The sequence below is a fragment of the Pinus tabuliformis genome, chromosome 7, assembly GCF_031772625.1.
Source record: "Pinus tabuliformis cultivar Carrire ecotype Pingquan chromosome 7, CPIR1, whole genome shotgun sequence".
Lineage (NCBI taxonomy): Eukaryota > Viridiplantae > Streptophyta > Pinopsida > Pinales > Pinaceae > Pinus > Pinus tabuliformis.
The window spans coordinates 1,906,448,893-1,906,593,071 of NC_142293.1; the positions used below are offsets into that span (position 1 = coordinate 1,906,448,893).

Genomic DNA, 144,179 nt, shown 5'->3' on the forward strand with positions numbered 1-144,179 from the left:
AGGTACCCAATCCTGTGAATTGATGACCTTATGTACCAGCTCAAGGGGGGAAAACATTTTAGCAATATTGACCTAAAGTCAAGGTAACACTAGGTTCCTATCGAACCCTTTGGTATGTGGAAGATTTCCTTCAAATCTAAGGAGTGCCTTTTTGAATGGTTGGTCATGCCATTGGGATTGACGAACACCTCTGTAACCTTCCTGAGACTGATGGATGACATCTTGTGACCCTTCACCAATGCAGTTGCGGTGGTCTATTTATATGGCATCTTGATCTTCAGCCAAAGATGGGAAGAGCACCTCCACCAGATTCGACAGGTCCTTCAAACCGTTTGACAACACAAATTCTATGCTAATTCAGAGAAATGAACTTTTTCCTTGACCCAGGTTTAATATTTGGAGTACATTATTGATGAGAATGGTGTACATGTGGACCCATCCAAGATACAAGTCATTCGAGAATGGCCAACCCAAACCACTGTAATAGAGCTCTGCAGCTTTGTGGGTCTTGCCAATGTTATGAAACCAACTCACAGGAAGATAGAACAAATAGATCAACGCTTTAGAAATAAGGCTCTTCGAGGGGGAAACCTACTTTACATTACATAAATGAACAATTCTTGCATGATACAAATGACATGACCTCGTTTCTATATATAGGAGTCTAAGGGGTCATAATATAATCAGAGCTGACACAACAATAATAATGTAAGGGCACAATAATAATAATATGGGGACTACATAGGGACACAAATATAATAAGGGGGTTTTGCTAATAACAATAAGGGGTTATGCTAGTAGTATAGGGACGTAACATGCCCCTCTCCTTCAAAAAGTGTTGTCCTCAACACTTGAGTAGTTCTTGATGATTCTATATAAAATTCTTGTCCTCCCATGTGGAATGTTCAGCGGGTAAGTTCTTCCACTTGATGAGGTACTCTGAAATTGATCGATTTCGTAGGTGTCAGGTTCTTGTTTCTGTGACTGCTCCAGGTTCCAATATGATTTTTCCTTCTTCACCAAGTTTTGGAAATATTTTTTGAACTGGGATCTTCTCCAACTTTTGAATGAGTGGCCACACTTCTTCATCCTTCTTCCATTCATCCCTTTCTTCGTTTATCCAATCTAGTTGGATAATAAAAATAACACAAAACAAGGCTTCCACATCCTCACCCTTTCTTGAGAGTGGGTCTACAACAACATTTTGCTTCCCTTTTCTGTAGACAATTTTAAAGTCATAACCCAACATATTTGTCACCGCTTTTTTCTCTTCTTGTAATGATAACCTTTGTTGTAAAAAGTATTTAAGAATTCCATGATCCATTTTTACTTTGAAGTGTCTTCCCATTAGGTAAGTTTTCCATTTCTTAAGTGCATGTAGTATAGCCAACATTTCCTTCTCACAAATATCTTGCTTGAGATGTAGCGATAAAAATACCCAATTGCCTACATCAAAACTTATTTCACTGTGATGTTGATCTGCCTGTTGTTTCATTCGATTATGAACCAAAGTGGCGTTATCCTTTAAAAGTTGGAGAAATTTTTGTTGATGCTCGATGTGATATTTCACTACTTGAATATTTTTCTTCTTCATATGTCCTTCTTTCTTGAGAGTTTGAGGAGTGGTAATTTCTTCCAATGCATTACAAGATATGGTCAGATTCATTTCTTGATGCTCGATGTGATCTTTCACTTCTTGAACATTTTTCTTCTTGATATGTCCTTCTATCTTGATAGTTTGAGGAGTGGTAATTCTGGAAAATTCATTAGAAGATATGGTCGGATTCATTTCTTCTTGATATGTCCTTCTATCTTGAGAGTTTGAGGAATTGTAATTCTTGTCAATGCTTTACAAGATATGGTCAGATTCATTTCTTCATTTTCTGCGATTGGTTCCTAGTGTATATTCTCCTCTTTTGACGTTTCTTAATCCTTTTCTTCCTCTTCCTCACAATCAATGTAAACTAATTTCTTCTCAGCACACTTATGACCTTTAATGTATTGTTATCACAATTGTAACATAGCCCTTTTGCTCTTTTTTCTTCCAATTGTTGTGGTGTCAACCTTGTAGGTTATGGAAGGCTGGGAGGCCATAATTTTTCTTTCCACTTTTCTTTCCAATTGGAATGCATTCTCCATTGAATTAGGTTCCCAAAGACGAACCTCATGTTGAATGCTATCCTTTAAAGTCCCTATGGAGACATCAATCCTCTACTTCTCTAGAATATCATTCTCCCTTATATTCAACTTCTGAAAGTCCTCAATGTGCTCTACCATTGAACACTTTTCTTTGATATTTATCAATTGGCTAAAGAAGGTGTTTCTCTTTGTATCCTCATAATGTGCTATCATTTCCTTCATGAAAATTTACCACGTAACAAGTGGTTTATGAGAAGAAAACCGTTTATACCAAAAAAATTGATCTGGTTCTAAATACGAAGATGCAATATGTACCTTTCGTAACATTTTCACTTCATTTAGATCAAAATATCACTCCATATGTAGTATCCAATTTACCAGATCCTTTCCATCAAAATTCCTCATATCTCCTTTTCTTGATTTTAGGAGCTTGATCTTGAAATGACTGTAACTCTGTACTTTCAGATCTCCAAGTTCTAAAATTGTCTTCTGCTGTATCCAATGAGTTCTCTTTCTAACCTCAGAAGTCTGATCAGGATTTTATTCTCCAAGAAATAGTTATGCCCAATCTCCTAAGATGACCTGATTATATAGTGTTTCCATATAGCGAAATTGTACGACATTCCACATGTCATTGTTCCAACCTTTGTATCTGAAAAATATACACAGAATGCTACAACCCATCCTCTTTTTGGAACTTCTTATGAAATTCCAATTTGTTGCTTAGAGAGAAATTTATGACGATTTTCCCAAGGTCACCTATTTAGAATGTAATTCAGGAGTCTACAAAAACCCTAACATCCTTAGATTATATCTCCAAGCATATAGTGAGATGAGATATGAGATTTCGACGCAAGATTCAAACCAATTTCCTCTTAAATGGGTTTTTGTTTTAGCTTCTGAAACTGTGTAGTGAAAAAGGTATAGTGCAAATTCCACGATGTCATGTTTTAGATGAAATTTTGGAGTTTGCAAAAACCCTAACTTTATCAGATCATATCGTTGACAATATAGCGAGACAAGATCTGAAATACGGACCCTAGGTTTAGCAAGATTTTGTCTCAGATGGGTTTTTGTTTTAGCATCTCCACTTCCAGCCCAATCACTATCAGTGTATCCAACTAAATATGAACATTCTGAAGTAGAATATAAAATTCCAAACATTTTAGTACCTTTGACATACCTCAGAATTCTTTTTTCTGCCTGCTAATGTGCCTATTTTGGCCTTTCCATGAATATGGAAGTCAAACTAACAGCAAACATTATATCAGGCCTAGTTGCAGTTAAACACATAAGGCTGCCAACTATGCTCTTATACAAGCTAGGATCAAAATCCTTGCTACTGTCCTCTTTGATGAGTTTTAATCACATTACCGTGGGAGTGATTGCTCCCTTGCACTCTTGCATATTAAATCTGCCCAACACTTCATTTACATATTTTTCTTGTGAGATAAAAATCCCATTCTCATTTTGATCTACTTCTATTCCTAAGAAGTATCTCAGCAAACCCATGTCAGTCATTTCAAATCATTCTTTCATGACTGATTTGAAATTTTCAATGAGGTAGTTATCATTCCCTGTAAAAATCACATCATCAACATATAACACTACAATTAAAATTTTACCATCCTTTTCTTTGATGTAGACGATGGGTTCTCCCTCACATTTGTCAAATTCATTTTCCAGTAGATAGGAATCTATCCTACTGTACCATGCTCTTGGCGCTTGCTTCAGCCCATAAAGAGCTTTCTTCAATCTGCACACTTTTTGCTCTTGGCCTTTCTTCTCATAGCCTAGAGGTTGTTCAATGTAAACCTCCTCCTTTAACCCTCCATATAGGAAGGCTGACTTCACGTCCATTTGGTAAACTTTCCATTTGTTTTGTGCTGCTATGGACAACACTGCTCTCACAGTTTTAATTCTTGCAACCGGTGCGAAAGTCTCCTCATAAGCTCTCCCATACTGCTGCTTGTATCCCTTGACAACCAGCCTTGCCTTGTGTCTTTCAATTTTTCCTTCAGCATTGCACTTGGTTTTATAGACCCATTTGACTCCAATGACTTCGTTACCTTTTGGTAGCTCAACTAAATCCCATGTCTTGTTTCTCTCTATGGCATTCATCTCCTCATCCATAGCTTCTATCCATTTCCTATCCCTAATTACATCTTCGAAATGAATAGGGTGATCAACATGACAATACAAAGCAAACATGGAATTAAGCATTATCCCTGACAGAAAAAAGATTACATAATTTTAAGATCTCCATGTCAAAATAATTTGACTCTAAAATTTGTATCATCAATTTAATAAAATATGTTACATTATAATAAATCTAATATAATTTGGTAGATTTGAATGCAATGATTTTTTAACTATTGCATGGCATTGTTATCATTTTAGGAAAGCTAAAATATCTTCCAAAGCAATTTCCAATGGAGAGGGTCTAATCTATGCTTTGAGCCTATATTCTGCCTCTATGGTAGCTCAAAACTCTGTGCCATTATTCTACACTTTGACTCTCTGAATGACTGAACTCACAACCACCAAGGGGATCCTTTACATGAAGCATGTAGCTACCATGGACTTCCATCTCGTCCTTCAATGTAAACATTAGCTTATGGATTTTCCACTAAGCTCGCTACTATGATGATTCTTTATTTAAAGCTTGAAACTATCATAGGAATCCTTCTTAGCCATGAAAAACCATGGAATTCCTCCTCGGCCATCACTTCCACTATCAATTTGTGGATTTTCCACTAAGCTTGCTACTATGATGATTATCTACTTAAAGCTTGCAGTTGTCATAGCAATCCTTCATAGTGATGAACAACCATGGGATTCCTCCCGGGCTCCATGACCAAGCACCAAAAACATTGCAAGCTTCACATATCGTAACTTTATTAGTAGTGTAATATTCTAATCTTTTGATTGCCAGCCTCCGATATGATGAGCCTCGTCTACTTAGCCCTCTCCAAATTTCTCACCATACGAATGAGGTCCATGACCTTCCTCTTAGCCTTGAGCTACTAGAGAATTTAGGCTCTTGTTAGGGCGTATTCTCCCTTCCATTTCAGCTCTCTCCCCTTGGCTTTATTAGTTTCCTCGACCAAGTTCCAACACATCAGAGACTCCTTACCGAAAATTTTTAAATCACCAACTGTTGTAAAGTTGGGATATCCTCAATCCTCGAATCATTGACTTTCGATATAACATCATCACTACCACATGCTAACTCCTTATAGATGACACATATCACCAAATTATGGCCCATTCGGCCCCCTCAAAACACCAAAACGTCTTACCACATGTCCTTCCGTACTACCACATCATGCTAATGGTAGTTTTCATTGTACCTTATCAAAGCCAACCAAACACTTTCCTGTGTCCTTATCAGAGCCAGTCATATGCTTCCATGTTTCGTTATTAGAGCCAATCATATGCCACATGTCTTGCTAGAGGAGAGACAAAAGGGCCCGCCAACCTTTGGTTTTGCAATGAAATCCTTTGTTAATTCTTTATCAGTGTCCCCAACGGCTTTTAGCGCTATCAATGCTTCACCCATATCATAACTTTTTAAAGGGTTCACACGAAGAAGTTATGATCTTCGATTATCAATATGCCTGATGCTCTAATGTGTGATCATTGATATGCTTAATGTCGCTGGACCTCTTATTGCTGATACACTAGTGTGTCGATATCTGATTTCTAATACGCCAATGTGCCGATCTCCAATCGTTGATACACCAATGTGACGATCTCTGATCTTCCAATATTTGATCTTCCAATCTCTGCTCTTCTGGTCTCCAATATTCCTATCTTTGATATTCCAATATCCAATATACTGGATCGTCGATCTTTGATATGCCGATATTACTTCCTTCCTAAGGCTTCAAATCTTTGAACTTCAATAGGCCATAAATTTTGAACCAGGAACCCATTTCTCGATTTCTACATATTGTTGGAAATATATTCGAGAGAACTTTCCAATGGAGAGGGTCTGATGTAGGCTTTGATCCCATCTTCTACATCTATGATGGCTCCAAACTCTTTGCCATTATTCTGCCCTTTGACTCTCCGGACAACTGAACTCACAAACACCAATGTGATCCTTTACATGAAGCATGTAGCTACCATGGACTTCCATCTGGTCCATCACTGTAAACATCAGTTGATGGATTTTCCACTAAGCCTGCTACTATGATGATTCTTTACTTAAATCTTGCAGCTATCATAGGAATCCTTCTTAGCCATGGAAAACCATGGGATTCCTCCTGAGCCATCAATGCCAACATCGGTTGCGCCAAGCATCCAAGCTAGTCTAGTTGACATCATTGCCAACACTCCTGCCAAAATTTAGGCAATGCAAATTGCCCAACATATCTCCCCAACATAACTCTTGACATGAATTCCAACACACTTGCAGATTCCTTCACTACCCGACCACTCGCCATCCAGACAATGTCAATTGTCAAACAATGGTATGATCTCCAACACCTAGATTTGTAGTTCCCTAATTACAACTATTAATAATTCATGTTGTGTGATTCAGTGTGTATCATTTCCCTCAAGTAATGAGAATAGATTTTTCCTATGAGTCAACACATGATTCATCTCTATTAGGTCTATTATCTAGAAAAATCCCTTTAGATAAGGTTCCACTAGTGTGTGTAAAAAATATATTATCTAATACATAAACAAGCTTTGTCAATTCTATCAATGAGAGATACCTAACACTCCTTAACAATCATAGCACACCTTAAAATGATTTGGCAGACACTAACATTTCTTTGCACCTTGCATGTCTTGTAACATTTTGTACCTACAGCATCTTGCCATGATTAGGACACTCAAGCACATGTTGGAATGCTCTAGTACAACATAACACTCTCCTATCATGTGTCAGAATGTCGTGTAGTCACTAACATGCCCTGGAACACCTTGGAATGTAGTGACATACATTAGCACTTGGCACACATTAACACTTGGCATGTATTGGAACCTATTGTTAACGTGCCCAACATGCCCTTTTTGAAAAAGATAAATTTACGACTTATCAACACTCTTATGTGTTCATTTCCTTGCATTTTTCCTTGGTTCTTCCTTTTGTTTCCTTGACACATACTGACATACCCTACCACCATGCACATCCTAGCATGCCTTAGCACCTAACATGTCTTATCATACCTTGGCACATGTTAGCACACCCTCGAAATCTGTATCACATTCTAGCACTTCTTTACATGTCCTAATATTCCCTATCACGTATTACCAATGATTAGCATACCTTGTCACTCCCTCCTTGGCAATGAAATCTAGAACCCATTGAAACTCCCTGACACACCCTCATATTCATTGACTTCCATGAATTTCGACCTAGTTCTCCCTTGTGTTGTCCTTGTACTCCCTAAAACTCCTCAACCTACATTAGCATTCTCTATCACACCTTAGCACTCTTCGACATGCCCTGACACTTCATAACATGCATAACACTCCCTAACACATATTGGCACTTAGCATGTGCTGGCACTTGGAAATTCTTATCATGTATGGAATGTGTTGAGATGCCTTCGTATGACTTGACATGGTCTAATATTAAATTTATTTGAGCTAAGTTATTGGAAAGTAGATGAGAAGCAACAAAGGAAGATTTAGGACTTATAATGCACTAAAACATGGCACTTGGCACCTATTGGCACCTAGTGTTGGTGTGCCTAGCATGCCCCTCTTGGAAAAGGTAAATTCATGAATTCTTAACCCTCTTATGTGTTCATTTACTTGTAGTTTAACTTGTTTCTCCCTTTTGTTGCCTTGACAGTCCCTGACACACATTTTCACACCCTTGCACATATTTGAAATCCTTAACACTTAGCACATCTTAGCATGTTTGATATTCCTTTGGACTATCTGGCACATGTTAGCATTTCCTAACACACCTTGGCACTCATTCTCTCAAATCTAGCCTTACATATTTTCATGACTTTGGAACCTGATCAAGTCCTTAGATACTACATTTCATGTGTCATTTTCTTGCCTCAACCACAAAAACTTGACCAATTTCACCTACTAAAAGTAGATTGTACCTTATTCATCAAAGCACCGCCTATAGCTAATCCTAGGCCACTCATGACCAAGCTCAACTTGTCCCACTTAACTAGTTATGAAGACAAGGATCACATCAGCCATGGCCATAAAAAACTAAGAAACATAGCTAACGTAAGAAATATTTCACATGTATGTTCAGTTATTATAAATAATAGAAAATTTACTGAGAGTTTGTAAGAACTAAAAGATGCACAAGACACACAAGATATAAGTCGACATAAGTTGAGTGACCCAAAACTTATACACAACAATGTACAATATGCATCTATCTAGAATAGCTTAAATCATGACCATGTAGACAAAGCGTGCCACATCTCATATAAAAATAATAGCTAAAGTAAAAATAGTGTTGTTCCCCACACAAAGTCTCCCTTCGTCTAAAACTGCTATTTCGAGCCCCTTATTGCAACCATAGGCTTGCTTCTTGTAAATTCTATTTTGAACTTCTCCTAATGCATTTCATCCTTGCAACACTTGAATTCACTGACACTCCTTCACACACACTCTTATTCATTTATTCCATTCATTTTGATCTCGTTCGGCCTTGTCATGCCCTGACACTCCTAACACTCCTGAGAATTCATTGAAATTTTCTGGCATGTGTTACCATTCCTTTTTATTCCTTGGTGTGGCCTAATCATTCGTAGCTATCATTCCCTCACAACGACCCTTACTTAATTTGCAACTTGGCAACCCAACCAAGTACTCTTTTGGCTATAAGAGCTTGACCAAGTTATGGTTACTACAACTATACTATGTTGTTGAATTATGTAGATTTGGAGGTACTCCACAAGCTTAATGAGATGGGTTTTTGTGAGTTTGATCATAAAAGGCTTTGTGGGAAAAGAACCCAAGCGAAGGGGTTTTGGACGCAATATGGGGCTTAAAATATATGAGGAAATTAAAAATGAAAATTAATATTTCCTAAGTTCTAAGAGGATAAAACCCATAAGTTCTATAGGGTTCCTAAGAGGGCTAGGAAAAAACATTTAAGGAGGCCTTAGGATGAGGGAAATAAAGTCAAGTGAGACAGAAATCATTCGATCAATGATGCTAGGAGAGATGTCTTCCTAAAGTAGGTCAAGTTAGACGGTCGAGTAAGGGTTGCTAAAGGGAGGTCATGGTCGTCCACAAAGAGAAAGATCGACATGTGAGGGTTGCAAAGAATGTTGCATACCTTAATGGGTTCAAGCAAGGAAGTAGGATGGCATATTGTTGTTTCTCTTCTGGAAGACCAAGCTTAAGAAAGGTTAATCTGGGCTTGCGATTTCAGTGGTGTCTCTATCTGAAATTCCTATCAAATTCTGAAATAGAAGGTAGGTTTTAGACTAGCTTGTCTTGTGGTGGTTAGGGGCTGCTTGAATCAATATGTGAAAATTGTTCATTTTTACGATGAGATGAATTCTTTTCTGGGGCATAATCTCTTAGATATTCATGAGCACCATGCAAATATTCTCCATTCCCTTGAGAACTTGATGGATTTATATCAAATAATGAGGAGAATACAACAAATTATTGGCATAACTCCTACAGTGAGGAGAAAATTCAATGACCAAGAGATCCATCCAAGTTGTAGTCTTGGACTTAGACCCCTCAGCCTAATTATGTACTTGTTGGCTTGTATGGGCCTGACCCAAGTTCAGAGGTGATTTAGCCAAGCAAATCCCATTACTACTAGCCCTTTTGGCAACAGTCCGCAGAGCACAGAATGAGGTCTCACCTGAAGTAGTATGGGAGGGTGCTAAAACACGGTTTCTACTCCCTAGGGATGTCTGATGAGCTTCTGGAGGTTTGTGGTTTGACCCAATGTGTATGTTGCTATGCTCACTTGTTAGTCCCTTACAACCTATGATGTTGCTTTCGCGCAAACCTACTCGGGTCACAACCTGTATTATACCCAATTTCCTTGCTATTTAATCTGTTATTACTCGATTACTTAACTTATTTTTGTAAGACTAGTGATTATTACAACATATCCTGCAGCCATATCAGTGCGCCCTATAAATAAAATAATATAAATGTAAAGGCAATGCACAAGCAGATGCATAGAAATTGGAATAAGCTTCTCTTTATTATTATTCGATCAAGATTACAGACTCGACACCACCGTGCGCACTCAGCTGCAGGGGTCTGTGCACTCAGCTGCGGACTCTGCGCACTCAGCTGTAGAGCCTCTTCCTACTACTACAACCCAATACACTTAGACTCTTACTCTATGCTCGAACCATGCATATTCATCTTAATTCTCCCATTCCTTCTTAGCTATCTTTACAACTTAGAGCCTTGCTCTATTTATACAATCCCATGGTGCGTGGACCATGGGCAGGCTGACATGAAATTACATTACTTTACAATACTTACGGCAGATAACCCTATGACTCAACCTATAATTCGTGCTCCGCGCCCATAATTTGCAAAGTCTTACAATACATTTTGACCAAAACTTGGCCTTTCATCCCCAAAACAGGCGCCCAAGAAAATCATTATGACTCATCTCGAGTGACTCTATTTGCGCAACAATCTTGGCATGGAGTTCCTCGAATATGGTCCCAACTGTCTGAATGTTGGCTGCGCACTGAGCCGTTGCCTATTGTACCTGCTACATTCTTGCTTTTGAATCATCTGTGTCTGAATCGTGTCCTTACCCTGGTATCAACATCTATTGTATGTGTTTATGGTCTTGTACCCTTGTCCGGCTTCTCAGGTTATGAAGACTGTGCTTTGGCCAGTTAGTCAGAGAGTCAGCCCACCTGTGTAGAGTTTCAAGCGACTGTCATTTACTTTTCCTGGGAAGGGTTCTCCATTTAGTTTGACTAGCTCGACCACACCTCCATCTGACCTCATTTACCACATATGGTCTCAGCGAGTGGATTCTGAATTTTCCCAAAATTTTTCAAACTTGCTGTCATAAAACAATACTAATTCATTTACCTTAAAGGTGCACAACTTGATATGGTGGACATGCCAGGACTTTTAACGTTGATTTTGTACCTGCTGATGAAATCTAACCAGAAACCATTCTTCCTCTAGTTCTTCTAATTGTGCGAGCCTTTCTCCCGGAGCTTCATTGTCCATCATTCCTATGAATTCTACTATTCGCAAACTAGGTACGATGTATTCCATCGACATGACAACTTTCGTGCCAAAGGCTAACCGAAAAGGTGTTTGCCCCATCAATTTCTTGCACGTTGTCCTGTACACCCATAAGAAGGCACATACGCGTAGCTCCCAATCATTTCACTACGCATTACATACTTTGGTCACAGTCTCCATAATTTTCTTGAATGCCTATACTATCCCATTGGCTTGTGGGTGGTACAATGTACTTTTTTGATGATACACCGGGAACTCTATTATGAGCGTATTGATGGTTTCACTCATGAAATTTGTTCTGTGATCACTCATTAAGATTTTTGGACAGCCAAATCATGTCAAAACATGTTCGAACTAACACTTTGCAGCCGTAGTCGCCGTGAAGTCCTTAACTGCCTGTGATTCTTCCCATCATGTCAGTGACTTATCAGGTACTCCATCATGGTGATGATATAGCAGACACCCATTTTTCCCTAAGGTTTGACCAGTCCCACAAAGTTTATTACCCATTTTTTAAATGGTTGCAGTGTCATTTGGGGATTTAGTGGCATCTTGTCCCTTCGTCATGGTTTTCCAGTCCTTTAACATATATCGCATGCCTTATAGTGCTTTCGAATCCTGGTGCTTGGTCAACCACCATAACCTTCTGCAAAGAATCTTTTGTGCGGTCACGTGTCCTACATAGTGTCCTCTTGTAGTGCCCCCATGTTCTTTTGCGAGGATCTGATCTCGTTCAAATTCAGGAGTATCTTCGTAATATCTCATCGTTGCCCATCTTTTAGAGGTGCCTCGTGATGATAGAAAAGTTCACTGCGTGCACCACCAATTCCTAGAAAATGGATTATATCCTTGAAGTGTCCATCCATGATGCACATTGCAAAGATTTGTGCATTAGGTAGTCCCCCCTCCAAATTTGTGGGTTCCTCACCTGTGTCAATTTGTGACAAGTGATACGGCCCTACGTTCATGCGTCTCAACTTGACTATGACCTCAAAATCATATTCTTGAAATACTGATATCTACCTGCATGTGCGGACCCCCAGCACATGCTTATTCACCAGGTATTTCAATGCGGAATGGTTAGTATACATATTGAAATGTCCCTTGAATAAATAGTATTAGTATTTTTGGAGCACGTATACCATTGCCAACCCCTCACGCTCGGTGATAGAGACATGTACACCATATTCCACATCCCATTTTGGGAAGACAAAGATTGGAGCGGAGGCCAGTTTCCCCTTCAGGACATCGAAGCTCTTCATGCAATCATCATTCCAACAATACGTAACATCTTTTTTCAATAACTTTTCCATCGGTGTAGTTATTTGGGCATAACTTTTGATGAAATTCCTATAGTATCCAATGTGTCCCAAGGTAGCTCACAGTTGTTTAACACTTCACGGTGCTTCCAAATTTAAGATAACAACAATCTTTGTAGGGTCCACCATCAGTCCTTGTTTGCAGGCCACATGTCTGAGTAGGTTTCCAAAGGGAACAAGGAATGTGAACTTCTTAAGGTTCAACGCAATATCATGTCGGCGACAAGTATCCAACATCAAGCGTAATCTCGCTACATGGTGCTTAACTAATCCAAAGACAGTCCAATCATCTAGATAAACCTCCAAGAGCTTTTGGATGTATTCCTTGAATGTGGCCACCACAGTGCGTGAAAATATAGCTAGCATGTTCTTTAGTCCAAACAGCAGAACGATGTATTGAAAGCAGCCCCATTTGGTTACGAAGGTCATTTTTCTCCTATATTCCGATGCGATCTTAATCTGATGGTACCTTGAGAACCCATCTATGAATGAGTATGCTTCCTTACCACCAACATTCTCCAGTAACTCATTTGTGAATGGTGTTGGGAATGGATTGTGTACACAGGCATCGTTTAGCTTCCTGAGGTCTATGCATATTCTTATTTCACCATTCTATTTTTTCTCCTATTCTACCATAGGACTCACCCAGTCAAATTCTTCAACTGGTTCAATAATTCTAGCTACAAGCATTTTCTCTAATTCGTTGCAGACCTTTTCTTTATACTTTGGATTCAAGTGGTAAGGTCGTTGCTTAACTGGATTCGCGTCAGGTTTCAATTTGATCTTGATCATCGCTAGATCACCAACGATCCCTTTTAAGTCCATAATTTTGGTTGGGAACAAGTCCTGGTATTCGCGAATTAACTCAATGAACTTATCCATCGTGGCATCGCCCCAATTGTCCCCAAGCATTGCCTACTTCGGCTCCGCCTCCATTTCAATGTTGACCTGCTTCATCTTTAACGGTGCGGTGATGTCAGTGTCTTCAAGTGGTGGTCCGCGAATCTCGCGAAAGCCTTCCATTTTTGAAATGTTAATGTTTCATGGGTCCTCATCATCCTCCTCAACATTCATGTTATAGCACTCTAGTGCACAGCTCAATTGTGTCACCCATTTTGGCTGAAGTACTTCAATTGGATCCTGGGGTATTTTGAAGATAGCTGCTTTTACTGCCTGTAGCACCTCATCAACGGTATCTGACCAACGATCTTCAAACGTGAAGGTTAACAGAAATCCCTCGCGCAAGACATCCCATTCGCTTGTTCCATGGCGAAGCTCGGTCTCAGTATACCAATTCATGGGAATGACATCCAGGGTATGATAGAATAAATGCACCCATTCAAGCTGTGGCTCTTCCCCGTAGACCTTGTTTCATTTCGCGAGGTGTGTACGTGGATCATCTCATCCATCATATTTGCCTACTAGCTGTATCTGCAGTTGCCCATATTTTAGGCGCATCATTCTTCTACATTCGCGATAGTCCTCAAAATTTCCCTGATGCATACCCCACCATTGAGCGAGTGTCATGCATAGTGCTCACTTCAGCGAATCGAACTGTTATTGTTCTGGTACTGCACTTTAAAATTTTCTCAGGAATTCATACACCACTGTCAACCCATCATATGTTGGTAGATCCCTTGTTTCTTTGTCACGCAGCATAGTGATCTAACCATCATGTTGCAATTAAGCGTTGTTACTTCGTGTAACCGATTTGGCCATTGTTCTATCTCTTCATCTGAATCCAAGGTGCAGGAGGTTTTTTGCTCCCACGAAATCCTTCCATCTGCAGTCAGATTCACCCAATCCTCTTCTCGCATAGTTATCTTGTAATACAATCTAGATTGTCATCATTATCATCATCACGAAAAAGTTCATTGTATCATGCTCCTTCGGCTGGATCTAGTGGTACTACTATATGTAGTGACTTTTTCTCAAACATCATTTCACGCTTCTTCAGATTTATGACTATATTCATATCGGTGGCCCAGCCTATTCCTAGTAGCGCTGGATAGGGATTACTGTCATTGAAAATCTCTATCACTTCAAAATACACCTACGCACTTACACATTCGATATCTACTGTTACCACTTGCAATCTCCCCATGGTTAAGATCTTCTATTAGTTTGCCATTCATAACCGAATAGGACACCACTATAGTGCGGGTCTGCCAATGGATTCCCAGGTTTACTTTGGTAGTACATTTGCATTCGATCTCAGATCCAAGACTACCTAATCCATTTCATACTCACCGATTTGTATAGTTAACCTCATTTCCCTTCCTGTGTGCAATGCACATTTTCCAAGTTTCCAGAACACACATGGTTCTCCTAACTACTTGCACCTAGTGATTAGTTATTGTAGACCTTTTACTGTCATGCTGTCATGTAGCAATTTCATGCATGTCTCCAAAAAGGTAGTTTGCATTGAAGGATCCATTCCTGGTTCTAATGTATCCTTAGTACCTGAAGTGGAGGCCTCCGTGAAGCTCTTCTTAGCTTCCATGAATGTCTCCTTCACGTGTTCTAAATCAAATTTAGGTTCCTTAGTGGGAGGCTTGCAAACCCACACACTTTCTTCTAGCTGCTTACCTTTATCATCGCCAATTGTCGTACCACTCCTGAGCATCATGTTTACATTCGAGTCTTCTTTGCGTGGTTGAGACCTCATCATCTGTCAATTTTGAGTTAGAGGGGGCTGAAGTACCCCTTTTTCACGCAGTCTCACTATCAGTGTAGGGCAGTCTTCTGCCTCATGGTCAAACTAAGTACAGTAAAAACATGATGTCCTCATTAGGTTTATACAATCATGAGCATAGTACCTTGGCCATCTACAATTATAACAAATTAACTGTTTGCAACCCCTTTCTGGTCCCATTCCACCTCGACTTCGACTGCACCCCTAATATCCAGTGCACACCATTCCTGCATTCAATTCGAGGGCTCATGTTTCACTTTTCACCTTGTAGGAAGGGGTCTGATCCATCATTTGTTCTTAGCTTCCACAGGTGCACTCATAATGGCCTACCAACTTATAGAAGTTATAAAACAATTGTTGGGACATTTGCGTATACTTCTGCAATAGATGAAAGTTGTTTGTAATGTGTTTTCCTCCTATCTAATAGATCGCACACCATAATGCATGCACTGCACTCAACCCTGATTATGCCTTAGGTCTTAATAACAGAAACCCTCCTCTTGCCAAGTAGTTCACGAAAACTGGATAGTGGTCCTTGTCGTGCCCTTGGCATTTTCATTTTATGCACCATACCTCCTCGTGTGCCTCCAGCCAAGGGGTCCTATCCTGTTTCAAAATTTGCATTTCCAGACACAGATTTTGCAATTTCCTGTGGATTTGTTAGACTCCCAAACTAGGGTCTTTTATAGGGGTCTCATGCAATCTCATCACGATTTCTAAAGCTTCGGGCTGGGTGGAAAGTTTTTGTTGTGAGAGCACCATCCTTAAGTGTGGTGTCAATGATTCTATAAAACATGCATGACGTTGTCCATATGTCAATGTCATGTTGGCTTCATGAATCATACCATTCAGTCTTTGGTCCAGATCTGAAGGAGTCCTGCCCAGGAGCATCATGATCTCCTTAAACCCGATGATTGATTGTGTTTCCAACTTTGGCCTACTAAATTCCTTATTCAGCGCGGCCTGGATTTCTGCGATTCCTGCATTTAAATGGTCATTGGAATGCTTGATGTAGCATGTTAACATGTGATCCTGCAATGCACTTATCGGTGTAGCCTTCCTGATATTATGATCTGCGACACCTTGTGTTTCCCATACTGCTCTTACCACGAACTAAAATTGGTCTGGATCTTCATTCCTTACTCCTCTGAATACCAGTAGTTTGATCGCACTCACCATACTGAACTGTGGTGGTGGTGGAGGTGGGGTGGGTGGAGATGGAGGTGAGGATGGTGAGATGGGTGGCGGTGTGGGTGGAGGTGGTAAACACGAAATGCACTACCTTATCAAACTAACCGCGCTTCTTAGAGAAACTTTCGCGAGCTCTTCCTCACTTTCCTGTGAGGGGGAAATTAAGGGACTAGTTTCTAACTCTTCACTACTTCCACTTATGTAGATCTTCCCACTTCGCATAGTCCCAAACATTAATTTATTCGCATAACCCACTTTTCACACAATAACAGCTTAATCCATGTGTTCAAAGATTTAATATACTTACCTCACGATCCCTTGAGGAAACGTCGCTCTACCTCACTATAGCTGACGGTTGTATCTACCACAAACTCACTGATAAATCCTGCTGTAATTCATTCAAGCCATTGATCCATAGCCCGTGCGATCTTATCTCCTGACAGTTCTAGTTTTTGCACTAATTTCAGAGTCCACACGATTGGTTTGTCAAGTCTACACCTCCCTTGACTCTCTGTTAGCTTTGAAATCCACTCATACATCTTAGAAGGAAAGGATGAAAATAAAATTTTGTGGATTTCTGTATACAAGTAGCGCTCAAACCATTGTTCCCTAAATACTTGCAGATTTTTATTTTCCTACGCCGAAGACTCGTGAATCTTCTTGTCCAACTACTCTTCAATTTCTTTCTTTGTTGGGTCCCAATGGCATGACATCAAACATCCCTTATGCAGATCCCAGTCCTGGCAACGAAACCATTTGTTGGCTTGTATGGGCATGACCCAAGTTAAGAGGTGACTTAGCCAAGAAAATCTTGGTACTACTGGCCCTTTCGGTAATAGTCCATGGAGTGCGGACTGAGGTCTCACTCGAAGTAGTATGGTACATTGCTAGAACCAAGTTCCTTCACCCTGGGGATGTCTGATGAGCTTCTAGATGCCTACGGTCTAACCCTGTGTGCACGTTGCTATGCGCACTTGTTAGTCCCTCGCAGCCTGTGATGCTACTTCTGCGCAACTCTACTCGGGGTGAAACCCGTATTATACCCAATTTCCTTTCTATTTAATCTATTATTATACGATTACTTAAATTATTTGTGTAAGACTAGTGATTATTACAACATATCCAACAATCATATCAGTGCACACGATAAATAAAACATTATAGATGTAAAGAAGGAAATGCACTAGCAGATACATAGAAATTGGAATAAGATTCTCTTAATTATTCTTCGATTAAGATTACATACTCAACACTGCCCTGCACACTTAGCTGCAAGGGTCCGCACACTCAACTGAGGACTCTACTAGGCCTCTACGCACTCAACTGCAGAGCCTCTTCCTACAACTATGACCCAATATACTTAGACTCTTACTCTGTGCTCGAACCATGCGTATTCATCCTAATTATTCCATTCCTTCTTAGCTATCTTTACAACTTAGAGCCTTGCTGTATCTATACAATCCCATGGTCCGCAGACCATGGGTAGGCCAACATGACATCACATTACTTTACAATACTTAGGGCAGAAAACCCTATGACTCAACCTATACTTCGTGCTCTGCACCCGTAACTCACGGATTCTTACAATACATTTGACCAAAACTTGGGCTTTGAGCCCCAAAACATGTTGTGGGGGGGGGGGGGATTCCTTACCCAATAGTACTGTCCATCTTTTGTGTCTGATTTGTTACAAATGTTATAATATAAAGCCAATTGGGTCAAAAGTTTCGTATTACTCTATTTAATTTTGTCTCTTCTAGTATACAATTACTTCTTTCCTCTTTATGGACGTAATTCTCCCTCGCAACCCCTTTGAAATTTCCAATATGATGCGAGGTGTTATTTTTAACTAGCCTAACATCCATGGTCTCATTATTGAAATGGAATTACAATTTTTTCTTTCCAATACTTGGAAAAATTAACTTTGATAACACAATTGCATCCAAATCGTTAAGAGATTTTTGAAAATATAATTTTTACCTCAATATAACCTATAGATCAAGAGATATGTCCCTTAAAAGTCTAGCCAATGACATAGTTCCATGTGGGACGTGTATGACCAATGGTTAAACCCTTTGTAACTTGAAGCCTGTATGGGACCAGTCTGAGTAAATGAGCCGCATGTATTCATTGTAGGGTCGTCGTGCCTCTCATATAGTTAACAAGAGGGGGGGTTGGGGGCAAGGGGGAGTCATGATCTACACTTTATCGCTTTTATGAATAAACCCCCAATAGTTTTTCCTTACCATATATTCTCCCCGTGGCCACCTATTTACACTAAAAACCTATATTAATATTCCCCCCCTACCTTCTCAATAGATAAAGAGTATGGTGGGGGTTCACTATTTTTTGTTCATGTACATGTCATACGTCATGGAAAATTGGCATCTACATGAAATCTACATCACTTACTCTCCAAATAGCCCTTTCATTCATGTGTTTCTAATGTCATGGTGATGTCAACCTACCATGTCGCATCCTTTGATGGTGTAATATAACATCTTCAACACCCTGGAATATTAATTTTCACCTAGATCATAGTGAATATTTTCTAGATCCTCTAGCATCGAGTGCGAGGGTAGACACAAATATTTCTTCTTCAAGAAATGGTTAGAATTATTATTGGTTGGCTTTGAAGTTTTATTTTCTGTGTGTTTTGGTTATGCCCATTCAGAAAGGCTTTTGACTTTATGTTGTGCTTAGTTGTTAGTATTCTATGCATTGGTCATGGTGCAATGTTCAGTCTAGTGAATTGTGTGGTCATTGTGTAGTGCTCAACCTTGTGAAATGTTTCTTTAGGGTTGCATGGAAATATGAAGACCAGTTAGTGTTAATGATTTGAGAAGGATTAAAATCCTTAACACACAGTCTAAGTATGTGATCTTGAGTTTTCTGTAATACAAAGTATTAGTTTACAAGAAATAAATGTTTACATATCTAATTTGGTATTTATTTAGACCATTTATTAGTTTTCTTATATTATGGCCATGAATTCATTGAAAATATGATTAAATAGCTTTGGGCATTCGAGATGGATAATGATATTAAGTTTAATTTACTTAAAAGAGACAATCATGACGGATCTCTAGTGTTTTTGAGATCTTATATTAGTGGCCTCAAAGTATCAAATGGTGCATTAATGTGATCATTTACATTTCTTTTTTCTTGGTTGGGGTTTTGTTGTTCTAAATTTATGTTTGACGATGGGAGATTTGGGCTCTCACTAACTTCCATAGCAGCCAATTTCCATACAATTTAATCTGGTGATCATGTTTTCCTTATCATCTAGGTATTCATTTTCAACTTTAAAATCAATAAAAAATAAAAAGAAAGAAACAGAAGAGAAAAGAAAAGAAAATAATTAATGTACAATTCTTAACTAGAATATGTTGACAAATTATAATGTTGACTTGACACTCATTGTAGATCACTAGTAAACATTTTATCCTAATGACACCTAAAAATACGCAACACGGCCCCAAAATAGTAAAAATATAGTAGTGAGTGGCTAAAAATATTCCTAAGAGCAAATGCATGTTTTGGAGTCATGCTCTAGATCACATCTTAGTCTGATGCTTAGCCCTTGTACAGTATGTGTGTTCTTGCATGAGTATGTCTATGATAACCCCATTTCCACTTTTTAGGTCATCATCTTCATGCAAATGCCCTTAAAAATATTTATATTTTTAATAAGAAATTTTTACTTTTTAGTATTAGTTGGTCCCAATAATATAGAAAGAAAATGGTCTCCTTAAAAAATTTGCAATATAAAATTAATGAATACATTTTTTTGTTGAGTTATTAATGAAATTAAAAAAATGATTATGTTTATTAGTTAACAAAAGAATATTATATTCTACTCAGAGATGATTGCGTGGTGAGGTGCTCTACAATTTATTTTGGGGTAGATGATGTCACATAATATGGAATTACCAAAATAAATAAAAGAATCACTTATCTATATATGCACAAGAAAAGAAAACTATTTACTATAAATAAATGTTTATGTTAATGGGTATTTATATTAGAAATATAATGTTAGGCTTTGGAGTTTATTTTTTTAAATTAGAATAGAGTTTTTAATTAAAAATATTGCTTGTATGTTTGAGATTTAATTAAAAAATAATATTCATTGTGACCTAAATATTTTGATAAAGTCTATTAAGTTACTTGCTTTTAATTAATAAATATTTATGATTATTTGTGTTAGTAAAAATTTATTTAGCGATGTAACTAACTTCCAATCATAACATATGAATTCCTTCCAATCATATTGCCGCATTTGTTTTTCTTACTTGCATAGTATTCTATAACTGTAGACCATTTAATTTATATGATTAACATATATATATATAACTACATGTAAAAAAACAAACTAACTTAATTCCATATTCAATTCATATTAACCACAACAATAAATGAAATTGATTAAAATACAAATTTGTTATTATTTAATAAAAAGGAAAATGTAATCCCTCTCCATATTCTCCATACTTCAAAGATATGAATTTAATTATTTTTAATTTTGTATTTAGAAATATATACTTTTATTTTTTATTGGGCAAAATACTTTTAACAAATGCACTTTGTGATGTTTGTGGTGCTTGCAAAGATATGAATTTAATTATTAGAAATATATACTTTTATTTTTTATTGCGCAAAATACTTTTAAAAAATGCACTTTGTGATGTTTGCAATGCATTGCATTGAAGGTATTAGAGAACATCATATCACAAGGAATTTATTTTTTTCCTTTTTAATTTTTTTAATATGAAATATTATTTTATAGTTTATTTACTTATATTTTAGTGTAATTTAGCTATTTTATATTTTGGTCAAAATTCAACAATATATTATTTTAAAATTTTTAGAAATTTGTATTTCTAAATGGATAAATGATTAAGTGTCAAAAAAAAGTTTTTGAATCTATAAATTGTGCAACCTACATGTAGTTTCTATAAATATTTACTAATTTTAATTAAAATTTAACCCAAAAAAAAAAGATAAAATTAGCATAGGTCCATTTAATTTTCGATCTACCAAGAGCTTAGAGTGATCGATCTTCTCAACACACTAATATATTTTTAGTTACTAAAAAATGAAAGTCTACCAAGGGCCGAGAGAGAATAATCACTCATGATGCAAATCTCTTCTTGAGTGGAAAACTTGAGGAAAGGTTTGCACCATGAGAAATTTGATTCCTTTAATCTCTGCTAGAAACTAGGAGAAACTAAGACACTAATGAGGGGGGTGGATCAGTAGTGTGACCAAATTATATATTTTTTCCCAAATTATATTTTTTAATCACTTCAGCAATAGTTCATGGATCAACAACACAACTCAATAATCAGAAACATAATATCATAAGAACATTAGCAACATAAATAAAAGCCATTATTCCTCCTTTTATTACAAGTTTCAACTTGATTACATCAATTCCCCGCAAGCTAGCACTTGTAGGTTTATCAATTGCTACCGAAGGAGCTTCTATCCTGACTCATTTATTGCTACCATTGAAAGGGACTTCTGCCCCTACTCATTTACCAATAGTCACTAGAAGGGACTCTTTCCCCTGCTTGTTTATCAACCCCTATAAAAAGTATTATTTCCCCCAAACATTTATTTGTAGCCACTGGAAGGAGCTACAACCCCTCATCTACAAGCTACCACTTGTTGGCTTTGTTGAATCATCTTTCATCTATTTTCAAACTAAAAATAGTAGACCTATTACCTCATAAACAAGTAAATTTCGCTCACTGCAACTTCTCACAAAAACCGCCATACAAACACCTTTAGTAATCTTTGATTACTGATGCAAACACATTGAACAGTATCTAATTATTGATACAAATCAAACGAGCAACAATTTATGTTTAACCCTTGATGAATACCACCATCATGCATTATGTTGCACCAACAACTCTCACACACTCTCCAACACTTTGTTGGTGTTTCATAATATTCTACATTCATTGTTACTTATTCAGCACCCTTCTCCTCGAATTATTCTTCTAAAGAATTCAAAGCTGCTATGTTTAGTATTAGACTTGAGTTATCTTGTTGCATGGTTTTCTTGTTTTTCCCTTTATCTTGTTCTGTTCAATATTCTAAATATTCTCTCCATGTTATCAATCTCTGATCTACATTTTTGGGCTCAATATCTGAGTTAAATTATTGTTTTCCTACTTACTTTATCATTCTGGTTGTTTAACATAGTTTAGTTGAGGTTTAATAATTTTAGGGATCCTCAAAACTTAGCCAAAACTACCAAAATTGCCTCTTAACTGGTAGTTTTGTAAAAATAAAGACTCTATATCTTCCTCTTAACTATAAGTCTGCCAAGACTGTCACTAAAATGGTTCTCAAACAATCCATGTTGTTATCAGGCTTAATCATGCTAAAATAGATTCCAACTCATCCTTCTATGCATGTAGCTCATGCACTTCAACATGTCATTGCCACTAAAAAATAGTTGCACTACCAAACACACCTCCATGAGCCTTATTTTTTTTATAAAAAAAAGTTTCCAAATTCATCTAATTAGCCTTAGATCCTTTTTCTCTGTTGCTTTTCAGATTTCCTACCATAGGACTAGGTGTCATGACCATTGACTAGACTCTTTAGGCACTAAGCCTATTTAAGGCTAGTTGTGGGCTTATTTCCCATGTTAATGGCTTTGTGCCCTTAGTCTTCATTCTATCCATGGAATGGATGCTAGTGTTAATGCTTGAATCCATTAATCCTGACACTTTTATAAATTGAATTCTTAAAAAGTTATGGGATATGAGCTTTCGGGCATGGTCCACCTTTACTCCTCCATTGATACATGTGCTTTCTTGGGTCTCCTCCAATTCGTTTTCACTCCACAAATATCCATGTTGACATGCCTCGCTCCTTTAAGAAACTTGCGTGTGGTTTCCACCACCCCTTGCTAGTTTTTTGTTTATGGATAAGGACAATTTCAAAATAAACCTCCCTCATTGATTTTTCGATTGACGGTATGGGAAATTTTCCAATTCTGACATCCCTTTTCACTTTAACTAGTGTGTTGCATACCCTATCAGAATTGTCTCTAAAGTGTTGATAGGACACATGTGGCTTAACCCACCAAAAACCTTGCATGATGTTTAACTATTTCATCCCAATCTAAAATTTCACTAATCAATGCGCTCACCATTATTTTTAGAGCCACGCCTACCCTGTCTCATGTCATTCCTCTAGTCTCTTGTATGGGCTCTTCACATTTTGGGAATGGCCCACCTAGTGTTTCCACTCTGCTGAGATGGAACCTTAATTCCCTGGTCCATGGATATTTTTAAGTATTTGTTTTCTAAAGATTTATGGGGTTTTGACCTTCAAAGCTTCCGAGTTTATGGGGTTCTGGGCTTCTGACCCTGCTATTATCACAGGGGCATCTCTAGGGGAGCACTACCATGGTACACGGATTAATATTGGGGGGTATTTATTGATAAAAACATGACATAATATATTAGGGGATATATAGGGGGTAAAGGGTTTTTATATTGGTAGGTACAAAAAATGGAGCTCAAAGTTAATGAAAATTATAAAGGGGTATACAAAATTTTAATGAAAAAATGGATACCTACAATATCTAGTGAAAGTAGAGGTTGTTTAAGTTGCGAAGGTGTATTGGGTTTGTATTGGTAGGGGGTTAAATAATGTGATTTTTAGAGATATTTTCCAATATATAGTCAAATTTGGGTTATTGTTTAGTATGCCACAAACACACATGATATGCGATACGTTCATTGAGTGAGGCCCCCATGACTATTTTGCACCATTCTATTTCCACCATGTTACAGGATTTTGGTACTTCTGAGGTTCTAGGTTTCTAGGCTTTTGGGCCTTCTACTTTATATTTTTGTTTATTCAGGCCTCTAGGCCTCTGAGCTTCTTGATTTTTACCGCTGATCATTGACTTTCAGAACTCTACCTTTGACTAGCTTTATCCCTCAATCTAGGTAGCCATTTGCAAACTTCTATATATCATTGGAAATTTCTTTCAGAGAGCTTTCAAAATGAGTGGGTTTAACTTTCCCTTTTAGTGCATCTATTTCCTGAAACATGACTTCAAACTATCTTCATAATTTTTCATCTTGACCCTTATTTTTGTCCCCAGAACCTGCTCCATGAGACATCTTTTTGACATGTTCTACTTGTTTCTACCCATTTGGCATTGATGGAAATACCAAGGTCAAACAAAACATAGCAAAATTGTTAACTTAAATTATCTCCTTTGAGTACTGCAAACTATCTCATTTGATTGTTGATCCCCCTTATATGTAATTATACTAGTTTTTTCTTTTGTTGTTATGTTTTTATCACTAACACCTCTCCTCTTATTATGGATCTTTCCTTTTACCTTTTTTTTATCATTATTAATCTCTCCTTTTTCCTTTTGTTTGATCACTATGAATCTCCCCCCCTATGACATCAATGTAACTACAAAAACATTCTCCCCCTGTTTCTATGCTTCTCCTCTCAACAATATTTCTTTGTCATGTTGATCGTGTGGACCTCGAAGATTCACCTTTATAGCGTGAAAATACAACTGTTGTCTTTCTTCCTCTTAAAGGAAGAGCGAGCATAGGGAGGCAATAGGAACAACTCCCAACCTTTTCCTAAAATAATCAAACTATTCTATACGAAGTGACTTAGTGAGAACATCAACAACTTGTTCCTTTGTAGGAACATATTCAAGCTTTACAACCTAATTTGCAACTTGATCCCTCAAGAACTGATACTTGATTGGAATGTGCTTCATCTTGGAGTGAAAAACTAGATTCCTCGACATGCTTATTACACTTGTGTTGTAACAAAAAATTGGAATAGGTTAATCATAAAACACTTATACAACTTGCAATGCTTGTTTCATCCACCATAGTTAATAACAGCAAGAAGTTGATACAATATGTCATATATTTTTTGTAGATAAGGAAATTGAAGCTAGTGATGAGTCCCATCAATAGGTACATTTTGAAGATCACTATGCCATCCTCCACCCTTAAAACTATCCTTCTCTTACAATAATTAACATTTTTTGTTATATTATTCTTAGTAAGAGGAATAAAAGTTGTTTGTCATAGTATGTGGCATAATGTGGTTTAATTGTAGGAAAATGAAGCATTTTTTAGGCTATTACCATGCAGGGGCTTCATTGAGACAAGTAGGGAGAATCTATGGGGTTTGTTCACATCCTTAACTCCCTAAAATTACCCTACATTCACAATATCCTCTCTCACTAGTTCAATTTCATTTCCACTTGATTAACTTCTAGTCCAAGTGAAGATCAAGAGGGACAAGATCCACCATTTTCGAGATCAAGGAGGGAACCACTCCTACTTTCAAGGGAGTTTCCTCAGCTGCAATTGTGCATAAATATACTAGAAGAATATATCATTAGGACTGAAAAATTTTGTTCAATTAGGTGTAGCTATTGAGCTTCAATCTTGACGTTGTTATTTCAAAATTTTATGTCATGTATTAGACCTGCACATTTTGATAATGAGAAGTTGGATTTAAGGTTGCATCTAAGTTATTTTCAGAGGATTGAGACACTTTGGTTTGGGCCCAACCTAGAGTCTTGGGTGCCGCTTCTTCTACTTGTGTTTCTTCTTTATTCCAATAAGTTACATAATTTCTTGCATTTTCGTAGAGATTAATCTATAAAATCTAGTGGTTGTAGCCTCTACATCACCTCTCTTGTGGGAGAATGGGTGCAAGGATTCACAACCACAGTCTAAAAATAGTTTGTTTATGATTTATTCACAATAGATAAGTGTTAGTTATCGATTTTTACTTCTTATTTATGTAGCTTAGAAGTCAGTTTAGTGATAGATCAGTGGTATTGCATAAATTATATGTTATTTAAATTCCATTCATATTTCCCATCATACGTTATTTCATTTTTTTTAATAATAAATGGATGCATGCATGTGAGTGATTTCAGGGTTGGTTGATCTATAGGGAAGGGCATGTTTACCACTTCCATATTGAGCTCCTTAATATTCTCCTTCCACTTTCAAATATTGTCCCAAAACCCCATTTTATAAGTCATTCTTCCTGATACATCAAGAGCACTCATCCTAGTGCAAGGCATCCCTCTTAGAGGTCTCAAGATTGTCCAGGGAAACAAACAAAACTCCCTCCATTTTATTTAACTTCCATCCACCTCTTCATATCCTCAAAACAACCTTTTCACTTCAAAAACCACCCAAATTCCCTCTTGTAGCATTGCAGGCCTTCCTATAGTATTATAGACCTCTTGTAGCATAACTTTCCTTCATAATGTTTTATCTCCATTCCAAATTTTACTTAGTATAGATGAATGATGACACCTAGCTATGATTTCATGATTAGCGGAAGCTCCTACTCCTGTCCAACCAATCCCTTCCCTTACTGAAAAAATAGAGAAGAGTTAGTTTTTTTATCACAAGTATGATGCAAATAGGTTAATGATTTAAAAGAAAATTTGAACTACGTAGATGGTACATGAAATTATGATTTATATTTCTTTTAATTGTGCAAGACATAATAGTTTCCTTTATACAAGTATACTTTGTAATTTAATGGATTTGGCAAGATATAATAGCTTTCTTTCTGTAAGTAGATTAGTACATAAAGGAAATAAACTAGGTGAGGCGATGGTAGCTTATCTTTGAGAAGAGATGTGGCGGTTACATGCCTCTGAACTATGTTATAGTTAGGCTTAAGGGCCTATTTATTCAAGGGCCTATTTATTATTGAGAAATAATGGAAAACCCTAAACAACCAAAACCCTAACTCAAGGAGATGTAACATCAATAGTTTGTGGGCGTCATTGGGGTTAGTTGGGTAGCCAACCTCCTGATAGAGTAGTATATAGGCCTTCCTTCTTAATTGTTGCCTTGGAATTGGTGCAAGCAGCATAAGATCTAACGTACTTCCCAATATCCTGACGAAGTTTTAGAAAATAAAACTAGTTTTTCAATACCACCATTTTCGTCTCTACTCTGAAATGTCTAGTGACCCAACTGTAGTGTGCCTCCCAAATCACCTTGTCATGCTCATTTGAAGGAACACATATGTGTCCCAGGTGGCATAATGTTGCATCCTGAAGGTAAAAATTTGGAACTTTCTTCCCTTACAGGAGTATTTGAAATGTTCTATTGAATTCTGGATCACTCTAGTAAATATGAGGCCACTCTAAAGTCTCATGGCCACAAGAGTCAAGCACAATGATTAGCGCCATGACTTTGAGGCACTCTGCAACATTATTGGTGTCTCCCCTCTTACACTTAATGTTCAAATGGAATTGTTGTAGGTAGGTGGACCATTTCTAATGGAGATCATTCTAAAACTTCCCTTGTGTCTATATGAACTACAAAGGTGAGTGGTCTGTGTGGATGACCATTTTCTTCCCCAAAATGTAATGCTTCCATTGATGATAGACTTACACAATGGAATACATTTTTTGTCATAAGGGGGATACTTTTTGACTTTGTTTGAGAGTGTCTCACTATGGTAATCCATTGGATGCCTCTACTAAGTAAGAATTGCATAAATAGCATAGTTGGAGCTATCTGTCTCAATCTCAAATGGTTGTTGCAGATATGGTAATGTGAGCAATAGTGTAGAGCATAGGCAATGCTTCAACTCATAAAATGCCTTTTGTTTGATTTCGGTCCAATTTTTTTTTCTTTCACTCCACCCTTACTGGCTTGACTCAAAGACCAAGAGATATGAGAGAACCACAACACAAACCTAATGTAGAAATTTGAAAGACCCAAAAAGTTGTGGAGCTCTGTTAGAGTAGTTGGGTTTGATCAATCCTAAATGACTTGTATCTTGGCTTTCTCCACGTACACACCCTTCTCATCAATGATGTACCCCAGCTATTCAACCTAGGTTATATCAAAAGTGCCTTTCACCAAATTGGCACACATCTTGTGTTGTCACAGGATTTGAAGGACCTGTTGGATATGGTGAAGGTGCTCTTCCAAACTCTAGTTGAAGATGAAGATGTAATCGAAATAAACCACCATGAATGAATTGGTGAATGTTTGCAAGATGTTTTCCATCAATCTCATGAAGGTTGGGGGTGAATTCCTTAACCCGAAATGCATGAAAAACCATTCAAAAAGGCCCTCGTTTGATTTTAAGGCAGTCTTACAGACATCAGAGGGTTCAATATCCACCTGGTGATAATCGGACTTCAAGTCGATCTTGCTGAAATATTTAGCTTGTTGGATATGGTCCAGAAGGTCATAAATCTATGGGATTGAGTACCTATTCAAGATAGTGATCTTTTTCAGTGCCCAGTAGTCAATACAAAGTCTCCAGGTCCCATCCTTCTTCTGAAGCAAAAGACTCGGTCTCCCAGAGGATGATGAGCTTGGCCTAATTTTCCCTTTCTACAAAAACTCTTGATCTCATGATTTTTTAGAATAAAGCGTCAATAAATTGGTCCATTAGGAAGCGGCAGACCCTAGCTCAGATCGAGGGAGTGCTTGAACTGACAGTGTAGAGGTACCCTTGTAGGTGAGGAAAAATTATCCCTATACTCCTCCACGACCTTGTCCATATGTTGCTTCTATGCAGAGGGGCCCTATCTAGAATCTATGGCCATTACCTTCTGCTTGCCTTGAGGTTGAATCATAAGGAAAAAAATTTCCTAATATGAGAAATTATCTTAATACATTGTTTTTTAGTGATCCAACAGATGGTAGTAGAGTGGAGCTATTTCCAATATCGAGTACAATGTATTTCCCAAAGTAATAATCACAGAGGGAGGTCTAGACTCATATACAACTCGTCACTTCAAAAAGTATGGTTTTCCTTATAATACATCACAAACTTTAAGAGGATCAAAATCACACAATACCTCCTTCATGAAGGACTTGATGTTATAGGGAAGGTGACACTATTGAATAATGCAAAGATCTCCTCCATGGTGAAGCCACCCGATGGTGTATGGATACGGATGTGCTTTTGCTGGGGTTCCCTCATTCACACATATATGCATATTATTAAAGTTACGGAGTACTTTTGTGTGCGTGCAACTTCTATATATGTGTATATACGGAAGTTGCACATATATAGATGATATGTGCATGTAAGAAAGTTTCAAATATGTAGAGGATATGTGAGTATATGGAATAAATGCATATATGTAAGATATACACATATACATAAGCTATGTAGAACTTCAACCTCCGTGCACTTCAACTTCTATATATGTGCAATTCCTATATATTGTTTTGTATATGTACAACTTCCATATATGTTCATATACATAATCTATGCATATATAAAAGTTATACACAACTTCAAACTTTCTATATCCACATATATGAAAGTTGTGCATATACAGAAGATATGTGCGTATATGGAAATTACGCATATATGAAAGATATGAGTCGCATATGCACATCTTTCCTATATGTGCCTATCTTCTATAAATGTACAACATTTGTATAATATGCATATGTCTTCCGAATATGTGCTTCTTTTGTATATGCATATATCTTCCGTATATGTGCTCATTCTATATAGGTGCATATAATATGAAAGTTGTCTAGCTTCCATATAGTCACATCTTTTGTATATGCACAACTTCTAAATATGAGAATATCTTCTATATATGTGTAGCTTCCATATATACACATATCTTCCAGAAATGTGCATATCTTCTGTATATGTACATATCTTCCATATATGCGCTTCTCTATATGTGTATATCTTCTATATATGCACATATATTTTGTATATGCACATATTTTCCGTATATCCACATACTCATGAAAAATTTCAACCTCCTTATATACATAGCTTCCATATCTTCCATATGTGCACAAGTTATGTGTATAAGCATATACAAAGTTTTCACATATTGAGAATGTATATGCATATACAAAAGTTGCGCATAGACAAAATATATGCACAGATATGAAAGTTGTGCATATACTGAAGATATGCGCATTTATGGAAAATATGTGCGTAAACGAAAGTTGTGCATATACGGAAGCTTGCATAACTCCAACCACTATATATGAGTAGGGTTTGTATATGTGCATGTCTTCCATATATGCAAAACTTCTTTATATGCAATTCTTCTATATAGGCACAAAATATGCGCATATGGAGTTTGTTATATATTCATATATGGAAGATATCCATATATACATACGTTCGACATGCGTAGGAGATATGCGCAAATACAAGAGATATGCGCATATACACAATATATGTGCATGTCCATGTATGCACAAATTATGTATCTGTGCATATCTTCCATATATGTAGATATCTTTTGCATATGCGCTTCTTCCATATATGTGGATACCTTTTGTATATGCACATATACAAAAGGCATGGGCATATATGAAAGATACGCATATATAGAGGATATTCACATATATGGAAGCTCCACATATATGAAAGGTATGTGCATGTATGGAAGTTGTGGATATATAGAGACTGTTTTGTATGCATATTATGGAATTTGTGCATGACTTCTATATATGTTCATCTTCTATATATGTCTATATATGGTAGTTACGCATATACAAAAGATATTTTCATATATGGAAGTTGTGTATATACGAAAGATATGCACAATCTCCATATATACACAACTTCTATATATGCACATATACAGAAGTTGTGCACAACTTCAACCTCCATATATACTTAGCCTTCATAAGTATATAACATGTAAGTAAGTATAAGATGTCAATTTTAAGCTTATTGATTTTTGTGAAGCTCATAAAGATAAATTGTTACCTAAATAAAATTTTCATATTAGAATTCATCTTCTAAAGACTCAATATCGCAACTGTTTTATACAGTTGAGTTAAAGTAGAGTGATATTTACTTTTATGTTTTTTTATACATTAAGATAGAGGTTCAATATTGCAATTGTTACCACACTTACCATGCATGTTTACTAGCGTACATTTTCTTTGATGCACTCTCACTTTGCATATTTCTAATCAATGTTCTTACCATACATATGTTTTATGCCCTATTGATAAATAGATAAATTGTTCAAATATATATAAAAAAATAAATAAAAACATATAAAAAAAATACATGATACATCTATTATTATAACTAAGCAAAGCTACATTTTTCTTTACAAAATGGAACTTCATTCCCAACATAGATAATGGAAGTTCATGCTTATAAATGATATAATAGAAAAATGGCATAATGATTATCTAGAATATGGGTCTATAAGTCACCCTCACCACTGTAGACACTCCCAAGTGCATTTCCAAATTGATATTGCTGCAAAAATTACATTAATCAAGTGGTTGTAAAAACAAAATGCATAGAATTAATTACATGTACATGATACATCTACATCAATTTCATGTACATGATATATGATATCTTCGTGTACAAGATACATCTATTATTATAAGAAAAGTTCCATGGTAACGTTTATCCATGCATGCAATATCGAGTAAAAAACAAAATTCATAGAATTAATTACATGTACATGATACATCTACATCAATTTCATGTACATGATATATGATATCTTCGTGTACAAGATACATCTATTATTATAAGTAAGAAAAGTTCCATGCTAATGTTTATCCATGCATGCAATATCGAGTAAGATATAAAGATAAAATTAACTTGACTAGCAAACTTGATAAATTGTAAATAAAAAAACTAAATCCATTCTAACTACATTCATCAAAAGTAATGTAACATTGATAGAATATAAAATCAAATCCACATCACGAATTTAAAAGTTAATGAAGATGTTGTCATAAACACAAGTCTATATTCATGTATTTGTACTCAAAATTGGTGCATCTGCACATTTTTATTTTTTACAAACTGGAACTTAATTCCCAACATAGATAATGGAAGATCATTCCCGTAAATGACATAATGAAAAAATGGCATCATGAATGATCTAGAATATGGGTCTATAATACACCCTCACCCCTCTTGACACTCCCAAGTGCATTTCCAAATTGATATTTCTGCAAAAATTATATTAACAAATTAGTAGTAAAAACCAAAATGCATAGAATCAATTTCATTATTTCATGATGATATTTTGATCAACTACTCATTCTCACCTTGAAGATCTAAGGCAATAGTGAAGATTTTCCTTCTTGGGTAGATGGTGGAGCACTTGGCAATGAATATAGGAATGGTTTAGGGGTGATGGATAAAGGCATGGTGGAAGTCAAATACGAAAATGGTCGTGGGTGTGCGTGATGATACAAAACCACCGATTTTACAATAGTTGGAATCACCCTAGGATGGGGAATCACCCTGGGGGGTGGAATTGGAATGTTAAGGGTGGATGATTAAAATAATGAGAATGGTGGATGACTAAAGGGTAGGGGTGAAAATTTGGAAGGTTTTGGAGAGGTGGTTATAGGAATGGAAGAATTTATGAAGGAAAAAGATGGTGGGTGTGGGCTACGATACATGGAATTGGTTGTATAATAGGGGGAAACAATGTCGGGGAGGAAATTCGGATGCTAATGGCTGGCCCGGTGTTCCTAATGCTAGATATTTTTTGAGTAACATGCTCATTAAATAACAAAATTCGACAATTTGGAACATTTTGAGATGTGGATCCCTCAATTGTAACAATAAAAATGTTCATATAGTTACGAAAATGCCTTGAAAATGATAATATATCACATTTCATGTAAAACAATGCATAGTATCAAATTTCCATACCAATTTTGTGTATAATAGAATGTTGCACTGACTTTCACATGTGGTCCACGTTTCTTTGTTTTTGAGAAGATAAATCTAGTTAATAATAGAGTTTAGGTTTCTGTGATCCATATTAAGTTAGAGAAAGATTTCGGCGAAAATCACATGGAATGTCATTTGTCGACGCGTTTCGAACCAACCAGTGTGGTTCATCGTCAGGACAAGTTGAAGAAACAGATCTAGCTTAGCATGTTATATAGACCGAGCAGAGCCTCCAACGGCTAGTTTGACCAACCGCTAATATTGACCAAAGGACCAGGATCAAAATAATAGTTTATTAATAAATAATCAAAAATTAAAGGTCAATTATTTTTAAAAGAAAATTAGTTGCAACGGACCGCTTCTAAGAATAAATTAAGTGAGAATAAGAGTTAAAAGTGAATGAAATAACTAACTGAATAAAAATAAAATAATAATAACAAATTAAATAAATAAATAGATATAAAAAAACCGAAATAAAAATAATAAAAATAAAATAAATACACAAACAAATAAAATAAAAATAAATAAAATAAAAATGAAATAAAATAATAATAATTGAATTAATAAATAAATAAAATTGAATAACTAAATGAGAATAAAACATAACTAAATGAATAAGAATAAAAATAATAATAAAAATAAATTAATTAATTAAAATAAATTAATTAATTAAAATAAATTAATTAAAATAAATTAATTAATTAATTAATTAATTAATAATAATTAATAATAATAATAATAATAATAATAATAATAAATAAATAAAATAACTAAATAAGAATAAAAATAAAAGGGAAAAAATTAGATGTATAGAGTAATGTATACAGCTAAATAATATAAAAATTGCGTGTTAAATAATAGAGGTAATAAAGAAAGACAATATAAGCAGAAAGGAAATAAGTTACACGGAGGCCCTTAAATAAAAATCAAAAAATAGGAAAGGTGAAAATAATAATGACAATAAAATAAATAAATAAGTGAAAATAACAATAAAAACCAAAGAGGACGGAAAAACGACTACGAGGAGAGGGCTGGGACCCAACACCTACTGACTTTCCAACCATCCACTCTATTGAAATTGCTAGGTCTCTTTTCGATCTCCAGCGCTTCCCTGAATTTTCGATGATGGAAATGCGGAACCCTAACAATAACAATGGCTTCTTCGATACAAACATGATGATTGGTTTTTTCCGCATGTTCAGCCAAAGCGGAAGACTTAAATCTCCTATGCTTCAGATCCGCTGCGTGCTCACTAATCCTTTGATTAATGGAACGACCAGTCTCCCCAATATAGGGTGTCCCAGAAGAACAAGGGATCAAATAAACACCTTTCATATCTTTAGGGTCGATGGGATCCTTCACCGATCTGAGAGACGAACGAATGGTTTTCAGGGGCCTGAAGGACACCGGGATACTATGTCTCCTGAGAATCCTACAAATTCTATTAGTGGTCCCTTGAACATAAGGTAGAAGGACACCAGGAACACGATATTTTGGCTCTCTTTTCACCAGAGAATTCTTGGAATCTTTAAGGAAAGCTCTATGACCCATGTATCTACTGTAACCATTCTCCACAAAGACATCCAGCAGATGGGATTTTTCCTTCTCAAAGCTCTTCTTGTTTGAGATCCTCAGGGCCCGAGTAGCCAGGGTAGAGCTGGGAAATGGTGGGAACTGGCATGAAGATATTGCTCTGTATGAGTTTTCTTTCGAAAAACTTGATGGGCTAGGGAACCATCCTCATTCCTAGAAATAAGAATATCAAGGAAAGGAAGGAATCCATCAACTTCCTGCTCCTTAGTGAACTTAATGGCTGAGGACTGCCTGTTAAGATGATCAAAGAAGAGATCAAGCTCATCTTGGCCATGAGACCAAATGACATTGGTGTCATCCACATACCTCTTCCATAGCTTAGGAAGGAGCCGGGAAGAGTTCAGAGCTTTGAACTCAAAATCTTCCATAAACAGATTAGCAACAACAGGGGAAAGGGGGGATCCCATTGCAACCCCACATGTTTGCTCGAAGAACTCCCCTTCAAAACTGAAAAAGGTGGAAGTGAGACAGATCTCAACCAACCTAGTCGTGTCAGGATCCATTAGGCGATTGATCACAATCATGGCCTCATTAATAGGGATGCAAGTGAATAGGGAGACAACATCAAAACTGACAAGAATGTCCCCAGGATCAAGCTTAATGTCCTTGAGCTCGTCGATAAAGGAGGCAGAGTCTTTTAGGAAGGACTCGGTCCGACCAACGAGGGGCTTAAGCTTTAAAGCCAGGAACTTCACCAGAAGACAGGTAGGACCTCTAATGGTGTTGACGATGGGCCTTAAGGGGGCACCTTCTTTGTGGATCTTAGGGAGGCCATAGATTCTAGTTTTTCATCCATGTTTTTTGTTTTGCACGAACTTGTCCAACCCATTCAAATTGTAGTTTATCTATCCATGATTCTGACTTATGACCACATCACCTTTTACTATTGATTGGGATCAAAAAACTATGTTTTCTCTTGGTAGTGATCTTAGAAGGAGTTATAGCATTGAAAAATAATTTTTTCTATTCTTGACATTCTTTGTCTACCAAGTTGTTCAATGCATATCACTGTTTCAAATTTGTAGGTATTATGGATTTTAATTTCTCATGAGTTTATGAGTGAACATGTTTCATCTCATCATCTTCGGAGAATGCACTATCTAGTCATGCATTGGCTGATTCAAAATTATATGAGAAATTATCTAAATCGCTAGTGCTTGTTTCATTATGAAAATTCATATTTGAAGGAGAATCAAAGCATGGTGGAAGCTTTGTTTAGATTTCTGAAACAAATATAGGTGTTGCATTCAAATAAAATAAAATTCTATGCCTTTTTGTAGTATTATTAGTGACACTAGGTAGTACATTTTCACCCAAAATAGTGTTACTCCCTAACATATCAAATTTCAATACATGTTTACATATATTTCCATTTAGGGTACAATTCTAATTACATAAGTGTATATTGGTACCTTTATATATGACACTGTACCAAATGTCACAAGTATCCTTATTTTGTCTATGAACCCAATAATAATTGTTACTCTTTTCATTAAGCACCCAATATTCATTTGGGATTTGGTTAGCTCTACACTTGGATGAATTCAATTGTTCCTCGATTTTTTTGGGTCATACAAAGCCATCTTCTTTTAAACGTTGCATCCGATTTTAATATAATACAATCTTTGTCAACAACACATAAACTAACCAATCTAACCATCTATGGCATGAATTTTTATTCTCAATTATGTACCTTTCCTTGATATACCAATGGTAAGATTCAATTGCAGTTTTGTATCTTGATTGGTGATCTAGGTGGCTCCAAAAAGACACACAGGACAAAGATGGCTCAAAAATCAAAGTGTTTGAATTATGCTCGAACTAGGACTAGATCGAAGACCTCATCGTCCTGATCGTGTGTTGGCATTATGTCACAGGTTTGGAGCTATGGCACAGGTGTTGTCCTTGATGGCAACTCTATCTAGTGACAGATCTCAGTTCAGGCTTTCAGAATGAAGAAAAATTCATATACGCAGGTTCAACTAGACAAAGTCGCATATACACGCAGGTTAGACATTTCGAAGGCGCGTATGCGTATACACGCACTTTCATGCAAGAAAAGTGCGTATATGTTTGAAATCTTACCTTTGGTCCATGGTAGTTAGTCCTTCGTATTTGAACCTATGGTTTGGACCATGGTATCTCATCAGAAGGGTTGATCCGAAAGTATTGGGCCCGTGGTATTGAGAAAGGCCTACGACTATAAAAGAGGAAAGAGATCATTTGGCAAAGTATCTTTGGAATCAATTGAATATCTAACATGTGCGAGATCTGAAACACTGGTGATTGGGGTAATGGTGCAGATATGGATCTAAATGAAGGAGGAACCTTAGCATAAACAACGATAAGTTCTATTGATGGGTCATAATCTTTTGGCTTGAATGATAATATCTTTGCATGAGTTTGATCTGTTATATGTGGTGCATGCTTGATCTATAAATATGATAATCTGGGTTAATCAGTATCTGAATATGTGAAAGAGTGAATTATCTTTTATGGATCTCTACATAGGTTAAGTAAAGCGAAGGTGCATATACACGCTGGTTCAATGAATGAAAACAGCATATACGCAGGTTTCTCCAAATGCATAAGCATGTGCACGTAGGTTTCAGGTTATTGAAGTAGCGTATATCTCTTGAGTTATGAGCTAGCTACTTATTTTTATTACTACAGTGTTCTGGGTTCAGAATTTGGTGTGTGGTTAATGTTACTATGTTTTGGGTACAGCTGTCAGAGAAGTATCTACTTGATTCAGTCCTAATTGGTGAAAAGGAGATTGGTTGATGAAAAAATTGTTTATGATCTATTGATGTTCATGGATCCAGACTGAAAAATTATGAAATGTGGTCCCTAGAAGAAAGAGAAGGTTGTAGCCTTCTGTAGGCTATCACCTGCGTACTAGTATCTTGGCTAGTGCGAGAGCTATGGGGTTGTAGCTCCCTTCCAGGAGAAGCTGGAAAACGAGAGAGGGTTGTAGCTCTCTGTAGGTTGCAGCCTGCGTACTGATAAAGGACTGCACCAGTACATTGTAAAAAGAAGTTTCTAATTAAAAGGAAGATAGAAACGAATTGCAGCAGGTGGCTTTCACTCACATTGGGTTTCCACCTTATATCTTGTGTTCTTGTGTGTGATTTTCTTCACCTCTGTTTTACTGTTTCTATTAACTATTTATTTGATTCTAACACAGATTAATGGTCAACATCTGTAAGATAACGTAAATTATAAGTCTGCATTCCATACACGGGTTTCCTTCTCTGTAGTCGCGTATATATGCAGTTTTATTTAACTGAAGTAGCGTATATGATCTGAGTTTTAGAAAGAAAATAAGTGGCTTCCTAATAATGATTCGCGCCCCCTCTCAGTATTATTTCCAACAATTGGTTTTAGAGTAGGTCCTTCTGAAGAAGCTTGATCGCTTGGAGGAAGATCCATCATCATGAGCAACTACGAGAGAGAAGCATCTATCAGGCCACCGATTTTTGATGGGACAAACTTCGTATATTGGAAGGTAAGAGTTACTTCCTATCTTCAATAACTTGGTACAGAAGTCTGGGATATCATAGATACAGGGCACGCTTTTCCTTCAACAACTCCTACAGATCTGAGTGAGAAGAAGAAATATGAAACAAATGCAAAAGAAGTCAATACCCTATTAGGATGCCTATCTCAATCAGAATTCATCAAGGTTATGCAGTATAAATCCGCAAAAGAAATATGGGACAAGATTGTTCTGAGCTATGAAGGAGATCAACAGGTAAAACAAGCAAAACTTCAAACCCTTAGGATTCAGTATGAAAATCTCAGAATGCACAATGATGAAAGTGTGGCTAACTATTTCCTTTGTGTAGATCAGATTGTTAATTGTATGAAAAACTTGGGTGAAGAAATAAAAGAGGTTGTTGTGGTTGAAAAAGTTATAGGATCTTTGTCCCCTAGGTTTGAATCTAAAGTTTCTACAATAGAAGAAAAGGAGAATCTTCGTAACCTTACCATGTCACAGCTTCACGAGATTCTAACCGCTTATGAAATGAGGAAAGGAGGACCATCAGACAAGAGGGAAGCAACTTTCAAGGCTTCAGGCAACGGAGACTACTATGAGTTAGTACATGCGTCAGAAGAGGAAGAAGAATCAGATTTTGTCAAAAACCTTCAACGGGGTACTGGAAGATTCAGAGGTAAGTTACCTTTCAAATGCTTTGCTTGTGGGAGAGTCGGTCACTATGCTGCCAAATGTCCTCATAAGGATAAAACTGACAAAGGGAAGGAACTTGTTAGATGGAACAAGAAACATAATGTAACTAAGAAAAGTTACTACACTCATGAAGATAGTGATGGTCTTTCAAATAGTGATGAAGATGAACGAGGTAATAACTATAACTTTTAATGGCTTTTGAAGATGATGATTACATGGATGCTATAGATGTGGATGAATTTTATGAAGATATTTATAGCCTCAAAACATGTTTAGAAGAAGAGAATGTAATCATTGATACTTTGAAATTCCAACTTGATCAAAAAGAAAAATTTCTTGAGAAGTTAGAATCTGAAATTGTTGGCCTTAGAAAAGAAATTGAGAAAACAAAGGCTCTTAATCTTAAATTTTTTAAAGGATCTGAAACTCTGGATGAGATTATCAATGTACAACATTCTCCACTAATCAAAACATGTCTGGGGTACAATGGAGAAGCATCTCAAGCATCCACCTCAAATAGTTATCTCGATGCAGCAAGGAGGAATGAGAAAAATCCCAATGGAGATCACCAGGTAAAGCATGGACGAATTAAATCAAGAATAAACAAAGACTACCAGGTAAATCAGTGGCAATCCACCTTATGGATGAACAAAAGCTACAACCAGCCACAGGTAAAATCTTCTCAATTTGCCTCAAGAATGGATGAAAATAGAAACTACAATCATTTGGTAGGTAGATTTGATAATCGCATAAGTTTCTTCAATGGCCAATGTTTCTCTTGCCATAACTTTGGCCACAAAGTAGCTCAATGTGTTTCCTATAAAACAATCATGACTAGAGAAGCTAAAAAACAAAGTATGACTAGGATCACAAAAAGGAACTATAACAACTTTTCGGCCCTTGAAAATGAAATTGAATGTTCTATTTGTAATAACTTTGGTCATGAAGATTCTGAATGCAGGAGCAGGTTTTGGCAAAGAAAGGAACAAGCCTCAAGTACCAGAACATGGAGAATAAAGGAACCACAACGAGAAAGATGTGGGATAGCCTTTTATGCAGAAGGACAGGAAAATCAATGGTACATCGAAAGTGGATGTTCGAAGCATATCACAGGTGCTAAAGAAAAACTTGAATCATATAGTGCTTTAGAAAAGGGAAAGAAAGTTTCTTTTGGAAATGATACCCCTGCAGTCATAAAAGGAAGAGGGACTGCTCAGTTGAAATATAAGGTCAAAGCTAGAAATGTTTTGTATGTTGATGGCTTGAAGCATAATCTATTGAGTGTCAGTCAGATGTGAGATCAAGGAACCGAGGTAATATTTCGATCAAATGGATGTAGTGTTCGTGATCTTGATACAGGAAAAATAGTGATCAAAGGAAGAAGAACTCCAAATAATTTATACATATTTGAAGAAGGACAACAACAATGTTATTTGAGCAAGGATGATGAACATTGGTTATGGCACCAGAGGTTGGGGCATCTAAGCTTTTCACAAATAAGGAAAGCATGCAAATACCAGGCAGTTCGTGGTCTTCCAGATATCAAAATTCCAGACAACACCATATGCAAATCATGTCAGTTTGGTAAGAAAACCAGAACTAATTTCCCTGAGAGAGAAGGATCGGCTAGCAGGCCTCTTGAACTAGTCCATACAGATGTATGTGGTCCAATTAGAAGAAGGTCACCTCGAGGAGAAGAATACTTTATATTATTCATTGACGACTTCTCCAGGATGGTTTGGTTAGGACTTATGAAACACAAAGACGAAACATTCGAAAAATTCAAATCTTTCAAAGCCTTGGCTGAAAACGAATCAGATCACAAAATTAAGTGCCTCAGGTCTGACAGAGGTGGGGAGTTTACCTCAAATGAATTTTTTTATTTCTTTGAAGAACATTGAATAAGAAGGGAATACTCTACAACTAAGACTCCTTAGCAAAATGGAGTGGTGGAAAGGATGAACATAACGGTTCAACAAATGGCTCGTGCTATGCTTGATGAGTCTGGAACTCCCGCAACCTTCTGTGGTGAAGCTACATTTGCTACGGTTGTTATTCTCAACAAAAAAAAATTCTGAGTGAACAGCACTCAAACTCCTCATGAGCTCTGGTATGGTGAGATTCCTTCGATAAAGCATTTCAAAATTTTTGGAAGCAAATGCTATATTAAGAATAATGATGAACAGCTTGCCAAACTTGAACCTAGAGCAGATGAAGGCATTCTCCTTGGTTATTCTCCCCAAATCAAAGCATATAAGTGTTACAATAGAAGGCTTGGAGGAATTGTTGATAGCATAGATGTGGTGGTTGATGAAAAAGGAAACATTCCTAGGCAAGTAAATTATGAAAATATCAAAGAGGATGAAGACTACCCTCCAAATCAGACTGATGATGAAGAAGAACCTCAAGAGGCACTAGACGAATAGACAAGGTTAGAAGAGAAGACTCTATCCAGGTACGTTCAGAAGAATCATCCAGAATCTCAAATTTTGGGGAAAAAAGAGGCAGGTATACAAACAATAAGAACAATTGCAGAAGCCTCAAGCTATTTGGCTTTGCTCTCCTCCACTGAACCACAAAATGTAAAAGAGGCATGCAAAGATAAATGCTGGGTCAAGGCAATGGATGAAGAACTTGAACAGATCGAAAAGAACAACACTTGGGAGTTGGTTCCTAGACAAAAAGATAAAAATGTCATAGGGACAAAATGGATCTTTAAAAATAAGTTGAATGAAAATGGAGAAGTGATTAGAAACAAGGCCAGACTTGTTTGTAAAGGGTATGCTCAACAAGAAGGAATAGACTTTGAAGAAAATTTTGTTCCCATTGCTAGACTTGAGGCCATCCAAATGTTCCTTGCTCTCTCAAGTTTTCAGAAGTTCAAAGTATTTCAAATGGACGTGAAATCAACTTTTCTAAATGGAGACTTAGAAGAAGAAGTGTACATTGAGCAACCAAATGGTTTCATTCTTCGAAATGATCCAAATATTGTATGCAGACTAAAAAGGGCTCTCTATGGCCTTAAACAGGCTCCAAGGGCTTGGTACTACCATTTGGACAAATATCTTCATCAACAAGGATTCTCAAAAGGATCAGTAGATAGCAATCTTTATATAAAAATTGAGAATGACAAATTGCTAATACTAGTTGTGTATGTATATGATATTATCTTTGGCAGCAATGAAGAAGCTATGAGTCAAAGCTTTGCCTTGGTGATACAGAAATAATTCGAAATGTCCTTGCTTGGGGAACTGACATACTTTCTTGGATTGCAAATCCAACAAAATGAAGGCAGTATCTTTTTGTCTCAAACCAAGTATCTCAAGCAGATCCTGAAGAAATATGGCATGGAAGATGCAAAATTAGTATGTACCCCTATGGTTATAGGATGCAGCCTCAGTGCAAATGATGAATCAGCAGCAGTGCATCAACCAACCTGTAGATCCATGATTGGAAGTCTACTTTATTTGATAGGTACCCGACGAGACATCATGCATGCAGTAGGAATAGTTGGAAGATTTCAAGAAAATCCTAAGGAAACTCATCTTCAGGCAGTCAAGAGAATCTTCAAGTACCTTCAAGGAACTCAAAACTATGGCTTATGGTATCCTAGAGACACAGATCTCACACTTCATGCTTATACAGATGTAGATTGGGCCAGAAGCGTGGATGACAGGAAGAGCACAAGTGGTGGTGCATTCTTTATGGGTTCTGGATTAGTATCTTGGTTTAGCAAGAAACAGAGTTCGATAGCTTTATCTACAGCTGAAGCGGAATATGTGGCTATTGCATCTTGCTACACTAAACTCTTTTGGATGATGCAGACCTTACAGGATTTTCAAATCACTTGTACACCACCTATCTCCATTGTATGTGATAATACAAGTGCAATCAGCATTTCAAAGAACCCAATCATGCATTCAAAGACCAAGCACATACCGATCAAGTATCACTTTCTTCGGGAACAACTGTTGGAACAAAAGGTCAAATTGGATTATGTTCCTTCTAAGGAACAAGTTGTTGATATTCTCACTAAACCACTGCCTAGGGAAACCTTTGAATACCTCAGACAGAAGCTAGGAGTAGTTGATGCATCATCTTGCTGTTAAATCTTGTCTGTTTCAGAGAAAAAAGGGTGTACGCGAGTTTCATAAGGTGGATCCGCGTACATATGCCGGTTTGTGTAGAGACAGTCGCGTATATGGAGGTTTGATGGATATCAATAGGAACAGGCTCTGGTTGAAGATATTCTGATATGGGTCTGACGGAGACCATCCGACACAGGTTCAGGGGGAGCAGATAAATTTCTAATGATGCATTGTTGGCATTATCTTAGAAGTGTTTGGTTCTAGTTCACAGCTATTGTTGGTTTCAGGTGGAACAAATGCAGAAGGAGAACAAAAGGAAATCTTGGTTTCTGATCTGAATGGTGATTGACAGATGCTGCTGCTATCAGTTATTGGTGACTTTCATAAGTCTTGGTCTAGATATTTCGTCTCTATGTCATGTATCTCCTTTATGGTGTCAAAGGTCATGTATCGGCCTATTTTGGTTTCCCCACTATGCCTGGGATGAAAATGTAATGTACTTGGTTGTCATATGTAAATTTCTAATCTATCCCCACTTGGTTGGGTGGCTGGTCCCCACTTGGTTGGGTGATGGATGTATGTATTGAGTTTTTTGGTGATAGAAAGGTCTTTTATGATGTATAAGTCATGGTTCTTCTTGAAGAACATCTTTTCGCAGACCTTGCCTACAGTCAGGGGGAGCATGGTCAGCACAGCAGGGCAGAGATTTCAGCATGTACTCAAGGGGAGCACAACCCTTTGCCCTTGATGACAAAGGGGTAGAATGACTTTGAGGATCTTAGGGTTGTCATCAAGTCCAAAGGGGGAGATTGTTGGCATTATGGCACAGGTTTGGAGCTATGGCACAGGTGTTGTCCTTGATGGCAACTCTATCTAGTGACAGATCTCAGTTTAGGCTTTCAGAATGAAGAAAAATTCATATATGCAGGTTCATCTAGACAAAGCCATGTATACACGCGGGTTATACATTTCGAAGGCGCGTATGAGTATACATGCACTTTCATGCAAGAAAAGCGCGTATATGTTTGAAATATTACCTTTGGTATGTGGTAGTTAGTTCTTGGTATTTGAACCTATGGTTTGGACCATGGTATCTCATCAGAAGGGTTGATCCCAAAGTATTGGGCCCGTGGTATTTTGTTATTATGGTTTTGGACCATGGTATTGAGAAAGGCCTACGACTATAAAAGAGGAAGGAGATCATTTGACAAAGTATCTTTGGAATCAATTGAATATCTAACATGTGCGAGATCTGAAATATTGGTGATTGGAGTAATGGTGCAGATCTAGATATGAGTGAAGGAGGAACCTTAGTGCAAAGAAGGATACGTTATATTGATGGGTCATAATCTTTTGGCTTGAATGATAATATCTTTGTATGAGTTTGATCTGTTATATGTGGTACATGCTTGATCTATAAATCTGATAATTTGGGTTAATCAGTGTCTGAATATGTGAAAGAGTGAATTATGTTTTATAGATCTGTACGCAGGTTTAGTGAAGCGAAGGTGCGTATACATGCTAGTCCAGTGAATGAAAATAGCGTATACGCAGGTTTCTCCAAACACAGAAGCGTATGCATGCCGGTTTCAGGTTATTGAAGTAGTTTATATCTCTTGAGTTATGATCTAGCTGCTTCTGTTTATTACTGCAGTGTTTTGGGTTCACAATTTGGTGTGTGGTTACTATTACTGTGTTTTGGTTATAGTTTTCAGAGAAGTATCTACTTGATTCAATCCTAATTGGTGAAAAGGAGATTGGTTGATACCGAAATTGTTTATGATTTATTGATGTTCATGGATCCAGTCTGAAAATTTATGAAACATGGTCCCTGGAAGAAATAGAAGGTTGTAGCCTTCTGTAGGCCAACACCTACGTACTAGTATCTTGGCTAGTGCAAGAGCTAAGGGGGTTGTAGCTCCCTTCCAGGAGAAGCTGGAAAACGAGAGAGGGTTGTAGCTCTCTACAAGTTGCAGCCTGCGTACTGGTAAAGGACTGCACCAGTACATTGTAAAAAGAAGTTTCTAATTAGAAGGAAGATAGAGACAAATTGCAGCAGGTGGTTTTCACCCACATTGGGTTTCCACCTTATATCTTGTGTTCTTGTGTGTGATTGTCTTCAGCTCTGTTTTATTGTTTCTGGTAACTGTTTATTTGATTCTACCACACAGATTAATGGTCAACATCTGTAAGATAACTTAAATTATAATTATGCATTGCATACGCAGGTTTCCTTCTCTGTAGTCGCGTATATATGCGGTTTTATTTAACTGAAGTAGTATATATGATCTGAGTTTGAAAAAGAAAATAAGTGGCTTCATAATACCGATTCAGCCCCCCCTCTCAGTATTATTTCCAGCATCGTGGTCGTGTGAATGGTTCGTCAAATTAATATTGTATGTGAAAGATAGAGCTCTTCAAATTTTGACATGATAGGAGAAAGTGGGGCCCACAGTGTGCCACATGGCATCTCAATAAGCAAGTGGGATGCACGACACCCCATTAGCCATTGGCACTTGGCATTCTCTCATTTGTCTCCTAAACTTGCATAAGAAGGAGAAATGATTTTTAAATGGTTAATAAATAACCATATAACAAAGTGTTTCAATATAGTTATTAAAATAACTATATAAAACCGCCAAACACATGGTTTTAGGAATCGACAGCAACAAAACCTATTGAACCCTTTAAAACAACCTTATCACAATCTATATCGCAACAATAAACACACACACACATACATACATATGGGACCGAGATCAGTGGCAATAACCCCTGCCAAACCCTCCTCCACATATCCCGCATGTATAGCGACCATATATATATATATATATATATATATATATATATATATCTATATCTATATATCTATATATATATATATATATATATATATATATATATATATATATATATATATATATATATATATATATATATATATATACATATATCAGCAGAAATCTATATATCGCACTGATTAACATGTAGTGCCGACTGTTGATAAATCCGATCACCAATATGGGTATCCATGAAGTCTCGAAAATCGCACCAATAAACATGGTAGTGCCTCTATTGATCGCCGATTTGATAAGTCGATCACCGATTCATGCTCCAACAAAAATTAAGTGTGCGCCGATAAGGTAATAATGTAGGTTTTTAGGGGCAAATCGCCCTATTTCAAATACAGTTTTGGTTATAAAAGTTATATATGCGGAGAAGGCGGGATTTGATCCCCCGACCTCTCCTTAACCAGACACCTCCTTTAGCCAATGCACAAACCACTTCCCTTGGTAAATACATCGATGAGTTTTTATTTAAACTCAGTATTATTACATATGCATAGAGTTCGAGATAGAGAGTGACTACAGGCATTGATTTCGAGGTAGTGAATTAATTAATATTTTAATGCAAGATCTATGAATTTTGCAGGAGGGCAGAATTTTCACTTTGCGAGAAATTGACAAGTTTTATATGGATTTTAGACATCTCATTGCCACGAACACAATCATGTTGTTGTTCATTTATTCATCAGAGGTCTGCATTTTACATTCATTTCTAGAATGCACATGGAACCATGATTTCAGTAAAAACAGGGAGCAAACCCATGAGCCATGAAATTTTCCCAAGGAGGTAAAATTTTAACATTTCAGAATATAGTCAAGTTTATGTTTGTTTTCATGGCTTTCCGTAGGGATTACAATGATGAGATCAGATTCACCATCTGAGTTTCAGATTGCAGTCCATCCATGGAACAAAATCTTTGAGGAATCCCTGGGGAATCTAGAAGATTCCTTGAGCCCAGAATTATCAACTTCTCAAAATTCAGATTTTGGATTGTCGATTCAGCACTACTCCATGCCACAAACCTAATGGTGTCTTTGGATTTCTTATTCTCTCATTTCTTCTTCTAGTCACCTTTCTAAGTGCCAGTGCAGATGTCCACATTCATGTGTGAGCAACCATTTTCGTGAAATCGATGCCTTGAGAGCAATGGTCTGAGCAGCTTCGGCAGTGTGAAATCCACTTCCTCAAATGGCCCTTGTTTGTGAGGTATATGATTTGTCAATTTACTTCTTCTTTCTGCATTATGTTGTACAGATCCTTGATTGATGTTAATGCAGGATCTTGTTTATTACATGTTGTCGTGATTCCTTGTTTCATGTTATGCGAAATATTTTATGTGATCTACTTATTGTCCTAAATCATCATGTTATCTTTTGAGATCCCTTGTTGTCATAATTCATGTGTTTTGCTTTGACATCCCTTTTGTGCCATTTTGGCGGGATGCGCACCATGCATGTTTTTGTGTCATACAGATAGGAGTCTTTTGATTGAGAGTTCTAGTTGTGGAATATCTCTTAGAGCCACTCCAGTGTGAGTGCATTTTCCCTTGTATGATTGAGACATCATCTCTTGTGTACATCACCATTATTGACAACACTTAATGCAGTGGCCTACACCATCTTGATAGCGAGGCCCGAAGACATAGTCCCTCCTAGATGAACTCCATTATCAACGCTTATGTTTTCATGTGTTGATTACTTTCATGTTCCTCTTATTTTCTGCATGAAAATGTGTTCATTAATGTTCTTTTTAAATGCATTTTATCACATCACGAAAGTAAAAGGTCTTGGAAGGGTCCTTATTCACACCCGAACCTAGATCAAGTGGTATCAGAGGGGTCTTTGTGTTGATGTGAATTGCAACATGAACAATGACAGAGTATTAAAGAGAGATATACGAGACCATGCTTAACGTTTCCAAGAAAGTGGAAATCATGTATGAAACTCTACAGAAAGAGACAGAGGAAAAGGAGCGGCTACAACTTCAGTTGAAAGCCACAGAAAATGCCATGGAAGAACTAAAGCAAAGAAAACATAATCTTCAAACAGAGAACGATAAATTGAAGATGCGCTTACATGAAGAGAAAGAGGAAAAAAAATCTTTTCTACAGAAAATGCAGGCAAAGGACGAGGCCTTGGAAAAGCTGCAGCGTGACCCATGCAAGGTAAAAGGTAGTTCTCCATATTCATGTATGTTTCCTGATGATGATTTCGCTGTGTTTGAAAATCACACCACAAGAATTGGCTCCAAAATATTGAAGAGAATGGGTATGAAGGAAAAGGCTTGTGCATTAATGGCCAATGCATTATCAATGCCATCAAAGTAGAGGAATTACTGTGTCGAGCAGGACTTGTGTATGTCAAGAAAGAAGTTGTGGAATGCACTGAGACAATTAGTGAACCAAAAAATGATGAGCAACCCTCAGTAGTTCTTTCCAAATCAAAAGAAAAGGTAAAAGTTGTTGATTTCTTTTCGGTTTCATCTTCTGATAGTATGGTGCCTATTGGAGATTTGGAGATCCCAATTATAGGGACAAACATGAGGCTCCTTACAAGGATGAGGCATGAGGAGAATGCAGAACTTGGTGTTAATAATCAAGGCAACACTCAACCTTTGGAGGCTGTGCATGAACATCCATTTGTAGGATCGAGATACCCTAAAGGAGAGTGCTCAAAGGTGCTAGATTTGTCCGAGACATTGTCAAGGAAAGAGAATGATTGGAAAACATCCCCATCATCCCATGGTTGTTTCCATTACAAGGGGAGAGCGGAGGCAAGCTCTCATTGACATACTAACATCAGAAACAACAAAGGAAGGTATAGCCATTTTCGATCTTCGAATTTTCATTTTGATTATGATCGTGTTGTTAATAATGAACAAAGATAAACACATTAAAAAACATGTACCTTTTGTGATTTACCTAACCATACATTTTCCAAGTGTTGGAAAAGAATGGAAGCACTCATGAGGCGTGAAAGACCCTCTCTACAACAAGAAAGGAAATAGGTTAAGAAGATATGGAGGAAGAAACCCTACTGTATTCATTGCGATAGAAATGGCCATCAAAGAGCCACTTGTTGGAAGCTCCATCCAAAGCAGTGCCTTAAGGACAAAGCATCAGTGTGTGAACTAGGAAGAGTAGTTGTTCGACAAGCAAAACAACCTCAAGGAGGTGACCCATTCACATTGATAAGTGAAAAAAGGTTTTTTTGACTTTGTCATTTCATGGTCATTATTTCGTAAATCATTTGTTTCATTTTAAAATGTAAAAGTGATGATGTGTTTTCCATCACTTGGTCAGCAACCATGATGTCCGGTCATGTTTTGAGTCATATTTTGAGTTGCATGTTAAAAGTTTGAAAGTGATGTTATGTTTCCATCACTTGTCAAAAAAATAATGTTTGGCCTTATGTATGTAAACCATTTGTTGCAATGATGAGGTGTTTTCCATCACTTTTTGAAGCAACAATGATAGGTTGGCCTTGCTGTCATAGCTGGAGTATTGCATCCATCTCGTTGTAAACTTGATCGCCGAGTATGTTTTATAAATTCATGGCAGGTATGGGACATTTGGGTCTTTAGTTGGTCATGTCACTCAAAGCATATAATTTACAAAACAATGTACTATAGGTTGCAAAGGTAGCAGATGTTGGTTCGTCGCCTAAGGCTCCGAAGAACAAAGGTGAAGGAGGCAGAAGCGTAACCTTTTCAGGAAATTTGTGATGCAGACATAGTACAAAGAAAGATGCATCTTATTTTCCATGCTTTTGGAGGACCAAAATATCCTCAGTGGGGAGGATGGATCTAGGTGGCTCCAGAGAGACAGATAGGACAAAGATTGCTCAAAAATCAAAGTGTTTGAATTATGCTTGAACTAGGAAAAAATTGAAGTCCTCATCGTCCTGATCGTGGTGGTTTGAAGGGTTCATCAAACCGAGCTCGTATGTGAAATATAGAGCTCTTCAAATTTTGACATGACAAGGGAAAGTTGGGCCCATAGTGTGCCACATGGCATCCCAGTAAGCAAGTGGGACCCACATGGAAACCCATCAACCATTGACACTTGGCATTCTCTCATTTGTCTCCTAAACGCACATAAGAGGCAAAATCTATTTTTAATGGTTAATAAATAACCATATAACGAAATGTTTCAATATAGTTATTAAAATAACTATATAAAACCATCAAACACATGGTTTTGGGATCGGCGGCAACAAACCCTGCCGAACCCTTTAAAACAACCTTATCGCAATTTAGATCGCAACAATATATATATATATATATATATATATATATATATATATATATATATATATATATATATAGATATATATATATACATACATACATACATACATAAGGGATCGGGATCGGTGACAATAACCCCCGCCGAACCCTCCTCCACATATCCCGCATGTATAGCAATAATATATATTATATATAGATATATATAGATATATATATATATATATATATATATATATATATATATATATATATATATATATATATATATATATATATATATATATATATATATATATCGCATAACCATATATGTTGTATGAAATCTGGATATCGCGTCGATTAACATGCAGCGCCGAACGCCAATAAATGTGATCGTTGATATGGATATCGGTGAAGCCACGAAAATCACACCAATAAATCTGCTAGCGCCTGTATCGATTGCCGATTTGATAAGTCGATCGCTGATTCATGCACCAACAGCAGTTAAGGGTGCACCGATAAGGTAATAATGCGGGTTTTAATGGGAAGAACACCCTTTTTCAAATAAAGTTTTAGTTATAAAAGTTATATATGCAGAGAAGGCAGGATATGATCTCTCGACCTCTCCTTCACCATATGTCTCCTTTAACCAATGCGCCAACCACTTCCCTTAGTAAATTCGCTGATGAGTTTTTATTTAAAATCAGTATTTTTACCTCTACACAGGGTTCGAGACAGAGAGAGACATAAGGCATGGATTTCGAGGCAGAATGTAGGTAATAATTTCGAGGTAGTGAATTAGTTAATATTTCAATGCGGGAACAATGAATTTTGCAGGTGCGCAGAATTTTCACTTTGTCAGAAATTGACAATTTTCATATGGATTTTACACGTCTCATCGCCACGAACACAACGGTGTTATTTGTTTCTTCATTAAAGGCTTGCATTTCCCATTCATTTCGAGAATGCATGTGGAACAATGATTTCAGTGAAAACAGGGAGCGGAACCATGAGCCATGAAAATTTCCCAAGGAGGTAAAATTTTGACATTTCAGAATATAGTCAAGTTTATACTTGTTTTTCATGGTTTTCTGTAGGGATTGCAATGGTGAGATCAGATTTTCCATCTGATTTGCATATTTTCACTCCATCCATGGAACAAAATATTTGACGAATCCCAAGTGAATCTAGAAGATTCTTTGAGCCCAAAATTCTAAACTTCTCAGAATTTGAATTTAGGATAGTCTATTCAACACTACTCAACGCCACAAACCTGATGGTGTCTTCATATTTCTTATTCTTTCATTTCTTCTTCTATTCACTTTTCTAAGTGCCAGTGCAGATGTCCACCTTCATGTGTGAGGAGCCATTTTCATGAAATCGATGCCTTGAGAGCAATGGTCTGAGCAACTTTAGCAGTGTGACATCCACTTCTTCAGATGGCCCTTTGTTGTGAGGTATATGATGTGTTCATTGTACTTCTTCTTTCTGCATTATGTTGTTTAGATCCTTGATTGATGTTGATGTAGGATCTTGTTTATTACATGTTGTCATCATTCCTTGCTTCATGTTATGCAGAATATTTTATGTGATGTATTTATTGTCATAAATCATCATGTTATGTTTTGAGATCCCTTGTTGTATGTTGTCGGGATACTCTTGTTGTCGTCATGCATGTGTTTTGATTTGACATCCCTTTTGTTCCATGTTAGTAGGATGCGCACCATGCATGTTTTTGTGTCATACTCATAGAAGTATTATGATTGAGAGTTCTAGTTGTGGAATATCTGTTAGAGCCACTCCTGTGTGAGGGCATTTTTCATTGTATGATTGATACATCATCTCTTGTGTACATCACCATTATTTGCAGCACTTAATGCAATAGCCTACAACATCTTGACACTGGGGCACGAAGATGTAGTCCCCCCCTAGATGAACTCCGTTATCAATGCTTATGTTTTCATGTGTTGATGATTTTAATGTTCCTATTATTTTCCACATGCATATGTATTCATTAATGTTCTTTTCAAATGCATTTGAACACATCACGAAAGTAAAAGGTCTTGGAAGGGTCCTTCTTCACACCCGGACCTAGATCAAGTGCTATCAGAGCGGTCTTTGCATTGGTGTGAATTGCAGTGTGAACGATACCATGCTTAACATTTCCAAGAAAGTGGAAATCATGTATGAAACTCTACAGAAAGAGAAAAAGGAAAAGGAGTGGTTACAACTTTAGTTGAAAGCCATAGAAAAGGCCATGGAAGAACTGGAGCAAAACAAACATAATCTTCAAACAGAGAATGATGAATTGAAGATGCGCTTACATGAAGAGAAAGAGGAAAAGAAAAGTTTGTTGCGACAACTGTAAGAAAAGGACGAGGCCTTGGAAAAGTTGCGGCGTGACCCATGTGAGGTGAAAGGTAGTTGTCCATCTTCATGTATGTTTCCTGATGATGGTTTTGTTGTGTTTGAAAATCGCACTACTGGAATTGGCTCCAAACTATTGAAGAGAATGTGGTACGAAGGAAAAGGCCTAGGTGTTAATGGCCAAGCCATTGTCAATCCCATCCAAGTAGAGGAATTACTGTGTTGAGCAAGACTTGGGTAGGTCAGGAAAAAAGTTTCGGAATGCACTGAGACCGTTAGTGAACCAACAAATGATGAACAACCCTCATCAGCTCTTTCCAAATCGAAAGTGAAGGTAGAAGGTGCTGATTTCCTTTTGGTTTCATCTTCTCATAGTATGATGTCTGTTGGAGATTTGAAGATCCCAATAACAGGGACAAACATGAGGCTTCTTACAAGGATGAGGAATGAGGAGAAAGAAGAACTTGGTGTTAATAACCAAGGCAACACTCAACCTTTGGAGGTTATGCACGAACATCCATTTGCAGGCTCGATATACACTAAATGAGAGTGCTCAAAGGTGTTAGACTCATCCAAGACATCATCGAGGAAAGAAAATGATGAGAAAACATCCCCATCATCTCATGGCAGTTTCCATTGCAGGGAGAGAGCGGAGGCAAGCTCTCGTCTCCATATTGACATCAGAAAAAACAAAGGAAGGTATAACCATTTTGGATCTTCGAATGTTCATTTTGATTAGATCATGCTATTAATAATGATTGAAGATCAAGGCATCGAAAAACATGTACTTTTTGTGGTTTACCTAACCATACCTTTTCCAAGTGTTGGAAAAGAATGCATCACTCATGAGGCGTGAAAGACCCTCTCTACAACATGAAAAGAAACAGGTTAAGCAAATATGGAGGAGGAAATCCTACTACAATCATTGCGAAAAAAATGGCCATCAAAGAGGCACTTGCTGGAAGCTCCATCTAGAGCAGCAACTTAAAGACAAAGCGTCGGTGCATGAACCAGGAGGAGCAGTTGTTTGACAAGCAAAACCACATCAAGGTGGTGACCCATTCACATTGATAAGTGAAAAATGGTTTTTTTGAATACTTTTCATTTCATGGTCATTCTTTTGTAAATCATTTGTTGCATTTTAAGGTGTAAAAGTGATGATGTGTTTTCCATCACTTGGTTAGAAACCATGATGTCTGGTCATGTTTTGTGTCGTATTTTGAGTTGTATGTTAAAAATCTGAAAGTGATGTTATGTTTCCATCACTTGTCAAAACAATAATGTTTGGCCTTATGTATGTAAATCATATGTTGTAGTGATGAGGTGTTTTCCATCACTTTTTGAAGAACCAATGATAGGTTGGCCTGTTTCCATAGCTAGAGTATTGCGTCCATCTTGTTGTAAACTTGACCACCAAGTATGTATTATAAACTCATGGAAAGTATGGGACGTTTGGGTCTTTAGTTGGTCATGTCAATCAAAGCATGTAATTTGAAAAAAAATGTACTATAGGTTGCAGAGGTAGTAGGTTTTGGTTCGTTTCTTAAGGCTCTGAAGAACAAGGGTGAAGGAGATGGAAGCGAGACCTTTTCAGGACATTTGTGATGCAAACAAGGTACAAAGAAAGATGTAGATTATTTTCCATGCTTTTGGAGGACCAAATTATCGTCAATGGGGAGGATTGATGCAAGTGTCTAGAGATACACAGACAACAAAGATGGCTCAAAAATCAAATTTTCTGAATTATGTTCGAACTAGGACCAGATCAAAGACTTCGTCGTCCTGATCGTGGTGGTGTGAACAATTCGTCAAACCGAGCTCATATGTGAAAGATAGAGCTCTTAAAAGATTGACATGACATGAGAAAGTGGGGCTCGGAGTCTGCCACATGACATCCCAGTAATCAAGTGGGACGCACATGGTAGACCATCAACAATTGACACTTGGCATTCTCTCATTTGGCTCCCAAACCTGCATAAGAGGCAAAATCCATTTTAAATACTTAATAAATAACCATATAATGAAATGTTTCAATATAGTTATTAAAATAACTATATAAAAGAACCAAACACATGGTTTGGGGATTGGCGGCAACAAACCCCACCGAACCCTTAAAACAACCTTATCGCAATTTAGATCGCAATAATAAACACACACACACACACACACACACACACACACAGATATATCTATATATCTATATCTATATCTATATCTATATCTATATCTATATATATATATATATATATATATATCTATATATATATATATATATATATATATATATATATATATATATATATATATATACATAGATACATACATATGGGATCGGGATCGGTGGAAATAACCCTTGTTGAACCCTCCTCCACATTTCCCGCATGTATAACGACCATATATATATCGCATAACCATATATGTTATATATTGATTGTATATCCCACATAAAGTGCCGATATATATGTCGATATGATTTCCAATTGATAATATTGTTGATATATATATATATATATATATATATATATATATATATATATATATATATATATATATATATATATATATATATATATATATATATATATCGGCGGAAATCTAGATATCGCGTCGATTAACACACAGTGCCGACCACCAATAAATGTGATCACCGATTTGATAAGCTGATCGTCGATTCATGCACCAATAGCAGTTAAGGGTGCACCAATAAGGTAACAATGTGTGTTTTAAGGGGCAGCCTGCCCTATTTCAAATACAATTTTGGCTATAAAATTTATATATGCGAAGAAGACGGGATTTGATCCCCTGACCTCTCCTTAACCATATGCCTCCTTTAACCAACGCACCAACCACTTCCCTTAGTAAATCCGTGGATGAGTTTTTATTTAAACTCAGTATTTTTACCTCTGCACAGAGTTCAAGACAAAGAGAGACTGTATGCACAGATTTCGAGGCAGAATGCAAGCACAAATTTTGAGGCAGTGAATTAGTTAATATTTTAATGCGGGAACCATGAATTTTGTAGGAGGGCAGAATTTTCAATTTGTAAAAAATGGACAACCTTTATATGGATTTTACACCTCTCATCACCATGAAAACAATGGTGTTGTTTGTTCCTTCATCAAAGGCCTGCATTTTCTAGTCATTTCCAGAATGCATGTCGAACCATTAGCCATGAAACTTTCCCGAGGAGGTAAAATTTTGACATTTCAGTATATAGTCAAGTTTATACTTGTTTTTCATGGTTTTCCACAGGGATGGAAATGGAAACATCGCATTCACCATATGAGTTGAAGATTTGCAGTCCATCCATGGAACAAAATCTTTGAGGAATCATGGGGGAATCTAGAAGTTTCCTTGAGCCCAGAATTCTCAACTTCTCAGAATTCAGATTTCGGACATGTTAGCAACCTATACCAATAGGTTTCATTTTTCATGATTGGCAGGGGAAGTGCCAAATATGCTCTCCTTTGGTGATGCAAAGATCTCATATTTTTGTGGAAAACACCTATCTACAGTTGTTTGATACTGTCCTACTTCTAAATGGGTGATCCAACAGTCTAAACTGGGTCATGCCATATTTCAATTTTTGTTGTAGATTAGAGAAAGAAATCTGTCCAAACTATTCAATCTTGGCAGATTAGTATTTAGGTAGAGAATGAAGGTTCCCAACTGCTTAATCTGGGGCCTTGGAAGTAATAAGGCTAGCCTTAGATAGAAAATCAAAAGAAAATGGAAAAATAAAAGAAAAAGAGCAATTGAGGGTTTGCTAGTCTAAGTGCACCCTCCCTGAAGTAATAAAAAATGCTAGGCAATAAGATGGGTATGTAGATGGGGTCGCAGAAGCATGATTTCTTTCATATCACTAGCCTAAGCAGAGGAAACACATGGCAGCCAATGCAGATCCTCCTGTTCAGCAATTTTGTAGCAACAAAGTGAAGCATGTCTAATTTCCCAATCATTCCCTATCAAACTTCTTTCTAACATCCCACTATCACCTTGGTTCATGACAGATATCAAACTTATTTGTTGATTCTTGTTATATAGAAGAGCCACATTTATTGTGTAAAAATCTTTTCATTTTGATCTACTCTCATAACTAAGTTTGTTTCCTAAAAACTTAGTGTTTGCTCCCTCTCTTCCATATCTCCCATCCAATACTAACTACTGACTCCACTATTATTTAACTCCCTATGTTCCCCTTTTCCCCATTATTATATCACTATTGTATATAAAAAAAAAAACCCAAAAAATGTATATACCCCTTCCCCTAGGCAATATAGCCTTATAGCTCCAAAGGGTTAGAGCGCAAAGGAATTGAAGTGCTAAAGGAAAAATAGCGCTAAAGCTAAGTCTCAGTATTAAACCAAGATCCGCGTGGTTGAACAACCCTAACCCCATTTTGCGAATAAACAGCAATAAACCCATTTTTCCACAAAACATTGAAAAAACCCAAAAACCCGCCGATGGCTAAAGTTCCGCCCTGGCGCGCATTCCCAGAAAAAATAATTGTTTATTATCCACTCCCCGCCGTATTGTCTGATCACGTCTGCTCCCCGTCAACCGTCGGATCTGGGCCCTCCCATCCAACAGTCCTCAGCAATATCGGGCTGCCTCCGATGGCGGTACTTTAGCGCCCGAAAATGTCAGAATGATGACGTAGGGCGCTGGACACGCATCAAAATTTAATTGCATCAGTCGGCCTCCTGCCAAAACCGCGCCCGTACATTAAGAGGTCCGAAATTACCGCTTACTGCCTTCTGTTTACCGTCTGCCAAGTCGACCCTACGTCACCTCCACGCCATTGCCGAGTCAGCACCACATCAGCGCCCGACCCACCATCGCTCCGAGCTGTCTGCCATGTCCCCCGTCCACGTGGACCACTCACAGACCACCACGTCATCATTCCGTACCATGACCCCACCTATGACATCATGCTGACGTCATCCGACAAAAGCGGGCCAAAGGCAAAATTTTCTATATTTTCTTCCAAAATCACGTTTTTTCGCATTTTTCACCAAAAGTCTGTTGTGCCTCCTGCATGAAATTTCACGACGTTCTCGCCGCCAACCTGCAGAAACTGATTCAAAGCCATGGCCACCTAGAATTCGGCTTGGATAAGCCTCCACCCATCGCGCCGTGACCAGGTATTTACCAATCCTTCCTGCACCTGGTTCAGTTTGTTCTTCACTGTAAAAAAATGCCCAGAACTGCCATTTTCCCCTGAAACTCAAGCTTCCTTGTCCTGCAAGTGACTCAATTTCTCCCAAGAGTGACCAATTGTGCCCCTTTTACGCCAGAACTGCCATGTTTTCACTATAAATCCTTTTTACCTCAATCCGCCGCGTAAAGTCGTATTTGCCTACATTCCTAAGTGAAATTCTGCTTGAAGAGCACCAAACACATGGAGACAACAGTAGCTCTAAACATTCCACCTTTAAATTCCCAACACAGAGAGCTAGAATGGTTGCCCCTGGCTGATAGATACTACCAAATGGCAGAGGCAATCCCAGATTACAGCAGGTACCATATTCATTTAATCAATGAGCTAAAAGCCAAACATCTCAATGGAACTGATATTCTAGGGATTTGGGACTCCTATTTGCCCATTTTCAATCTTCCTCAAGTCAATATTCTCCCAGATTTAATCCATCGATGCAGTGCCAACTACGATCCATGTCAGAGAGCTGTCCTCAGTCCCTCAGGCTCAGTCTTGTTCTATGTCACCCCTGAGGCTATAAATCAAATGTTGCACTTTCATACTACAAAGCCATTGACTCCTCTATCCATGATGCACTTGATAGACCAAGGAGGCAAGCTGTCCAGTGCCCAAATCATAAAGATTAATCAACTATTCATTCAATCAGGCTCTCAAACTGTGAGGACTCCTCCTATTGGAAATGTATATCTCAATGAGTTGGGCAGGATTCTTGTGGACATGATCAGTTATGTCCTGGGTTACAGGTCAACTGAGGATGTTGATGAAACCATTCTGGCTATGATGTCTGTCTTCTTCCCTGGAAAGCCTCCTTTGGTTCACTATGATTATGCTACATTCATTACCAACAAAATTCACGAGCAATTGATGAATTTAGAGAGGGAAAGGATATTTAGATACACTTCTTACATCTATCACTTGTTCCTATTTTATCAGCCTGATAGCTTCCCTATTACTCTCAAGAAGTTTGATGCCCAGGGGAACCAAAGGTCTGTGGTATTTTGGTCTTCAATCTTTCATCACATATATTTTTCACCATATAGCTATTGTGAATTCATAGACCTTTTCATCCATCCAGCCATGTCCTTGCTGTTGAGTTCTCCTCCTCCAAGATTGACAGATGAGATGCAAAGAATCCTCCAGCTCTCAAAGGCCTACAACATTGGGGATTGGTACTTTTACCAACACCATACAGTAATCAGGATATATGGTTGTGAGTTAGCCCCATATAGGCTACCAACATATGTCCCTATGAGACTTTTTGCTTTAAAATATTTCAGACAATTTGGAAAGGCACAGCTCAAATTCAAAAACTAGCTAGGCCCATTTATTTATAACAAAAGAGAAGAGGCATGGCAAGAAGCAGATAAGATCCTAAAGTGCCTCGGGTTGCAAACCAGTTTCCTCTGGTTACCCTATGACCCCAATCACTTCATAGTCTTAGAAGGGTCAAATATAAATTGGCTAGCTATGATCATCTCAGGTTACCACATATTGAAAAATATGAAAATCAATTAGAATGGAAAGAGGGCACCCTAGAAGAGGCAAGATCTAAAGAGGAAATAGCACAAAAAGCAGCAAAGAAACTTGAGAAGGAAGCTGACTTGGAATATTGTGGACAGGTTTCTTATTTTCATCATACTCAACTTGGAGCAGCTGCCTCAACTTCTATAGCTCCCCAGCAAGAAGCTCAAACTACTACTCAAGCAGCTAGCACAGATAAGGGGAAACAAATGGAGCAGGATCAGACACTCCCAACAGCTGAACAACAGAAAGAACAGACAGAACAACAACAAGAAATGGTTGAGGCCCCTATATCCGCAGAGCAACAGGTTCAAGAAAGTGTGCCTCCAAGGCAGGAAATAGCAGTGGATACCTCGGTGCTCCAAACCCTGATGAATGAAGAGAGAGCTAGGAAGAGGGACAGACAGCAAGAAACTCCCCTCACTACATCATCAAGTCAACAAGGGGAGAAAAGGCAAAGACTAAACCCTTTTTCTGAAGAAGAGATGCCTATTGGACCATCCATGGGTATGGGTCCCCCTAGTATGGAAGCATTACCAGTTCCTTCCAGCAGGAACAAGAGAGACCACTTGGAGGAGAGGTCAGCTCCTCAAGCTAGCAAAGAAGGGCAGAGTCTCGAATCAAAAAACAATTTATGGATATTAAAGCTAGGAATGAGCCAGTCAGGATCCAACTTTACAATCATTTGCTCAAGATGGCTCCCACCAATCAACAGAGGCTCATGTCAGCATATGACATTGTAGAGGGGAAGATGACTATGAGCCATTTCATGCCTGCCATGCTGCAGCCACAGTCAACTGCAGATTACATAAGAACCAACCTAGAAGTGTTTGCAAAATACATCCACCCAATGGACCAAATAGAGCTACATAAGCAAACATGTGAGATGGTTTACTCTACTCTTGCAGATAAAACACTTCTAGCATAAAAACTGCAAAATTCTCTCCATAATACTACTGCCCAACTAGAATTGGAGAAAGCTTCTTCTCAAGCCAAAGACAACAGGATTAAGTCTTTGGAAGATATCATCATAGAGCTTGGGCATGACCCAAGTGATCCCAAAGATGTGCAGGCGCTAATGAAGAAAAAAGATGAAGATATATCAGCTTTGAGGAAGATGGTCAAACTTCCAGCAACCCTTCACCCCCAAACAAAAGATGTTGCTCGACAGAGAAAGGATCAAGATGTAGCAGCCATGCTGCTGACATTACACAAACAATTGGTAGAAACAGAAGGACGGTTGGTAGCAACAGAGGGTGCATTAGAGGCAGCCCTGAAACAAAAACAAGGAGAGCAGATACCTCAGCCCTCTCAGCCAGTAATAAATCTTGAGGAGCCTCCTCAAATTATAAGTCCTCCCCTGGTACAAACAACAAAAGCAAGTGCTTGAATTACTGGGCCTCAAGCCGCAGAAAAGGAAGCAGCAACAGAGAAAGTCCCAGGCCTCGGTATGCGAGATATGATGAAGGAGCTGTAAGCTCTTGAAACCCAAATGATTGAGCTGAAGGATGCCAAAGAAAAGCTGGCCCAACTGGACGAGAAATATGACAAATCTAAGCAGCAAGTGGTAGAAAAGACCAGGGAAGTTAGGACACTAGAAAGAAGGATCAAAGAGCTCGAAAAGGACTCACCATGAGCAAGGTTATAACTGAGGTCAAGAAAATCCTGTGGGCTACGATTGGCCAGTCAATCATAGATCAGTGGCAATACATAGAGATAATTCATGAGCAAATGGATCTTCTGAACAGGGCTCATGTTGAAAGTCAAAGGGCCAGAGCCTCTCTGGGAAGTATGCCTGATATTGCTACCAGGATGATCAATGTCCTGAATAATAAAACTGGCCTTCAATTGGCAACAATGGGTATCAGGGATAGGACTGATACAATTTTGTTAATCAAAAGGGTTCACACCCTCAGGAACTATGTGTGGACATTAGAAAGAAAGTGCCAATATATTCAAGTAGAGATCAATGCTTTTGCCACCAAAATCACAGCATTGCATGGCAGAGGGCTTCCCAGCCTAGTGACCAGTGTAGGAAGACTGTTGTCCCATGAACAGTATGCTAAAAGGGTCAACAATTATGCAGCTAATCAGTTGACAGCTACATCAAGCAGTCCAGAAGGAGTTGGGCCCCCTAATTATTATAAGTATACAGAGGCAGATGAGACCCTAATCAAGATGCAGAGACATCAAATGCCCACTGATCAGTGGTGGACGAATATGATAAAAACTTTGCTTTAAATCAAGTCTAAATTTTGGTCTGAAATTTTTTCACAACAAAAGGAAAACAGTTGAATGAGGTGGACAGTGGCTATGCATAGCTTGAGCATCACAGATGAGCTGTCCGAATACAGCAGTGCCCTGACACGAAAGCATAAAGGCAAAGGCAATCGAAATCGCCGCAAGCAGCTCAGATGGCCCATAAACCCAAAAGTCAAGAATTTCTGACAAACAACAAACAATTGTTGTATGCTTATTTAAGTAGCTTTTAATTTTGTAAGAAATATCTTAGAAAGTTGGTAAGAGCAGTTATTGTGCAATACCTCATTCTTGAGATATTTTTGTGATATTTTGTATATATACACCCCCGCATAGCTTATTGGGGGTTGTTGTTGCTCAGTTGTTCAAGAGAAATCGGTTGTATATTCTCTGAAAGATATAATGCAAAGGAGCTGTTGGTTTCCAAAAAAATCAGTTTGGCTTGGATGTGATGTGATGAAACTATTGACTGCTGCAGGATTCTCATGTTATGGCGTGATACAATAAGTTTTTTCTAACTGTATTTGTGTTTCATTCCTTGCATAATCTATCCGTGATGTATGGTAATTAGTCTTGGTAGAAAAGAAAAAGAATAGTTCAGGATTTTTCCACTAAGAACACCCTAAACTCAATCTTTACTACTAGATATGTTTTCTCTAGGGTTAGCTGCAACTATGGAATTCTTAAATGCTCCTATTTGCTCTAATCACATGATAAGTCTTTATTCGGTAATTCTCACTTGCTGTTGATTAGGATTTGTCCGTTATCCCCTGTTGCACTGTGAAAGAACTCTTAATTTCCTTTTACTGGTGTAATTTATACTGTTTATTTTCTAAAAATCAAATTTTGTATCATGTATACCCATCTGGCCCTGCAGTGAAACTCTCTTTATCACATATATCAAATGCTATTCATTTCTGGACTCCACATGCCCAACGGATTGAACTCTCCTTGATACTTGCTTGCCCTTGTTTGAACAATAGCCTACAACCAAAATTCAAACAAAACTCTCACCTCATAGCTAGCCTAAAATCTTCAAAAAACAAAGTTAAAACTAAAACAGAGAGAGCCCTCTCTGATTACAGGTAGGCTAGAACCTGTAATCCAAAGCTTGTTTAGTGGTTACCCCGGTCGTATTCCCTCCGGAGTCAAAGGGAACAACCTAGGTGTTAACAGGACAGTCGATTCAACACTACTCAATGCCACAAACTTGATGATGTCTTCAGGTTTCTTATTCTCTAATTTCTTCTTCTAGTCACTTTTATAAGTGCCAGTGCAGATTTCCACATTCATGTGTGAGCAACCATTTTCATGAGATTGATGTCTTGAGAGCAATGGTCCGAACAGCTTTAGAAGTGTGACATCCACTTCTTCAGATGGCCCTTGGTTGTGAGGTATATGATGTGTCCATGTACTTCTTATTTCTGCATTAGGTTGTACAGATCCTTGATTACTATTGATGTGGGATCTTGTTTATTACATGTTGTCATGATTCCTTGCTTCATGTTATGCAGAATCTTTTATGTGATGTACTTATTGTCATAACTCATCATGTTATGTTTTGAGATCCCTTGTTCTATGTTGCTAGGATGCTCTTGTTTTCGTCATGCATGTGTTTTTCTTTGACATCCCTTTTGTGGCATGTTGGCGAGATGCGCACCATGCATGTTTTTGTGTCATACTAATAGGAGTATTTTGATTGACAGATCTAGTTGTGGAATATCTCTTAGAGCCGCTCCTGTGTGAGGGCACTTTTCCTTGTATGATCGAGAAAAATCCTCTTGTGTACATCACCTTTATTTACAACACTTAATGCAGCGGACTACACCATATTGACACCGGGGCCCAGAGATGTTGTCCCTCTTGGACGAACTCCGTTATCAATGCTTATGTTTTCACATGTTGATGATTTTCATGTTCCTCTTCTTTTTTGCATGCAGAGGTATTGATTAATGTTCTTTTAAAATGAATTTTAACAAATCACAGAAGTAAAAGGTCTTGGAAGGGTCCTTCTTCACACTCAGACCTGGATCAATTAGAGTGTGGAAAATTTATATATGTTTTTTCCCACATATTTGTAGAAATAAAGTTATTAGTGATTTATTAATAACTATACATATGACATACAAATAGAGTCATTAAAACCACCAACAAGAAACTTACAGTTTTTTGTCTTGGCTAACCAAGTGGTTTTAAAATATTACAAAAAATATATTCACTGAATTCATCAATGGACTATTCAACTTCCCCTTTTACAAATTTATCATCTTGACATGTGTGTATCTTTTATCCTAAAGCATGAAAAATGTGGATTTGTTTTTCCCTTCCTTGGACCGTATTTCGAAAATTCTTCAACCATGCACAACGAATATGCCATGGACACAATAATATTGTATACTTGATTGAATACCGAGAATAACAGAAATTTTAGAGATAATATATATTAACCATACTTTTTATGCCTCATATAAAAACAATAAACACAACACATAAACTCTTCAATTTTAGCAGTTACATCATCTATGATGAAGTCTTGAACATGCCAGTGGCAAATTAGGCTAACATTCGTTTAAAAATATCAACTATAGTATTACATCATGATATCACCTAGGAAACTAGAACCCAATTGTGATGTTCATAAAAAACCCTTAAGGTGTAAATTTGGCACTATATTACGAACAATGTACATAATTATATTTATATAAGGTACATGAATTAATATGAGGTTGAATAAATAAATAAGATTTAGGATAAATATGTACTCACCCCATACCTCTTAATACTAAATGTTGAATCCACTGAGACAATGTAGTTGTGAGAGTATTTTAGCATTAGTGAACACAACCACTTTGTTTGTATGTCTGTGATAAAATGGATGTTTTCAACATGATCTTGTTTTAGGTAGAAGAAAGAACTCTCAGAGTGTTCCTTATAACAACTTTATACATTATTTGGATCACTAAGATTTTTAAAATACTCTAGCCTTCTGGTATCATTGTGAATGTTTAATATGTACTATTTTGTCATGTATGTATCTGAATATATACATGTGTATAACTCACTAGATCCATCCTTCACATCAGAGATGAACTTGTCCCATATCATTAAAACATTAAAACATATTTGAATGAAATGTTGGACACTAGATCACATATCCCTTGTTAAATGTGGCCCATAATTGAATCTCATAGGCCTACCAATTGCATATTTCCCATGACAAGGAACATTATATTTATCAATATGCCTACATGTAGTATATATTATTCCAACATCATTTGTTCTAAGTTGAAGTCGTCATATAATGAAGTGACATTGGAAACCAAATTTAATTCTTTCATGTTGATTATGGTTTTTCCTTTGATCTAAGGATGAACTCATAATTCTTTTTTTGGACTCCACACCATATGAACACTAATAAATATATCTTAAATATATGTAAAGAATTAGATATAACATTTACGAATATTGAAATAATTATACATTTATTGAAAAAATATAGCGAGACTCACATATCGTACTCTAGATATGTTAAAAAATATATGTTCTTGATATCATCTACCTTTTCACTTCGATGAGATTTAATAATAAATTGAGTTGGTGCATATTCATTTGATTCCTCTACACTTATAAAATCATCAAGTCAATAATATGGAGTAATTGCCACTTAATCCCCATCAGCCTTTGTCCATCTTAAGTCTTTTGCTGAAAATAGTATCATATCCTCTAGGTATTCAACTTCCAACTTGTTAATCCTCTCCCACTTAGTCATTCCTAAAATATCTATACAAATTTCATTGGAAACATTTTGGTTTGAGTAAAAATTATGGTATTTATTAATGCATATCACTAAACATGGAAGTATCATTTTTAGGTAATATTTTATACATTTTAGGTAAACCACTTTGGGCTTAAGCAATATTGAGGGAATCTTAGATGAGATTGTGTGATACAGTCGAAAACCTGCAACTCTGCAACAATTTAGATCTATTCACCTATTTCCATGTTCATAATGGTTAAACTCAATCAACTATGGTGAATTTACTTACAAAACCAACACCATAATTTGCAGAATTGAATATACTTTTAGTGGATATAAATTTTATGGAATTTCATATATATTTGTTAATTTTAACTAATTTTCTAGTAAAATGTGTGCAAAATATTTCTGAAGGTCATTATGATTAAGTGAAATCAATTTTTTTTACCTTCCAAAACACACTGTGAAAAAATATGGAAAATTTATGCTGCATTACGTTGGTCCATCTACTTTAATGGGTAGTTTTTATATTTTTGTTTTTTAACTAATATGTTGAGAAACATGGTGCTATGTTAAACATCTTCAACATCTACAGTTTTTCATGTTGGTTAAATTCAAAAAAATCTAGTAATTATGATGTGCATATGGTGGTTTTGTAAATATAGCCATATTGAAGTAGAGTCTGTCTAGATTATTGCAGAACTTTTTTTTTTCTAAATGAAAGGTTAACAAATAATACACTAGGGCCAAAAAACATTGTTTTTTATGAATCCCTTGGCTTTTAAAGAACACACAATCAAACAATTGCTTGTAGGAATTTACAGGGTAAGTTCCTCAGAGAGAACACCAAAAGGACACCGCTCAGAACCAGATCACAGATCAATACACCAGTATTTTTGACGTGGTTAAAACCCTCAAAGAGGGAAACAGTCCACGGCCTGAGCCAACGCAGCCACTTCAGGCAATTTATTAATCAAAGAATGAAAATTTACATAAGCTTCTCTCATGCACGGATTACCCTACAAATGACCCTCCATGCGCTTTAAATAGAATTCATGGACCAATCGCGTGTCAAGCCACGGATCACGAGTCGGTAATACCGAGGAGAGAATGAACCGTCGGATCACTACATATCGTGACCGTCGGATTGTAAGTTACAAAATGTACGACGGTAAAGAAGCACGCTTTACCTAACTCTATACTAGACCAAGTTTTACTTAACTATTTCCTATGTGTCAGAATATCCTAACATCCCCCCTTAAGAACAACTTGGGATAGGATTGAAGGATTTACAAATATGAAAAAATAGGAGAAGGAAGGAGGCACTAGAGCCTATCCCCCCTTAGTGACAACTTCCTGAACTCCAACCATAAATCGAAGTTTAGTGAACTTCGCCTCTGTGAGAGCCTTTGTGAAGATGTCTGCAATTTGATCATCTGTTGAACAATATTGCACTTCAAGAACATGGTCGTGAATGCGATTTCTGATGAAGTGCATGTGCATTTCAATGTGTTTGTTGCGCTGATGATGAACTAGATCTTTGCATAGCTGAATGGTACTTTGATTATCACACCAAAGTGTAGTCGGATGCTGCTGCTGAAAGCCAAATTTTGACAGGATCTGACGAAGCCATAAGGCTTCCTTACTAGCTTCTATGGCACCACGATACTCTGCTTTTGTTGATGAAAGAGAAATGGCACCCTGTTTCTTGCAAGCCCATGTAATAGGTCCTGAACCAAGAGTGAACACATAACCGGCAATATACTTCCGATCATCAGGGTCACCAGCCCAATCGGAATCAGTGAAACCAACCAATAGAGGAGATGCTTTGGCACTGTAATGAATCCCAAACTGAATTGTACCTAGAACATAACGAAGTATTATTTTAGCTGCTTTCCAATGAATTTCACGGGGGTTTTGCATGAACCGAGCAACAAGGCCAACAACAAAGGAAAGGTCGGGACGAGTATGGGTTAGATACAAAAGTTTTCCTACTATAAGGCAGCATCAACTTCAGGAGAAGTACAAGTGATTGAGAGTTTGACTCCAGACTGAAAGGGAGAAGGGGCTGGCTTATAGTCTTCCATGTGAAAATGACGTAGAATATCACAAGCATACTTGGACTGGGAAATGGAAATACCCTCCTTGGATTGCAAGACTTCAAGACCGAGAAAATAGTGTAAGTGTCCTAAGTTTGTCATTTCAAATTTCCTTTTGAGGCTAGACTTCACATGGTTTATAAGGTTGGGATCACTACCAGTAAGGATAATATCATCAACATAAAGAACAAGGATGATAAGAGAGTTGCCCACTTTCTTGGTGTAGACAGTATTGTCAGAATGACACCTAGAAAAGCCAGATTCTAAAAGAAAGCTATCCATTTTGTCATACCAAGCCCGAGGAGCTTGCTTGAGACCATAAAGGGATTTCTTAAGTCGACAAACAAGGCTGGAGTCTGTTTGTATGAAGCCAATGGGTTGTTCCATATAGATTTCTTCATGCAAGTCCCCATGCAAGGAGGCAGATTTAACATCCATCTGATGGACTTCCCATTTGAAAGAGGCAGCAAGGGAAAGAACAAGGCGGATAGAGTTCATTTTGGCAACAGGGGAGAAGGTTTCAGTGTAGTCAATGCCTTCAACCTATGAAAATCCCTTAGCAACAAGACGAGCTTTATGTTTATCAACTTTCCCATATGGTCCATACTTGGTTCTGTAAACCCATTTGCATCTAACAAGTTTTCGTCCCTTTGGTAAAGGAACAAGATCCCATGTATCATTTGCCAATAATGAATGATATTCTTCATTCATAGCTTCTTCCCAATCTGGATGGCCTGAAGCTTCTGCAAAGGTGTCAGGATCATAATTTACTGGAGCTTGAGCCAGTAAAGAAGAGGCTCTCTCGAACTGAGAACGTGTGCGTCGCTGATCTGTAGGATCACCGGCAAGATCACCTGCTAAATCTCGAGTAGCACTAACCCATTTTGGAAGCTCCGGAGCTGAAGGAGGATCCTGATATGGTGGGGGAGTATTGTCATCCTCGCTTTCATCATCTGAAGAAGAAATGTTTTCAAAGGTAGAAGAGATAGGGATAGGTGGCACATCCGCCGGACTAGGCTCGTAGGCCGATATATTTTCATAAAATTTTACATCTCTTCTAATGATAACATTTTTGGACTTAAATGGAATAAGTCTATAGCCTTTGACATCTTCAGAATATCCAACAAAAGTACATTTTTCACTCTTAGGTTCTAAAGCTTTATGCTTTTCATCTGGAATATGGGCCCACGCTTCACTTCCAAAAAAACGAAAGTGACTTACATCTGGTTTGATTGAGCTCCATGCTTCTTCTGGAGTGATATTATTTAAAGCCTTATAGGAGTGTGATTTATTATGTAATTTGCACAGTTAATTGCTTCTGCCCAAAAACTAAGACCAAGTCCTTTAGATTGTAGCATACAATTAGCCATTTCCTTTAAGGTGCGATTCTTCCTTTCAGCTACACCATTTTGTTGTGGAGTATATGGAACAGTATGTTGCATTTGAATTCCATTCTCAGTGCAATAGTTGATGAATGTGTTTTTAACATATTCTCCGCCATTATCAGATCTTAAATTAAGAATTTGATGTCCAGATTGTTTTTCAACAAAGGCCTTGAAGGCCAAAAAGCTGTTAAATACTTCACTCTTGAGTTTTAGGAAGTATACCCAAGTGCGTCTGGAGAAATCATCAATGAAAGTTAAGAAATACTTGCAACCAGAGAATGACACAACTGGAAGTGGACCACATAAATCACTATGCACAAGCCGTAAAGGGGTTGAGGCGTGCCAAGAGGCACGTTTTTCAAAACTGTCCCGATGATGTTTTCCGAGTACACATCCGGAACAAACACCATCTCTGCAAGATACCATAGGAAGACCTGTCACCATATTTTCTTTACATAGATGTTGAACGGAGCGATAGTCTAAGTGACCAAATCGCTCATTCCAAAGTTTGCTCACTTCATCGTTATGAGCAACAAATACTGAGGGAAGATTTGATGACCCAAAGTTGTGAAACTTATACAACCTTGTAGAATCATCAGCAATTCCAGTAGCCAAAATCTGTTTAGGATCTTTTAAGTCCTTGATTACAACATCATGAGGTGAAAATTCAATGATTTTACCTTCACCTGAATGAGTTATCTGATATACAGATAGAAGGTTGCAGGATAAGGTTGGAACACATAATACATCATTAAACTGACCATTGTCTAGATGAACAGTTCCAGTCCCTACAACATTAAGAGATCTATCATCACCAACATATATTTTTTTGGTGTTACAATCATTTAAAGAAGAAAACATGGCTTTGTTTTTGGCCATGTGATAAGAAGCTCCAGAATCAATGAGCCACTCATGAGAATGAGAAGAAGAAGATACATTTAATGCATAGCGAGACCGAGATGCTTGACAACCACATGAAGAAAGTGCCATTCCTGAAGATGAAGTTGAAGTTGAAGATTGCCCCAAATGGATGTTATGCTTATTCATTGCTGCTTCCAAGGCTTCCATCTTTTTAAAGCATTTTGATTCTAAGTGGCCATCTCGATTACAAAAATTGCAATGTCTATCAGTCTTCTTCCCTTTGTTTTTATTTGTCTTATCATTTTGTTGAAATGATTTTTCATTTTGGGGCTGAAATTGCTTAGGACCCTTGTTTGGTTTAGGACCATTCTTTTTAGGATATGACTTCTTAGGATTCTTTGAATTTGGTTGCTACTGGGCGGCTAACGCTTTCTTGGAAGAGTTTCCAAGATTAAGAAGACCAAGGTGTAAGAGTTTTTCTTGTTCTCTTATTAAAGAATCACAAAAAGAGTCAAAGGAAGGGGGCTTGTAGTTTTTTCCTTGAGAAATGAAGGCTTCTCTTGTAGAATGGAAGGTGGAAACAAATACAGAGTAGGCTGGTCCCAACTTAGTAAGGATGGAATAAATAAGGTTACTATCTTCTTTGTTAACCTTAACACTTTGCAAGAGATATCTAAGGGTCTTGAACTTGGACAAGAAATCTTCAATGCAAGAAAAATTATTAGGGTCCAATGTAAGCAACTCATTTTCAAGTTGATGGGCTCTAATTTCATTTTTAATCCCAAAAACTTTAGTGATTTGTTCCAATGCTTCATTAGGAGTATCAAGTTCTTCAATATGGAATCTAAGATCAAGAGAGATAGACATCCCTATCAAACCACGTGCTTGATCTTGTCTATTTTCCCATTTAGCAACCTTATCTTCATCCTTCGGTTTCTTTTCTTGGCCTGTGGCTATTCTGTAGAGACCTTTACTTCTAAGTAAATCCTCAATGTAGGACAACCATTGGAAGTAGTTGGTGTTGTCAAGGGTAACTTGCTATTGAATTTCCATTTCAAAAGAAACTGAATCTGAAGATGTTGAAAGTAAGTGTTCCAATGGATAGACCTTGGAAAATTAGGTTGGTTTAAAAAAAACGGCTCTGAAAAAGGCTTCGGGATGAAGACGTGATGGCTTTTTGAAAAAACGTTGTTGAAGTTGCCTACGAAGTGCGGGAATGTGCGGAAATGAAAAAGTCCGCCCCCACAAAATGGAGACTTGAACCCAAGACCTCTACTCTCTTAAAATAGCTTTGAACCAATTGATCTATACAAAAAATTGAGAGAGAGAGAGAGAGAGAGAGAGAGAGAGAGGGGGGGGGGGGGGGGGGCTTTGGGTTGTGTGCTTGCTTTGAGAAAGCTTTTTTTCCCTACAAAACAAAAAACACAAAACCCAACACGGACATGCAAATAAAACAAACCTTATGGCTCGAAGTTAGATTTAGCCGAAAAAATAAATATTTTCAAAAATGAACCTTGCGGCTCAAAGTTAGCTTTGGCCGGAAACTAAATATTTTCCTCAGTGTTTCTGATTTTCCGAGACCACCCTAAGGCGCAGGGAAAAGAGCATATGCATGAGAAAAATCCTGCCTTTCTATTTCTGATTTTCCCAGATCACACAGAGTCGCAGGACAAAGAACATACGCAGAAATGAAAGGTATAGATCCGGTAATAAAAAGGCTAAATAAACCGAAAACAAAATAAACAGAGAGAAAATAATAGTAAATTGCAAATAAACACTGTATACCTCGAGATCTTAAAAATGACGCAGCTAGGGCTACCGGAAACCTTTTCGCGTGAAACGAAAGGGGTTCCTCACTGGAACAGATGCTCCGAACACAACAGAGTAGTCCTCTCGGCCCGAAAGTAGTCAGAAACAGCAGATCTAGGAAATGGCAATTGGATGCAGTTCTAACGGCTTCAGATTTGGATCACAAATGGACGCGGCCCTCAAATAGATTTGATACCATGTAGGAATTTACACGGTAAGTTCCTCAGAAAGAACACCAAAAGGACACCGCTCACAACCAGATCACAGATCAATACACCAATATTTTTGACGTGGTTAAAACCCTCAAAGAGGGAAACAGTCCACGGCCTGAGCCAACGCGGCCACTTCAGGCAATTTATTAATCAAGGAATGAAAATTTACATAAGCTTCTCTCATGCACGGATTAACCTACAAATGACCCTCCATGCGCTTTAAATAGAATTCATGGACCAATCGGGTGTCAAGCCACGGATCAAGTGTTGGTAATACCGAGGAGAGAATGAACCGTCGGATCACTACATATCGTGACTGTCGGATTGTAAGTTACAAAATGTACAACGGTAAAGAAACACACTTTACCTAACTCTATACTAGACCAAGTTGTACTTAACTATTTCCTATGTGTCAGAATATCCTAACATTGCTAAGTTGACACATCAAATATGAATACATATTTTTTAATATGCAATAAAAAGCTAATAAATATCTCAACAAGTTCTATTTTTATTATAAAATGAAATTCTAAATAGAAAAATTACCTTGGTTTGCCGAAAGTTGAAAAACTTATGAAAAAGATATTTTTTTCTAAAAAAAAGGCCAAAAGGGTACCGAAATTCAGATTTTCACTAAGTAAGAACATAAGAAATGGGTCATTAATCAACTTACAGATTTCTGAAAAAATTTAGACTAACCATATATCGCATATGAATTCTTTGTGGAGGTGGTTCCACCATGTTAGTGGCAAGCGATGACTTGTGATGAGTCACTGAGGTCGAACGGGTCTAAGGGCACTATCTAACAGTGGCACATGAGATTGTGTGCTAATGGGGGACATCCAAAGAGGGATCAAAGGCAGATACATAATTCTTCTCCCCATCAAACCCCCAATATCTAGAGTAAAACCATTAAAAAATGTTGTCAATTAATAGAAGAGGAAATCCCCTTCATTAAATCTTCTTTGAGAAAAAAAGACACAGTGGTGGTGACTTACTAATGTTGTAGAATATTATAAGGACCATGCAAATTAACCAACTCAAAAAGCTAAGACTCACTAAACCACACCTCATTTTGCAATCCATTTCCTTTAGTTGAAAAGCCAAAGACTATACCCATAATCCCTTAATAATAAAGGGTTGAACCTGTCACAAGATCAAAAATTCAGCGGAACAAAATAATTTCTCACATAAGTAAGGAGGAATTTGGGTCGCTTCACATTACATTCCCTACAATGTGATTACTAGATTTACTATGTGCCTCCGTAAATAAGAGATACATGTTTTGTCCTTCATGAGAAACTTACAGGATGCAATAAATGCCCAACTTATTAATGATAATCAAGAAACCATATATCTTTTAGTACTAATGAATTAATTTGCATAATCTTTCTTAATCTAACCTATTGGTCTTAGAAGCGAGAATGGAAGGGCACACTGATTCTAAGCTAGGGTTCATATCATCTTTTGGACCATTGTCACAAACTCTGGCAGAGTGTAGGTGCCGGCAAGCCTTAGCCCAACAAATGAGGGGAGGGGGGTCCAATGGGGCCCCATCATACAAGCAGGAAATAAGGGACAAAGGAAAGGCCCCACTAGGAGGGGTGTAGATATCAGGCTCTGAGAATGCAGGAAAGGATGAGCTAAGCAAGAAAGGAATAATGGGTGGGAAAACCAAGGAAACCCAGACACCCTGGGCCAGGCTATGGAAAGCCATGTATGCTGAAAATTGGAGCCCTGGGGATCTAATTTGAATGACCAACCCTCTAGAAGGATCCCACATTTGGAACTTCGCTAAGGCTAATCAAAACATTATACAATAACAGTGCTTCTGGGAAATACGTAATGGTAACACAATGCTCTTTTGTTAGGATGGTTGGCAGCAACTACCCAATCTTGAATTTCCTAACTATCTCCCCGTGCAGCAAAGGCACCAAGAATAAGGAAAACTCATAGTGAACTAGTACTAGAAAGGCAATATTGCGGACCAGCACTGGAGACATTAGTTCTCAAAAAATAGCCCACAAGTAGATGGAATGGTAATGTTCTCTTATCCTTGGACTCTTGTCTAGATAACAGGAAGACCGCTACTCTCAGGATGAAGATCAACTGAGATAGGGCAAACTTGATGGGGGTACCTTTACCCTGAAGGAAGCTAGACTTTATTTAGAAGATAGGGATCAGGAAAGGAAAGTGAATTGGCACAACAATGTATGGGACACAACCATCTAGCCAAAGATAAAAACCTTCTTATGGCTCTTAATGCATCGTAAGATCCTTACTTGGGAGAACCTATGCAAAAAAGGATTCATGGGTCCATCCTGATGCCCCCTCTGTGAGAGAGAAGAGGAATCAATGAATCATCTCCTCAACAACTGTGAATGGACCAATAAACTCTAGGTTTGGATGGAGGAAATCTTTAAACAAATAGACAGAATCAGAGAATCTATACAGGACAACATAGCAAATTGGAGAACCAATTATTCCAGTTGTGATACAGTAAACATCCTATGGAAGCTAAGCCCTGGTTTCATAGTCTGGTCTACTTGGAAAGAAAGAAACAGAAAAATTTTTCAAAAGGACTCCAGGCCACTAGAAACCATTAAAACGAATATCATGCAAAATATGTGTGAAGCAACCCTTATCAGTTGTAAAGCAGAATAGGAGATTGGGCCATCCACAAATGGCAAGAAAATTCTACAGTTTTTTTGGATAATTGTTGTTGCTGATCCCATTTCTCTAGTGGACTGACATCATCCTATTTTCTCTTTAATCTCCTGGTAACCTCCTCAACGGGGATTCCACAAGTTAAATTTTGTTGGTGCCTCTCGGGACAACCCTGGCCTTGTAGACCTAGGAGGTGTAATACAGAACAATAAAGGCGAAATTCCTCACATCTTAGTCAATCTATGGGGGAAGCCACGAACAATGAGGCCGAATTTGCAGTGTTAGAGCGAGGATTACAAATCCTAATTCACGTAGGGAGAGGGATTACTATTGTGGAAGGAGATTCGCTCCTAGCTATCAACATAGCGAGGAAATTACAAACTGGTTCGCAGACTGAAAAGGTAATGAAGCACTGCAGACTAGCTAAAGTAACAGAGCTCATAGCTAAACATCTTTCAGTTCTCGATGCGGTAGTTCTGTAGGCCATGAGGCGAAATGAAAATGCTATGGCGGATTTCATTGCAAACCACGGGATCGACCATCGAAATGATAACTTGGACACCTGTTGGTAGGAGGTGATCTGTGAGGATCTTCCGGACAAATGTTTATAACTCTCCAAGCAAGACCTTACTAGCATGAGCAAAGAGCTGAATGACATTCATGGAACCGCTCTTCAATAATTCATGAATCCAAGCATAAATGATCATTCCCTAATTCATAATGTTGGGAAATGGAACCGTGAATGGAAGCCCTATGGTTCACATCGGGTGGGGTGGAAGATCCTTCACAGGGATATAGGTTAGATCACACATCACGTATCAAAGGACATGTGGCCTAGTTTCAGCAGTAATAAGCGTGGAAATCCGATTGTAATCGACTATGATCATCAAAAGGCAGTCAGTAACCTGTTGGGGATTATAAGTGTTAAGAACAAGCGAATTACAAAGGCTCCGCTTGGCATCACGGACCCTCTCATTGCACCTTCAATTATAAATACATAGACCACCGGAATTGTTTTTACCTACCTTAGATATCTCTCAGAGCTCAACCCTGTGCGCACTGTGTGGTATATAGGAACCTGTTTGTCAATTTTCAGCACCTGTAATAGCATTATGGTGAACAACGTCAATGGATTGATCTTCATATATCTCGATGAAAGAATTATTCTCCTTTAAAGCAGGCAAGAAGTTAACCCTAGGGAGGTCTTGGATACCTCCTTCACCCACTTTATTATTAAATAAAAAACAATGTTCAATGTAGTAGTGTAATCCATATGCCCTGTTACATTCTAAAAATTGATCACCACCTTCAAAATTTGAAAACCAATGTTCATGGTAGCGTTCAAGCCTTTCCATAGTGCATAAGGTTTAGCATGATTATTTCTTGAAATATCAAGAACCCAGACAAGTGCACTTTCAATTAATCCTATAGGATTTGTAATAACCCCTATATCATCCACCACCCAACTCTATAACAAGCTAATTAGTAAGTTAAGAAAATTAGTAGTTTTTTTTAGAATTTTAATTGAATTGTCAATAATTTTTAGTGGTAAGGATTCAACTTTAATGGAATACTCTAGAACATTTATGATTCTTTAGTCTTTTTAATTAAATTGACTAATTAAAAAAATGTCATACAACCAAGTGTCATATAATACAAGTTATGGTTTTGGCCATGTGTTATTGATAAGCCTTGATATTGTAAGAAAACTTATTTACATTAGCAAATCTCCATGGTAAAGTGAGTGTAAATCCCCATGAATAAAATGAGATATGCTAAAGTAGATTTGTTTTGTTATTAGTTATGAATTGATGTCTACCAATATTTATTAGCCATCTCATTTATATGACTGCACTAGTTTTATTTTTTTGAACTTCTCTAACCAAACATAAGCTTTGTCACTTCATTTGGAGAATTTGGTAGGTTATTTATTCAATATGCATGTGCTTTTTCTTAAATTGTGTTAGTTATATTTCTTTCTCCACTTAAAAATAAATGTTAAGAACATGTATTTGGCTCCTAAGACATAAAGCTTAAGAAATCATAAATGGTTATATATGATTTAGTAAGAAATTTCCAAATCTCAATGACAAGTACGTTTATTATTGACATTTTGGTATAAAAAAATTTAAATTTAGATATTAACAATAGTATTTTGTGAACATATTTCAATTTGTACAGGGTATATTATGAGGTAAGTTTACACTTATTTTCATTTTTTTTAATGGATAATTTGAATTTGACTAAATTTTTAAAATTTGGTACTCATAATAGTATTTTACAATTATAATTACATTTTCTTGGTAGTTAATGGAAGAAAAAGAAGAATTATTTTTATGTATAATTTATAATTATAGTGAATGAAATATAGTTAATGGTAAACTTAAATATTTTGTTTCAATTTTTATTTGTAGAATTTATTGTAATGTATGTTCAAGTGAAATGGGAATTGGAACGTTTTGTGTATCATTATCGTCTTATTCTTATATGAAAAAGTAAGGTATTTATGTATTGTTAAAATGGAGCGTGTGTCGCTTTTGTGGTGAGGGGAGGGAAATGTATCAAAACAAATAAGTTACATACATAAAACAAAGTGAAAAATAAAATAGTTAAATTCCCTTTAAGTTATGCTATGTGATCAATCAAACAAGGAAAATGGTTTTTCTTTATTTTTCGTATGATACAAGATCCTATGATGACTTTTTCATCCTTTCCACTCTCATAGTAACTGGGCCTTGCGAAGATATCTTTTATGATGAGTACTCAACCTACATCCCAAAAGAACTCCCCACACTTCTAGCAGCCAAAAGAATCAACCACGGTAATGAATGAGGTTTTAGTGCTTCGCACACTTACACCTATATGGAAATATGCCCTAAAATTTGGCCACTAATATACCTTCCTCTCACAGGGGCAGTCGAGTCCTTATCTTCTTGGTAAATAGTCGTCAATCTTGAGAACTATACACGTCAGCTAGCCGTTGTATAGTACCGCACACACTATGACCAAAGCCGAACCCCTTCTGAATTGGGTCTTTTTCGTACCCAAGTAATATTTTCCGTGAGATGGTGAAGGATTTGAAGAACCCTAAAAGGAAACTTGTATGTTTCAAAATCTGACATGACCATGGTGACTTATTAGATTCCTACCTCTAATGGTCCTAACATGAACTATAAAATATTTTCTGGCCCTTGTGGGGAAATTCAATTTGTTCAAGTTATGGTTGCTTTAAGGACTCATCCTTCACTTATGACGTGAAAAAGTAAGCTCAAATAACCTTTGTACAAAAGCGCTTGAAACTGGATGTCCTTTGTTCAATGCTTACAGTAGCTTAGGTGTTTATTGTGCAATGAGTGTGTACGTGACAAAGTGAATATACAAAGTGTGTATTGATATGGATATGTGATTATCCTTTACAAAATCCCCCACTTACACTATGTTATGCTTGTTCCTTACCTACAAAGAAAATAATGTGTGGTTAATAGGGTGACATATTTTCTTCATATTACACTATGTGAGCCTAAAAATGGAGATGGAAGCCCTCATGCTTTGAGAAAACTTTCATATATAAGACGAGGTTCATCTAAAAGACGCAAGGGAAGCAGAGGATACCCCCTTTCTTTAATAGCACTTGGTTCCTAGTCCCAATGCTACTGAAGTAAAATTGCTTTGGTTAGTAAAAAAGACGATTATGAGCCACTTACTCCTTAGATAAAAAAAAGGTATGTGACTTGTGAAAAATAACAAAACAAATTGAAAGACATGCATGGATTAACAATTTAACAATCTAAACTAATAGACTCAATGTGGAAAACCAATAAATGCAAGGCTAGATAGAAGAGAAAGGGTTCAAATGTGTGGGTTGCTGGTATATTGGAATATGCCTTAAAGAAAAAACACTATCACCCAAATTAAATCTCATTAAAACTATTTATAAAAGTTTATTTAAATAAATTATACACAAATTTCTACTAATAATAAATAAATATGCCTATAATATTTACTTTGACAAGGAAAAAAATTCATATAACTTTAAACATTACAAACATATCAAAACTAAACTTAAATTACAGTAAAAATAATAATCCTAATTATTAATTAAAACATTTTCACTTGAACAAATTACATAAAAATAAATTACATTAAAAATAAAATAAAATAAAATAATAATTATATTAATTAATTATTAATAATTAAACCATATCCATCTTAATTTTAGATCTAATGTGTAAATTTGTAAGAAAGATTTAGACTAACTTTAATAAAATATTCAAAACATTTTTGAATAAAAAAATAAATGATTTTTAAATTAACTAGATTTATATGCTAACTTTTAAACATATAATAAACTAATTCAACTTATATAATTGAGTTTAGTGTTTTTTCTTCCTATAGATATTGTTAAATAGATTTAAAGAAAAAAATAATTGGAATTGGAAAGTATGATATATCTCATAAAAATGGTTTAATTATTCTAAAATTTTATATGTATAAATTTCTTATTTAATGATAATTAAATATATTTAAAATTTAAATAAATTATATTTATTATCTATAAATAATTATATTCAATTTATATTTTTAATTTTTATTAAAATAAATTAATGTTAAATAGATATTCAATTTTGATAAATAAAAAATGATTTAAAATAAGTTATCAAAAATGAAAAAAGTATAATTATAAATAGTTGATTCTTTCCCTAATTATGCTTGTTAAACCATGCGAAAACACATACTCACAAAAATCTTAAATTCAAAAATTTCATTGACAGTCACACCCTTAGTTCACAAGAGTGAAATCTGACCATTCGAAAAAAATAGGGTAGTGGGGCCTATAGGCGAATCACTATTCAGGTACCAGAGCAAGGTCATTCACTAAGTCTGTCTTCTTTTCCACTCACTTATATATTTTTGAATAGCAAACCCATTCATTTTTAAATATTAAACTCATTGTCTATATATAATAAATATTAATAAAGGGCTCACATAACCGAGAAACTTTAGAATATGAAATGGCTTCTTTAAGCGAGTAGATAAGCCAACATCATTATGAAGAAAAACACATAAAAAAAACAATGAACAAATAAAACACACTCACTGTGTGAGCTCAAACAAACTGTGAATCTCATATTGAATTAAACCATTAACTGTACTGTTATATAGTAAACTTATTACTAATATGATCATCAATCAACTATCTAATCTCAAACAAATATACTAACACTACCAATCTTCTGAAAGCTAATTTTGAGCACTAACCAACCTCATAATTTTCTTCCCTAATTTTGCACACATAACACAAAATCTGCTGACTTATGTGTCTTCTATTACATGACATGATTAAGCATTATCCCCGACACTCTTAATGAGGTTTTACTATCTTATCTTCTAGTGCCAAAAATTGAGCTTTTGCAACTACTTCAGTGAAAATATCTGCTAGCCAATCCTGAGTATTTATGTGATACAATTCAATATCCTACTTCTCCACCAAATCCCTAATGAAGTGATATTTCATGTCAAAATTCTTTGTCCTAATGTGATGAACCAAATTATTTGCTAACTTGATGGAACTTACATTATCACAACAAATTGTTGTAGGTTGAATTTTCTTTTCTCCAATTTCTTCCAATTTTTTTCTAAGCCAACGAGCTTGTGTACTTGCTGAGGTAATTGCAACATACTCTGGATCTGTGGATTGGAGGGAAATAATGCTTTATTTTTTGATCTCCATGTAATCAAACCAAAACCAAAAGAGAAACAATTTCCACACTACCTCCCCAATCTGAATCACTAAATCCAACAAGATTGAACTTTTTAGAAGAGTAGTAATGAATACCAAAATTTAGAGTGCCTTTCACATACCTTAAAATCCTTTTGGGTGCCTTGATATGTATTTCAGATGGATTTTTCATATACCTTGAAACCAGTGAAACTGAATATGTAGTATCAGGCCTTGTGTGGGTCATAAATATTAAGCTCCCCACAATACTTTTGTAAGTTTTCTCATCAACTAAATCAGCACATCTCCATGCGCACTTGGAGAAGGGGATGGATTACAATCAAGTATATCAAACTTATTTAGGATATCATGTGCATACTTTGTCTTGCAAATGAAAATCTCATCCTTAATTTGATAAACCCCCACTCCTAGAAAATATTTCATGATGCCTAGATCTTTCATCTGAAATTCATTCATCATAGAAACTTTGAATTTATCATTCATCTTAGAACTATTACCCATATACAATAGAGCATCAACATACAAACTTATGATTATAGTATCAATACATTCTTGTTCGTAGCAAAGGGTAGGATCACTCTTACTTCCTTGGAAGTCATTTTCTTGAAAGTAACCATAAATTCTAGCATACCACATTCTTGGTGCCTTCTTGAGACCATACAAAGCCTTCTTCAACTTGTATGCATTCTTGTCCTTTGCTTCCACTTCAAAACCTTGTGGTTGCTCCAAATATACTTCATCTTCTAAGTACCCATTCCAGCAGCCACTTTTCACGTACATATGATTTATTCTCCACTTTTTCTGAGTGGCTAATGAAATTAACATTCTAATGGTCTCTTGTCTTGCTACTGGTACAAATGGCTCTTAATAATCAATTCAACACTTCTGTGTGAATCTTTTAGCAACTAATCTTGCTTTGTGTCTTTCAGCACTCCCACCATTATTAAATTTAGTGTGATAGACCCATTTGGTGCTAATCATTTTCTTGTCATGTGGAAGCTCTATCAAACTCCAAATGTCATTCCTTTGAATGGAATCCATCTCTTCTTGCATGGATTGCATCCAAACCTCATTAGTACATGTATCTCCAAAACATGATGGTTCAAAATCAGCCTTGGCTAATAAAGTGAAATTGACTATCTCACCTATTGGGCTTTCTTCATGTGCTTGATTTACACTCCTCTGATAAATATCACTAAATTTTCTTACCTTCCTTGTAGAACTTGGAGAAGAAGTTGGTCTTGAACTTGATATTAAAGAAACTAATGAAGTGCTGCTTGGTGGAGTTAACCGACTAGTTACAAAAACATTAGTTGGCTGCTCATGATCAATATCAACAATTATATCATCATCAAAACACATTTTTTCTTCTCAACATGGCCTTTTTGATGACCATAAGCTCCCCCTTCATAAAAATTACATCTCTTGAGAAAATAATCTTGTTAGTTAGAGGATTATACAATTTATAAGCCTTGCATGTCCCACTATACCCAATAAAAATACATAACTCACTCTTTGCATCTAACTTTTTTCTATTTTGATCATGAAAATGCAAGTAAGCCAAACAACCAAGAACTTTGAAATGATTAACATTAGGCCTTTTTCCATACCAAGCTTCATAAGGAGTCATGTTTTCGAGTGCACTAGTGGGGCTACGATTGAGGATGTACACTGTTGTACCAACTGCATCTCCCCAATAAGAATTACTCAATCCCTTAGCTTGCAACATGCATCTTTGCATTTCAACCATAGTACGATTATTCCTTTCAATTATTCCATTATTTTGTGGTTTGTATGTCGTATTATGTTGCCTCTTGATGCCATTCATATCACTATAACTCTGGAAATCTTTTGAGCAGAATTCTCCTCCATGGTCAGTGCGCAAACATTTGATCTTGCACCATTTCTCATTTTCTATGATGACTTTGAACTTCTTGAATGTATCTAGGGCCTCACTTTTGGCCTTCAAAAAATATAACCAACAATTTCGTGAGTAATCATCAATAAAAGTGATGAAATATGATGACTTACCCGAAATTTTAGACTGCATAGGACCACATATGTCTGAATGAACAAGTTTAAGTGGGTGATCAGCCCTCCATGCAGTGCCATTTGGGAAACTTTCCTTTGCTTGATTTCCTTTAACACATCCTTCACAAGCCTCCTTATGCTCCTCTACCTTGGGCAAAACATAAAGTAATGCATGTGAGGTTAGAAACTTCAAAATGTGAAAATTTAAATGCCCATACTGGAGATGCCATAACCAACTTGAATCCTCGTAAACCATATTTGCAAGATTGTTGTTATGTTCATCAAACCTCTAGGGAAACATCCTATTTCTTGTCATAGACAAAACAATCATCACCCTATTTCCCTTATTCTTTTCATAAATATTACATGTCTTATTTTCAAAGACTACTTTATATTTTTTCTCGCATAGTTTCCCAACACTCAACAAATTATGCTTCAATTGTGGAGTATAATAAATGTCATGAATACACTTTATACCTTCTTTTGTTTGGACCTCCATATCTCCTTTGGAACCAACCTCCAATGTTTTTATCATTTCCAAGCTGGATCTTAGATTTGAAAGTTCCATCCCTTTTTGAAGGCAAGTTCTCATTCCCCATCATATGTTTAGAGAATCCAAAATATAGGTACCAAACATCTTTACTAATATTTTCACCTTTTTCATATGATAAAATAAGTGATCTCGAGGATACTCACCACTTCCCTGAGCATAGTTAACATTTTTACCTTCTTTCAATATGGATTTTCTTTCAAAGTGGCCATACCTATTGCAATAGTCACATTAAACATTTTTCTTATCAAATATACCTCTACCCCTTCCTTTGAAACTACCTATTCCTCTTGAGCAACTTCTTCCTCTACCTCTTGAAGAATTTTGGATTTTCCATTTACCTTGACCTTGATTTCTTTTAGCACTATTGTTGCGTGCATCTTCATTCTTTGCAATTTTTAATTTAGAGGAAGAAGCTTTCTCTACACCTTAAAAGGTTTCCTTCAATCTCTCTTCATTAGACATCAAGGATCCAACCAATTGATCAAACTGTAGTTTTGTCAAAACCTTAATTTCTTCCATGATTATGGAAACATGATTCCATCTATGTGTTAAATATCTCAATACCTTTTTAATTAAAACTTCATTACTCATAGTTTCTCCAAGTGTATCCATTTTATTGACCACATATTTGACTCTCACACAATAGTCACTAACACTTTCAACTTCTTGCATCTTCAAATTCTCGAACTCTTGCTTCAATCTCTAAAGCTTGAGCACCTTAACTTGATCACTTCCTTAGTAAGCTTCTTGTAGAGTCTCCCAGGCATATTTGGCACTTTTTTCTCTTGATATTCTTCAAAATAAGCTCTTATAAAGATCTATCAGAATGTGAAACAAATCTTGAGAATTCTTCTTCCTTGCTTCCTTTCTCGCTATTCTTTCATTGGTTGTAAGGAAATTCCAATCGGTTGGCTCCTCATAACTTGATTCAACAATCTCCCACAAATATTTTCCAATAAAAAAGGTCAGCATCTTAATGCACCAATAATCATAATCGTTCCCATCAAATTCTCGAACCGGCATTTGGTTAGAATTCGACATGATTAACTTTGGCAAAAGTCTGATAATACAAATTTAACCCAAAACAATTTTACCTGTTTCAATACCACTTGTAGAATATGAAATGGATTCTTTAAGCCTAGTGATAATCCAACATAATTATGAAGAAAAACACATAAAAAGAAAAACAATGAACAAATAAAACACACTCACTATGTTAGCTCAAACATGTTGTAAATCTCATATTGAATTAAACCATTAACGGCATTGTTATATAGTAAACTTATTACTAATATGATTATCAACCAACTGTCTAATCTGAAACAAATATACTGACACTACCGATCTTCTCAAAGATAATTTTGAGCACTCACCACCCTAATAGTTTGTTGCCCTAATTTCGCACAGAGAACACAAAATCTTCTAACTTATTTGTCAGTGATTATATGACATGATTAAGCATTATCCTTGACAGAAAAAGGATTATATAATTTTAAGATCTCCATGTCAAAATAATTTGACTCTAAAATTTGTATCATCAATTTAATAAAATATGTTACATTATAATAAATCGAATATAATTTGGTAAATTTGAATGCAATGATTTTTTAACTCTTGCATGGCATTGTTATCATTTTAGGAAAGCTAAAATATCTTCCAAAGCACTTTCCAATGGAGAGGGTCTAATGTAGGCTTTGAGCCTATATTCTACCTTTATGATTGCTCAAAGCTTTGTGCCATTATTCTACACTTTGACTCTCTTAATGACTGAACTCACAACCACCAAGGGGATCCTTTACATGAAGCATGTAGCTACCATGGACTTCCATCTCGTCCTTCAATGTAAAAATTAGCTTATGGATTTTCCACTAAGCTCGCTACTATGATGATTCTTTATTTAAAGCTTGAAACTATCATAGGAATCCTTCTTAACCATGAACAACCATGGAATTCCTCCTGGGCCATCACTTCCAACATCAATTTGTGGATTTTCCACTAAGCTTGCTACTATGATGATTATCTACTTAAAGCTTGCAGCTGTCATAGCAATCCTTCATAGTGATGAACAACCATGGGATTCCTCCCGGGCTCCATGACCAAGCACCAAAAACATTGTAAGCTTCACATATCGTAACTTTATTAGTGGTGTAATATTCTAATCTTTTGATTGCCAGCCTCCGATATGATGAGCCTCGTCTACTTAGCCCTCTCCAAATTTCTCACCATAGGAATGAGGTCCATGACCTTCCTCTTAGCCTTGAGCTACTAGAGAATTTAGGCTCTTGTTAGGGCGTATTCTCCCTTTCATTTCAGCTCTCTCCCCTTGGCTTTATTAGTTTCCTCGACCAAGTTCCAACACATCAGAGACTCCTTACCGAAACTTTTTAAATCACCAACTGTTGTAAAGTTGGGATATCCTCAATCCTCGAATCGTTGACTTTCGATATAACATCATCACTACCACATGCTAACTCCTTATAGATGACACATATCACCAAATTATGGCCCATTCGGCCCCCTCAAAACACCAAAACGTCTTACCACATCTCCTTCCGTACTACCACGTCATGCTAATGGTAGTTGTCATTGTACCTTATCAAATCCAACCAAACACTTTCATGTGTCCTTATCAGAGCCAGTCATATGCTTCCATGCGTCGTTATTAGAGCCAATCATATGCCACATGTCTTGCTAGAGGAGAGACAAAAGGGCCCGCCAACCTTTGGTTTTGCAATGAAATCGTTTGTTAATTCTTTATCAGTGTCCCCGACGGCTTTTAGCGCTATCAATGCTTCACCCATATCATAACTTTTTAAAGGGTTCACATGAAGAAGTTCTGATCTTCGATTATCAATATGCATGATGCTCTAATGTGCGATCATTGATATGCTTGATGTCGTTGGACCTCTTATTGCTGATACACTAGTGTGTCGATATTTGATTTCTGATAAACCAATGTGCCGATCTTCGATCGTTGATACACCAATGTGATGATCTCCGATCTTCCAATCTCTGCTCTTCTGTTCTCCGATATTCCAATCTCCGATATTTTGATCTCCAATGTTCCTATCTCTGATATTCCAATATCCAATATACTGGATTTTCGATCTTCAATATGCCGATATTACTTCCTTCCTAAGGCTTCAAATCTCTGAACTTCAATAGGCCATAAATTTTGAACGAGGAACCCATTTCTCAATTTCTACATATTGTTGGAAATATATTCGAGAGATCTTTCCGATGGAGAGGGTCTGATGTAGGCTTTGATCCCATCTTCTACATCTACGATGGCTCCAAACTCTTTGCCATTATTCTGCCCTTTGACTCTCCAGACAACTGAACTCACAACCACCAATGTGATCCTTTACATGAAGCATGTAGCTACCATGGACTTCCATCTGGTCCATCACTGTAAACATCAGTTGATGGATTTTCCACTAAGCCTGCTACTATGATGACTCTCTACTTAAATCTTGCAGCTATTATAGGAATCCTTCTTAGCCATGGAAAACCATGGGATTCCTCCTGAGCCATCAATGCCAACATCGGTTGCGCCAAGCATCCAAGCTAGTCTAGTTGACATCAATGCCAACACTCCTGCCAACATTTAGGCAATACGAATTGCCCAACACATCTCCCCAACATGACTCTTGACATGAATGCCAACACACTTGCAGATTCCTTCACTACCCGACCACTCGCCATCCAGACAATGTCAATTGTCAAACAATGGTATGATCTCCAACACCTAGATTTGTAGTTCCCTAATTACAACCATTAATTATTCATGTTGTGTGATTCAGTTTGTGGAAATTCGAATAGGATTGTCAGTATGGAACACATTGCCAAAGATATAATTTTATCCTCATGTCCCCTACTCCAAGTATTTCCCTTCATTAATCCGGTATGGATTGTAGTCCTTCAGTATCTAACACATGATAAGAATGCAACTCGATAGGGAGAGCACTTTATAACTAGCTCACCAACTTCATCTTCCTCTTTTGATTTTTGTACTACACATTGAGGCTCGACCATCACTGAACCCATCAAATCCAATAACTACATTAACTATAATATGATGCATTCGACCAAGTGACCAAGTGTTGTGACCATAGATAAATGACCAAGGTGCTTAACTTTACTGCTGCTCTAGGCTCTTGTGCCCTCAATCCTTTGGGCTCCTTTTCTATGTGATCACGATGGAATAACTCTTGTGCGCAGGTGGCATGAATTTACTACCAGGTGATGGTGATGGGAACTATATCCATCTCTTAGTCATGTTCCTTGGTCTGTCTCATTGAAAACCACTAAGAAACCCTTTGGAAATGGGGCGAGACGTGAAAATTCATATCAACAAACATAGAATTTTCCCATCTCTCGGTCTTGTTGCTCAACTTATATCAATGAAAACCACCGAGAACCCCTTTAGAAATAGGGTGATATGTGAACATTCATGATAGAAAAAAGAGAATTTTCTCATCTCTTGATCTTGTTCCCTAGTCTACCACAACACTGCCTCTACTGAGATTTTAACACTTAGCATATTTTTGAACCTAAATGAAAAAATCACTAACACAAAAATGTTCCACTAAACATATTCACTTGGCACGAACTTAAAGGGAAAGACACAATATCAATGTTGATGTAACTATGCCACATGGCAGTTCTGGGTGATGCCACATGTCACCAATAGTTGGCCCACTTGGCCACTTGAAAACACCAAAAATTCCTACCGCATGTCATGTTGTCTCGTCATGTTGGCATCATGAGCTACTTTCATTTCCACCCTAGCTACCACATCTTCATCATAATAATTAGCAAATGGGAGCGAGTTATCTGTCTTGTCATCATTGGTCCTCGTTGTCCTGTATCCACATCACTTCTACAAAGGATGGGTTTGAAGCACCTTTGTTTTCCATGAATTCCTTTGTTATTTAATTTTTCCCTATGCAGTAATTTTAATGTTAAGTGCCACCACCATCCATTTATCCATCTCTCGAGGTCTTGGTCTTAGGGCCTCAAGACCCTTGACAAATTCACTTATGGGAAAACGGGTGAGACCTAAATTTTTACAAGGAAATTAACAAGAACAAAGCTTGTCTCTATTGAGCTTGAAAAATGGGTCCCACATCAACTCTTATTTCCACTTGTGCGCAGCCTTGTTTGAGCATGTTCATCGATCCAAGGTGAACTAGGGTGATCATTATTTATTCAAGGGATATATGTATAACCTAGATTTAAACAATGACTCCCCTTGTATGCTCAAACATTAATGGAGGGGGGTGTCCCTCTATTGTCATTCATTGAACCTCAACTCGTGTGCCACCTCCACACTAGGTGGAAATGATTTTCAAGGATTAGTTGTTCAAAAAATAAATTGGTGGTTGTGATAAAAATCAAGACCCCCTAGGTGCAAGGAATTTCAGAGGGGAACCCTCTATTTGGCTATACTAGGAACCACCAACCTAAAACCTTACCCTTTCAATAATCCAACTTTGAACCTTGATAGCTTTTGTTTTTTTTGTGTACCATACACCATTGGAAATAAAGATTACAAGATGAATATTGTTGGGAATATTGTTAAGATACCCTATCTACCCATAATTTGCACATTTTTTTCATGAACATGAAGGATAATGTGGTTGAAGGACTATGGTCTTTTTGTTGAAAGAAAAAATATTAACACTAGTAAAATTATTGCAAATCTATTCGAAACACTAAAAATTCAGAGGTTAGACCATAGATTGAAAATTAAAGGGGATGTTTTGAGCTAAAAAAAAAGGAGAGGTTTGTTAAAGAGATGGATGGGCAAAATGGCAGAGGATAGGAGCGCCTGTAAAAGGTCTTGCGGATTCTTTACTCATTAACGTGGGGTCATCCGCAATCCCAATATAATGATTGAGTGAAGGGTTGGAGTGAATCTCCAATTCAAAAAATACAAAGAACGCTGATTCTGAGGCTGAATGTGGCTGTAATGCTAAATGTGGAAGCGGACAGCAATGGTAAAAGCTAAATCCATGGCGTCAGAAGCCATGAAACGGGCAGGAAAACAAACTTACAACATGATATCTTCTAATTGAAACAGAGATAAGAAGATTCTGAGGCTGAATGTGGCTGTAATGTTAAATGTGGAAGCGGACAGCAATGGTAAAAGCTAAATCCATGGCGTCAGAAGCCATGAAACGGGCAGGCAAACAAACTTACAACATGATATCTTCTCATTGAAACAGAGATAAGAAGACTTACATTACATTGGCCTAAGCACAGCGCGAACAATTGGTCTTTCCTTTTGTTTTATATCTCCTGCCCATAACAGAATATCCCTGCATGGCAAGTTGGAGGTGCAACAAACAGCCCTAGGATATTCCTTGTTCTAGAAACTGGATGCCAATATCATGGGTGTCCCATGAGAACACTTCAACAAAACATCCCAACAAACATAGATCCTTCTTTTCTACATAGATTATAGATATAGTAAAAATCACTACATGTAAAATAAAAAAATTGTTTGCCATGATGCTCCTGCATCATAGGTAAGACTTTTACACATGACTTGCGTTTTACACATGACTTGCGTTACAATAGCTCAATAATCTACCAAAATATGCATCCAGAAATTATATTAGATAGATTGATGACTCATGACGCCTTTTAAAAAGAAAACATTGTGATAGTATCATCTATTTTAAGAAAAAAAAAACTAGAGTTTAGGCTTCTGTGATCCATATCAAGTTAGAGAAAGATTTCGGCGAAAATCACATGGAATGTCATTTGTCGACGCGTTTCGAACCAACTAGTGTGGTTCATCGTCAGGACAAGTTGAAGAACCAGATCCAGCTTAGCATGTTATATAGACCGAGCAGAGCCTCCAACGGCTAGTTTGACCAACCGTTAATATTGACTAATGGACCAGGGTAAAAATAGTTTATTAAATTTTTTTTAGGTCAATTATTATTAAATATTAAAAATTAAAGGTCAATTATTATTTTTAAAGACAATTAGTTACATCGGACCGCTACTATGAACAAATTAAGAGTTAAAATATCTAAGTGAATAAAATAAAACAAATTAAATAACTAAATAAATACAAAACCATAAAATAAATAAATTAATAAAATAAAATAAAAATAAATAAATTAAAAATAAAATAAAATAATAATAACTGAAATAATAAATAATTAAAAATCAAATAACTAAATGGGAGTAATAGTAAATTGTGAATAGACAAATAAATAAATTTAAAAAAAAAAAAAACAAAAAATACATAATATAAATAAATTAAAAATAAGAAATAAATAAATAAACACATAAAATAAAATAAATAATTAAATCAATAAATAAACTAAATAAATCAATAATTAAAAATAAAAGATAATAACTAAGTAAAAATAAGAGGAAAATTAGATGTATGAAGTTATATGTGAATAAAATAAACAAATTAAATAACTAAATAAATACAAAACCACGAAATAAATAAAATAATAAAAATAAAATAAAAATAAGTAAAATAAAATAATAATAATTGAAATAATAAATAATTAAAAATCAAATAACTAAATGGGAGTAATAGTAAATTGTGAATAGACAAATAAATAAATGAATGGATAAAATGAATAAAAATAAAAAAGAGAAAAACATAATATAAATAAATTAAAAATAAGAAATAAATAAATAAACACATAAAATAAAATAAATAATTAAATCAATAAATAAACTAAATAAATCAATAATTAAAAATAAAAGATAATAACTAAGTAAAAAATAAGAGGAAAATTAGATGCATGAAGTTAAAAAAATATTTAAAAATGTGTGATATAGAGAAATAGAGGAGGATAGATTCGAAAAATCATAGGAGGGGCGATACAAATCAATAAAATCATAATAACAATACTAAAATAAATAAATAAGCGAAAATAACAATAAAAGGGATCAAAAATTAAAGAGGACGAAATTAAAGAGTTCGACGGGTGATTTCTCCGCCTCCCCGGTCCCAGAAGGTTCCCTCTCGGCCTCTATTAACTGTTCTGATACATCAGCGCTGAGATTGATTGTTAATCTGACAGACCAATCAGATAGCGTGAAGCCGGCTTCGAAATCCCTCAACATTGGTTCAACCGGGTTTGCTATTAGTGGTTCTGTTGGCAGGGTTGGGGAGGCCAGCGGTGGTGTTTCCCAATCGCCATCGATGGTTCCTCACCCTCCCTCCATTTCTTCTGATGCATCAGCGCTGTTGGCTGACGTTCTAACGGTCCAGTCTGGTAGCGTAAAGCAGCTCTCGAGACCGCTTATCGCAGCCGAGTTCACTGTTGACGGAGTTGGGGAGGACAACGGAGGTTCAATCACCGCTTCCCACCCCTCTTTAGTTGGTTTTGTCACCGCTGAACCAGTTAACTGCGATGTTTCAAGGGACCGGCGCTTCAGCGATGGGAGCTCAGGTAATATCGGTTGCAGCGATTTTGATAACCAAATTAAGTTGGGTATTATTAATTCAAAACCTCTCGATAACTTAAATAACGATTGTGACTGTAATTTAAATGGCAACGGTGACATAATCAACGTTAGTCATTGCAATAACAATAATAGGAATACTTTTGTTAATATTAATAAAAACCTAGTTAAGAATTGGAGGGATAATTCTAGGCGTTACAAGAATTTGGATTTTAATTATGATATTAGTAGTATCCATTGTTATAATAATAGTTTTTGCAGCAATAATAATATTAATATTAATTCTAGCTTGAATTATGATAATATTAATTCTAACTTTAATCATAACAATGATGATAATATTAGTCATTGCAATAACAATAATAGGAATACTTTTGTTAATATTAATAAAAACCTAGTTAAGAATTGTAGGGATAATTCTAGGCGTTACAAGAATTTGGATTTTAATTATGATATTAGTAGTATCGATTGTTATAATAATAGTTTTTGCAGAAATAATAATATTAATATTAATTCTAGCTTGAATTATGATAATATTAATTCTAACTTTAATCATAACAATGATGATAATATTAATATTAATGCTAGTTTTAATTATAACAATAATGATAATATTAATAATAATTCTTGCTTTAATTATAACAATAACAACAATGATAATATTGATATTAATTCTAGATTTAATTATAACAATAATGATAATATTAATGATACGAGCAAAAGACTCTCTAACTTGAAATCAAAAAAGAAAAATAGATCTGCTTCTTTTAACCCTCCTTCTTCTTCTTCTAGTAACAAGGTTATTAATCTCTCCAGTTTCGTTTTTCCCCCTGCTGTTTTTAAAGTTTTGAGCAAAGGCTTAAATTTTGCCTTAGCCCCTAGAAAAATCCCTGTGGAGGATATTATATGTGATATTGAGTTTGGGATCCGAGGTCTACCTGATAGGGTCAAAGATACTATCAGGCAAGATTGTGCAGTGGCCTTGAGAAAGGCTAAGCCGCCCAAGAGTAACCTCAGCAGAGATGAATCTTTAGCTCTCAGATCCTTAAACCAGAACAAGGATATCATTGTTCTTAAGGCTGACAAGGGTGGTGCTGCCGTGATTCTTAACATGGTTGATTACCGCAGCAAGATGTTGGATCATCTTCATAATAGTGGTAGCTACAAAAAGCTTTCCAAAAATCCCTTGAAGAAGGTTGCTAAAAAGGTGGCTGTGGCCATTAAATCCATTGGCTCATTGAGTTCCTTGCACCATAAGCTCATTGAAAGCAACCCTATTACTCCCAGAATCTATGGCCTCCCTAAGATCCACAAGGAAGGTGCCCCCTTAAGGCCCATCGTCAACACCATTGGAGGTCCGACCTATCTTCTCGCGAAGTTCCTGGCTTTAAAGCTTAAGCCCCTCGTTGGTCGGACGGAGTCCTTCGTAAAAGACTCTGCCTCCTTTATCAACGAGCTCAAGGACATTAAGCTTGATCCTCGGGACATTCTTGTCAGTTTTGACGTTGTCTCCCTGTTCACTTGCATCCCTATTAATGAGGCCATGACTGTGATCAACCGCCTAACGGATCTTGACACGGCTAGGTTGGTTGAGATCTGTCTCACTTCCACCTTTTTCAGTTTTGAAGGGGAGTTCTTCGAGCAAACTTGTGGGGTCGCAATGGGATCCCCCCTTTCCCCTATTGTTGCTAATCTGTTCATGGAAGATTTTGAGTCCAAAGCTCTGAACTCGTCCCGGCTCCTTCCTAAACTATGGAAGAGGTATGTGGATGACACCAATGTCATTTGGTCTCATGGCCAGGATGAGCTTGATCTCTTCTTTGATCATCTTAACAGGCAGTCCTCAGTCATTAAGTTCACTAAGGAGCAGGAAGTCGAGGGATGCCTTCCTTTCCTTGATATTCTTATTTCTAGGAATGATGATGGTTCCCTCGCTCATCAAGTTTTTCGTAAGAAAACTCATACAGAGCAGTATCTCCATGCCAGTTCCCACCATTTCCCAGCTCAGAAGATGGGGGTTCTTAGTACCCTTGCTACTCGGGCCCTGAGGATCTCGGACAAGAAGAGCTTCGAAAAGGAAAAATCCCATCTGCTGGATGTCTTTGTGGAGAATGGTTATAGTAGATACATGGGTCATAGGGCTTTCCTTAAAGCTTCCAAGAATTCTCTGGTGAAAAGAGAGCCTAAAGATCGTGTTCCTGGTGTCCTTCTTCCTTATGTTCAGGGGACCACTGATAGAATTGGTAGGATTCTCAGGAGGCATAATATCCCGGTGTCCTTCAGGCCCCTGAACACCATTCGTTCGTCTCTCAGATCGGTGAAGGATCCCATCGATCCTAAAGATATGAAGGGTGTTTATATGATCCCTTGTTCTTGTGGGACCCCCTATATTGGTGAGACTGGTCGTTCCATCAATCAAAGGATTAGTGAGCACGCTGCGGATCTGAAGCATAGGAGATTCAAGTCCTCCGCTTTGGCTGAACATGCTGAGAAAACTAATCATCATGTGTGTATCGAGGAAGCGAGTGTTATTGCTAAGGTTCCGCATTTCCATCATCGAAAATTCAGGGAAGCGCTTGAGATCGAGAAGAGACCAAGCAATCTCAATAGAGATGATGGTTGGAAAGTGAGTAGGTGTTGGGTCCCCGCCCTCTCCTCCTAGTCGTTTTTTTTCGTCCTCTTTAATTTTTGATCCCTTTTATTGTTATTTTCGCTTATTTATTTATTTTAGTATTGTTATTATGATTTTATTGATTTGTTTATTTATTTATATTTTCTAATCGCCCCTCCTATGATTTTTCGAATCTATCATCCTCTATTTCTCTATTACACACATTTTTAAATATTTTTTTAACTTCATGCATCTAATTTTCCTCTTATTTTTTACTTAGTTATTATCTTTTATTTTTAATTATTGATTTATTTAGTTTATTTATTGATTTAATTATTTATTTTATTTTATGTGTTTATTTATTTATTTCTTATTTTTAATTTATTTATATTATGTTTTTCTCTTTTTTATTTTTATTCATTTTATCCATTCATTTATTTATTTGTCTATTCACAATTTACTATTACTCCCATTTAGTTATTTGATTTTTAATTATTTATTATTTCAATTATTATTATTTTATTTTACTTATTTTTATTTTATTTTTATTATTTTATTTATTTCGTGGTTTTGTATTTATTTAGTTATTTAATTTGTTTATTTTATTCACATATAACTTCATACATCTAATTTTCCTCTTATTTTTACTTAGTTATTATCTTTTATTTTTAATTATTGATTTATTTAGTTTATTTATTGATTTAATTATTTATTTTATTTTATGTGTTTATTTATTTATTTCTTATTTTTAATTTATTTATATTATATATTTTTTATTTTTTTTTAATTTATTTATTTGTCTATTCACAATTTACTATTACTCCCATTTAGTTATTTGATTTTTAATTATTTATTATTTCAGTTATTATTATTTTATTTTATTTTTAATTTATTTATTTTTATTTTATTTTATTAATTTATTTATTTTATGGTTTTGTATTTATTTAGTTATTTAATTTGTTTTATTTTATTCACTTAGATATTTTAACTCTTAATTTATTCATAGTAGCTGTCCGATGTAACTAATTGTCTTTAAAAATAATAATTGACCTTTAATTTTTAATATTGGTCAAACTAGCCGTTGGAGGCTCTGCTCGGTCTATATAACATGCTAAGCTGGATCTGGTTCTTCAACTTGTCCTTACGATGAACCACACTAATTGGTTCGAAACGCGTCGACAAATGACATTCCATGTGATTTTCGCCGAAATCTTTCTCTAAAAAAAACTATTTTGGTTGTATCGTCGAATCATTTATATAAATGCAATTTTTCTTCTAAGCAATCTTATGTTCAAGTTTTACATTTAAAAAAATATTTACGACTCAAAAAATTGAATCCCGAGTAGACCTGTAAATCTATACTAGTTAGACCTTTAAATCTATACTGTTTAGCATAGTATGGCTAACCTCAGTTTCTAAAATTAATTTGAGGAAATCTGCAACAAAAACTCATTAAATTGCATTGATGAAAATTTGACTAATTGCGTTTTGTTCACGCCAGTCCCTACCTTATACTACAAGAATACTTAATGCTATGTTAGATTCTGTCAAAACTAGAACTCTGAACTGATCAGTTATGTAAAAGAACGGCCCATCAGAATCGCTGCTTGGGCTGTAGTCGTCATGCAGCAACAGACCACGTCCTGGGATTTAGCCTCTTCCACCATTTCTTCTTTCATTAACCTACCAAAATATGCATCCAGAAATTATATTAGATACATTGATGACTCATGACGCCTTTAAAAAACATTGTGATAGTATCATCTCACTACATTCTGTTTTAACAAAAAACCATTTTCGTTGTATGGACGAATCATTTATATATATCTATGTATTTTCTCATTTCTTTTTTCTGAGCATTCAAAAAAAATAGTATGTGTAATTTTTTTCTAACCAATCTTATGTTCAAGTTTTACAATTAAAAAAATATTTACAACTTAAAAAATTTAATCTCGAGTAGACCTGTAAATCGATATCTATATTTGTTAGCCTACTATGGCAAACCTCAGTTTCTAGAACAGCTCATCCGAACGCTGCTTGGGCTGTAGTTGTCATGCATCAACAGATCACGTCCTCGGATTTAGCCCTTTGCTTGTCATTATCGCATCTCTTCCACCATTTCTTCTTTCTTGAATACCATCAGCACGTCGTCCAGATAAAGAACCTCCACCACCGCTATTTCTGCTCATAAGATCACTTCTTCCATTTCCTCGACCTCCCTTGAAATAGCCAACACGTCCTCTTGTACTATCATAGCTCAATTCCTCCCTAGAAGGACGTTTCGCATTGATAAATACTCTTCTTGGACCCATTGGCATAGGGGATGCATGAATTGCTGCTTGGACTGAAGCTGCTTCTTCAAATTCAACAAACGCGTAACTGGATCTACCGTCTCTCGTAGACCTAACTTGAACACTAGAAGGCTTAATTGCCCCAAACTTCTTGAACTCTACCTCAACCTGGGGAGGTGTAATATCAGCAGGCAGGTTGCCGATAAAAACACAGCACCGATTTCCTTCTGCAGCGCTTTTGTCTGGCATATTCACTGTAGTGGAACTTATGGGGTTAGCTGTAGAAGATGCCTTTGGTGGAGTGGAAATATAGTTAGCTGCTTTACTTTGAAGACACAGTTTCTCAAGTGCAACAATGGATGGGGATTCAATTTCCTTATCACTTGATGCATAAAAATTTTCTGGTACATTTTGAGGTACATCAGGCAATTCTTGAGAAGGAGGAGCAGCAGGGGCAGGTGGGCCTTCATTAACAAGTGCGACAATGGATGGTGCTGCATTTTCTTTATCAATTAAAGCAAAAGAATTTTCTGGTGCATTTTGAACTATAACTGGAATTTCATGAGGATGAGCAGGCGCAGGTGGCCCTTCTTTATGAACATATCCAAATGTTGAAACATTTTGGTCTGTTGAGCTTTCTGGGACTTCCCTAGACTTCTGCTGCATGTGTACCTTCTCAAGAACAGGAGCAGGCTCCTCCACCACTGTTGTGGGTTGCTTAATTCCACTCTTCTGATCTTGAGCTAATGCTTCAGACTTGACAGATGGCTCTGACACAAGATCAGGTTTGGGTACATGTTGTTCAACAATGCAGCCATTTATCAAAACAAGATTTGGTTGATCTGGTTCTTCACCCACGTACCTAAAAATATCATTCAAAATGAAGTACCCATTTTCTCCAGGAGCCAAGAAAAAGAACTGAGAGAAGGTATGTGTTTCGTTGGTTTTAAATGTAACCGATCCACCTACCAGAACGAGTACTCCATTGTTGTAAGATGCCTGCGAGTCAATTGTCTTGATGTTGACCTTCTGGGGAATTTGATTATTCGGGGCTGGGCGGCTAAGTATACTGTAATCCTTATAAAATGTGTACAACAAATGAGGACACAGAACAACAGCATTGTAATAATTGTTCACAAAGGCGACCACAGTATTAGGTGCATTAGGAACCACAGGAGCCATGACTATAACTTCTTGTTGGTGGACGGACCTTTTCGCTCTGAGGCAATTAATGAAAGATTAAATTGAATTCGTTCAATAGCGGGATGTAACAGAGAGGCAAGTAACGCCCACGTAGCCTTCACGTTGCTTTTTACGTCCTCCTGAATCTCGGGCCGTAGCCGTAATGCGGATTGAAGTATGCAAATTTTATGATTGAATTATGAAATTGAACGATAAAACCATATTTATAGCTAGTTGGGAAGCCCAAAAAATAATTTCAATTGTCCTTATGGTCGGCTCAGCGATCCCCACTATTTCTCAGTTTAGACACATTGGTAGACTCTCCCTTTTCCGCCATTATGATCATAGGCGCCTGGTCCAATTTTCACCACCATTTTCGAGGGATTCGAGTACTTCGTGGGTGCGTGATCCTGTTTTCACCACCATTTTAGATGGATTCAAGTTCTTCGAATTTATCCTTACAGCCTAAAATCCATTGCATAAGTTTGAACCATGTATATGACCACTATTGTGATTGAAAATAAATAAAGTCGTGATCAACCATAAATGATAGTTCTTATGTTTTAAGAAATAGTTTACTTTATCATCCTTTTAGGTTTAGTAAATGAGGAACTAATCGATTCACCATACCTGGATGATGCTTTTGAACCCATCGTGCTAGCCATTTTAATTTTTAACTCTATACTTTTTTTTAATGATGATTTATGAAATTTAAATTAATTAAATATTAATAATTAATAGGTAGAGGTTTTCAAATGGGCGAGGATTAGTGAGAAGGGGAGCTAGATGCGGCTATCTCATTTAGCTAAGGAATTGAGGGACGTGAGCGGGCCCCATGAATGTTAAATGTTGAGAAGTTAGAACACGTCGGTGATCATTAAGGGTTCTGAAAAGTTGACACGATTGTAAAGTGATGGGAGCTAGTGGCATGCACTTTGCTCACTATTTGAGCTAGAGCTAATCACTCTCACTTTGCGCGGTATTTGAGTTAGGGCTAATCACTCATGCGATGGAAATTGGTATTAAGACTCGTCCCATGGCACTTAGTTTAGAAACATTTATTCTGATTGGTTTTTTTGGAGCATGTCTGAAGAGGGCATCATGGGTAGGGAATGCAATTCATGGAGTGGAGATAGAGTGAATGTGGAGTTAGAAAAACCATGAAGTGGTCTTAATTATCAAGAATGTCTTTCACTCGTTAGGATAGTAATAATTCGCGAGACTTGTTTCTCTCCATACTTTGCAACACTTACTAAGAATTGGTAATTTTAGTTTTTCTTTCAAAATTATTTTTAGACAATTTTCTTTGCTCACTTGTAGGGTGGTAGACACCTTCTCTATTTGGGGGCTTGAGGTATCACACTTTCTTTTCTCGTTCCCTTGTCCATAGTTGCTTTGACTTGTCTTTCCCCCCTTTTCTTGGTGGTCTCAACATTCTTCCCTAGTGCCTTTTTGTTTCTCTTTGACACGAGCTTCATTTCTCTCGAGCAGTGTCAAGTCTTCATGTCTCTCTCAATTCCTTATTGTTGTTGGCTTTGCTATCAAATTGGACTCCTTGTAAGCCTCCCTTCTAGTGTTTGATGGCAATTCGGTGCATGTGGGGGCTCATCGTTCTTCACCACTTTACTCTTGTGATGACATTGCGATTATCTCTCCTAGCCAACCCCACTATTTGTGAGTATATTTTACTTGGCACTTGTCTTACGTGACACCCTCCTATATTCCTAAATCCCTTAGTTTATCTTGGCTCCCGCCTAAGTCTTCGTATACTTTCATTCATCCCCATGGCTCATCATTGGGCCCGAGTTAGAAGGCGAGGCACCTATTAAACATGCTTGCAAGGGAAATACATACATGCAACACTAGCTACAAGACTTTGCTATGTGATATTGTGACCTCATGTGAGGACACATATAAGAAGAACTCAACCGAGCTGAGGTGGAAGCTTTCTCTCAAAGAACTCCCCTCTAAAATAAAAAGATTCTTACAAAATGAGAAAACTAGATACTAGACATAGGGCACATGAGGGGTTGCTTCAATCAATATGTGTAAGTTGATTTTTACCATCATATGAAGTTTTAACTAGGGCATAATCTCTTGGATCTACATGAGCACCATGCAAATATTCTTCATTCCCTTGAGCACTTGATTGATTTAGATCAAATAATGAAGAGAATAGAACAACATAACTCTTACATTGGGGAGAACATTCAATGACTTAAAAGATCCCGTCAAAGTCGTATTCTTGGACTTAGACCCTTCAGCCTAATTGTGTAATGTCCATTTTTTCTGTCCCATTTGTTACAAATGTTATTATGTAAATCCACTTAGGTCAAAATTTTAGTATTACTCTATTTAATTTTGTCTCTTCTAGTATAAAATTACTTATTTCCTCTCTATGGATGTAATTCTCCCTCCCATCCCTTATAACATTTCGAAGATGATGTGAGGTGTTACATTTAAGTAGCCTAACATCTATGGTCTCATTATGAAAATGGGATTACAAATTATGCTTTCCAAAGGTTGGTGAAATTAACTTTGATAACACCATTGCATCCAACTCGTTAAGAGCTTTTTGATGATAAAATTTTTACCTCAATATAACCTCTAAATTAAGAGATATGTCCGTTAAAAGTTAAACCAACGAGGGAGTTCCATGTGGGACTTCTATGACCAATGGTTAAACCCTTTGTAACTTGAAGCTCCTATGGGACTAGTTTGAGTAAATGAATTGCCTATATTCATTGGAGGGCCCTTGTGCCTATCCTATAGTTAACAAGAGGGGGTTGGGGGAAAGGGGAGGGGTGGTCTGCAATTTATCGCTTCTACGAGTAAAACCCCGATAGGTTTTCCTTACCCTATATTCTCCTCGTGGCCACCTATTTACACCAAAAACTATATTAATATGACACCCCTACCTTCTCAAGAGATAAAGACTATGGTGGGGATTCACTATTTGTCATTTAGGTGAATGTGGTCGTGACCACATTCGCGTATATGTCATACGTTGTGCGCCCTTACCATCTACATGACATCCACGTCACTTACTCTCCACATAACCCTTTTTTCCATGTATTTCTAATGTCATGGTGATGTCAACCTACCATGTCGCGTCCTTTGATGGTGCAATATAACATCTTCACCATGTTGGAATAAATAAAAAGAATGTTTAGTAGTCAGTGCTTTTGCTTGGACAAGATTAATTCTCACATAGATCATGTGGAGGGGCACATTGCAAGTGATTATGAGAGTGGATATTTTCCAAGTCCTTTATGATCAAGTGCAAGGGTACAAACAAATATTTCTTCTTCAAACAATGGTTACAATTCCTATTGGTTGGCTTTGAAGTTATATGTTCTCTGCCTTTTTGTTATGCCCATTCAGAAAGGCTTTTGACTTTATGCTGTGCTTAGTTTCTAGTAGTCTATGCAATGGTCATGGTGCAAAGTTCAGTCTAGTGAATTTTGTGGTCATTGAGTAGTACTCAACCTTGTGAAATTTCTATGCAGGGTTGCATGGAAATATGAAGACTAGTTAGTGTTAATGATTTGAGAAGGATTAAAATCCTTAGCGCATAATGTAGAACAAGTATGTGATCATGAGTTTCTGTAATACAAAGTATTGGTTTATAAGAAATAAATGTTTACGTATCTAATTTGATATTTATTTAGACCATTTATATAGTTTTCGTATATTATGGCCATCTAGTCATTGAAAATATTGACTAAGTTAATAGCTTTGATCCTTCGAGACGGATAATGAAATTAAGTTTAATGTACTTAAAGAGACAATCATGACTACTCTCTAGTGTTTTGGAGATCTTATATTAGTGGCCTCGAAGTATGGAATGGTACATTAATGTCATCTTTTAGATTTCTTTTTTCTTGGTTGGAGTTTTGTTTTTCTAAATTTATGTTTGATGATGGGAGATTTGGGCTCTCACTAAATTCCATAGTAGCCAATTTCCATACAATTTAATCTAGTGATCATGTTTTCCTTATCATCTAGGTATTCTTTTTTCAACTTTAATATCAATAAAAGAATAAAATTAAAGAAACAAACAAGAAAATAAAAAAATTAATTTAGAATACTTAGCTAGAATATGTAGACAAAGTATCATGTTGACTTGATACTCAATGTAGATCACTAATCACCATTTTATCCCAATGACACCTAAAAATACACAACAAGTGTGGGTGCCTAAAATATAGATGACATCAAGAATGTGTGCATGTTTCTAAGAACAAATGCATGTTTTGGAGCCATGCTGAGCTAGTGGCCTGGATCGCATCTTAGTCCGATGCTTGGCCCTTGTACATTATGGGTTGTTTGTGGTGTTTGCAATGCACGACCTTGAAGGTATTAGAGAACATCATATGAAATGAAAATGTTAGTTTTTTGTTCACTTTTTAATTTGTTTAATATGGAATTTTATTTTATAGTTTATTTATTTATATTTTGGTGTAATTTAACTATTTTTATATTTTGGTTAAATTCAGCCATACATTATTTTAGAAATTTTTTATTTTTTAAATTGTATTTTTGAATGGATAAATGATTCAGTACCTAAAAATGTTTTTGAATCTATAAATTGTCCAACTTATAAGTAATTTTAACAATTTCTTACTAATTTTAAATAAAATATAATTAAAAAAAGAGCTAAAACTATCATAGGCTCATCTAAGTTTTTATCTACCAAGCGCATAAAGGGATCGATTCTCTCAACACACTAGTATATTTTTGAGTGAAAAATTTGACAAAAGGCTTGCACTTATATAAATTTGATTATTTTTTGCTAGATCTAAATTTAGATGGATTTATGTTGGTTATGAACTTTGAAAATCAACCCCGCTCTTTTGTACAACAAGAAGAAAATTTGTGCAACATGCTAAGGGAACGTCTGGATGCCTTTGTTAGAGTTACAAGGAAATGAAGGGAGTGTACCCCTCGGTGTGTACTCACCACATTTATATCAAAGAAGGTTGTAAACAAGTTCGACAACCGCAAAGGAGAATGAATCCAACTCTCAAGGATATAGTCAAAGAAGAACTACAAAATTTGTTGGATGCAGGATTCATTTACCCTATCTTGGACAATGAGTGGGTTTCTGCTTTGGTGTTTTGTCCAAATAAAAATGGGAAGTGGAGGATTTGTGTCGATTATAGAGAGTTAAACAAAGAAACAAAGAGGGACCATTTCCCTCTACCTTTTATTGACCAAGTGCTAGATGGCTTGGTAGGGAAGAATTTTTTCTCTTTCATAGATGGGTTCAGCAGGTACAATCGAATCTAGATTAGCCTAGAAGACTAGGATAAAACCACATTCACATGTCCTTGGGGTAATTTCGCTTATAGGGTCCTTCCTTTTGGCATATGCAACGCCGCTTCCACTTTCCAGAGGGCAGTCCTGAGTATCTTTTTCGAGTTAGTCCATGATGCAATAGAAATTTATATGGATGATTTTACACACAATGAGTGTGATTTCCAGGAGGCTCTGTCCAACTTCGGTAAGGTGCTGAAGAAATGCATCGAAGTGAACCCGTCCCTTATTCTCGAAAAAACAGAGTTCTTGATGACTGTAGGCACTGTTCTAGGTCATTAAATATCCTAGAAAGGACTACAGGTTGACCCAAATAAGATAGCCAACATCTGGAGGTTCCCACTTTCACAAAAACAGAGGGATGTCAGAAGTTTTCTAAGTTTAGCTGGATACTATTGGAGATTTATAAAAGATTTCAGCAAGTCAACTTCTCCTTTATTTGGATTATTGGCCAAAGACTCTGAATTTTTCTGGTCAAGAAACTATCAAGAGGCCCTGGACACCCTAAAGGACAAGATGAACATTGCACCTATTCTTCGAGGCCCAAATTGGGCCCTTCCTTTTCCATATGCATGATGTTGCCTCTCACAAAGCCATAGGAGCAGCTCTAGCCTAGATAGGTGACAAAGTACCATATGCCATTTACTTCATCAGTAAGTATTTGTCAAAGGATGAACTAAACTACACAGTGACTGAAAAGGAGCTCCTAGTCGTTGTGTGTTCATTGAACACATTTAGGCATTACATTACAGGTTACCAAACATTTGTACGTACTAACCATGCTACAATTAAATACTTGATGAATAAACTTGATGTGAATGCCCAGATTATTAGATGGCTACTATTATTACAACAATTTGATATAACTATTATTAATAAGCATGAAAAGTGGAATGTTGTTGCAGATTTTTTGTCCAGATTAACTCTGTCTACAAGGGAGGAAGGAATGGTTGATGATCAGTTACCTGATGAACACTTATTCACCATTTCAGTTCTCTCTCCATGGTTTTCTAACATAGAAAACTACTTGGTGTTGGAAAAGTTTCCACCGAACTTATCCTCCAAAGACAAAAGCAAGATTGTGAGGAAGAGTGCCCCATTTAATTCGATTGTGGGAAACCTCTTCAAACTAGGCCCGTAACAAATTTTGAGAAGATGTGTCAGGGAGGAGGAAGTATTTGGGATACTTCTAACCTGGCTTGATGGGCCTTGTGGAGGTCCCTTTGCAACCAAGAGGACAACATTCAAGGTGCTACGAGCTAGTTATTACTAGCCCACTTTTCACTAGGATGTGAGGAGGTATACTAGTCAGTGTGATTAATGCCAAAGGATGGGAAAACCTACCCCAAGGGATGAAATTCCTTTGCAACCTCAAGTTAATTTTGAGCCATTTGATAAGTGGGGCATGGATTTCATTGGACCCATTGACCCTTCATCTATGAAAAGAACAATACATCATTGTGTGCACTAACTATTTGACCAAGTGGGATGAAGGCAAGGCCGTCAAAGAAACAATAGAAGAGAAAGTGGCTGAGTTCTTAAGGGAAAATATATTTTATAATTTTGAGTAACCTAGAGAACTAGTCATTGATCAAGGTAGCTAGTTTATATCTCACTTGATTGAAAGTTTGTTAAGCGAGCACAAGATCAAAAATAGAACATCCACTCCTTACCAACCACAAAATAATGGGTAATTGGAGGTGACAAATAGAGGGCTGGAGCGAATTACTACCAAAGTGATTAGTAGTAGTAGAAAGGATTGGGTATATAGATTAGTTGAGGCCACTTGAGCCTACAATACCACTCAGAAGACCACTAGTGGATTCACTCCTTATGAGTTTGTCTATGGGAAGAAGGCCCTATTGTCCATTGAATTTGAATACAATACCTTAAGAATGGTAGCACAAGGAGATCTAGATCTTGCCAAGCCACAACAAGAGAGATTGCTCCATCTGAATGGGTTAGATGAGTTTAGAATGCACACCCTCCTACACACAGAGGTGACTCAAGTTCAAAGGAAGATCTGACATGAAAAGAACATAAAGGACAAACAATTTCAAGGAGGTGATTAGGCTTTTTTGTATGATTCCAGATGTAAGGATTTGAAAGGAAAGTTAAGGACTATATGGTTAGGGCCTTATGTCATAGAAAAATGTCATCATAATGGTTCAGTGCACATAAGAACCATTGATATGGAGGCTTTGTTTACTTGCCAATGGGCACAAATAGAAGGTCTACAAGAAGTCCTTATCAAAGCAAGAATTCATCAATGGCATCAACAAGATAGTGATGGTAGTGGAGTAAGTCTTAGCTTTTACCCCATCAAGTCACTAAAAGAAAAAAGAGACTCAGGTGAAAACCTCCATGAGTCACATGAGTACGACTGTAGGGCTGAAAACCTCTTGAGGCAGCCCAATGGCGTCAAAAAATGAAAAAAGAAAAAAGAGATAAAAAGATCACTGGGTGAAAACCTCTTTTGAGGCACCGAGGGCAAGTAGCTAGGATGAAGACCTCTTGGAGGTAAACTAGTTGCTTAAAAAAAACAAAAACAAAAAAATATATATAAAAACAGAGAGAAAAGAAAAACTTTGAAAAAGTTGATTGCAGGTCAGCATGAGCAGGATCAAAGCAATAAGAGAGGAGCAGAAGGACCTATATAGTTCATGGTTTCACTCCTTCATTCCATATTCTTCATCATCCCATCATTCCCTCCATTTATGAACTTATCTAGCTTAGTTTTCACGGGTTCTATGTTTTCTACCGGATTCCCTCTAAACCTATAGGATTCCATGAAAACCTACAGGATGATCTTGTAGTACTTATAGTGGCTTGGGAATCCCAAAGAAAGTGACCCTAGAGAAAGGAGATGGCGTTATTGTGTCAAAAAATAAAAATAATTACTTCACCACCTCATCACCATGCCTCTCACCACCATGATTACCCCTACATTCATCCAATAAGTAAGTTTCAAAAAGATTGCAGTTTTCAAAAAAGAAAACAAATAAAAGAGGATAAAAAAGAAGGATAAGGGAACAATACCTGAAGGCTATACCTCTCACCTACCAATCACTAGAACCCTTATCTACCCATGAAAACAAACCTCATGCTCCAAAAGTGAAGGAAAGAATAAAAATTTAGGGGAGAGGCAACTTAAGCTCTATGGTTAACATAATGTGATCAAAAGTCTAAATTTGTGTAAGAGTTAGTTTTATAAGCAAAGGTGGCTAGTTAACTGGGCCACCTTCAGCTAGTCAACGAGGAGAATACAGTTAGTTCACTACACATGTGGCGGCAGTTAAATTAGGAGAAAGAGGAGATGAGGAAAAAATGGTTAAGTTACTGATGACTGAAGTGGTAGATGATTATGAGGTAAGGAGGAATAATGAAGTGGTACTGGGACCAACGGTCAAAAGGTGGGTGCTCGTACTTTAGATGCAAGCACACCATCCCACACAATCACCCATATGAGGAAATAAAACAATGATTCCCATGGAAAGGAGTCATCCACAATCTCGAGGATACATTGAAGCAAGGTTTCTATTGGCTCTCGAAGCAGTGTCTGCAAGAAAGACAGTGAGAATTTCTCAGCGCAGGAGCACCTACGGTATCCTACAGGAAAACCTATAGGATCCTATAGGAGAACCTACAGGATACATAACAGTCATCTACAAGATTGACAGTGGGCTTTTAGAGAGGAAAAAAGCAAAGGCTGGTTTTATCAGGTAATAAACAGGCGGTAGGAGCTATACCTTCCCACATTTTCCAAGTTAAAAAATTATAGAAAAACCTTTCATTTGGTTGACGAGATTGCAGTCTAGGGGAATTATATACAGAATTTTTATTTAAAATCTCTCACCCACTATAATTTTGAATTAGACCCATACAAGCCTCCACAATCATCAGAGGAAAAATGACAGGGGGATTTAACAAGAGGGAAACCACAAATATAGTGAGAATTCATCAACACCCTCCTATAGCAGAGATATTCACAAGGCACAATTGGATGGTTTTCTTTCAAAAAATTAGGGGATATGATGATGAGGAGGCCAGAGACTTTTCTCTCTCACTCATACCACTAATTAGGACTCATGCCACTGCTGTGGGGAAAGGCCTCTAAGTACAAATCACCCTTGAATTCATAGGCATAATCACCACACTTCCTTTAGGGTTGCCTTGGAGAAAGGAAGATAAGGGTAACAACCAACTTGCAAAGAAGAAATTATTTTTGGAAGGAGAGGAGACAATGGAGGACAAAAATGGGGTCAAGAGAGAAAGCCTGCAATACCCTTGGAATGAAATTAGCTACCACCTCATTAAGTATATATCATGTGAAGGAATATACAGTGTGGTATATGGATACCATTGCAGGCTTCTCCAAGAACTGAGGTTTGGAGCATACACACCTCCTCAAAATAGACTAAGCATACCCTAGTTTCTTCTTCAATCGGTGATAGATATAAGAATCAAGGTGCAGGAAGGAAAACATCAAAATCTAGCCCGTAATGGGTTAATAAAACTTATCCTGGAATATTCCCTCCAAAACCTAAGACTCCCTACTAGACAGACAACTTTTAGAGACATGGAAGTAGAGGGAGAAATAAAAACTCTTGAATATCATAAATTCCCCACTGCTAGTGAGAGGGATGAAGAAGAAACAAAGGAGGAAGAAGAGGGAGAAAAGGAGGAGGAAAGTGATGAAGAGACAAAAGAAGATGCAAAAGAAGAAACTGATGAATAAAGTGAGGAACTAGAGGAAGAAGATCAAGACAGACAAGGATGAGAAGGAGAATGGAAAAGACGAAACAAAAGGTAAGGAAGAATAGAGGTCTACAATTCAAGGAAAATAAAGGGAGGAATCACCAAGGGTATCTCCAAAATCCACTAAGAAAGAGGCAACAGTTGCTCCTGCTACCCTAAGTACACCTATCAAGAAAAAAGCGAAGAGACATAGATAAACCCCATTGTACTTTAGGACTAGAAAATGTTCAAGGACCAGGCAACGAAAACCTCAAACACCCACCAAAGTTCCTATTGTCATTGAAGACTCACCAAAGCAGCAAGAAAATATATCTCCTCTTGTGACAAATCAAGGAGAAGGATCATCAATACAAGCCTCTCCCAAATCTCCCATCACTTATATTAGGAGCCCTGTCACCATGTCTGCCTTAGCTAAAGGAAAAGGGCTCCTACAGAAGACATAGAAGGACCTACAGGAAGCAGAGGCCATCCTACAAGAAACTATACTAAACCCACAGGAATCTTAGAAAATGGACCAAGAAGTGATCATTTGGCAAGAAACAAAGAAGGAAGATCCAGAACTGAGGGAACCTAGTCCTCAACCCAACCTTGGCTCTTACTATAGGTTCATTGAAGGGGGTAGGGTCATTCCACAGAAACTTGTCATCCCCTTATTCTTTGAGCTTGAAAAAGAAAGGGAAAGAACACATAGGTGGATGCAAATTTCCAAATCTAAAGGAGTGGAGGATATAGGCCACGTGGAGAAGTAAAGGAGATGGGCATAGAATTGATAAGCATAAGTGATAGAGGAAATGATGAAATCTCAGTTGGAAGCATAGAATGCATGGCTAAGTGGATAGTTACAAGAGAGAGAAATTCAATTGGCATCCATGGTTAGTTTATCCTTAGAGGTAATACAGTGCAAGATACCAACAAATTCCTATGCATTATATCTTAAGGAACATTGCCTACAGTTCCAAATTAAGACTTTAGGACAAAGAGGCACCATGCCCCTCCAATACTACAGACAATTCATTGATCTCTATGATCAAAGCACCTTAGAGGATAGAGCTAAAATGTCTGAGTTTTACCTACACAACTTGGCCTTAACATATTTGAATGTGTGGGACCCCAATTAAAAACTATGGGACTTGTAATTGATGGCCTTGGAATCATGGGTGAATCATGAGGAGGCAAGAGCTGGAGAGATAAGAGAGTAATGGCAAGAGAAGGGAAAAAATCCCTCATGATAAGAGCTGAGAAATCAAATCCAATGGCTGTCATCAGCACCCATAACCTGATTGCAAATGACCCTAAGCTTGCACGTAGGTACCTTTATGCTCAAGAGCAAGAAGTCACACACTTTGAGGACATGTTGAGGTTGTTAGGGGATGATAGCATGAAATCTTGCCAAAGGAGATGGAACACTTTTCCCTACAACCTTAAAATCATAGAGTATCATTCTCCTCAGAGAATGAGAGAGGCACTAAATAGAACACCCCTGTACAAGCAAGCTCACCAAAGACTCAAAGTCATTGGCTTGAGACTCAGTCCACCTCAACTCTTAGGAATGTTGGAAGGAAGAAAGGAAGAGGTAGAAAGAAAGAAGTGGGAGGAGATAGAGAGGAAGGAATGATTCTATTCATAGAAAGAGGAAACCACAACAGAAGCATGGGATGTCAGGGAATCCACTAGAGAAATAAAAGACATGGATATAGATTGAGTTGGCCAGAGGATGAGAAACACTTTTAGTAGGGGGTGATGATAAGCCTCATGATTGGGTAACTATATGGACCTTAATACACCTCCAATCTTATTTAAATCAACTCTTCTCATAATTCCTTGCATATTTTGATTAGATTTTTCTTAATGAGATGACTAAAAGTGTGATGTTATGCCTAGTGGACTAATGTGCATTGACTACAGTTTTTTAAGAGCAAATCATGGCAATTTTGGCTAATTAAGGGAATAGACTTGAATGAGACAAGGAGGAGAGATTATAGGAGATACATCCTCGTCATTTACTCCTCACTCATTCAAATATTTCTCCACCAAATCACACTAGCTCAGAGTTGCAAGCAACCGAGTCATGAAGATCAAAAGGCAACCAAGCCATTGACAGTTAAAGAGCCAATACATCTTGATTTTGGGAGATGAGCCTCCCTGCCTTTATGTAAGTTGTTGGAGACTTCAGTTGTATAAATAAGGAGGCGTGGAGCCTCATTAGGATTCAAATTTTTGATGTAAAAGCACTAAGTATTTTTTTGAGTTCAAGACCTGTGGAAGTCATTGTTATGTATTTTTTTGTTATGATAACGAGAATGAGAATTTCCTTGATCTAGCACTGATTTGTCTTAGAGGGCTGATGCTCTTAGGTTAGTGCCCAACCCTAGCATCAAAGGCTCCTCTTCTTGTATTTTTATGCTTAGTTTATTTCATAGATTAATGGTTGAATTGTCTTTAGCATTATTTCATTGCAAGTAGTTTTGGAATTCATTAGTTCACTTCCATTTCTGCATTTGATTAGAAGTAGCTTAGGAATATAAAGGAGTATAAAAAATCTATTAGTAAGTGGGTTTATCCTCACTCCTCCATTCAGGGACCATGGTTTGAGAAAAGAACTCCTATGCATCCCTAAAAAGCTAGAATTCTGATTTCTCATGGAATTTAGGGTTTTCTGTTACTTAGGCCAGAATTTTACTAGTTTTCAAGAATAGGATCTAATTGTCATTTCTAATATCGTGAGCCTTTCATTAGATCTCATAAAGGTTTCACATTATTATGCAATTTTTCCCATGCATGAAATAGGCAACTAGATCATGAAATTCTATTTTCTTTAGTTAATTAAGAATCTTTCTTGTTTAACATTATTCATGGATAAATGTCAGTGACTGATGCAGTGCATGAGTTTCAGTAGTACATAGAGATTTCATGACTAGAAACCCCATCCTAACCTCATCCATCCATGGTATCCATTTTTCCACTAAATCTCTCACCAAATTCATCATTCCATAAGAACATTTCTCGAAGCTTATTGAGCAAATCCAACCATTTCACACACTCTATTTTGAGTTCTGAAGGAGTCCTAGCCTCTCCCTTGCCTCATTTCACCCACCATTCACCTTCCCTAAGCCCTACACCGCCTTCAAAATCCATCCTCTTGCTCCCTTGTGGATCTTGTAGGAATACATGGGATCTTGTAGAAGCATTAGGACATCTTATAGGAGGCATTAAGACATCCTGTAGGTCGACTTGTAGTGGCCTGCTTTGAGGCCGAATTGTGGAAAAAGCACCTAGGAATTTAGCAGAAAACCCCTACTTTCCTCCCAAGCCGTCTGACTATTCACCATCATCCCTAATCCATCTGCCACATCACTAAGAGAAGTTAGCTTTCACATTTTCACACAAAAAATGCAAAAAGGAAAAAGAGCCATTGTGTTCATTTACATGCATATTAATAGAATGTTTGGATGTTCAAATTTCATGCCTAGGAAAATAGGACTACACACATGTCAACTTATCATTATTTTGAATAAAATCCTCTTAGAAGTTAGTTAGATGAATGATGTGTTTAAGAATTTGATTGCAGTCTTTTCCTTACTACAGTAGATAGGATTTCATTTAGTGAAAATTTCTCTTTTTCTCATTGGTAATCAAGCTTCTTCTAAATCAATAGAAGGCTAGTTTGAGAAACCATAGTGCACATTGCTAGCTTAGCAGTGACAAAGAGAAACCCATCACATGTACTTGTGTATACAACACTGTCACCTCCAAGTTTGTACGAACCCCGGGTTGATAAAGTAAAGTTGGTAGCTCCAGGGGTTGCAACATTCTTGTTGCAATACTGGTGTTGATCATATATATGCTCACTATGTTTTAGGGTTCCAATATGAGTTTAAATTGAGTTGGAAATTAGATCACTTAGTTTACTGAGTTAAGTTAAGTTAAATTAGTTTCAAACTATTTGAGGAGCTAATAGAGAGTTAACAGTCATTTGGTGCACTAGTGAATCCACTAGTGATACTCAAGTAAACTAAAGATTCTCTCATGAGAAACTCATGCATTTGAGTTCAGAGAAAGCTGAAGTTTAGACCAGAGTGCAGGGACAATGTACTATCAATTTTATTATTTACTGGAGTGTAAATATCGTGGATGCATCATATATTGATCATATGTTTAGATTGCGCAGTTTTGGAAGCATGAATTCCATTTAATTACGGGCTATTCATCCTAGGAATTACAAAAGGTATTAGGGGATTGGATAGTTATAGAATTGGATAAGTGTTGGCCAAGAGCTAGCTTGTGAGCTAAGAGAGTTGAGCATACTTGTGCTGAATTGTTCTAGTGAGAACAAGCTTTGTATCTTCGCCCATATTTCTGAGATATGCAATACAAATAGTAGGGTTTTGAGTAGTGGATCTCCCTAGATACATCTTGTGTTATGTGTCATTTATTTATCTTCTTCTCATTCATATTGTTTTCATCGATCTATTGGATTCAGCTTGTTGAAAGTAGAAGTCTATTATTATCCTATGCTTTAGCGCATTGTATGAGCTTGTGAATCTACAAGATTTTCTATAGGATAGGGGCTCAAACCGACCTCCCTCCATTTGATTCAACTTCCATCCACCTCTCCATACCCTTGAAACAACCTTTTCACCTTGAAACGCCACTCAGATGCCCTCCTATAGTATTATAGGCTTTGTTGTAGCATCACAGGCCTCATGTGGAAATCACCTGCAACAAGCCTGTAGCACCCTTTTCCTTCATCAAGTTTTATTCCCATTGCAAATTTGAATTAGTATAGATGAATGATGACCCCAAGCTATAATTTCACGATCAGGGGAGGTTCCTAGGCCACTCCAAGCAATCCTTTCGTTCACTACAAAATTAGAGTAGAGTTAGCTTTTTTTTTTATCACAAGTATGATGCAAATAGGCTAATTATTTAAAACCAAATGTGAACTAGGTAAATTGTACATGAAATTATGATTAATAGTTTGATGAATTATCCAAGACATAATAGTTTCCTTTTTGCATGTAGATTAGGTAGCTTGATGGATTTGGCATGATAAATTAACTTTCTTTATGAAAGTAGATTAGTCTTTGTCCTTTCATGAGAAGATTAGTTAGAATTTACAAGTTGAGTCAATGGAATTCCCACTTTCATGGCTAGAAGTAGTTTCCAATTATACCTTTATTAGAGATATTTAATTCTAATTTAGTAGAAAGAAGGGTCTCTGAGCACTTTTGATCTAATGGCATAACTGAGGGTGGAATTAGTGGAATCCTATCTGATGTGCATATAACATTGTCACCTCAAACTTTGTATGAACCTTGGGTTGATAATTTGAGTTGAGTAGCCCTCGGGAGTTGCAACATTATTTTTGTAATACTAGGGCTCACCAAATAGCTTCTTTCTCAACCATGAAACTATATTTTCTCCTAGATAAAAAGCACCACCACTTGTGCTCTTTCTATCATCAACATCACTTACCCAATTAGCATCAGTATAAAGAGTGAATGAAAATCCTTTGCCTCTGGGGTATTATAGTCCATTGTAAACTATTTCTCTGATATAGCTAAGAATCCTCTTGGCTGCTAATAGATGGTGTTTTCTGGGAGTTTCTTTAAATATTACAACAATAGTAACAACGTTCATGATGTCTAGTCTCCTACGGGAGATTCATCCATCTTGCTAAGTTTGAAAGCTATCACCATTACAGTGATAAATGAAGAGCACCCTTCCATGCCAAATTAATTTAGCACTTCTTTGAGATATTTTCTTTTAGAGATAAAAATTCCTTTGGATGTTTGTGAAATCTGCAATCCAAGAAAATAGAAAAAGCTCTCCAAGCATTGAATTTTCAAATTTGACCTTCATATTGTTTAGTCAATTTAATGTCTTAAATTGCTCTACATAAATTATCAATCCGGGTATCGTAAACTGATGAAGTGTGGTGCACTATATGTGCTTAGTTAACCTTTCTCTTACTTCGTTGTTTTATAGTTTATGTTCAACTCTTCCTAAAACTCTGCTTCAAACACATGTGCTGTGTAAAGCACGATTAAGAAGTAGTCAGAAATAAGTCCAAAAAGTAGTCAAGCTCTAAGGTGACAAGTAAGAAAAACCACTTTAAAGACCAGTTATAATGTTCAACTCTTCCTAAAACTCTGCTTCAAACACATGTGCTGTGTAAAGCACGATTAGGAAGTAGTTAGAAATAAGTCTAGAAAGTAATCAAACTTTTAAACTTGCAAAGAAAGAGCTTGAAAGAAATAACTTGAAATGAAACTGAAAGCAAAGAACTTGAAATGACTTGAAAGTAAATGACCACTTCCAATGGCACTAGACACCATTCATGCTGCTGCAAATAAAAGAAAAGAAAGTCACTTTTAAAACCAAAGATAAAGATTATCTCTCTCTAACTCGATGCTTCTAAGCACATGTACTGTGTAAAGCACGGATAGAAAGTAGCTTAAGTTGAATTAGAAAAGTGAGAAAAATCTGCTTTAAAGACTAATGATAATATTTTGCTCTTTCTAATTCTCTACTTCAGCCATATGTACTATGCAAAGTATGATTAGAAAGTAGTGAAAGATTAGTCTAAGAAGCACTTAAAACCAAAAATCTACTTTAAAGACTAGTAATAATATTTTGCTCTTTCTAACTCTCTACTTCAACCATATGTACTATGCAAAGTATGGTTAGAAAGTAGTGAAAGAACAGTCTGAAAAGCACTCAAAGCCAGCTGCAAGTTAGTGATATTTTGATCTTAAAATATAACAATTTATGATGAAGATCATTTATGTGTTAGCAGCTCTTTGAGAAATAAAATTAAAAATCAGCTATAAAAACAAAGGCAGCAGCTTGAACCTGTCAACTTCAAATACCATTAGTTTGTAAAGCAAATACATAAACATAAAAACAAATCCCGGGAGAAAATAAAATGCAATAATTCAAACTGTACAAGGCAGGGGCCCCCTTCTACCTATGAAATCAAAGCATACTTAAAATTGCATGAATGAAAATCTAATCTACCTTACATTCTACAAAGCAATATTTACAAAATGAAATCTAATCTACTTACATCCTAATATGCTCCATGACATCTACTTCACATCTCCTTCCATGTTGAGAACATCAAAGCTTCATTCAATTTCTTCAAAAGTGCAAAGTACAACAAAGCTCTCCAAAGAGAGACTAAAAAGAGACTAAAAAGACTAACTAATGAAGGAGAGAGACCTCCTATTTATACAAAAAGATGAGAGCCTTCTCATTAATGATAAACCATGAATCTCTCCCTCTACCTCTAGAGTCCTAATCAAAATAGGAACTGATAAGACACATGTCTTTTAGAGTTACAATACAATTAGGAGATGTGACACATATCCTCATGATCCCATGATTCTTTCCAACCAAATTCGAATTTGGCCTTAGAGTGCCACATAAGGGTCTTCTAGAAGTCTCCTTTCAACCTACACATGTCAACAAACTCAACCCATTTGTTAGGTATAAGCATATGCACATTATTTTCTAATGTTTAACCACAAATTCACTTAAAAGGCTTAGAAATAATAAATATTGGAAAAACATAAAGGTAGCCCAATGATAATGAAAGTGGGATGAATGTGGTGACATAGTAGTGAAATGGAGGTGAAATGGAGGTGATATAATGGACATAATACCGAAAGTGTAATGCAAATGAATGACATTTTCAAGACTCAACACATATCAACTAATTTTTTTTTTTTTTCAACAAATATAAATCACTGAAAAATATGATATCATGAACATATACATACAATACAATTAGTTTTCTCTCTTTTTCTTTGACATATAAGACGTTTTCAACTAAACCTCTTTTGATTCCACACTTGAGATGGTAGTTGTCTAGGTTGGAATATGAAGCTCTAAGGGCTTGCTTGAGACCATACAAATACATTAATTCTACAAACATAATATGGTTTCTATATTAGCTAAAACACTTATGGTTTCTCTATGTAGACTTCCTCTTGTAGCTCTCCATCAAGAAAAACATATTTGACATCCATTTGATAGATTTTGAATTTCTTAAAGCAAGAAAATGTGAAAAACATTCTTATTTCTTCTAATATAGCAATAAGAGAAAAGGTTTAATCAAAATCCAAGCCTTCTATTGGAGCATAGCTTTTGCATACCAACCTAGCCTTGTATCTCACCCCTTCTCCATGGTCATTTATTTGCTTCCTAAAAATCCACTTTGTGATAATGACATTCTATTAGCAAGCTTTGGAACAAGTTCCCAAGTTTGATTTTTCTCTATTTGATCCAATTCTTCATTCATTGGCTTTAACCAATGTTTATCTAGACTAGTTTCAACAATTTCTTTAAGTTCCTCCATGGATAGTAAGGAAACAAGTGCTTGTGTGAGGGAATCTAAAAACTTCTCTTCAGGATTTAATTCATTGACGATTTGATCAATTGGACGATGTTTTTCTACATATATTGGGGGATCTTTAGCTTGAGTACTAAAGGGTTCTTCATGGTTTTTTCCTTTCTTCCCTGCGGGTGACTCATTATGCTCCTCACTAATGTTCACTAGTTCACCAACACTATTTTTTGTGGGTTGTCTCTCTTCTTGATGAGCATGCTCATCCACCTTTACATCAATATAGTTGATGATTCTCTTGGTGACTTTATTGTAGCATATGTATCGTTTTATATTGTGTGAGTATCCCAAAAAAATGGCTTCATCCGCTCTAGCATCAAATTTACTAAGTTTTTCATCATTTATCTTGATGTAGGATCTGCTTCCAAAAACTCCGAAGTCTTTGACTATGACAGGTTTGCCATACCTCATCTCATAGGTCACTTTGTCACTACTCGTTCTAAAATAATATTTGTTGAGGGTAATTATTTCTCTATGAATGAATTCGACCAAAAACCTCTCCTGAGAAATCCTTTCGGTCATGATTACTTTGCCTAACTATTGCATTGATCAGTTTTCTCTTTCCGCTACACCATTTTGATGTCGATTCTTTGTTATTGTAAAATGCCTTTTGATGCAATTATTTTTAAAGAAGTCATCAAATTATTGTGAAGTTAACTCACCTCTATTATCATACCTTGTGCTTTTGATTTTCCAATCTATTTCATTATTAGCAAAGGCTTCGAACTCTTTAAATTTCTCAAAAGCTTTAGATTTCTCCCTAAAGAATGTAACCCATATCATGTTGCTGAAATCATCAATTATTAGCATAAAATATAATTTACCTGTGAATGGTTATGTTTTGGATGGTCGAAACATATCCATCTATACTAGTTTCTATGGCTTTGATAATGAGTTCTCCTTTTCCTTGAATTGAACTCAAGCTTGCTTTCCCACTTGGCAAGATTTATAAATTGCATTCTCTAGTTTTGAAAGGCTGAGAAAGTACTTTACAATGTTTTTATTTCTTAGCTTAATTATCTGATAAAACTTCATATGTTGAATTTTTTAACCAACTCTCATCTATCTTTGATAAGAAACTCCTTTTTGTTTCCTCTTTGAGCACATAGACATTACTGTCTATTTTCATAGCCTCGATAACTATATCACTTGAAACTGTGGAATTGATTTGACAATATTTTTCTTAGAAAATCACATCATAGCCTGGATCACACATATGAGATACACTAGATAGTCAACCCATCAACATATAATTCTGTTTTTTCTTTACCTTTTCCATTTGAGAAGCTAACCATTCCTTTTGCAATTATTTTTCTAGGAGAATTAGTGCCAAAAATCACATTACCCTTTTCAACTAGTTTTCGTGTAAGAAACTTGATTTTGTCTCTTGATATATTCCTGGAACATACACTATCAACATACTAATGGCTCCCACCATTCTGAGCATACAACGAAATACCACATTCCTCTGATTTTCCAATTTCTTTCCAGACTTTGGGCTTTTGTTCAATTTGTTCCATTAATGGATCCGTCTTATTTTCTTTAAACCTACAATTGACTAATATATGCCCAATATTTTGACACTTAAAATGTTTCACCTGATAATTTAGAGAAGAAAAAGTTTTAATGTGCTTGGGTCTGAGCTTCCTATATGATAGATTCGCTCTACAATTTTCTACTATGTGGCCATAGTTGCTCCATGTGAAAAAATACCATGGAAAAATATAATTGTACCTCGAACAATTTCTTCTACGTTGGATTAAATTTTGTGTAGTTGGATGTGCTTGGACATCATTCTTCTTTTGTTGATGTTAATTTTTATCGACTTGATTCTTGGTCTGCATGTCTCCCTTTTCCTATTGTAAAATCCCTTCTTTATCTGTTGGAACAAAGGTGATTTACTCCTTTCCTTTTAATTCAGATGTTGTGTTGGACACAACTTCAAAGGTAAGACCACTATGATATTTAGAGACATGTTGAGCCTCCAATATCTCATTTAAGTCCTCGGTTCCTTTATTGAATTTCTAATTGAAATTGAGATGTGTTTTAGCCTTGTACAACACCTTTCTAAGAAACATGAATTATCCTTCCATCTTCTCACATGATTGAACCTTTTCATTCAACTACTAGTTTAGGAATTCTTAAATTTTCTTATCTTCTTCTATTTGCGAGAGCAATGGCTCAACAATATCAACCTTTTCTTTTGTCAAGGAGTCCTTCACGACTTTATTTTTCTTTCTCAACCTTTCTATTTCATCAATATCACTTATCCATTCTCCTTCAAGTTTTATTTCTCCTTCTTTGTCATCAAAATTAATAGGCTTGACTTGCAGATTTTCTATGGCCATCAACATAAATTCTTTGGGGCTCTCATTATATTTTTCCTTATCCAAGGATTGGTTGGGTTCCCTTTCCAAGGAGCTCTCTTCTTGAATAGAAAACCTCTCTTCTTAATCTTCATTATGTCCTTGTGACCTTCTTTAATTTTCCTTTAGAGTTGTAATCCTTCTTCTTCATTTTAGGACACTTCGATGCATAAAGACCAACTTTGCCACAACAAAAAAAAATTGAATGAAAATTTACCTTTCTACTTAACCTCACTTGAGCTTCCTCAAAAATTTGGATCCTTCTTCATTTGATTCATATCATGATTCATCATGCTCATCCTTGCACTTATTTTCTACTTTGACGGTTGATTCTTTGGTTGCAGACTTGCCTTTAGAAATTCTTATCTCATTGGTGGTGAGTATTCCGAGGAGTTGATCTAAAGTGATATTGCTTAGATTGAACATTTATTCAATGAATGACACCTTGGGATTAAACCTCTCAGGAAGATATATGAACACTTTTTGAATTACCATATCTTCATCAAGCCCTCTTACGGTATTCACAACTTCACCAACTATCAAAAAATACTTTGTAATATCTTCATCATAATGCATGATTAAATATTCAAATTTCATCCTATAACCTCATATTTTATGTTTCTTTACCTTGTTGTATCCCTCATAGCAGCTTCTCATCTAGTCCTAGATAGCTTTGGCATATGTGCAATCCATTACCTTGACAAAATTTAATTCATGTAGACCAGCAAGTTGAGCATTCATTTCCTTAAAATTAAATGTAAATTCCAACTTTTGATCTTTGGTAACCATTGTTGAATGCCTTTGATATGTTTCTTCCACAACATCCCACACATTAGCTCCAAGCGATTGAATGTGTATCTTTATCCTTACTTTCCAAAACACATAGTTTGTTCCATTGAACATTAGTGCCCTAATTGTAAAAACTCCTTCCTGTTTTGCCATGGTCCTTGATCTTTCTTATAGCTGTTAGAATAAATTGAAGTGACCTACTCTGATACCAATTTTTAGAATCTAGGAGAAACCAAGACATTGTAGAGAGGTGGGGTGAATCAATAGTGTGACCAAATTATAAAAGTTTTCCCAACTTCTACTTTTCAATCACTTTAGCAATAATTCGTGGATCAATAACAAAACTCAATCATGAGAAACATAATAGCGTAAGAACATGAGCAACATAAACACAAGACATCAATATTTATTTTATTACAAGTTTCAACTTGATTACAACCCTACAAGATACGACTTGTAGTTTTATCATCTATTATTGAAAGGAACTTCTATCTCTGATTGTTTATCAACTACCACTAAAATGGATTATTTCCCCTACTCATTTACCATCACTCACTAGAAGGTACTCTTGCCCCTACTCATTTCTCAGTCTCTACTGAAAGAGACTCTTTCCCCCAAACATTTACCAGTACCCACTGAAAGGAGCTCCAACCCTTGATTTGCAAGCTACCACTTGCTGGACTTATTGAATAATCTTTCATCCATTTTCAAACTAGAATGAGTATACCTCTTACTTCATAAAAATTTTATTTTTTCCTCACTACAATTGCTCACAATAAACATCATACAAATGCCTTCAACAATCTATGGTTGCTGATGAAAACGCCTTCAAGAATCTCTAATTACTGTTATACATCATACTAGCAACAATCTCGGTTACACCCTTAATGCATACCACCATTATGCATCACGATACACTAACAACTCTCACACACACTCTGTAACACTCTGATGCACTTTCACAAACTGTTGCACTTGTCGTTACTCATTCATCACTTTGTGGCTCGAATGATGCTTTTCAATAACTCAAAGTTGTTATTTTTGGTATTGGACATGAGTTATCTTACTACATGGTTTTCTTATTTTTTCCTTTATCTTGTTCAGTTCATTCTTCTAAATATGCTCTTCATGTTATCAATCTTTGATCTATAGTTTCGTGCTTAATCTCCGAGTAAACCTTTTTTTTCCTTCTTACTTTATCATTATGATTGTTTAATAGAGTTTAGCTAAGGTTTACTAATTTCAACGATCCTCCAAACTTGGCCAAAAAAGACAAAACTACCTCTTAACTGGAAGTTTAGTAAAAATCAAGACTATCGATCTACCTCTTAATAGTAAGTTTTCCAAAATGATCACTAAACTAGCTGCTGACCCATCCATGCCACTATCAAGATTAATCTTGTTAAAATATTTTGCAAATCGTACTTCTATGCATGTACCTCATGCATTTCAACATGCCACTGCTGCTAAAAAATACTCAGACAACCAAACACACCTCCATGGGCCCTTTTCTTTATATAATGAAATTTTTTCCATATATGCTAGATTGGCCTTAGCTCCTCTTATTGTGGCACTTGTTAGCTTTCTTGCCATAGGATTGGGTGTTGTGGCCATTTTTTATACCCTTTAGGCACTAAGTTTGTTTAGGGCATGTCGAGGGCTTATTTCCTATGTTAATGGCTTTGTGCCCTTGGTCTTCATTCTATGTATGAAATGGATGTTGATGCTAATTCTCGAAACCCCTGATCTTGACACTTTTCTAAAATGAATTCTTAAACATTTATGGGATCTGAGCTTCTAGACATGACCCACCTTTACTCCTCCACTATGACATGTGCTTTTCCTGGTCTTCTCTGATTGGTTGTCACTTCACATATTTCCATGTCGATGTGTCCCACTCCTTTGAAAATTATGCTTGTGGTTTCTGCCACCCCTTCCTAGATGTTTGAGGTATTGTGGCCGGGGGGTGGGGGTGATCCAAATTGGATCCATAAAGAGTGATAAACAGAGCCATGGTTGTACCAGGTCGGGAAAGACTTCAAAGAATTTACAACAATGATAAAAAAGACCTCTAAACCAGTGGCAATGGTGGCTAGCATGGAACGACAAGGACCTTGGTCAAAACGTGCTGACCGAGGCCCATGGAGACTGCGCGAGAGGTGAATTTAGCCCCTGGGAGGCTTGGATCAGGAAACAGAGGAGGTTTCTGATGCGTGATTAGTGAAATCACGCATCACTGGTCGAAAAACCCCAAATTGGAGAAACCCCGAGCGCTTGGTTGCATGAGAGCCGGGAAAACCACGGGATAAAGGCTAAAGTGCTAAAGGCAGGACTCACTTTGAAAACTGGCAGTATTGATCGGGGGCACCCTCAAATGGTAAGCGGATTTGGCGAAAATGGAGCGATCCCACTCAGCGGTCGATGCATGGCAAGCGGAGGAGAGAGAAAAATTCTGCTCATCGTGCGTTAACGGTCGAGCTAGTCAACTGCAATGGCGTCAGATTTGGAGGCCGCAGATCTAATGGCCGAGATCGAACCCAATGGAGAAAGCAGAATCAACAGGGGATTAAGCCACAGTTTGTAAAGATTTGATGTCTGATTTGACTGCCAAGGTGGAAAAAGACTCATTCCATGACTTAACGGAAAAATTGAACCGACGAAGTGAATTGGCGTAGCTACAGGAGGACATGTGGCCACTCCGTGTGTGCCTGATGATGATGCTGCACAGGGAACTCCAAGCGAAGCTGTAGCAGGCGATCCGACGAGAAGTGGAAAAGGAATCGAAGAGCCATGGGTACAAATGGCCTTAAAGCCATGCACAAGAAAAGCAAAAAGACAACCACCGGAACCCCGAGAGGAGGACAGAACATAGAAAGGAAGAACAAAGAGAAGAAAGATAGTGAAGCAACAACAGAACGTAAGACAGAGGGCTGAGCTAACCGAAGGCAGCATCGAGAACCAAAGAGTTTGAGGGATTCAAGCCATCCTAGATAGGATCTGTTTGGATTGAGCATCACATTGGGCTCTCTCCATTATAGACCAGAAGGTCATAGAGCTGGTAAGGAAAAGAGTATGTGTACTCTACTGGTTTGGGGAATCGAAGAACCACCCTACCAAGCAAATTCTGTTTCAGGAGACTCACATTGAGCTCCTTCATTGTAATTCTCTGCTTCAAGACTTAATAGAAGAAGGCCACCACTGAAAGTTGGACTAGAGATGTAGCCCTGGAAGGATAGGGTGAACTCCTTATTAAAGTTTTGCGTTCTTGTATTTTCTTACTGCGTTTCTCTGATGTTTTCCATTTCAAGTGTCTGTCTATTTGCAATCTGATTGATCCATTGCTTAAATAACATAGACACACACACCAGCACATGAGTTTGTAATACCTTCACTTATTAACTCTTTAACTGAGGTCACTCTTAGGATGATTATCAGATCAAGTGGTATCATAGCTCTAGGTTGTAAGGTTAGACAAGCTTGCGTTGGTTTAGCTATTGAATGCTCACTAGATCCAAGCTCAAATTAGGAGAAGGAGAGTTGGTCGAAACTAATCCTAAAATTGGGAGAGTCTATCCTCAGAAGACAATGTCAGAGGAAGGTTCGATGAGGTTAGACCCTTAATTCATAGAGAGTTTCCTAGCTATAAAGTCTATGGTAGAAGAAATGTATAGGGACTTTAGAAAGCATAAGGATGAAGATTCATCAGGTTCTAAACAAGACAAAGAAGAAGATGAGTCTCATTCCCATGACTGCTCTAAAGGAAAAGGGAAAGAGGAAATCTTTCTCACACGTCCTAATAGCCCTGTGCATAATAAGAAAGAATCAAGCTAGATGTTAAATTTGATTTGCCTATATATGATGGAGAGATAAATGCTGAAAAATTGGACAATTGGATTAGACAAATTGATGTGTATTGCAGAGTGCAAAACATTGACTCAGACAAGAGCAAAATTCAGTTGGCAAGCCTATGCCTAGGAGGCACTGCCTTGGTTTGGTGGGAAGGCATAACCCAAGCTGACATGAAAAGACATGGGAAGACTATATCTATCTGGAGTGACTTTGTTTCTGCAGTTGGAATTTTTCTTTTCAACCACCCTCTGAAGCTAAGATCTGCAAAATAGTTAATTATAACATGGCAACCCTTAACAGGGATTATTAGTTTAATAAATCTAATCTAAAATAAATAAATACATAAACAGAAAATTAAGTGCATTGAGGGGTAGCAGGTTCCCCCAAAAAGGCATAGTGTATGTCTGTCATGCAAGTAGCTTTGAAATCCTCTTTAGAAATAGGTTGTTGATACAAACAAAGTCGATACCCATTCACTAATAATGGTGTTCTATAATCATCAATTGTTAGGAGTCTGACTGTTCCATTTGGAAAAACAGTATCTACTTCATAAGGTCCTAGCCACCTTGTTCTTAATTTACCTTGAAAATTTTCAAAACGGGAGTCATACAGTAGAGCCCAATTACCTTTTTGGAACTGCTTGTGCTTAATAGTTTTCTCATGCCACCTGGTTCTTTGTTGTTGTATCATGGTTGTTTGATGGATGGCATCCAACCTCTTTTCATCCAATTCCTGAAGCTGTTGCAACCTAGCTATCTATGCATCAGTCAAGTCAAGGTTAACAACTAAAGCAGTCCTCAAGGTTTTGATTTCAAATTCCACAGGAAAAGCAACACTTTTACCATAAACTAATTCATAAGGTGAAAAACCTATAGTGTTCCTCCAAGTAGTTTTGTAAGCCCATAATGCTTTAGGCAACCTTTGAAACTAGTCCCTTCTATTCTCCTTGACTGTTTTTGTTAAAATGGCTTCTATGATTTATTTGTACATTCCACTTGGCCATTTGCCTGGGGGTGATAAGGTGTAGTCATTTTATGCTTAATGTGATATTTCTGGAGTGTATATTTGAAGCCATGAGAATTAAAAGGGGGTACTCCATCTATAACTAGCTCTCTAGGCAAACCAAACCTAACAAAGATTTCTTCAAATAGAAAAGTTAACACTGATTCTTCATTAGCTTTGATGAGTGCCTTAGCTTCTACCCACTTAGTCATATAATCTGTGCAAACCAGTATATAAAATCTTTGATTGGATGGAGGATTGATGGGACCTATAAAATCTAGTGCCCACCTTTCAAAAGGTTCAAGTATTACTTGGGGGTTGAGTGGCATTTCATCCCTGTGGTTAGGCTAGCCCATTCTCTGACAGCTATCGCAGACCGTAACATATTTCTTTGCGTCCTTGAAAAGTGAGGGCCAATAATAACCCATTCTAAGAACTTTGTGTGTTGTTCTTTTGTCCGCAAAATGCCCTCCACAAGGGCCATCGTGACAAGCCTTCAATATATCATAAACTTCATCTTCTCTGATGCATCTCCGAATTTCCTGATCGAGTCCTGTGTGAAAAAGACACCCACTTATCTAGTTGTACCTAGCACTTTGCTGAACGATCTTTCTTTTCTCTATATGCGATAGGTGTGATGGTAGTTTTCCTGCAACTAAGTAATTGGCAATGTCTACATACCAAGGTGAGTGAGCAGATACTGCAAATAAATATTCGTCAGGAAATGAAATATCTACTGGAATATTTTCATCAGTTTTAAGCCGAGAAAGGAAATCACCAACTACATTTTCTTTACCTGGTCGATCTACAATTGTGATATCAAATTCTTGTAATAATAGTAACCATCTGGTAACTCGAGCATTTGTAACGGATTTGTTCATTAAATATTTAATGGTTGAGTGATCAGTATGCACAAAAGTAGTATAACGGTAATATAATGTCGAAACTTATTAATAGCATAAATGACTGCTAAAAATTCTTTCTCGGTGACTGTATAATTGAGTTCAGCAGGGGTCATATTTTTACTAATAAAATAGATAGCATAGGGAAGATTATTTTCTTCTTGACCCAAGACAGCTCCTACTGCAGTATCTGAAGCATCAGAAGATATATGAAAGGAGAGTGCCCAGTCAGGTCCTCTTAAAATGGGAGCTGTAGACAATTGATGTTTAAGTTCATTAAATGCTTTTTGACAACCATCATTCCACTTAAATTCAACATTTTTCATAAGTAACACAAACAAAGGAGAAGCTATTTTAGAAAAATCCTTGATAAATATTTTGTAATATCCAGCATGTCCTAAAAAAATTCTTACATCAGTTTGTGTTTTAGGGATAGGAAGAGTCTGAATTACTTGTACTTTAGCTGGATCAACTTGAATTCCTAGGAATGAGATGAAGTGTCCCAATAAAATACCTTGATTCATCATCATATGGCATTTTTCAGTACTTAAGGCAAGATGTGCTTCTATACATCGTTTAAGTACTTTTTCAAGGTTCTGTAATGCATCTTCAAAAGTCACACCATAAGGAGTAAAGACATCCATAAATATTTCTATGGAATCATTAAGCATATCAGAAAAAATTCCTATCGCTGCTCTTTGAAATGTTGTTGGGGCATCACATAGTCCAAATGGAAGAACTCTATAGGCAAAAGTCCCCCATGGACTAGTAAAAGTGGTCTTTTCCTGATCTTGGGGTGCAATCTTGATCTGATTATATCCACTAAATCTATCCCAAAACGAAAAGAATATCTTACCTGCCAAATTGTCTAGTACCTGATCAATAAATGGTAAGGGGAAATGATCTTTCTGAGTGGCCTTATTTAGAGCTCTGTAATCTACACACACTCTCCATTTCCCATTTTTCTTAGGTACTATTACTAATGGTTAAACCCATTCACTATCAGATTAAGGATATATAAATCCTGCATTCAACAATTTTTGAAGTTATTCCTTCACAATTTCCCTTAAATTTGGATTCATTCATCATTGGGGTTGACAGACTGGGCGAGATCCTTATTTAATATAAATACGATGAGTACATAATTCATAAGAGATTCCCTTCATATCTGTGTAATCCCATGCGAATGCTTCTTTATTCTCTCAGAGTAGCTTCATTAACTGTTGTGTCTCAGCATCTGTTAGGTTAGGGTTTATATTTAATGTTTTTCCAGGCTCGATTTCGACTGTTATACTTTTGGAGGAGGTGTCAGCTGATGTCTAAGATAAATCTTCAGTTCTAAGGTTTTGCTGGGATTCAGATTCCAAGATTGTAGTCAAGTGATCATGTATTTCAGAGTTAACCGAATAAGGTTCAGAAATAAAGCTGCTAATTAATTCATCTTCGATTGAATCTTTAAAAGCTAGAGCTTGTCCGACAGTCAAGATGGGTTGGGTCTCATCGTCCTCATAATCTAACCACACAGAGTTATCATTATTAATCATAGGTGTAGCATGAGCGTAAAGAGTAAGCTGTTTGGTTTCACATCCATTAGAAATTGTCATTGAACCTGATCTACAGCTGATGAAGGCATCTTCTATAGCTAGCCAAGGTCTCCCTAAAATCAATGGATGACCCCCAAACTTTTTTTTGGTCTGTAATACAACAAAATTAGCTGGGTAGTTCCAAGATTCGACTGAAATTATTAGGTCTTCAATGACTCCATCAAGTTTTATTGTGGAGCGGTTAGCTAGCTCTAGAATGGTTGGGGTTTCCCTAATTACACTCTTTAAATGTAATAATTGTGCAGTTTCAAGTTTCATGATGTTTATTGCACAACCCAGATCTACTAGAACTCTAGAAACAAAAGTTTTTCCAACCTGTACTGTGACCATAGGATGACCAGGGTCACCATATTTCACAAGAGGGTTTTTTTCTGACATTAGAGCAGCTAGATCACCCATCACATGAACTGTGGGGGGATCCTTAGCTTTTCTTCTAGGTTTCTTAATACAAATATCTCTAACAATTCTAGCATAGGTTGGTACATCTCTCAGTGCTTGTAAGAGTGGAATTTTAACATATAAATTCTGCAATTCTCCTAACAGATTAAAAGCAGGTGGCTCAAGTGTTTTGGTAAGAGTTAAACGTTCAGGGAATGGTGGCGCTGCTACTTCAGTAGTCTTATTAAAATATGTTTCAGCTGTTTCAACATTGTTACTAGAGGATGATCCAACTGTTTCAGCATTGTTACTAGATGACTTTTCTTTTCTGGTTTCTTCTTTATCAGAATCGGAAGAAGTAATGTCATAAATAATGGGTTCAACTATTCTCCCAGAACATAAATGAATATCATTACATTGCATAGGGGAAACAAGTTGGTTTTGAATATCAATTACCTGCAAAGATTTATTATTATTTGGGTTGGGGTTATGTTGTACAGGCAACTGGGGTCTCATTGTCTGATTATTTGGTGGAGAATTTGATGGCAAGGAGAGAGATTGCTGATACTGAGGTAATTGGTTTGGAAATGGGATCTGTGGAGCTGTACAATTTGGGTTCGATTGATTAAAATAGGTTTGTTGTAGAGCCCAGGGATTCCATATTGTAGGATCAACAAAAGGAGGATTTGGTTGCTGTATGGGTGGGAAATTCATTTGATTAAAGGGTGGGTACTGCATTTGATTGAAAGGTGGGTAATTTGCTTGAAAAGGAGGATGATTATTCCAATGATTAAACGACATGTTAGAATTTGTACCTTGTCCTCGTGGTTGCCATTGCCTCCTCTATGTGAGCAGGTACACTACTTCAGCTTCTTCTTCAGTTGGCTGCAGCGCTGTTTTTATTCCTGGCAAAGAAGGGCATTGTTGAGTCTCATGGTCCTTTTCACAGATAGTGCAAATTGGTACCTTGTCGAGGGGGCATTCCCTTAGTGGGTGCTTTTCTCTACATTTAGAGCAGAAAATAGCCAGAGTAGCTTCTGCTTCTGCCTGCTTCTTTTTAACCTGCAAGGTATCAATTTGTGAAGCAAAAGAGCTTAACATTTCAGTTTTAAATTCTTCAAGTAAGTTACCTATTTCAGCCCGTGTTGCTCCTCCACTTGCTGATTTCTAGACTCTTCAGTATGCACTATCTTTTCTTTTTTGTCTGCTTGCTGCTCCTCTCAAACATCTTTTACAGAGATTGTTAATCTCATCATATGATTACCTAGATATGTCTCCTTTTCCAAGCATATTCAACACATCTAAACAATCATCTCGAACCCCTTTTAGCAATATTGACTTGAGAATATCCTTACTCATATCAGGATGATCAGATCGCTGCAAGTTATACTGTAGCCTTTCCATGAAGTCTTCAAGACTTTCGTCGTCGTTCTGAGTCATCTTGAATAATTCCTCCTTCCTTTCTCTTGTTCAACAATAATCTTGGTATTTGGCCGGAAATTTCTCCTTCATCTGGTCCCATGTCGTAATCACATGAGCTCCCAAGCTCGTGAACCATCTTAATGCGTTCCCCTTTAATGTAGCTGGAAACAACTTCAATTTCTGAGCAGCATTAAGATAGTCATAGCTTCTACACAATATATCAAATTCAAAAAGAAATTCATCAGGATATTCTGTGGATAACCCATGGAAATTGGGAAATGCTAAAAGTGGGATATTCTTCATAGGAGGTGCTCCTCTGGGGAGATCCCCAATAGGGAATTGCAGGGTGGAGAGAGAATTCTCTCCCCTTCCTTCTACTCTGCGACCTCCACCGAAAAGTCCTTCATTGCTATCCTCCATTGGTTGTTTTCCTGATGCGCTTTCCTGGTCTTCAGAGTTTTCTGTTGGAATTTCAATGTCCTGCACTGATTCCTCCACATTAATTTCCTTTATTGGCTCTTCTACTGGTCGTTCGTCTTCTTCCACCGGTTCCTCAGTATATTCTGATGGTCCCATAACCCTCTCTGGTCCCACTACTTCCTCTGTCTGATAGTCTGTCTGGGAAGAGTGTTGGGTCTGTGGCCTTCAAGAGCTTAACCTCTGGGATGTCTCATCTTTTGAAATAATATCATCAATAAAAGTTTTTCTTCCTCCTCCTTTGCCCTTGCTGCCTGAATGGTTAGCCTTCCTGCGTCCTCTCAGGAATCCTGCATCTCTAAAAGAAAATCGACAAATGTTTTATGTTGTGATTTACGCCGAATAATTTCTCTTAAACTTGATATGGATCACAGAAGCCTCAATTCAATAAAATAAAATTGTTAATACTTTTAAAATCTTCAGTCGCCTTCCCCGGAAACAACGCCAAAATGTTGGTCACTTTAATTGTTTATTAATAAAACAGTCGAGTGCCACATAAATTATCAACCCGGGAAAGTCTGATTACTCCAAAGGTGACTACGTACTGTATGTACCCAATCCTAATAGTATTAAAAGTTGTAGTATAAACAGTTCACTCTCTATTAAACCCCTACTCCGTGTTACAACAATTACAGCTTGTTGCTGGAATGGAATGAGAACAGATAATTAATTAAAGAAAACAAATCTGCAAAAGGGAGTGATGGCTGTCCTATAACAAAGGATCAGGACCCTATCCTCTGAGTAAGGACTTTCAACACTTGCCTCTGTCATCCATTTCACCAATACACTCTGTAAATCCTAATCACCGGTGAGGCACTCATATACAGCATCAATCAGTTAAAAGGAAAACAGAGTTTCAGTAAAAGTAAAATATCATTAGAAGCAGTACTCATAAATAAGATGTAAATAGAAATCACATGCATAACACACAACAGAAAGGAGATGGGTGAATATTGTGATGAAGGTGGGCCCTGTCCTTCTCACAAGATTCCCCAGGACAAAGAAACTAAGATGAAATACTTAGAACAAAACCTTATTCATCTATCAATATACCATATTAAAAGAAAGATTCAGTCTCATCCCTCCACTACGATTTATGTGTTACAGCTTGTTCATCCTCCCTCTATATGTCTATATCCCTCTCTAATGTAGATGTCTCCTCTTTATAGAGGAGACATATATTACAAAAGATTTTCATTATACATTCTGGTTCAACCATTTGTACCAAAAATAGGGAAATCAGTTCTCGTTAACAGAATGCTATTACAGTCATGTGGATCATGATCATTACCATCAATATAGTAATCGATTGGACTCTTTTGATGTTGCAGATTTGTTACGCAAATCTCAACTGTCTCCTCGAAGTTCGCATGCTGTTCTTGTTGTTTCAGCTTCGAGGTTCGTGCTGTTCTTGCTGTTTCAGCTTCGCGGTTTGCATTGTTTCCGTTGTTTCAGCAACTGCAAAATGTGGTCCTGCCAATTAGGCAGTTTCAACAATTGTTCAGCAACTTAGTCAACTTCAAGGATCAATTATAAAGATAGCATGATTACGTGTTGAATAATTAAACATATGGCAATGAGGAGAGTTATTATATACCTTTTGGAATGATTAAGTCAAAACACTAGCAAAGGCTTTCAACTAAGGGTTGAAGAGGGTAATATAATTACAAAATACAAGGTCAAAAATAGACAATATGGGATCCTAACAACTCATTGAGAGACAAATTGTATTGGCACATGAATCACAGAAGAAACATCTCCCTGAATCCTCTATAACAAGAGAAAGTAGCAAAATAACTCAACAATTTCTCCTTGAACCTACTAATTTTGAAAAATCTCAAGAAGGAGAAAAATCATTCGAACAACTTCTCTTTGAAACAAGTGACACTGAACAAGAAATTAAGTCAACAGAGGAACCTATCAAAATGGCTGAGGAAGGAGATGGATCAGCAAGAGGACCACAAAATCAAGGTTGAAGAAAGGAGGAAGAGTCAACCTTTAAATTTCCTCTTCAAGAACCAGGAGAAAATTATGATGAGGAAATAAAAATGAAAAACATACCTCCATCTGTGTTGCCAAACTTTTATGGCATGGCTTCAGAAGATCCAGATTCATTCTTGTTTGAATTTGACATAGTATGTCGAACATATGGTTACACAGATGATGCCCGTAGGCTTAGACTCTTCCCAACAACATTAAAAGCATCAACATTAAGATGGTTCATGGGACTTGGTGAACATGCAATAACTGATTGGGATGGCATGAGAAGAATATTCCTAAATAAATACCAACTTTATTGTAGATCGAAAGATTATAAAGATGATATCTTTAGAATGAATCAACAAGAGGATGAAAGTTTAGAGCAGTATTTGGAACGATTTGTTTACAATTTACAAAAATCAAAACATAGAACCATGTCTCTTGATCTGATTCGAACAATATTTTTGAAGGGCATTCGAGAGGAATACTTAGATGATCCTAATTTGATGGGCAAAGGTGATATTTCCACTAGTGATATTTCCACTTTAACTTTCGAAGAAATTGCTGATTTATGTGAAAAGTATTCAAGGAGCAAAGCGAGATATGGAAAAAGAGCTCTATCATCTAAAGCCACAAAATCTGCTTCAGCAAGTGTCACAAGGGCTGAAATAGGAACCCTGTTAGAAGAATTCAAAACAGATCTATTAAGTACCTTAGGAACTCAAATTGACACTCTGAAAGCAAAGAAAGGACAAGAAGAGGAAGATCAATTAATGGCTGTCTTTTGTCCAAAATACTGGAAGAAACATGCCTTGAAAGACCGCCCATTAGAAAACATTCAAGTTTGCGCCTTTTGTACTGAAAATCATGATATATTTCATTGCTCTAAAGTCAAGATTTTGCCGAATTGTAATGTGGAAGCTAACATAGATATGGAGAATGTGTATTTCATGGGCGCTAAGAGACCGTGGCAACCAAGACCGCCACCTCCAAGTATGTTTCCAAACAAAAATTTTCAATTTCCTGCACAAGATCAGATGTATGCTCATAATTCTTGGAATGTACCCATGCCATGGCAACACCAAAATTACCCACGGCAACAATCGAGACCATTTCAGCAATACTCTCAACAATATCAACCATATCCTCAACCATACCAACAGTATTCTCAGCCATATCAACAGTATCATCAGCCACATTCACAATATCCTCAAACATATCAACAATATCCTCAGCAGCAAGTTGTTTATCAACCCCAACACACTCAACAAGCATTGCCTGCTCCTCCACCAATAAATCCACCTCAATTATAACTTCCATCTAACCAACAACCTCCTAGACCCACTCAGATTCCTGCTCAACCTGTACCAAATCCAAATAATAGAGCAAAAAGACCAGCTTATAGTGTATATGAGGGACTATCATATCCCACATTACCTTTACAAAATATCGCGCTGAGGTCTGGTAAGGTACTTCAGAAAGAACTTCCAATAGCTGAAAAACAAGAAAAAACGAAGAAAATGAAAATGAAACTTCAACTCAAAGGAAACAAAATGATGACATCAAAAATAAACAAATGCAACTGTTGCATCCACCACCTTTTCAAGAACGATTGGTCCAAACAAAACTTCCCATATCTATACCACAATTTCATGTTTTAGATGAGCTAAAGAATGTCTATATAAAAACTCCACTACTACAAGCCATAAAAGACATTCATGTATATACTAAAGCAATCAAAGAGCTATGCCTCAAGAAGCCTACTAGGAAAAGAGTTTATCCACAAACTATTCATGTTATTGGACATTTAGCTGGGCTTATGACCAACACCATTTCAATGGAAAAGTATGTTGATCTTGGTATTCCCAGAGTCACTACAATCATTAACAACATACATATTCCAAACACCTTAATTGACCTTAGGGCCACAATAAATGTGATGACTCTTGAAACAATGAAAACACTACAGCTCACAAACTTGCAGCACACAACAATTGTTATAGAACTAGCTGATAGGTCTAAAGTGATTCTTCAAGGGATTTTGGAGGACATAATTGTTTCACTGGACTCCTGGGAGTATCCAATGGACTTTTTAGTTCTTTAGCCAAAATCTAATTTACGAGGACACCCTATCATCCTTGGTAGACCATGGTTCGCAACTGCTGATGCATTCATAGGATGTAGATCATGTAATATGATTATTTCACGAGGAACTGAAAGAAAACAACTCATTCTTTACCCATCAGCACAATCACCAGTGGTAGCACACAATTTATAGCTTGATGATAAATATAACGATAAGGAATAAGTTCAATCTGTTTTCAGCATCAATCAAATCTATGATTTTCAAGAACATAATAATGATGATTTGGTAGAATTGTTCCTTTCTCAACCTGATATTTCCGAAGAATTAATAAATGAACAATACCATGCCGTAGATGAACTTTTGGCATAGAATTTTCAGGAAACATGCACCATTCATTCTTTGCAAACAACATTTCAGAACATTTTTCCCATTCAATCTATCACAAACACACAAAGTAAGACCATAGAGATTAGTCCAGGAAAAACTTTGAATATTAGCACTCACCTAGACTCATCTTAGGAGGAAAATTTGATTCAATTATTGAGAAAATATCAGAAAGCATTTGCTTGGGACTACACCGATATGCATGGAATTCACCCCGAAACATGCACTCACCATATTTATAGGGATAGTAATATCAAACCAGTGAGGCAACCGCAGAGAAGAATGAATCCCATGCTTCGGGATATTGTTAGAGATGAATTACAAAAACTATTGAAAGTCAATTTTATTTATCCTATCTCTGACAGTCAGTTTTGTAGCAGACGAAGACTATACACTTTTTCACGACTCCCTCAGCAGTTACAGTAGCATGAATTATGATCTATGAGAGTACCACAGTTTCACTTTCAGCGTTTATCTTTTCGATGATTCAACATCAGACGTTCAGATTCCTTCATTTCCCATGATCCAGTTACAACAACATCAGTGACATTTTCCTGATCCAGCAGCAACAATAGCTACATTCCTATTGCATAGTTCATCATTCCTGGGTAAGTAGAGGTATGTTGTTTCCTAATCTTTAATCATGCAATTCCTTATATGCTAACTTGAATATTTTGGAAAATTCCCTCACCATGCTACATTTCCTTTCATGAGCCATGTCAAGTTGCATGAGGACATGCAACCAACTCAGTTGGGGGGGGGGGGGGGGGGGGGGGGGGGTGAACTATATTCACTACATATTCACTACCATGATTCCATTTCTTCACCACTATCAATCCATTTTTTTTTCTTCACCAACATTTATTTCCCAATGATACTTTGTTTCACTTTGCTTCATACACAATATTGGCATGCTTCATAAATATTACAAAAGTGCTTTCTTATGCACATTATAATTTCCAGTGAGTGTTTACATTATTATTCAAGAAACAAAGAACAGAAAACGAAATGAATGTTGTTAACACAAGAACCAACATTCTTTGTATTCATGGTTGTCACACAAGAACCAACCATAAGAAAATGTAAGTTGTTACTCATGTCTTTCACATATCCTAGAAACATTCATTATGTTAAGAAATTTACTGCATAACATAGATAAATATTGAGAAGAATAAATATAAAATTAACCAGCAATAACCATAAACACATAAACACACATGTTTATCTGGGAAAACCCCAAATCCGGGGAAAAACCCAATCATAATGAAATTTCATTATCCTTGGCCAAAACCCAGGCCAATCTGGCCAAGTGAGCCTTCACCGCTCACCTCCAGGCCTTTTTATTACAATTAAGTCCTTGCAGCCTTTTATAGGCTCCATTACATATAATACCACAGGCATAATACCATGCGTGCACAATAGCATGTGCCCCAAAACCATCATTGTTTACCCTGGTGAGATTTTGACTCTATCCCGAGTCAAGTTTACCTAACACTTCCCCCCTTAAACTTGACTTGGAGTTCCTTGACTAACTCCAGCCAAACCTGCTAAGTGAGGCAATCCCGCTCACTCTAGCTCTTAACCCCTCAGAGTTTTTACCCGAGGTATTGTTAACTCGACATCCCCCCTATCACCTAGGTCTAACCCAGACTTCATTGGTGATCACCAAGGGGTGATCACCTGGTCTTACAGTAGTATGTCCATTTACATGCAATAATTTTGACTTCATTATTTTTTTTTTCCTTGCTACTGTGATTCTGATCCATCCTCTCTCAATTTGATTTTCTCAAAAACTTCTATCAAACCGCTCCAACTGTGAGCCTGATGAGAACCTCGTATATTCCAGCACCAGTGGCCTCATGTAGCAGAAAACAACTAATTTTTGAAGCTGCATGAACCCTGAACAATTTGTCAGAACGTTCCAAACCTGTAAATATCGCAAATGCACTGTGATCCCTGCAGGTTACGACACTATCTTCTGCACATTCTCCTCGAGGTTCTTCCACGTAAGATTGTTCCACAATTATTTTCCAGACCCAGATTTGGAAAAACACTGCATTGATATCATCAAGCACTATAAACCCCTGGCATCAAACAATCCCTTTGAAGCCAATATCTGGCTCTGATACCAGTTGTTAAGAAATTTACTGCATAACATAAATAAATACTGAGAGGAATAAATATAAAATTAACCAGCAATAACCATAAACACATAAACAAACATGTTTATCCGGGAAAACCCCAAATCTGGGGAAAAACCCAATCATAATGAAATTTCATTATCCTTCGCTAAAACCCAGGCCAATCCGGCCAAGTGAGCCTTCACCACTCACCTCCATGCCTTTTTATTACAATGAAGTCCTTCCAGCCTTTTATAGGCTCCATTATATATAATACCACGGGCATAATACCATGGGTGCACAATACCATGTGCCCCAAAACCAACACTGTTTACCCTGGTCAACTTTTGACTCTATCCCGAGTCAAGTTTACCTAACACATTATTAAAAGACATCATCATGTAAAGCCAAAGTTCAAGATGCCAAATGTTCTTAAAGAGACCCATGCATGGTTACATGAGGACATGCAAGAAGTTCAGTTGGGGAGGATGTTGGGACTCAGAAATGTCATATTTTCATCCACCTTTTTCTTCACTATTCCTTACATTTCATCATTCCATTAACGTTTTATCATATCATTTTCATAAATACATTTTGGTTTCACCTTATTATTTTCCATTTTATTCATTTTTGTATTACAAGTGAATTTATGACTAAATATTAGAAAGTGTACATATTTTTAAATATCTCAAGAATATGTGAGTTTTTTGATGTGTAGGAAACATGAGAAGAATTAATTCCAAGAGACTTCTCAAATATCTCCTCCACCATATCAAGGAGATAATTATTCAAGTCTATTCCTAAGGAGAAAATCATGGAGGATTTGGTTGGCATATCTTATCCATATCTCTTCCACCATATTAAGGAGATAATTATGCAAGCCTATTCCTAAGGAGAAAATCATGGAGGATTTGGTTAGCATATCTTATCCAAGATATGTGAGAGATTTGTGTAGGATTCAAAGGGATCATATTTTGTAATAATGGGAAAGTAGTTGAAAATGCTTGAGAGATTTGTGGAGGATTCAAAGGGATCATATCTTGTAATAATGGGAAATTAGTTGAGAGTGCTTGAGATAATATTGGATATGTAATTATGAGATGGTTATCTTCCTCATGTATATAAGAGAGTTCTCTCTCTTCATTTGGATAATAATGAATAATGAATAATGGAAAGGAATTCTTAGTTTTTCATCTTTTATTGTTATGCTTTCATGATTTGTAATTTGATTCTTGTAATATAATTTGAGATAGTTTTATTGTTGTGAGCTCACATATGTTGTTTGTCATTCAATTCTTCACATGTTGTATTGCTTTTCCTTTATGCAATTTCCTGATTTCATAGTTAATGTTTCAATTCCTTCTTAGATTAATTTTATTCCAGTAATTTAGATTAGATTAGATTAGTTCCACTTTAGTCCTGCATATATAGTGCATGTGTCTCGTAAGTCTACGAACCTCGGATTGACAAATTAAATAGTTGGGCAAGTACTACAACAGAATTAAACGATAATATTTTCCCCTAAGAAAAATGGCAAATGGAGAATTTGTGTTGATTATAGACAATTGAACAAAGAAACACTCAAAGATTGTTTCCCACTACCATTTATTGACCAAGTGCTAGACACATTAGCTGGAAAATCATCATTCTCTTTTCTTGATGGTTTCAGTGGCTATAACCAGATTAGGATAGCCTTAGAGGACCAGGACAAAACCACTTTTACTTGTCCTTGGGGCACTTATGCCTATAATGTTTTACCATTTGGACTTTGCAATGCTCCAGCTACATTTCAGAGAGCTGTATTAGCTATTTTTGCTGATTTAGTTCATGAATGTGTTGAAGTTTATATGGATGATTTTTCAGTATATGGTAATTCATTTGAGCATTCATTAGAAAATCTTGAAAAAGTTTTGAAGAGATGTATTGAAGCTAATCTATCCTTGAGCAATGAAAAGTGTTTTATGATGTTAAATGAAGGGATATTATCAGGTCACTATATTTCTTCTCAAGGCATTAAAGTTGATCCATCAAAAATCCAGATCATTGTCAATTTGCCAATTCCGAAGACTCAAAAAGAGGTAAGAAGTTTTCTTGGGTACGCAAGCTATTACGAAAGGTTTATTGAACATTTTAGTAAAATAGCTTCACCTCTGTTTAAGCTTCTATCAAAAGATACACCTTTCAACTGGAATGAGAATTGTCAGCAAGCTTTTGAAACACTCAAAGAAAAGTTATCAACCACACCAGTCTTAAAAGGACCTAACTGGACCCTACCATTTCATATCTTTACAGATGCATCTGATACTGCTGTAGTGCCTCATTAGGCCAAAAAGAAGAGTCTTTCAATTATGCCATTTATTTCATTAGTAAAAATCTAACACCTGGAGAATTAAACTACACAGTCACTGAAAAAGAAATGCTTACAATCATACATGCTGTGAATAAATTCCGACATAATATAACTGGTTATCAGGATTTTGTACATATTGACCACTCTGCCATTAAGTATTTAATGAATAAACCAATCACTAATGGCAGAGTTACTAGATGGCTGTTATTATTACATGAATTTAATATTACAGTGTTAGATAGACGAGGTAAGGAGAATCAGGTGGTAGATTTTCTTTCTAGAGTGCAAAATTCAAGTGAGGTTGTTCTGGTTGAAGATTCTTTTCCAGATGAAAATTTATTTGCAATTTCAATAGTGAATCCTTGGTATGCTGACTTGGCTAATTATTTTTCCACAAGAAAATAACCTCCATATTTTACTCCAAAGGAAAAGAAGAGGCTGATCAAACAAAGTGCTAGATATTCATGGGTTAATGGAGATTTATTTTACACCGGTTATGATATGATTATTAGACGATGTGTAAGAAATGATGAAATAATTGATGTTTTAAAATCTTTTCATGATGAACCGTGTGGTGGGCATTTTGCAGCCAAAAGAACAACATTCAAGATTCTCAGTCTTGGATACTATTGGCCATCTATTTTTAAGGATTCCAAGAAGTATGTGAAAATTTGTGATAGCTGTCAAAGAATGGGCAGACCAACAGCTACAGATGAAATGCCACTTTAGCCTCAAGTACATTTAGAGCCATTTGAAAAATGGGCTCTAGATTTTATAGGACCCATCAATCCAACTTCCAAAGGCAAAAAGTACATCCTAGTATGTACTGATTACGTGACAAAATGGGCTGAAGCAAAAGCACTAGTCTGGGAAACTGAACAAACAGTGGTAAACTTCCTTTTTGAAGAAATTTGTGTAAGGTATGGAGTACCAAGGGAGATAGTGACGGATCAAGGTACTCAGTTTACTTCAAAGATGGTTAAAGACATCACAGAAAAATATAAAATCAAGCACAGGAAAAGTACACCTTACCATCCAGAGGCCAATGGCCAGGTGGAATCTACAAATAAAACATTGGAAGAAATTATCACTACGACAGTAGCAATGCACAAAAAGAATTGGGAAGAGAAGCTCAAAGATGCACTTTGGGCTTACAGAATCACATGGAAAAATACTACAGGATTTACACCATATCAGTTGGTGTATGGAAAAGAGGTAATGCTTCCTATTGAATTTGAAATACATACTTATAAGATGGCTGCAGAATTAGGAATTGATCTCAATGAAGCACAAAAAGAGAGAATTATGAAATTGAACTAGTTAGATGAAATGAGGCAGCAAGCAGAGGAAACAGAAATCCTAATGCAGAAACAAAGGAAGCAGTGGCATGATGCACACATCAAAAAGAAACAGTTCAAAGAAGGAGACTGGGCTTTACTTTTTGACTCTAAATTTAGAGATCATAAAGCCAAATTTACAACACACTGGATGGGCCCATATGAAATAGTTCATGTATATGAAAATGGATCAATCAAGCTTACTACAATTGATGGAGAAGGCAACACCTTTATTGTCAATGGACATAGGTTGAAACTCTATCATAAGCCCATCAGCAAGGAAGATTTTCTTCAAACTGTATCTCAGTAAAGGGAGGTTGAGATATTGCAGCCTTCAGCTATGATATCTCTACCTTAGTTCATTCAATTTCATTTTTGCTTTAACAATAAAAGAAATATATAAAAATATAAAATATATATATATATATATATATATATATATATATATATATATATATATATATATATATATATATATATAAAATAAAAAAAATACAAAATAACAAAAAAAATAAAAAATAATAATAATGGTTTAGATGTGAAAACCAGACTCTGGCACACTCTAAACCCGAATTCTTACTAGGAAACCATTCAATTGGCTGGTAAGAATTCGTTGTTCTACTTGTTTACTGTTTTTCATCAATTCAATAATGACTTGAGGACAAGTCACAGACTTAGTGGGGGAGACGAAACAGTGGTTTTTCCCTATCTCATCTCCTCATTTTTAAATCTTCAAGGAATTTGTTTCAGTAATTCAGTATTTCAATAAAAGAGTTGTTTTTGTTCTAATCAGAGGGACCTGTTCAAGAAATATGTAGTGGGACCTGTTCAGAAGACTATGTCAACATTACCAATATCAGAGGGACCTGTTTTCAACATCAACGATATCAGAGGGACCTGTTAAAGACTGCATTCAAGATACATCAGGCTACTTCGAAAAAGTTTTCAAAGGTTGCTTATCATCAGAATTATAATCAAGGCTACATCAACACCAAGGATAAAAGAAGCTTCACAAACATGGTTTTTCAGAGTTCTTCAGATTTTAAAGGGACCTGTTATATTCAATTTCATTTCAAAGGGACCTGTTTTAGACAATGAAGATCAGTCATACCTGTACAATGAAGATCAGTCATACCTGTGCACGCCAAATCAGCATTTTTTCAACCAACAAGTGTAATGTATAGTTGAAATTTTTATTTTTAACAATTAAAATTCTTAAATTATTTTAGTGTTAAAAATGATGATTATTATTGCTTGTTATCAATTTCAAAAATCCTTATCCCCATAACCTTTGTCACATTCCTAAATCCTCACCTCATTATCACTCTGCTTATCATCCCCTATCACACCTTTACTACGCTCTTCAAACCTTTTCATAACATAAACCCATCATTTTTATATCCGACCTCTGTCAATAAAGTACTAACAAGCAATGGGCACCAATGAAAATGGCCGGTCAATGGAAAGACACTTGTCACACCGTTCCTCAAATGATTTCATTCCTTTCGACTGCTCGAGTTATAAAAACAAGCTTCTGACCAAAGTCTGCTTATGAAATATATCCGTTATCATCACACGATTTGCATAGTGAGTTATCATGATTATACCTCTGCAAATCAGTACTGCTCCTCTGTATTCATGATGTGAATGCACCTTCCAACTCTGCATTATCATCATAGCAATTGGATGAAGGTCGGCTGTTCAGTTTTCATTTTATAAAACTCTGAGTTCATAAAGTGCGTTACCATTTTAGTGTTTAGACTCTGAGTTTCTTAAAGAGGGCCGAGATAGTAGGTGCTACAAAGGGAGAGAATAGCAGACATGCTTACCCCGAGTTGTTTTTACTTCCACCCATAATTTGAGGATGTTAACTAGGTCTGATCAGTCAATTGAAGAAGGAAACCCTGAGAATCGAGGACGTTACCAGGTCAGCTCAGTGGAACGTAGGAAAAGAGGTAACAAAATGAAAACCCTGATTGAATTTTTGAGCATAAAAAAAAGGGGTTAGAAAAAATATTTTCAACAAAATGACCAATAGAGCAGAGCCCGAAAAATTTAATAGCTCACAATATCATGAAGAATATGTTACGATTTTAAGGGAAAAACACTGGTTGTCTTTTCTAGAGAAATTCAATGGAAACAATGAAGAAGTTATGAAGCAATTTGCATTTTCCTTGAATGGAGAGAAAGCTTTAATAGGAAATTTCTATTTTAGAATTTCAAAGGATACAATAGCACAAACATTGGGAATCATTCCAGAAGGGGAAAAGTATTTCAAAACCAAACAATTTAAGGAAAAATCATGGACTCAGTTTATGTCTAGGTCAAGGATTTCCTTTGTCAATTGGAAAAAGGGTGTTCCCAGAAGTTGGCTAATTCACCCTTGGGATGAAATGGTATACATTATTCAGAAATTTGTTACATGTGAAGGATGTTACAGTATAGTATACCTATATCACATAAACCTTCTGTTACACTTAAAAGGTCAATGCACTATCAGTTTGCCCTACTTCCTCTTACAGAGTTTGACTAAAATGTTGAAGAACATTCAGAAATAAAAAGGTAATGAAGATAGGAGTTTGTATCATTTCGAGTTGATCAAAATTCTAATTGAATTTGAGTTGCAGAGGAGGGGAAAAACATGGAAAGAATTTTTAATTGCCAATCAAATTAAAGAAGATGAATAGGAACAACAACAAGAACGCATAGAGTTTATGCTTGATATTGATGAGGAAATCCCTGAGCGTAATTCAAGCAATGTTCCTCAACCTAGCAGTGGTGTAAGGACAAGAAGGATGAGGCAAGAAACTGCCAAGAAAATTGAAAAAGATAAATTCTTTATTACTTATAAGAAAAGATCAAGGAGGATAAAAAGGAATCAAACAAAAGATGATCAACCAGAGCCGAATGCAAATGCACCAATGGAAATTGAAAGCAGTACTAATTCACAGCCAGAATAGGAAGCAGAAATGGAAATTGAGAGTAACAAGGGAAAAAGGAAAGAGCCAACACCTACAAACAAGAACAGAGAAGGTTAGAGAAACAAATTGAAGAGCTAAAAGAGGAATTGATGGAAGAAAAAATGTTAGAGAAGGTCATCAAGAAGGAAAATGAAATGTTGAGAGCTCAGAGCAAGAAGATTCAGCAGAAAAGTGAGAAACTGAAGCAGAAAATCAAAGAACTTAGGACTGATCAAACTGAAACGTGCAAATGGACGACAAAATGGTACACTGAGAAAAACGTTGCCAAAGAAAAATATAAGAATATGAAACATGAGTTCCAAGTTCAAAAGAATGCCCAAGTTCAGAATAATATAGATGTATTGCTACAAGCGGCAGAGGCACAAGTAGGAACAGAATATAAAGGGAGCACATCAGGATAAGCATTAGGACATGCTAAATCATTGAGTTTGGGGGAGATGTTGGTACTATTTTATTGCCATTCTTTTCTTCTAAAAATCGATCATTTATCTATCATTTTCCTCCACAAACCCCTCATAGCCCATTGAAATTGATTAATGAAGCATTATAATTGTTATTTTACATTAAATTTAATTTATGGATTTTTATGTTAAAAATTGAAAATTTTCAACAAAATTACGGGATGTCATGACTTCCTGTAATTGGTTTATGTTGTGACATGTGGCATGGCAGGAAAATTAGAACAGAAGATTATGACGTGATCTAGGATGTACATACATGGTGGAAAATCTATTTAGCATCGAATATGGAGCTCCCGAATACATGGTCAATGCTGGTCAAATCGAGCGTTTTTGGTTGTAAAAGCAACAAAAAATCTAAAGTTACCTAAACTGATTTCGTTTTGTTTTAGAAATCAGTTAGGATTAGAAAAAAATGAACCTAGCCTTTTTTATTGTAAAATTAGAAACATCTGAAGAGATAATGCATGTACGTTTGGATGAAAATTGTAATAACTAGGAGGAATGCTAGTGAAGAAGGGGTTAGACAAGAGCAGACTTAAGACTGCGTATTCCAGAACTCTGTTTTTCATGTCTTCGATTCTCAGAACTTAATCAAAGGAAAAGTTTCATTAATTATGGTGTTTATGTGTTAACTTTTTTGTCATCTGAAGTTGTTCTAAGTGTGCCACCAACGCGTGGACGGGCCCTACGTGAACATTGGTATACTTTCATTTATGTTTCATAGAATCTAATCTTCAGATCTGAATAGTGTTTTATTTCATTTCATCGCTTGTGAGTTTATCAATCCAACTAGAAGTTCTTACGATTGTTATTGAATGATTCATAGTGCTAGCTTGCAAATTCAATTGCGAAATTATTGAATCGGACTTTGTAAAAGGTTTAATTGAACGTTGAATTTCAAGATATTTCTATGGACTCCGTTTTCATGAATTTGATTTTTAGTATGCTTAGTGTGTTATCTGGGAAAAAGTTTTTGTGAATGATATCCTTGTAAGAGGATTGAAAACTCAGACTAGTAGCACTTTGTTTTCTTAGAATAGTTGATTAAATTTGGTGATATAAGTGTTTGAATTGTGAAAGGAGACATATCTCAATCTCTTGTAAAAGAGTGCTATAGATTGTCACAATAAACACTTATTTACATAGATGAGATCCTTTTAGGTCTATAAACTTTAGACACGTGCCTCTAAGTTTACCTACCTTGGTTGACATTAAATTTAATCTAATCTAGCACCCTGGATTGGTCACTATAGTCATTCAAAACGAAGTATGCATTTTCTCCACGAGCCAAGAAAAAGGACTGAGAGAAGGTACGTGTTTCATGTAGGAATTTACACGGTAATTTCCTCAGATAGAACACCAAAGGACACCGCTCACAAATAGATCACAGATCAATACACCAGTACTTTTGACGTGGTTAAAACCTTCAAAGAGGGAAACAGTCCACGACCTGAGCCAATGTGGCCACTTCAGGCAATTTATTAATAAAAGAATGAAAATTTACATAAGCTTCTCTCATGAACGGTTAACGTACAAATGACCCTCCATGCTCTTTAAATAGAGATCATGGACCAATCGGGTATTAAGCCACAGATCAAGTGTCGATAATACCGAGGAGAGAATGAACCGTTGGATCACTACATATTGTGACCATCGGATTGTAAGTTACAAAATGGACATAGTAAGGAAACACACTTTACCTAACTCTATACTAGACAAAGTAATACTTAACTATTTCCTATGTGTCGGAATATCCTAACATCCCACCTTAAGAACAACATGGGATAGGATTGAAGGATTTACAAATATGACACAATAAGAGAAGGAAGGAGGCACTAGAGCCTATCCCCCCTTAGTGACAACTTCCTGAACTCCAACCATAAATCGAAGTTTAGTGAACTGCGCCTCTATGAGAGCCTTTGTAAAGATGTCTGCAACTTGATCATCTGTTGAACAATATTGCACTT

The 144,179-nt window shown here is 36.6% G+C and overlaps 1 protein-coding gene across 1 annotated transcript; it reads right to left on the reverse strand.

Annotated features, from left to right (window-relative positions):
• Window positions 1-95,830: 95,830 nt before the first annotated feature.
• Window positions 95,831-97,237, reverse strand: LOC149256099 (nuclear transport factor 2-like). Its single transcript, XM_089455219.1, has one exon. It carries the CDS (start codon window positions 97,235-97,237, stop codon window positions 95,831-95,833), a length of 1,407 nt encoding a protein of 468 aa, XP_089311345.1.
• Between the last annotated feature and the right edge of the window lie 46,942 nt (window positions 97,238-144,179).

Coding starts and splice junctions, on each gene's coding strand:
- LOC149256099 (XM_089455219.1), bottom strand. CDS start 97,237: ATGGCTCCTGTGGTTCCTAATGCACCTAATACTGTGGTCGCCTTTGTG.